This window comes from Aplidium turbinatum, chromosome 4 (genome assembly GCF_918807975.1).
Source record: "Aplidium turbinatum chromosome 4, kaAplTurb1.1, whole genome shotgun sequence".
Classification (NCBI taxonomy): Eukaryota; Metazoa; Chordata; class Ascidiacea; order Aplousobranchia; family Polyclinidae; genus Aplidium; species Aplidium turbinatum.
The window spans coordinates 22,432,100-22,558,227 of NC_137475.1; the positions used below are offsets into that span (position 1 = coordinate 22,432,100).

At 38.0% G+C, this 126,128-nt stretch overlaps 3 protein-coding genes and 2 long non-coding RNA genes across 6 annotated transcripts; 4 read left to right on the forward strand and 1 right to left on the reverse strand.

Moving 5' to 3' along the window:
* Window positions 1-3,048: 3,048 nt before the first annotated feature.
* On the forward strand, window positions 3,049-11,606 carry LOC145769647 (uncharacterized). The gene is made up of 3 exons (XR_014289031.1): window positions 3,049-3,804; window positions 4,030-4,148; window positions 11,329-11,606. It is a non-coding gene; the product is annotated as an uncharacterized LOC145769647 (long non-coding RNA).
* Window positions 4,933-8,735, forward strand: LOC145769474 (uncharacterized). The gene is made up of 5 exons (XM_082581120.1): window positions 4,933-5,459; window positions 6,990-7,143; window positions 7,669-7,916; window positions 8,205-8,315; window positions 8,568-8,735. Exons 1-5 carry the CDS (start codon window positions 5,300-5,302, stop codon window positions 8,711-8,713), a joined length of 819 nt encoding a protein of 272 aa, XP_082437246.1. The 5' UTR covers window positions 4,933-5,299; the 3' UTR covers window positions 8,714-8,735.
* A 6,807-nt stretch (window positions 11,607-18,413) lies between the features above and the next one.
* LOC145768284 (uncharacterized) lies at window positions 18,414-19,446 on the forward strand. The gene is made up of 2 exons (XR_014288928.1): window positions 18,414-18,520; window positions 19,096-19,446. It is a non-coding gene; the product is annotated as an uncharacterized LOC145768284 (long non-coding RNA).
* Window positions 19,447-32,973: 13,527 nt separating this feature from the next.
* Window positions 32,974-115,376, reverse strand: LOC145769367 (uncharacterized). 2 transcript variants are annotated; one of them, XM_082580983.1, is made up of 15 exons: window positions 115,069-115,376; window positions 99,129-99,248; window positions 98,733-98,841; window positions 90,192-90,271; window positions 88,312-88,435; window positions 85,952-86,086; window positions 60,687-60,827; window positions 60,005-60,168; window positions 50,526-50,651; window positions 45,888-46,037; window positions 37,965-38,099; window positions 37,775-37,888; window positions 37,436-37,561; window positions 36,168-36,240; window positions 32,975-33,765 (listed from the first exon to the last, which is right to left on the reverse strand). In XM_082580983.1, exons 1-15 carry the CDS (start codon window positions 115,308-115,310, stop codon window positions 33,598-33,600), a joined length of 2,007 nt encoding a protein of 668 aa, XP_082437109.1. In that variant the 5' UTR covers window positions 115,311-115,376; the 3' UTR covers window positions 32,975-33,597. The 2 variants fall into 2 exon arrangements, with proteins under 2 accessions (XP_082437110.1, XP_082437109.1); XM_082580984.1 differs by lacking the exon at window positions 50,526-50,651 and having other exon boundaries at window positions 32,974-33,765.
* A 796-nt stretch (window positions 115,377-116,172) lies between these two features.
* Window positions 116,173-118,425, forward strand: LOC145768985 (zinc finger BED domain-containing protein 5-like). Its single transcript, XM_082580586.1, has 3 exons — window positions 116,173-116,195; window positions 116,931-117,198; window positions 117,349-118,425. The coding sequence occupies exons 1-3, from the start codon at window positions 116,173-116,175 to the stop codon at window positions 118,423-118,425; spliced, it is 1,368 nt and encodes a 455-aa protein (XP_082436712.1).
* Window positions 118,426-126,128: the final 7,703 nt, after the last annotated feature.

The following is a 126,128-nucleotide window of genomic DNA, read 5'->3' on the forward strand; positions in this document are numbered from 1 at the left end:
GTTTCCATTTGCCCTACACGTTTCCACAAAATAAACAATTGCAATGTCGGCCATATGCTGGATGTGAGGGCACAAGATTGGCAATTATGTCCACCATTTTGCCAACAATACGCCATCAATTTCAATAACTTATTTCTTATCATGCGTTCAAAAAGGTCTCAAAGATTTTATTTCAGGTTTATTTGTTTTAATCTTTAAAATTACTAACACAAACCTCTTTTCATGTGGTATTGCTTCAAAACACAGTTGTGTGGTTGGCTAACATCGGTCAGAAGCATTGCCAGCGTTGTGCCAATTCATAACAATTTCGGTGTTTTCTTTAAAATTATGCAAATGTATACCATGATTTTGCTACAATTTTACATTTTTATAATAGGCTATCAATGCTGTTATTATTTTCTGATACCGTACAAGTATACTATGAATATTTAAGACCAGCGTTGGTCAGAAGTGTAGCCAACAGTTTGCCAAGTTTGTTTATGCCAAACGGAGCAGAGGTCTAGAAAAAGGTAGGAGCAACAAAACGCGAACGCGATAACGTGCTTGATACCGAACCAGTTTAAAGTTTCCATTCGCCCTACGCGTTTCTACAAAATAAACAATTGCAACGTTGGCTACTTTATTTCAGCTTCACTGGATTTATTCTTTGAAAATATTAATAGCCAACAATAAAATGACTCTTTAACTAAATGACTCATGTGGTTTAGTGGAAAAACACAGTTTCTTACGCATACCGTATTCTTGTACCAACAACGCCATGATAAAAATCGTTTGTTCATATTCAATTGCTTCAGATAATTTAGTGCAATAAATGTCTTGTGATTCAGAGAACACTTCCAGAAAGTTTAGGCTTTGGCGCCTCCAATACCCAACTAGCATAATCCGTTCTTTTTACATTGATTCAACGTCTGCAGACGTTGGTAAGGTAACTAACAAGCGATAAACTTAAAAACGTGGTTGCTAATTCAAGTTGCCAGCTCTTCATTTTTTTCTTATGTTCAGCAAAAGCTTTTTTAATTTTCAAGTTTAACTATACTAAAATGTTTTGTAATATTTTTGAAAACATTTTTTCAGGACTAACCTCAAAATTTGCGTGCAGTTCAAGAAAATTTAAAACAACTTGTAAGCTTAATCGAATTCACTTGTTGATGTTTAGTAGCGCTCGACACAGCAGCATGATTGTGGTGATCATGTAATCATTGAGTTGCGGCTGCACTGCCGCCGCGCTGCTGACCTGTCTGCAGACGCTGAATCAATGTAAAAAAAAATTGATTGATGCAGTATCACTTGTTGATTTTGTTCTGAGAGCAGTCTCGCTCACTGTCTGATTTTGACCACGTGGGTGAGATTCTCTTGTCGCCAACAAAGGGGCGTCTTTACTTTAAATGTAGCAAAGCTTGCACAATAGGCCAGCTTCAGGAGCAGTAATGTTGCGTCGAAATCTCTCCTCAATTTCTTGAAGCGAGATTTCACAAAACGATCGCTACTTTTACTTTCAACGATCCGGCGAATCGTTTTTTCTCCTCTCGCGGTGCATAGAACAATACTGCAGGCACAATAATTGTTGTGAAAACTCCATTATGACGTCACTACTTAAACTTTGACTGGGCAATATGACGCGTTGAAGTGAAAGAGGCAACAAAGCTTTAGAATGCGGCGATGTGTTATATCAACGTGAGGAGATGCAATTTAGCAGAAGAACTTAGTTTTTTTATGAAGGAAGACAAAGGCCATGACGTAATCCTTTGCTAAAGGGATTATGACGTCACTCGATTCACTTCGACTGTTCAAGCATGGCGGTTGTGCTCAATACACAATTACGTGGAGAGCCGAAAGCACAATGCTTATGTAAACAGCGCTAAGAGGAATTTTCGCTTCTTGCATCGAAAATATAAAAAATCGAATTCAATTGAGATAGGCCTGTAACAGAAGTGGCTAAACTGACATTCTGTATACGTAGACAAAGCACTACTGTTGCTTCTCAAAAGGGTTTCTTTATTGATTACCCAGCGTGCAAGAGGATGTCATCAGATAGCCGAGACAACGACGTGCTACACCAAGTTGTGTCAATTTAAAAGGGCGAATATTGCCATGCTAGATCTTTTTATGCAAGAATCGAGTGCTGCCAGGCGCATTGGAAATGAATTAATAAAACTTGAAAGGGCTAAACAGTAGAATTATGAGAACGTTGGACTGCACTGCAGAATAATGGCTGGTGACGAATATAAGACAGCAGTCGGTACATACGTTAGCCCCAGTCAAAACGACATTGATACGTAGGAGAGATGTCGTGAATGACGAAAACAGTAAGTTATGATTTAGGGTTAGAAACTGAAATTGAATACTGGGGCGCAACTGAAAGTGAAAATGCAATGATAGTAAAATTTACAAGTGTGGTGGACAAATTAAGTAGGCTACACAAACAGGTAAGCTTCCATGGCTGTCCATGCCCCGCCTCCGAAGAGATAGGCATTGTAACAGAAGTGGCTAAACTGACATTCTGTATACGTAGACAAAGCACTACTGTTGCTTCTCAAAAGGGTTTCTTTATTGATTACCCAGCGTGCAAGAGGATGTCATCAGATAGACGAGACAACGACGTGCTACACCAAGTTGTGTCAATTTAAAAGGGCGAATATTGCCATGCTAGATCTTTTTATGCAAGAATCGAGTGCTGCCAGGCGCATTGGAAATGAATTAATAAAACTTGAAAGGGCTAAACAGTAGAATTATGAGAACGTTGGACTGCACTGCAGAATAATGGCTGGTGACGAATATAAGACAGCAGTCAGTACAGGCCTATTACGGCCGAAAGAAGTTTTAGAAATGATCAAAATGAAACTATAGGAATGACTTACGACAATGTTTATGAAAACCTGGTAAGTGAATGTCTTTTATAAAGTCAGTCGTGCTGACTGACGAAACGTCGGAAATACAAAAGCTAGTTATCATCTTTAACATCAGGAGGTAACCTAGTAAATAGTCACCAGAAGAACGCAAATTACTTTTATTGTCTTTTATTCATTGAACCTGAAATAATTGTGTAAAGTCGTTTTTGTCACTAGGCTACGTTTACACAATTTAAAGAAAGTTATAAAACTCAATTTAGAGAAAGTTATAAAACTCAATGACCAATGGAAAACTTTCATATGAAATATTCTCGTGACAAATTTAGTGCCAGTGCTTCTAGATGAGTGCTAAGAAGATATCAGCAAAGTAGCAGAGCTTGTGATGTCCCACAACATGTGTAGGGTTCTGCTCAATCTTTGATTTTGCTGCTCCGGCAGTGTTTGCCTGACTGCTTGAATGTGTTTGTATTTTTATGTCGTGTGGATAGGTCTGTGATGGTTGTAGAGTATTTGCAAATGTAGCTTTCATTGCCGTCAACTGAATAATAATAATAACATGTTTTATTTTGCGCCCATTTCGACAACATAGCCTACAGTAGCCTACACTGCGACCTACATACGCAACAAAACAGACGACTGGAATCCCAAAATAAACTTTAAACGTTGGCTGTCATTTGTAACAGTCGAAAATGTCTGTAACAAGTGCTGAAGCTTTTTAATATGATGGATGAAACCCCTGTCATTACATTCGATTTACATTTTGCAGGTAGCAAATTTAAGTCAAGCTGTTGGCAAAAATGCAAGCGATTGTATCAGTGGACTTATTACCAACTATTATTATCGAACACAACACAGTTCAAAGCATGTCGAGAAAAAAGAAAGGAAAAAAAAAACGTCGTAAAGTCTAAGCACTCGTTTGATTGTTTAAAAAAGAATCTGAAAAAGATTGTTCTTGGTGAGTATTGATAAATGTTTTTACTACGACTAAATGATTATGTCATAACTATGCCATTTTGTTCTTTTGATTAATGTATGATGTAATTGTGAAGAGTATTGAGTAATGTATGAAAATGTTTTAGTGGTGTATTCGCATTGATATGAACAACGAACATGGTGGTTAATAGGCTATGTCGGCATTTATATACTGATTTAACACTTCTTTTTTTACTTTCATGATTAGACATGGTGATGGCGCACGACAAAGCTGCTGCCGTGCAGCAAATTGATGAAGAGTTTCAGAGTGATTTCGAAATTGGAAGGACAGGCAAGGTGGCTGAAAACGGCAAAAACTAACTTTTGGTGAGCTTGTTATATGTTTGAAAGACAACAGCGCATGTGTTGCTTTAGTTGTTGAATAACTACTGTACACGCAATTAGAATGTATTGGAACTTGATTATTGCTCTGCGTGGCGCAGAATCGAATGATAAGTCTTTTGTCACGCACGTTGGAGAGAGGGATATTACATTGATATTGCAGATTGTCAATTAACTTCGTAGTATCCTGAACGACAACTGATCAAAATCCTACACAGTGGCGTAGCCAGAAAAATGTTTTGGGAGACCAAATATTTGATGAATTGAAGAGAACAACAAAGTGTTTGATTTAAAGCTATCGCCACTTGATGTGCAGTGGCGTATCCTGGTGGATTGAAGCAATAAAACTGGTAGCGGGGTTAGAGCGTGCCGAAGGCACGCGTATTCTAAGGGGGTCCGGGGGCATGCTCCCCCGGAAAATTTTTGAAAAATTACACTCAAATAATGGATTATAGCGCTTTCTGAAAACACTTTTAGGGTAATATTTGTATGAAATTTATTAGCAGAAAAACAGCGCTATTAACTTATTAAAGATAGCTCTTAAGGCGCGTTCACACTACAGTTATTTTCGCCGCAGCAAAGCGAACCTTTTGTTTGTTTTATTATCGCCTGGTGTCGCTCACTTGCGGTTGCTTTGCTTCAGTTTCACAAAGTGAGCGTGTGACAAAGATCGATCGTGAGCGTTTTTTCTGCTCAGCTGCGCTTGGTTTCTGCGTGACGTCATGCGTGTTTTTGGCTCGAAAGTTGATTTTCTGAGTCTCGGGTGTCTGCTTCGCTTAGGCTGGAGTCTGGACAACTACCCTGTTTGAAGCTGGTAGTTATACAGGGATATTGAATAGCCTGGGAAAGTTTCTGTAGCAGATAAGGCAATTGCTGGGTCTCAGTAAGTTATTTTGGCTTTACCTAGGACAGTAGTTAAGGAAAATTATTATAAAATGAGTATGGTTAGGCTACCTAGGACAGCAAGCTTGTACCCAAAGTGCTCAGTTTCATGACCAGTGAATCAGGAATATATCCAAATTATTTTAGTTAGAATCTGTAGTTAGAACAGTAACTTAGAAAGGGTATCATTTAGATCATAACATTATTGTAGCTAGCCCTACTAGTTGTTACGTTACGGTACTCTCAGTAAAAAAATGAGCACATTTTTCAACAACGACCAAAAATTAGAAGCTTTAATTTTGGCCGTACAGGACTTTTCATGTCTTTGGGATGTGAAGACACAGTCCTACCACAACCACAACAGCCGTGAGAACGCTTGGGTGCAAGTTGCGGCTCAGTGTAATTGCCCTGATGGTGAGTCTTGTAGTAGCCTACCTAGTACCGGTATACTGTATAATATTAGAGTGGTCCTTATTTGCTAACTTTTGAATTATAACTACATATAAGGACCACCCGAATATAACATAGTGTAAAAGTGTTTTTGGGGGTATATTTAAAGTATTATTATTGCTTTTCATAGTTTATTGTATTTGAAGTGCATAATAACAATGTGAGATCTAAACCAACATAACCCATACCTCTACAGACTGCCACAAAAGAATTTCTTTTTAATTAGGCCTATGTTGTTGAAACCTTGCAGATAAACAAAATGATTAAGAAATTGTAGCCTATCGGTATATGTTTCCCTTGGTAGCCTGCCCTACATGTATGTCACATTGGGGATTGCAGTGTCCAGTCCAATGCTAAGCACCGCTTGAGGATTATGTTAGATAGCCTACTGTGGGATAAAATATTAATGTCACTATTATCTGAGATGCAGTCTTTTTGTATACAAGGTTATTTGGAATCTTATGCCAAATATGGATTATGGATTTCTCAGTATTGTTCTCAAAGACATTGAAAAACCTCAGTGTGTACTTTGTATGAAAATAAAATACTTTTAGCAACAGTTTCAAACATTGACAAGCTTGTAAAAAAATAAAGCACCAACCATCTCACTGAAACTGATTTCCATAAATGCATGAAAGATTATATACTATACATTCAACTGGTGAAAATGTAGAGTTTATTCAACTGGTATGTTTTCTCTAGCCTAGCTTGATAAGAAATGGAAATAATTGGTGGAATGTCATAAAAGCAGTCATTACATCACAAAAAGATTGCATCTACCTCGTATACAAAAAGACTGCATCTCAGATAATGGTGACATTAATATTTTATCCCGCAATATTGATTTCAAAAATTTGTGTTAACGCGGAAAAACGAGACACACCATAGATTGGTTGTCGGTATGAATCAAATTTAGTTCAATTTTGCATTAAATATGCTTTTATTGAATATTTTTATTTTCCGGGCACAATCCAAAAAAGGTTGAAAACCACTGATTTAGAACTTTCGCCAGAAACTTTCTCTAAAATGTAGAACTTGTACTAGATTTAGAACTTTCACTTTTGATTCCATCAAGACAGCTTCATCAGTAGGTTACCAGTAGTCTTATTCAAATATATACAACATATTCTCTTTGAATAACCCTGACATTTTAGGTGGCAAAAGCTCTTAAATAAATTTTAGTTATATACTTACCAAACTTGACTGTTTTTATTTACTAGTTTCATTCGTTTGGTTGCATCCTACAATACATGGATCCAAGTAAAATTTATCATCTGCATTTCTCCTAACATTGAGTACGGTAACCACAGTTACTTTAGTTAAGAGACATATCAGATTCACCATATTACTCAATGTTTTGCTTGATGGGATCCTTGTTTTTTAGCCATGTAACTGTTCATGGTAGCCTGTTACAGGACCGAACATGCAGGACAAATCAATGTCATACATAAGTCATTAATATGTATCATGTTAGATGAAAATATGCTTGTTTAGTTTCAGACTGTTCCAAAGTGTGGAAATCACTTCGGGATAAATACAGACGAATAAGGAAAAAAATCCCTCGATCTGGCGATGCAGCTGCCACTAGCAAGCCATGGAGTTTGCTCAACATTATGAGCTTTCTTGACCCAGTCATGGCATATAGAAAGTAAGTACTTTCAGGTATTACTTAGCCTATGTGGTGCAAAATAAATCGATCTGTACCTGTATGTAGCCTACATTTATCTCAATCAATATGTATTTCATACAAACGTATGTTGCCATAACTGAAAATTAATTGCTCAAGGATAAGCCTGCTAGCCTATGTCAATGTCACTGAAATGTTTTGTTGCGTACCCAATACTAAGGCTGTTCGAAACGAAATTCTTTCTAAAGATTTTGCTCCGAAACAAAACCAAGAAAAGGAATTTTGTTTCGAAACAGCCTTAATGCGAATTCACTTTGATGAATGAGTTTTTGCCACTTTTTATATTTCCAAACTCTTGTATATTTCGTTTCGAACACAGAACGAAACGAAATGGCTTGGATTTCGAAATGAAACGAATTTCTTTACTCAGAATTTATTTCGAAACGAAATCAAGAAAAAAAATTTCGCTTCGAAACGAAATATTTTTGTTTCGAATAGCCTTACCCAAATACCCTTGGCACTGAAAGTATACAAATGTTTTCACAGAACTACTTCAAATCTGACGTTTGGAATCTCAGAGGAGCTTCAAGAAAAATCACCTCTTACAGAAAATGAAGCTGACTACCACATCGCTGGAGACATACAAGCTGACACTCAGTCAGTTTTTAATTCATTGCTAGACAACAGCCAATCATCGGAGGCTCCAAATGAAAATGTCACTCTTTCTCTTGAGGACAACGAGCTTGATTCAGTAGAATCACCGCCAATTTCATTGAACCAGCGTATGAGTTCAGGTAAATAAGCGGAAGTAGGCTACGCCTGTAAATGCTGAATTCATTGCAAATCATTTGTGGGTTATGTTGTGTGTGTTTATGGACCTGTTAACAGATGTCAGTGACTAAGCACCCGACTCAAGATCAAGCGGCGCCGGTTCGGTTTTCGCGGTGTGCGTTTTAGCGAAAGCCTCTACAGTTTACAAGCATGCGAAACGGACATATTGAGGCTTTGTCAGTCTGAGGATAAAAATTCAAAAACCAAACATGTCATAGCTTAGGCTTCATATTGCTTTACGTCTGTCACAGATACTTGTACAAAGAAAAGAACTGGCGGTCGCAAACGTAAATTTAGCGATTGTACGACATCCATTGCTAGCTTTTGCATGAAGGAGTTAAAAGACATACAGAAGGAAGCAGGTAACCAAACTTTCTGCTGTTTTGAAACTGCAATAGCCTACCTTTCTTTACCATAATAAACTTCAAAATGTTCTGTAGTTAATTTCTATTCAGTATGCCTACTCAACTTTTAGCTTTATTTTTCTGCTTTGTTGGTCAGAAATACAAATATACTGAACTGGCATTGCAACCTCGAGAACTTCACACAAGTTTGAAAGCACATGAAATAATTTAACACAATTTGTTATAATGTATCTGTTTTTATTTTTGCAGAACAAGAACATGATTCCACCGGCTCTTTCTTTGACTTTGTAGCTAAAGAGGCCAGACAAATGCCAAAACTAATCAGGATGAATTTCCAAAACGAAGTGATGGAGCTGGTTAAAAAGTACACACAACAAGTGGAATCATTACATTGAACTAGTAGCCTATTATATTAGTATGCCATTTCTGAAGTTTCTACATTTTTCATTGAAATACATTGTGATGAAACACACTTGAAAATGGTTATTTCATGCTACAATTCATCTTAAGCTACGTAGTGCTCAGAGCTTTTTCATTTTGCCATGAAACTGCTCCAACGTCAATGAAATAATCTTTGAAAGATTCGCGTACATTGATGGCTTCAGATGAGCTTCGTCTTCCGATGCGACGCAGTTGACGCATTTGAGAAATGCCCTCCGTTCTCCATTCACCTAGGTGCACGGTCCCATTCCTATCTTCATGATCAGTGGAATTCGGACTTTGATATTGTGTATCACACTCACGTCGGAGAAAATTGTGAAGAACAACGGCTGCCTTAACAATTGCATCAGCAGAAGTAGGAGCAACTAGAAGAGGACGACGAAAACATCTGAACTTTGAAGCTAATATGCCAAAAGCATTTTCTACAATTCGTCGCGCACGCGACAGCCTGTAGTTGAATATTTTTTTATCATGAGATAGGCCTGAACCAGGGTAAGGTCGCATCAAGTTTTGACTGAGGGGAAAAGCTTCATCTCCTACAAATACAAACGGCATTGATGGTTGGTTTGTACCGTGTAGCGGTTTATCTGCTGGAAGTCCAAGCTGCCCACTGACTAATAGTTTTCCAAATTCAGACTGAGCGAATATAGTAGAATCGCCATGTCGCCCGTAGGACCCGACGTCGACGAAAACAAAATTGTAGTGAGCATCAACAGCAGCCATTAACACAATACTGTGAGTTCTTTTGTAGTTGAAAAATGATGACCCTGAATTTGGTGGTGCTTGAATGACGATGTGTTTGCCATCTACGGCACCAACGCAGTGAGGGAAATTCCAAAAATAATTAAAATCTGTTGCAATCTTTTCCCATTCAGAGGTAGTTGGTAAAGGCATCAGTTCAGGGCTTAGAATATTCCAAATGGCTCGACAAGTTTCTGGAACAATCTGGCACACAATGGCCCTACTCATTCTGTAGGCTGAAGCTATTGTGAAGTAGCTATCACCAGTCGCCAAAAATCTGCAAAACAAGCAACATAAATCAACTTCAAATGGGCTTTGCCGGATTGCTTATTTTTAAGAAAGTCGGTCTGTAAATGTTAGCAAGTGTTGTTAGCCTATAGACTACTGTGCTACTAAATGTTTTGTAGACTTTTAAATTATGCTACCTGAGGGTGACAGCAATTCTTTCTTCCACAGAAATGGGTTTTCGTAAGTGCGTGTGTTGCTTCCTGATTAAAGGACCCACTTTTTCAACCAGTATGTCGAAAACTTCAGGTGTCATACGAAATGTAGTGAAGAAGTGAGGCCGCCTTAAATCTCGTAAATCCTTTACCAGTTTGCAGTAATCACCTGCAACATTTAGGTTGTCATAGGCTACTATTTGTTTGTTTTATCTTTATCCTGCATTGCGGGAAAGCGGATTTGAGCGCTATGCATCGGTGTACGCCTTCCGACGTACACCTGACCCACGCTGCAGCCGACGGCAATGTCTGTTTCCGGTTGTCTACTCTACTTATGACTTAAATTTGGTACTACCCATTACTCGATCACTGGGTAGAGGCAATTATCGTGAAGGTTCTTGCCCAGAGAAACAACAGCAAGTGCGGGTGGCTGGAGTCGAACATGCAGGCTCTCGACTGCGAGCCCAACGCGCTAACCACTCGGCCACTGCTGCCGACAAATTTGTACTACATAGACCAACAGTGAAAACACGTGTAGTTTTTCATTAGACAACTATTAAAATATAATGAAAACTTCTTACCTTCACTATCTCTCTTCTGCAAAATAGGGTGAACCCAATATTTCCGCTCTTTCTTCTTTTTCTGTGCACGCTCCAGAGCATGCAACATTTGCAATAGAATAACTTTTCTTCGAGCTTTTCTCACCTTGTGAAAGTGCATCTTAACCAAGTTTAATAAAAGTAGCAGCAATAATACTGTGACAGCACTGCAGTGATGTTCTGACAAGTGACGTGACACTGATCAAACCATTTTTACAACAGCTGAAAAAAGCATTGTTGCGTCATAAAGGCATTGGTATTCGTTTTGCTTTGCCTGCACTGAAATAACTGTAGTGTAGACATTTTTTTTCTCGTCATACGTTTGCTTCGCGTTGCTGCCACGATATTTTCTTATAGTGTGAACGCGCCCTTACACACGAACTGGCAAAAACTGCGGCTAAATTAGAGAACACCAAAAACACAGCTAAACAAAAACTCAATAACTACACAAAAGCCCAACAGAGTAAGCCATTCTGAAATTGCTTCCACAAATTAGTTCAAAGAAATGTAAATCGCGTAAATTTTGGGCGATTTACGATTTGGAAAATTTATTGGTGTCTTTCTGTGTGTCTAAAACAAGTCCTTGGGGGTGTTAATAGCCAGATGTCTTGGAAAACGATATAAATTTCTACAAATTTTATTGCATTTTCAACAAAGGGCTCAACTTCAAAATCCAAAGTTTGAAAATTTGGGGGGGCATGGTCCCTTTTGCCCCCCTGGCTACGCCTATGATTCCTACACTGTTGCCAAACAGCCCTCTTGATTTAAATATTTTTGTTTCATTCGCAGGAATTCACAATGATAAAGATACACAAGAAAAAGCTGCTGATGTGCAATGAATCTCCATCTATCAATACGATTTGATGTGGCTTGTTTCTAATAAATGTGAAAATATACGAAGCTCGGCTGTTACTTTGCTTTGTCACAAAGGGAGAAGTGTTGCTTATAAATCCGTGTTGCTGCTGTTCTTTCGCCCAAGGATTAGCTAGGTTCAACAATAAACTTTTGGTGATGAGCGAGGTTTAAGTACAGAGACGTTTGGCAAATGTAGATGCCAATGCTGTTCAGATGTTTTATGCACCAGCTTGCTTCGCATGGCCAACCTTGGTCAAAGCGCGGGCATCACAATAGTCAATAGATCAGATGAAGCAGCATCATGGTGCATAAAAGTCAACCAGAATTTAGGCGCCAGATGAAGCAAAATGGTGCAAAAGCCATCTTGCCAACGTTGGCCAGATACAGATGCCAACGTTGGCAAGATGAAGCAAAATGGTGCATAAAACATTTTGCCAACGTTGGCAAGATACAGAAGCCAACGTTGGCTACATGCAGAAGTCGACGTTGGCTAGATGCAGACGCCAACGGTGGCAAGATGCATACGCCAACGCTGGCCAGATGCATCCAAATGGTGCATAAAACATTTTGCCAACGTTGGTAAGATGCAGAAGCCAATGTTGGCTAGATGCAGAAGCCAATGTTGGCAAGATGCAGAAGCCAGCGTTGGCAAGATGCAGACGCCAACGCTGGTCAGATGCATCCAAATGGTGCATAAAACATTTCGCCACCGTTGGCAAGATGCAGAAGCCAATGTTGGCAAGATGCAGAAGCCAGCGTTGGCAAGATGCATAATCCAATGTTGGCAAGATGCAGAAGCCAACGGTGGCAAGATGCAGACGCCAACGCTGGCCAGATGCATCCAAATGGTGCATAAAACATCTTGCCAATGTTGGCGTCTGCATCTTGCCAATGTTGCGGCCAACTTCTTGCCAATGTTGCCCCAACAATCAATGTTTACTGGGAACAACACCACAAAACAACTTCTAATCGACAACACAGAACTAATAATTAATAAACACAGAGACAGCTATACAGATACTAAGACACATGTCGACAAACTTCAAGCATTCCAAAACAAAGCAATAAAAATAGTTGCGGGAGGTAGATGGTCGGATCACGTGACTCCGCATTTCAAACAACTAAATGTTTTTAAAATAAAAGATTTGTTCAAATTCAAAACTTCTAAATTAATGCATAAATATGAAAACAATTCACTACCATGTAGGCTACTTTTTCTAATTATTTTCAAAATACAAAAAATGTTCATTCTCGCAATACCAGAAATGCAATAGACCGATCCATCGCCTAGCAACGCTCAGCCAATCAGAGCGAAGGAGAGCAAGCTATCTTTCTTAGCCCACTATCTAGCATTGCTTTTATGCAGTTTCAGTCACATTTATGCTGTGATTTTTTAGAAGTAGAATTTTCTTCTGCGGTACTTGCAGGTTTGACAGCTAATACCTATTTGAGATGTCTTAAAAAACTTAAAATCGGAAACCTGCTGCAAATAGTGCTTTTTAAGATTCTGTTTAACTGGGTTGTTAGAGCCATGCAGTGTTATAAATGGTTTGAATAGTTGATCATATTTTTATAGAAGAAGTTATATAGCCTGGATGGTGTGCTGTGCTGCAACTGCTACGTTGTTTGATTGAGTTGTTACAATTCACTGGAGTGAAAAATTAATATAAAGGCCAAATCTTTTAAATGAAACCCATTTCTTAGTCTGCAAAGAGTCAAAAGTGGCTGATTTTCCAAAGACAATTTCAAACATTTTCTTTGCATTCTTTGTATTTAATGGCACTTGTGGTATTTTGCATCAAAAAATCAAACAGGGTTTTAAAATGCAGGTGACTTAAACCAGTATAATATGCAAACAATTCACTAACAGGAGAATTTAAAATGGATCATGCATTAAAAAATGACCCTTCTTGCAATTGTAGCAAAAGAAGAGATTGCGATTCATGTTGCATTTTTAGAGCACAAAGTTCTTTTTTCAAAGCTTGACTTTCAGTTATCAGCTTGTATGATGCATTATTGCATTGCATTATGCATTGCATAATGATGCAATGAACAGTGAATGAGATGACCATGTAGCCTACAAAAGAAGCAAAAAAGTATTTCAGAAGCACAAAATAATAGCCTATTAAGTTATAATTATCCATGACATCTCATTTAGTCATTTTGCAATGGGTTGGGCTATGGTTTATTTCTTGATTTGTATGAATTAATTAGGCTACTGGTAGCTTACGGTAGGCTACTAGGCTACCATTGGTATTATATGTTTCAGTTCATTTTTTTATTTTATGCAACCATTGAATTTAAACAACCATAGTTTACAGGCTATGCTTTCATTGCCGAATCATGCAAGCTGATAACTGAAAATCAAGCTTTAAAAGAAGAACTTTGTGCTCTAAAAATGCAACATGAATCGCAATCTCTTCTTTTGCTACAATTGCAAGAAGGGTCATTTTTTAGTGCAAGATCCATTTTAAATTCTCCTGCTAGTGAATTGTTTACATATTATACTGGTTTAAGTCACCTGCAATTTAAAACCCTGTTTGATTTTTTGATGTAAAATGCCACAAGTGCCATTAAATACAAAGAATGCAAAGAAAATGTTTGAAATTGTCTTTGGAAAATCAGCCACTTTTGACTCTTTGCAGACTAAGAAATGGGTTTCATTTAAAAGATTTGGCCTTTATATTAATTTTTCACTCCAGTGAATTGTAACAACTCAATCAAACAACGTAGCAGTTGCAGCACAGCACACCATCCAGGCTATATAACTTCTTCTATAAAAATATGATCAACTATTCAAACCATTGATAACACTGCATGGCTCTAGCAACCCAGTATGGTTAAACAGTGTCTTAGAAAGCGGTAGCCACTTTAACAAGTCGAAATTCTGCCACTGCGAATGACTACAATGCAACCGCCAACCAATCAGAACAGGTTATAAGAGGCTACCGTCCAATTGTGACCCTTCTAGCACTCAGCCAGAGAGTTAATGCTTGTTTTGGACTTTATTTGGTAATTAAAGAAGAAAAAGAGCAATAACAGTGGTGGGAATCGAACCCGCGTCAATTAAATGGCTACTTTCTAGCCCTAACCCTAACCTCTAAGAAGCCAACCAGCTGACAAAAAATCCATCACTTAATTTGCTTTCTATCATCTTCTTTTCGCTATTTTTTACGTCACTTAAACCGTAGCTTATGATTGGTTGGCGGTTTCATTCTAATCAATTTCAGTGGCAGAATTTCGACTTGTTAAAGTGGCTACCTTAGAAAGCACTATTTGCAGCAGGTTTCCGATTTTAAGTTTTTTAAGACATCTCGAATAGGTATTTGCTGTCAAACCTGCAAGTACCGCAGAAGAAAATTCTACTTCTAAAATATCACAGCATAAATGTGACGGAAACTGCATAAAAGCAATGCTAGACAGTGGGCTAAAAAAGATAGCTTGCTCTCCTTCGCTCTGATTGGCTGAGCGTTGCTAGGCGATGGATCGGTCTATTGATAAGGATAATTTTTATGTTCCTCAATACTCATCTTCAACGTAGTTTCAAGTATAGGCCTACAGGTGGCGTACGCAGGATTTTCTCAAGGGGGGGGGGGGGCATTGACAGTAGCGGAGCCAGGAATTTTGAAAGGGGAGGTTTTGACGACCGGCGGGCGAAGCCCGACGGCGTTTTCGCCTAAGACGACACCCAGCGGCGGGGGGTCTGGGGGGCCTCCCCCAGAAAATTTTGAAAAATTACTTTGAATTTGGTGCATTCTGAGAGCATTTTCAACAAAAATGAGGGTATGACTATTCCTGTAAAATGGTGCTGTCAGGTGGCATAGAAAAAGGATAAGATCATGTTTTCTTCGGCATTTTTCGGAAATAAAGCTAAGTCTCTATGTTTTCTTGTTGCTAATTCCTGGCTGAGATGTTTGAATGTTTGGTATTGGCAAAACTCGCTCTTTTAATGCAGTTTTGTTTAAAATTAGGCAAGTTTTTTTTTAGACTGAAAGCATCATTCCCAAGCATAAGGAGACTGAAAGCATCTTTCTCAATATCGTGACGTCACACGCGTACCAAAGGGGGGGGGGGGGGTTGTAACCCCCCAAACCCCCCCTGGCTACGCTACTGGCCTTTGATATCCCAGACGTCTTCATGATATCCCAGTATGGTTTTAGCTTACACTTTATCCACTTCTTTCTCACTATAATAGGCTTACAGAACACTATGCTACATTGGCATACCTGGGGTGGGGTAGGTGGATTGGGCCATGTATTTCGTATTGGCTTAGTCTATAGAATAACATTGTTAATTGCTTTGACAGTGCAATCCAAAACATATTAAATGCCTTAATCTACGTCGTTAACTATTAAAACATTTTAAGGGGGGGGGGGGGGGGGGCATGGCCCCCCCCTGCGTACGCTAGTGCCTACAGGTGTGGAAATTTGGAATTCAATCCCATTGAAAATGAGAAAAAAAACTCCACTTAACTCATTTAAAAATCTTTATAAAAGTTTACTGCTATAATATCGTATCAGTGCTGTGTTAAGCACTGTTCGTAAGCAATTGTTCATAAAGCAATTGTTCGTAAGCAATTGTTCGTAAAATTAATTCTTCGTAAAACAATTCTTCCTAAAGCATTTTTTCGTGCATACAGTTAAAATTTGATGTAGGCCCATACGAAGAAATGCTTTACGAAGAATTGTTTTACGGATTTCATTTTACGAAAAACAGTTTACGAACAATTTGCCTATAGGCTAACCGGCTAAGTGATAGCAAACACAGTTATAACATGTCATAGCTAGGCTACGGTAGCCTACACCTTTTCTTGGAATAAAAGCCAAAAGCATTAACAATTTTTACTGGCAGTGGTCATGAAGTATTGAAATCATTCAATCCAGAACTTGTATGGCACAATAGAAGCTAGCATGAAAATTTGGCATACTCATTGAATTGACTTCAATCATAGTTAATAAATATACCTAGTTCGCCAACTGAATACGAATCTTGCTGTTTAAACTCGGCACGTACGCCCTCTGTCGGTGGTTAATACGTTTTGCTGAATCAGCAAAACTACTAGATATATACCTGTAGCCTAGAAAAATGGCGAATTGAATGGTTGCAGTGTTTGTTAGGTGAGTTTGGGCTGCTGAATGGGGGGAATAACGCTAGAAAGAAGAAATTGTGTTACAGAAGTGCTAAACGTTCCTTTTAGGCCTTCACTGTGTAATTTTAATTAAAATATAATACTCCATGTGCACGTTTTCCTCAGAACATACCGTAGCTCAGAATGCTTGCTGCACCAAGTTGAGCCATAGACAGAAGGCATATGCAGAAAGGCACTGGTATCATGACTAGGCCAACAAGTAGTTAAAAGATGATGTGAGTTTTCAAATTACTAAGGAATTAAATTTTGGCTTCTTCAGCAGAAGACCAAAACATAGGTTCTTAAAAGGCTGGTCAGTTGCTAACTTTTCTGCCAGGAATATTAGGCACTGGGTAATTTAAAGGAGGGCACTTGTTGCCCATGGAAATTGACCTAGACTCAAGATTAAACAGTACTTTTGTCTATTCAAAGTTTATAAATATATATCTAGTGACTGTACAGGTATTTATTCTGAAGAACATTTGATTAGATTATTTATTAGACTACGGTATGTAAATCTAGATACTTAGGCTACATCAGACATGCGCAATCAATCATTTTATTCTGTATTACAGTTACTAATCACTTGTGATCTGCTTGACATATGGTATGTTAACAACTATATTATACTTGTCAAAATCAACAATTTTGCTGTTCATTAAGAATATGTGCATTACAGTCAAAAAACTGCCCATTCTTGTGGCTAGTTTTCTAGGATAGGCCCATAAATTTATTCTAACTTGCCATTGAATATTTATTGTTTGTCAGTATACACTACAGACTGCAGATGTACTTGCAAAAAACTTGTTTGTTTATTACTGATAAAAAATATAAAGTTACGTTATGTCCCCAACGGCGGAACAGGCGGATGAAGCCAGCCAGGCTCAACGACTGTGAAGGCGGATGAAGGCTGCAGCATGCCACCAGCTCCAATCGTCTTGGTTTGCCTTGCCATTGGATAAAGCTGATGGCCCTGTCAAGTTTATGTGTGCTTGTTGAGTGTGCGCCAGCAAGTCCACGCTAATCAATTCACGCACAGGCGTCTTCGCAAGACACTCAAACCTAACGGCGATCGATAATGCATAACGGGAACAGGCAAGTGAAAGCTGGAAGTTTCTAGTGCGGAACCGACACGTTAGTGGTGGTAACTTGATTCAGTCGCTCTATCTTTTGGAAGAAGCAGGAAAGATGTTCGGCAGCAGTTATCACGACTGAGCAGCCCTCTTTAGGATCCACTCTGCTCACCCTGAATAGGGAAGGGGCTAGAAAAGGTGCCCTGAACATAGTCTGCTTCAACTCAACCTGTCTGGAAAACCGCGTCCAGAGGGTTCACCTTACCTGCGGTCGAAAAACGAAATATGTAACTATGAAATTTGGAACCTGGAATGTTAGGACTCTAATGGATAAGTCCAGCTCAAATAGGCCAGAAAGACGAACTGCTATCATCATCACGTTATGTATGTAATCTCCTTTCTTGTTCCACTTAATGTATTTTGCACCAAAATGAAGAAGTGCATTTGACATGACACATTTGTATTGGTACTGTACTATGAGTTCTTATTCACTAACCACAGTTGATTTTGAGCAATTTCCACTAAAAATATGCTGGTGCTAATTCTCACAAGCACATAAGCAAAATAACTATGTTTGATTGAATTAAACACTGGTGAGCTAAGGTAGGCTATTGGTAACTTACGGTACTTTTGAATGCAAACAGCTAGCTTCATTCAAAAGGAAATATACACTGCAGTTCTATATTTCGGATATGTCACATTTAGCATGTTACTCGTGGGCCACTCATGATATAGAAAACAATTTATATGCATAATACAAATAGAGAATGTTCATAAATACAGTATATATTTATTACAATGCAGCAATAAGTGTACAGAAAGGTTTTTAATTATATTGTTTTTAAAAGTCATTAAAATGTTGTCACAATGTTTGGAGGCTCTTCAAGACATGAGTAAAGAAGAACTTACAATATTTTTTGATGAGGTATGTTTAACCACACTTGTTCAGATGCAAAATACTATTCATATATCTTACTAACTAAGTCTCTTTAAGACTCCTATCCAAAAATGCTCGTTGAATCTGCAATTCTGACGCTCTTGTCAAATCGTCATATTTTAAATGTGCCATTCGCAGCTTGTCGTTAACAATTCTCTGCAACAGCATTATCTGTTAACCGGGTTATTGTGATTATTCTTGTGTTTTTTGTTTTTGTCTTTTTGCATACGTATGGTAATTAATATGGACTTATTGGTCTGATGCAAATAGATAATAATAAAAATAATATTATCAATATGAAATTTGGAAATCTAGCCAGTGAAATACTTAACTGCTTCAGGGTTGGCCTTCAGGTTGAAAAAGTTAGTTTTCAAAAGCATAATATATATGTACACCATTATGATGGTGTTACTTTAGAAGTGCTTTAATTCAATAATTTCGTAGCTAGATTTACATTTTGAGGTAATGAACGTTCTTCTTTGGGTGCCATGCCTTCTAAGTTCGGAGAGAATAATGGCAATTGATGAAGATGGTGTAATACTGAATTTATTTGTATTTTACAGTTGAATGAAGATTTGGAAGGTGGAAATTCTCTTCGAAACGTGGGGTATTACACCGACATATTGCGCAATGAAATCGATAACCTTAATCTGCCTAATGCAAATCATGACTACTGTGAAGAAAGCTTATTGTCGAACTTGGACTGTGCAAGGTATACAGCAATCTATTAACTGGAAACCCTCAACGAAGGCGCCTTTGAAGACCCTTGCTATGTTGACATGTATTGTTTTCGCTGTGATGGTCAGAAATAAAAAAACTGAACTTCTAACTTCTGCTGGAGAGATACATGCATATGAGGACTCATATTTTTTACCACTACAAGACTTCCTACAAGAGAAACAAAACAGCAAAACAGTCGCATAAGCCGAACAGTGCACTACGTAGCACTCTGAAAAGTACAAACAATTCTGAAAGCAAACATTGAAGGAGGATTCTTGTTGTATTTTGTTATCCGTTTTTGATTTGTACAATAAATATCGTAGCATACTTTCATCGTATGCTTTTCAAGGTGATTTCATAGCACATTACTTTAAAGAATAAAATAGGCTTTCTATTAACACCGTAATTTAAATAGGTAGCCTACTGTAAAAAGTACACAGAAGGGTGCCAATGCGGCAATGATGTAGTTGCAGTGAAAGTACAGTAAACCACTCTTATAACCCTCATTCATCTGAATGAACTAATACGTATAAGAAACCATCCGGATTAAAATTCTCGTCTATATACCCATACTGTATGTTATATGCAAGGTTTACTGTACCGGAAATTAGCATACAGTATGTGCTGTAGATATGGATACGCCACTTTCAATCACTGTTTTATGCAGTCTCGAGTAAAGCGCAGTATGCCAGAGTGGTTAGTCTAATGTTCACTTCTCGACATTAGATCCCTTCACTGCAGAGTGCTTTACAATATCTAAGATTTTGGCGGTACTGCCAAGCATAGCCGTAGGAGAGTAAAAAATTTTGGGGGGGCGAACAAAATTTGCCCAAATTTTCCAAACTTTGCCCAAATTTTGCCTTTGCAAACATATTTTGAAAAACACAATATTACTCACAACCTCTGAGATAGTGTAGTCTAAGAACTCCAAAATCATCAACTTGGCAGTGTACAAAAACACAGGCAGCAAAACAAGGCTGAATTAACTTTAAACTAAATAAACCATCAAATTGAAATAAGTCATCAAATTCAAAAAACATTCATCAACTTGGCAGTGTACTATAAAAACACAGGCAGCAAAACAAGGCTGAATTAACTTTACACTTAATAAACCATCAAATTGAAATAATTTTCTTGTGGCACAAAAATATGTATATATATATATATTATATATACAGGCCTAACTGGATTCAACAACAAATTAAACTGAGAATTCAACAATAACTGGACAGCAGTGGCTAAATATCCATGCCCTCAGATCATTTCAAAATCTCAAGACTCAAGGTTCGTAAATTTGCATTGAAAAAATCTAAAATGACAACCTATTTACTCATCAAACTAAAGTAACATTACTTACTCCATGCTACTTAAAACCTTGCAACCTGAAAAGAATTCGACAATTTATCATACTATGAGCATCAAATTTGCACCTTTGAAGAAAGCTAAGTTGCTATTAATTAGTATGAATATTGATCTCATTACAGTGAAGTTGTAGCCAATGTTTTTTCATTAACATCATTACCAAGATATTTTAAGTTCATGATGAAGCAACTACTGAAATCGTAGGCACTGAACTAAAACAACTCATAGGCCTATCCTATAGGTAATAGTTTCAAACTCAATCCTTGCCAGAAAATACAGACAACATCATCAATATCATACTATCTACATTGCCCGATATATTAACTAGAGATGTACCGATATATCGGCATCGGTATCGGTGATATCGGCCATTTTTTGAGTATCGGTATCGGCATCGGTATCGGCAAAATTTGGCCGATACTAAACATGTAAAAAAAGACGTTTGCTGCGGATTTTTGCAGAAGCAAAGATATTACATAGATTTTTTAAAGTAGTAACTAACACCACATTGATATAGAAAAATAACAACCTGTTCAAATTTTTGATACCTCACACTCCCATGACTTCATGTGCGTACCTCTTGGCATTGTTTGCTTACAGTGATTCTTTCACTCAAACAAAACGTTTTGTTTCAGCAGTTTTGCGTTGTTCGATTCTTAAGTTGTGAAGGAGACTCAATTTCTCCAATATTTATCATTTGTGTTTCTTTTTATTTCTCAGCAGAGGATAAAACCAGGCCAAGACTACCCAGGTAGCAAAAATGTATACTTTTGCATCGTTTTTACGTTGCTAAACGTTTAAAAAACCATGTAACTTGGTTGTTTTTAGTAAGCTGGTTTTATCAGTTTGTGATTTAATATCCACATTTTGTTGTAATAAACTCACCAAGCTTAAACAATGTCATGGCAGAGTAAGTAGGCTTAAAATGATAGCAATGGGACTACCAATCCTCACTAAACTAATCAATAAATGGTCTTGTTGCGCCTAAGATGACAACCTCATTGTGAAGAAAGGAGCGTTCTTCCCGGCTATCAGCACAAGGCTGAGCACTCACTAGTACAGCGAGCTGTTGCGATTCGCTAACCATAACGGTGTAGCTTCCACGCTAGCCATTTAGACCATTAAATCAACTATATGTTTCTCGGCAGCCGTTTTGTAGCAAGAATTGACATCGACAAGAATTGAAATGGCTAGTGTACGCCCGGACAGCAGAATAACTAAGTGTTATGATTTAATTTAGGGTGCTTTAAACAGAACATTTTTGCACGTAAAGCATTAAATTACCACTTTGGGCCCATAATTTGCTTGCCAAGCACTCGCTTACCTTTCTGGGCCCTTTTGCTAGATTATGGGCCCCCAGGACTTAAGAATAACAACTTTAATGCTTGAAATCAGTCGTTTAGAATGGTTTTAGCCAAACATTTTTGCGCGTAAACTATAAAACCAAAATTTCGGGCCCTCCCAACAAACACAGGCTTGGGCCGTCAAGGGTACGCCGTACCCTCCGTACCCCCTCTCATAGGCCTTGGTCATTTTAGGCGCAACAAGACCATTTTGATTAGTTTAGTGAGGATTCGTAGTTTCATTGCTATCATTTTGAGCATACTTATTCTGCCATGACATTGTTTAAGCTTGGTGAGTTTATTACAACGAAACGTGGAAATTTAATCAGAAACTGATAGAACCAGCTTAATAAAAACAACCAAGTTACACGGGTTTATTAAACGTTTAGCAACGTAAAAACGATGCAAAAGTATACATTTTTGCTACCTGGGTAGTCTTGGCCTGGTAAAAGCTTTTCAACCGAACGACAAGCGCCATTAGGTTGCACATTACTTGTCGAATAGTTTTTGTACGACTACACAAATCACTTGGTTTACATTTTACATCTTATTATCAATTATGATAGCCTATTTGGAGAGTTTGCGCAAACACTTTATTAATTTTTCAGAAACCCCAATTATGATGTAATGTTTCTTCCCTTATACCCCAGTCCTCAATTATGGTGGCCTTTCATTACTAAAACCTACTATTATGACACAACAATGCAGTTGAGATTGGATTCTTGAATCTTTAATAAGTTATGCCAATTGAAAGCTTTTTTCAATAGTTTTATGCAAATAAGGTAAAACTTAGCATTTGATATGATTCCTTGCAAATACCAAAATTGCTTCTTTTTGTAACACCAAAGTATCGGCCAAAATATCGGTATCAGTATCGGTATCGGCCTAAAAAAGTGATATCGGTATCGGGATCGGTATCGGCCAAAATATTGGTATCGGTACATCTCTAATATTAACTGCATGAATTGGATGCCAAAACAACATAACACTTGCCTGTATATTTGATCATTGATTGCTATAATACTGTGTCATTCATGGTAAATAGCTGAGCATACCAACCCTAGGACCAGTAAACACAAGCAGCAGTTATTACAAAAAATTCTTTTTATAGAAAACAATTCAACTGTAGCCCACAAAAACATGAAATCAAACACTGGAAAATTCACAGGTACTAAAACGAAGCTTAACATTCTCCACAAATTGCAACATACCAAATACAATATTTTCCAAAATTGAAGATGGCACTGTTTACATTCATGGGAAAATTTTAATGTATGTCATACAAAATATTACACTATAACAATATATACAAAGTTTTTAAACTGGTAAGATGTTCAAAACTCATGGTAAGATTGATTCTCTCAATAACTGGACATTTTTACAAATAAATTTATTAGTAGAATATAGATAAAGAAGCAAAAACCTCATAAGATTACCAGTACAAAGCAGGGTTTCAAAATTCCACCAATGAAGAAATGTGTATTAGTTAGGGCAATATATGACAAAATATGACCTTACCCCAAAAAAATTGCAACAAAAGGTTTTTCAACTGATTTGATTAGTATTGGGTGTCAGTATTGACATATTCAAAATCTTAAGCGATCCAACTACCGGAAAGTGGTTATTTTCAAGATGGCCGCCAAACCGTTAAAATAACAGGAAATTGACCATAACTCGGTCATCATATGACTAAAACATGTAGTTTTGGTGTCTATATCTAGGTTTTTATACCCTGTGAAGTCAATGAGACAATTCTCAGAATTGTTGAATTATCTGATAGCCTGTAAATTCAATATGGCAATCCAAGATGGCTGCCAAACCAATAAAATAACAGTAAATTGACCATAACTCGGTGATCATATGACCAAAACATGTAGTTTTGGTGTCTATATCTAGGTTTTTATACCCTGTGAAGTCAATGAGACCATTCTCAGAATTGTTGAATTATCTGATAGCCTATAAATTCAATATGGCAATCCAAGATGGCTGCCAAGCCAATAAAATAACAGTAAATTTACCATAACTTGGTCATCCTATGACCAAAACATGCAGTTTTGGTGTCTATATCTAGGTTTTTATACCCTGTGAAGTCAATGAGACCATTCTCAGAATTTTTGAATTATCTGATAGCCTATAAATTCAATATGGCAATCCAAGATGGCTGCCAAAACAATTAATAATGAACAATAACAATGTATTGGTAATGGTTATTAAAAAACCCGGTGAATTTCTATATATATTTGAGTAAACTAAGTAAGCATAAAGAGTTCATACGATGTGGTTATGTACAGTAGACTCTTGACATAATCAGCATAAAGAAAGCATATGGATCAAGTATTACTAAAGCTCATCGCTGTCACTCTTGATGTCATCGTCTGTAATTATGTGATTGCTGTATGGGTTGACACATGAACCAGTTTGGCATGGTCCACATCCAGCATGGCATGGTAGCCCATATCTCCGGCAACTACAGTGAAGTGGACACGATATCAAAGATCCTTGACGTTTAATCACAACCGGTGAATGCATGAATGAAGAGGAGCTGTGAGCAATGAGCATAGGCTATATCTGGCCCGGTGATTGCCTTCAGTTTGTTGATGTCGTGTATCTTGGTTGAGTAAGCTTTGTCGGAGCGAAAGTAAAGGTCTTTAATGTGTGGGTCAGTGTTAGCATAGCATAGTAACAATATTAAAAGAGCCGTGTCTTCACCAATTAAAGTCGTGCCATGTCGATGAGGGCTGTCCATCTGCCGTCTTGGCGATGTCAACATCTGCATCACCTGGTGCGCTGATCACATTGCAGCTTTTATTCCTCAGTTGAGCAGAAATTAGAGAAATTAATCCTTCCTTGTTGGAAGCTCGAGACAAAAACTGCTCCTTCTTTCCAATGAACTTGGTGTCTGCAGTAAAGTGAACAACCCGGTGGACGTTCATGCCGCGTCTTTGATGGGTATTGTCTTTGATAGACCGACCACCATATGCATCAAAGACCACCGTTGCTAAGCGATAATGACGAATGGTATAATCTGCATACGACTGTACAATAGACCCACAGCTGTCTCCAGCTTCCCATAGCACTCGATGCAACAAGAACCCCCCATCAAGAACGTAGTGATCGGTTTTCGGGGCAGATTTTTTCACTACTTCATAATCGCCTGACGTCACACTGCTGGCATGTTCTGTGATGGCGGGAGCTATTTGAGACTTATCGGCTTCTCGGAAAAAATGTCTAGCTTCAAACAAGGCGGGTTGGCATGTACTGAGCTCGTGCTTTATCACTTCCTGCATGGAGAGATCACCTGTTTGATTAAGGATCTTGGAAACAAAGCTATGATCGTTATGTTTGGCAACGATGGCAGTAGTAACCTGGAAACACAGCGCTGCAATACATTGGTCAAGAAAATTACAACATTCAAGTCCTTTGTTCACCCTGAACATTTTCCACCTACACCATCCTCTACCAAATTCCACTGCCTCAGAGTTTACTACCAGATTATGGTCTGGATGGGTAAGCTACTGACGATCGTGTGGATGCTCTAGACTGGGGATGGAAAGTAGACAATAATCAGATGGTTCCAATCATGACGGACATGAAAGCTGCCCCGGACAACCTACTGAAAATGATACACTGCAATTGCGAATCGTGTCCACCTCACTGCAGTTGCCGGAGGTATGGGCTACCAACCATGTCATGCTGAATGTGGACCATGCCAAACTGGTTCATGTGTCAACCCATACAGCAATCACATAATTACAGACGATGACAAGGAGAGTGACAGCAATGAGATTTAGTAATACTTGACTCATGTGCTTTATTTACGCTGATTATGTCAAGAGTCTACTGATGTACATGACCACATCGTATGAACTCTTTACGCTTGCTTAGTTTACCCAAATATGTATAGAAATTCACCTGGTTTTTAATAACCAATACATTGTTATTGTTCATTTTTAATTGTTTTGGCAGCCATCTTGGATTGCCATATTGAATTTATAGGCTATCAGATAATTCAACAATTCTGAGAATGGTCTCATTGACTTCACAGGGTATAAAAACTTAGATATAGACACCAAAACTACATGTTTTGGTCATAGGATGACCGAGTTATGGTCAATTTACTGTTATTTTATTGGTTTGGCAGCCATCTTGGATTGCTATATATTGAATTTATAGGCTCTCAGATAATTCAACAATTCTGAGAATGGTCTGATTGACTTCACAGGGTACAAACACCTAGGTATAGACACCAAAACTACATGTTTTGGTCATATGATCACCGAGTTATGGTCAATTTACTGTTATTTTGTTGATTTGGCGGCCATCTTGGATTGCCATATTCAATTTATAGGCTATCAGATAATTCAACAACTCTGAAAATGGTCTCATTGACTTCACAGGGTACAAACACCTAGATATAGACACCAAAACTCCATGTTTTGGTCATATGATGACCGAGTTATGGTCAATTTCCTGTTATTTTAATGGTTTGGCGGCCATCTTGAAAATAACCACTTTCCGGAAGTTGGATTGCTTAAGATTTTGAATATGTCAATACTGATACCCAAAACTAATCAAATCAGTTGAAAAACCTTTTGTTGCAATTTTTTTGGGGTCAAACCATATATTGCCCTAACTATATATCCTAATGATTATTAGTAATAGCTTACCTCTGCCTTCTTATTGCATTATTTTACATTTTGCAGATATGATATATCATATATATACTAAATCGAAGCTTAATATTCTGCCCAAATTGCAATATACCAAATACAAAAGTTTTAAAATTGATGACACTACATTTAACATTTAAAAAAAATGTTAATGTATTTCATACAAAATGCAACACTATAAACAAATTCCTAAACTAGAAAGATTTTGAAAACTCATGGTAAGATTGATTTGCCCAATAACTGAACATTTTTGCCCAAATATTATTACAAATAAATAGGCTATCATACATTAGTAGAATATAGAGAAAGAAGCAAAAAACCTCATAAGATTACCAGTACAAAGCAGGGTTTCAAAATTCCACCAGCGAAAAAATGTACCGTACCGTAGTGTATATCCTAATTCCAAATGAACTTCAGTGATAAGCTTACCGGTACCTCTGCTTGCTAATTGCATTTTTTTACATTGACACTCTGCAGATATATACTGAATCGTGAATCGAAGCTTAACATTCTGCCCAAATTGCAATATAACAAATACAAAAGTTCCAAAATTGATGACACTACATTTAACATTTAAAGAAAAATGTTAATGTATATATTACATACAAAATGCACATAAAGTAATAAGCAAAAACCTCAGAAGGTTATTAGCAGGCTACCCAGCAAGCTTAGAAATCTCACCTGTGAAGAAATGCAGCCTATGTACATGCTGGTGAATATCGGTACTAATAAGCTTAACTTTGCTTGCCAATTATGTTCTTTTACACTTTACTTTTTGCAGGTGGTGTTGAATCGAAACTTATCATTGTGCCCAAATTGCAATACCACATGCAACAATTTTCAAAATCGATGAAAATGCATTTTACTTTGATTGGAAAATATTAATGTATATATCTCATAAATTATAACAATTACGTAAAGTTTCTAAACTGGTAAAATGTCGAAATATCATGATAAGATTGATTTGCCCAAATAAGTGCAGATTTTTGCCCAAATTCGCGGCATTTTTTTTTCAGCGGGGGAGCGACCGCCCCCCCTGCCCCCCCATCTCCTACGGCTATGCTGCCAAGCATTCGAACTGTAGGTGCGGTATCACATGCAACTCTTTGGTCAACGTTGACAGCCGAAGTAGTGTTCAAGATGATCCTGCTTTATTCTTCTTGCAAGTACAGCAGCCAGCAGCAAACGTTTCTTGAATTATCGCTGGTAAGGACAGATGAGAAGAGCATCTGAAGCTTTACTTAGTAGCATCTTCTCTCTATTGACATCCCCAACTAAATCTGAAAATCAATGACCTATCAAAAATAACATTTAGCAATGTATGTTATAATTAGCACACGTGTTCATCACAAATTAACTATACACATTACACAGGGATGCCAGATTAGTGAATCTTCTCAATATACAAGTACAGTAGCAGTAAGCACCATATGCTTCTTGCTTAAATTTAAAAAAAAAAAACGCATAATATATATATATGACACATTACGTGATTCACTAGGCATCAGCTCTTAATTTTTACTAATGTCAACCATCATGACATAAAATTATTTTATTGTGTTGATCTTACCTGATGAAACTGTTTTGCCCACTGTGCTGTTGAAACAGAAATTTTTTTCTTTTCACCACTTGGAACTTTGTATGATACAAACAAAATTCCACATTTGTAGTGCTGCTACATTGTGGTAAACAGCAGTTTATTCCAATATTCCACCACACTTACACTTAACTTGTGACATTATCCAACTAAATAATCATAACTAAGATAATTCATAATCCTAAAAAGCATATATACAGCATTTGATTATGAACTGTAATGCTAATAACAACAAAAGATAATTGCTAATAAAGGTAGTGGTTAACCGGTTACTGCATTAGTGACCTGCTGGTAGTCTCAAAGTGGACTAATTGACCTACAAAAATGGTAAGCTTAACATAATAAATAGGAAATTACAACACAAAGGAAATAAACAAAACATAACCTTTGTCAGACAGCATAACTGCCTTAACTGGTCCATTCAATCAAATTTCCAGCGTGTACATAATCAATTAAGATGCTATACATGTCGCAAACCAGGCTTACCAAATATGGAACAAGTTACGGTATCTGATTCTGCTGTATCTTCCGTCAGCCTAACTAGTTTTAAGCTAAATCTCAGGACTTTTAACCTTTGTGACATCGTTGCTTTAAATTACTGAACCTGCATACATACATACTCAAATTTGTCTTGCTAATGCTCTTTGTTTACAAATTATTTTTGGAAGTGGCTATTTTGAGTGCAACAAATTGAAACCTATCACCGTTTTGTAGTATCACTAAATAAAACAACTTTAATTACACTTTTCAAAATCACTGTCAACTGAATTAGTTGATCAATCAATGTTTTTAGAAATGATGCTGGCTAAGCACCATAGCATCTTCCAATTATGGTACTAATTTCAAGCTTACTTTAGCTTAAAGCTTCCACAAATATGTAGTAATTAAACCCTTCAATTACTAAGCTGCTGTATATACTTGGTACATTGAACTTTTTAAAAAATATGCATATTTTTACAAAATATGCAACAGTGAACCATTGTCTTGCAAGATCTCCACCATGAGATGGAACATGTTTGGACACATTCTGAGACTTCACCAGGACTCACCTCCCCAGAAAGCCCCTGAATTTGCAATAATTGGCAGCAAAAAGTACCAAGGCCGAACCGGACGTCACCGTACCAATTTATTACAGCTGTTGAGATCTGACATCAGAAAAGCTGGCCTGGGATCCCTGCTCAGCACACCACATCTCCATCGATTGCAAAACATCGCAAAGGACAAAACAGAATGGAGATCCTATCAACCTTGTTGAAAGACTGATCGAAGCCAGCGGATGCCAAACGATTTGGCTACACTGGCGGCGGAGACAGTTACAATAATAATAATAATAACATTGAACTTTAAAGACCACCTTTAAACTTATGAACTTTAAAGACCACTACTTCAAACTAATCACTTCCTTAGTAATTTGAAAACTCAAATCATCTTTTAACTACTTGTTGGCCTAGTCATGCTACCAGTGCCTTTTTGCATGCTTTCTGTCTATATGGCTCAACTTGGTGCAGCAAGCATTCTGAGCTACGGTATGTTCTGAGGAAAACGTGCACATGGAGTATTATATTTTAATTAAAATTACACAGTGAAGGCCTAAAAGGAACGTTTAGCACTTCTGTAACACAATTTCTTCTTTCTAGCGTTATTCCCCCCCATTCAGCAGCCCAAACTCACCTAACAAACACTGCAACCATTCAATTCGCCATTTTCCTACAGGTTTATATCTAGTAGTTTTGCTGATTCAGCAAAACGTATTAACCACCGACAGAGGGCGTACGTGCCGACTTTAAAACAACGGAAGCTGGCGAACTAGGTATATTTATTAACTATGCTTCAATCTTTTTTTTTTTAATCGGACAAGAATTGACAAATTGGAAGAATTTTTGTTTAGTTAGGATAATTACACTTGAAAGCAATTTTTCCCTAAAATTACGAATATTCGAAATTTTACCAACCTATTATGTTAAAAACGTAGGCGTAACAGAGCAAAACATCTTTGGGTGCAACAAAAATTGGCTTTAGCAAAAAGAACATTTCAACACTTTCACCAAGTGGTTGTTATGTTTTGCCTGATAGATTACAATAAAGAGGTTTAAACCTAATGCACAAATAAACATACCTAATTGCCATATACTAGCCTACAGGGGCTTAGCAATTAGTTCTACCGATTTCACTTACCAACATTGCACCATCTGTGCTTGCTTACATTTACTAACACGTCATAGACTACAACCGTTCCATTCAAATAAGTAGTTTACTACAAGTGATGCTGCACCAAACAATTTATAAAAAAAACATTGACCAAACCACACTTCTAACACTGTCGATCGAAAACCATACTAGAGAATACTGTGCGCAAAGAACATGCATGCTAAAACTAACTACTAACATTGTACTTAACCAGAAACATTGACTGAAAAGCCAAAACACCATTGACTGAGAAAACATTGACTAGCAACCACACCCCTAACACCACCGATCGAAATGAATACTACAAATAGCCTACCAGAGAAAACTGATAACAAAGCAGATATATGCATGTTAAAACTAACTACTAACAACGTATCGAACCTCAATCATTGAATGAGGAGCCAAAAGACAATTGACCAAAAAAACATTGACTAGCAACCACACCCCTAACACCACCAATAGAAACGAATACTAGAGAATAAGCCTACTAAAGACAACTGAGAGCAAAGAGCATGCATGGTAAAACTAACTGCTAATATTGTACTGAACTACAAACATTGACCGAAGACCCAAAAGACTTTAGACCAAAAAACATAGAGTGACAACCACACCCCTAACACCACCGATCAAAAAAAATACTAGAAAATAGCATACTAGGCTACAGAAAATTGAGAGTAAAACACATACATGCCAAAACTAACTAGGCCTACTAACATTGCATGGAACCCAAAAATTGACTGAAGAGTCCAAAGAACATTGACATTCAAACAACATTGACAACAGTCCAAACAACATTGACTGTCATCCACACCCCTAACACCACCAAATTCATTTAAAAACAGTGACTTAACCACACTCCCATCAGAATAAAGTTGAAAACGGTATGATTAACATGTTGTTACTGAAACGTAAAAGTCAATTATTTGTGGGCCCCTCCCCTTGACACGGCACTGTATCGTAGCCTATTACTAATGATGATGGCTTTAGGCCTATATAGATCTCTTATTAGATGATGCATTTTGTTTTCATTCAAGCAACTATACTGTAAACTTATGTTTTAAATTATTTTGCCTCGCTTCTTTGACTGCTTCTTTTATGTTTAATTTGTTACCTTTTCTTTTGTTGAGGGTGGCTGCTCGACTAGAAGACCTACCAGGTCACTTCGCAGCCACCCGTTGCAGTAATGCAGTATCCATACATTCTACGTCATCGTTTGTTTTATCTGACTTTGCTGAATCTGTGTATTTATACTGTCACAATCAATGTGCGAGGTCTCGCGACGGGCTGCTTTGTATCTCTGTTTTAATTATGGAATTCTTGAGCGGTATGTCATTATCCGTCAATGACCAGTGGTAACCTTTGATTGTGAAATCGTTGTTATGTAGCGTAATTCTAGATCATTCTGTAAGATGCGAATCTGGAACATTCTGTTGTTATCACAATTGCCAATATCGTTTGTCATGATGTCACAAGGTTGTTTACCAATGGATCACTGATTGCAAAATCATTATTTTGTAATGTAGGCTGTTTTCTAGAACCGTTACCCTACGTGACAATCTAGAAACTTCTGCTTGTTTACGATTTAAAGTTACTAGACCGAACAACCTTCTATAAATAGTGGTGTAATTTGCGTAATCATTATTATTATGAGTTGATTGTGAGAGATCATTGTTGTAGTGGTGGCAGTTGGTAGTAGATGCAAAGATTATTGTTGATCGAGAGTTGAAGTTATTAAATACGAGTAAAGCAAAGTTGATGCTAATATAATTTCTGATTGAAATTAGAATTGCATGAGAAGCTGTGAGTGGATTACGTTAAACTCGATCAATAGTCGCAAGTATTGGAATCTATTGCTGTTTACTGTTACTTTGATTAATTGCTGGAAGTGGTGAACCATTCGTTGGAGTCCTTCAAGCGTGTTCACTGTTTATATATCATTTCACTAGTAGAACTATCCGTGAATTTAATTGACTGCTTTTCGGTTATAACCCATTAAACTACGTCATTGAACCTTTCCAAGTCTCTTTTCTGGTAAGAGATAGAAAGAAATCGTCACATATACTCGCAACAAAATAAATGTCAAACAATCAATCTATTCCCTCCCCCATGCTCCATTTTTTTTCAAACGACATGGAGTTTTTAGATATGGTAGGGATGCTAAAGTACTTTTATACTGACATTATGATATTTCCATTGCAATAAAAAATTGGATTAATGGTGTAACAACAATTGTTTGGATCACCCAAGTCTTCAACTTTCACCTTCTTAACCAGGGGTGCACAACAGTACAATTTTCCTACCCCATGAGCCTTATTACGGCTCATTACCAATATTAGCCTAATCGTGATCATCATTATCAGTGCTGCATTAACTAGAAAAAAAGGTTCAAATTTATTGCTTTTACTGCATCAGCATGTACATATCTTTCACATAAATTGCAAAAAAAAACAGAAGTCAAAGCAGTTTTGTTAACTGCAGAGCAGTCTAAAAATATGTGAAAATTAAGAAAACCACTCAATTTCAGTCCCCCCAAACTTCAACTTTCCGTAACTCAAAAAGTTCTGAACTTTAGGCTGTGCAACTTCACCAGTCAGTCTCAATTCGCCGTGGCAGCAATCAAAGCTTCCACTTTTGTTTAAAAGAGTTGTAACAACGGAGATCCCGGGAGTGGGCCTTATTACCTGCAGAGACCTTATTTGGGATTTTTTTGTTTGGACTCCCACAGATATATTACAGCTCGAGAGTAATATTCTTTTCTACAGCATACATGCGTTTATTAAAATCACGATTTTAGCAAAAATGAAAACAGTGAAGAACAGATAATCTCACAAGGCTTAGGATCAGACATATACGGACAGAAATTTCAACAGGGGTAGTCGTGAAAAGCAACTATTGTGAATCCGTTGCAACAGGTTTTGGATAAATACTGCATGAAGACATATTGAAATCAAACATACTAAGTTATAGCCTAGGCTACAATTCTACCAAAGCTTGGTGAAAAAAAATGAAATGGACCACTAGCGCAAAAACAAAATTGTGAAAATAACACACAAGCAGCAAACACGTCTTGCTTTTTTTACCTAACCAGGTCACAGAGGTTGATGCTCTTAAAAAAATCATAAAGTGATGAACAGAAACCTGTGTTCGACTTAGTCGTCTATAACAATAATATATCATACTCGTCTATCAATCATCCCGCCTCTCACTGAATGAACGCAATTCTTGTGGCATTACTGCAGACCTAACAAACACAAGAGCATTTAGTATTCCCCGGAAAGCGAGAGAATAAGGAATGCTTGTTACAAACAGTTGTCTTTTAGCCATGGTCACTCCCTCTGGTTCGTCTTCTTCCATCTGCAACGTCGGTGTTAAATCAATATTCTATTCACAAGTTAGAAGCCGATGCAGGAGCGGATAAAAGCGACAAAATGGACGAAAGTTACAGCTTAGCCTCAGAGCAGGGGTCACCAAACTTTTTTCTCTGAGGGCCGGATTGCTGCGAGATTAACAGCTGCGGGCCAGATGCAAATTGCAAAAAGATATACAACTATTTAGAATCTCCATTGACTTGAATTGAGAACAATAAATAACAAAGTCAGCGGTGGAATAACAAAGTTGTGATGAAAATCGAAAGGTTGCTGGAAAAGTCATTCCCTGCTGTGATACACAACAGGGCATCGTGCTCTTGAAAAAACATTACATCTTTCCAAATTTGGCCTAGGCTGTCCCCATTTGTAGTGGCCTCATGATAAACAGCAACGTCAGTTCTTCACAAAAAGTTAGGTAACGTTTTTCCTTAACAGTTGTAGTGCAACTGTTATTTCCGCAGCACGTGGAGGGCAGGATGAAATCAGTTCGCGGGCCGGTGCTGGCCCGCGGGCCGTAGTTTGGTGACCCCTGCCTTAGAGCAACCGCGTGAGTTCGAATAAATCGTGTAAGCTGTATATATTGAAAATCGTACGAATATTTGCAATATGCAGGTTGCTGCAGCAGATGGGGTGTTTTGACCAATCAAATAGCAGGAAGGAAGTTTCGCGGGGAAAAAGTTTAACACGGTTGAAGGAAGTTTCATGGAAAAAAGTTAAGTAAATTAGGTTTTTCACAACATTGGCTATGATGTTGAAATTTCCACAAGCATGCCAGAAACACACTTTGACAAATCTGACAAGTACAGTAGCCTACCTGAGAAGTTAGCACTCGAAAATTTGTACGCAAACCTAATTTACAAAGATTTTGTTACAAATCTTTTCTTTTGAAGTTATATTTTGATAAATAATGTTTCAAGCTGTGAGAAACCCAATCTCTTAAACTTTTACCAGCGAAACTTGGTTGAATCTTGCTGTAAAAGGCTTTAAATCAAAAATGAACAAGCGAAATTTTCCTTAAAATGATCCTATCTAAGTATTACATGCACCAAACATACTAATATTTTTTTTGCCCAGAAATGATAGGCCAATGTGTGTAGATTCATTAGCAAAATAGTAAGGTTGTTAGAATGTTAGTACACCTACTGGCCTTCTGGTTCTTGTGTTTTTTGTCCACAGAAGTTCTACAGAGTCTTCAGAAGTTTTTCCATCCACTCCGACCAATCGCCATCTTTCGGTGAAGCGGTGGCCATGTGCTCCAACCAGTTGTTTTTATATCAATATCTTGGACTGGATCGTCATGCTATTGTCTGATTGTTTATCTATTTTTCTAACATGCCGAATTGGATTTTTTTTCACTTTTGTTATGGTTTAACGTGTAAAACATACGGTAACCCAAATTTATCATATTACTGTGACATGCTACTATTACATCCCAGCTGGCGATGCCTGTCGTTTTGCATTAATTCAACGTTTGCCAACGTTGGATCAGTGTGGAGGTGACGAGTTTAGCTGACTGGGGTCTAAAATTATCGCTTTATCAACGCAACTTTTATCAAAGCACGCTTGATATCTTCAAGACATAACTTCCCTGGGTATAATTGAATTTCCGAAAGATGATGTTGTTCTTGCTAGTTTGTTTTATTTGTTTTTGTCATTGTTTTCAATGTCGTCAAGTTATAGCCTATCTATTTTGTGAGTCGTGCAAGGCCTATGGTGCGTTGCGCTTGAAATGGCTTTGCCCGTGGTAGGATTTCTTTGAGGGTTTTTTTTTGTCTGCCTTGCTTTTCTTTGCTATGAGCTAAACGCATCAAGACGTGTTCCCTTTACGACCATCAGCACTCTTGATAACGCACCATGGCCGATCTTCATAGCAACTGTCCATACAAATCTTAAAATATATCAGCTAAACCTATGTGGGCTAATAAAGCTATAGCCTAAATTTATTTGTTTTGTAACATTTTCTTTTTTTATTTTCTCTTTATATCTTAAATTTTTCTGAAGGTGTTGCGACCGTGCCAAATTTTTTTTTCAACTTAATAACTTACTTCGGTGACAAGCACGTTTTAACGTTCGCGTTTTGTCGCTTCTACCCTTTTCTCGACCTTTGCTATGTTGACGTGTATTGTTTTGATATGATGGTCAGAAATAAAAACAACTGAACCGATTGGTCAATAAACCTCATCTGCTGCACGACCGACTACAAATAAGCAATGCGCACACAACAGATCAAGCCCGAAGTGGCCAAAGCAAGAGTCTAAACTCCAAACGAGTTCTTCCATGGCTTTATGAGATTAGTCAAAAAATTAGCTTAAGCTTTCTACCATAATTTTATTTAATATATTCAGCATTAAATTGCACTTAGGTAATGTGATAACTGTTAAAAAATACCTCCGGTTCATTGGGAAGGTCCGACATACTTGCCGCTTTTATGTCTTGTAACGATATGGATCCCTTACCATCCCTAGAACGCACAGCAATGTGTTGTATAAACTCTAGGTCTCTAGGATGATGTGTGAACTGCATCTCACTATGCTTAGCTATCATTGGCCACTTAATGAACCTCATCCAAACTACCAACAAACATCTTTAAAGTGAGACCAATACGTTCACGCTCATCTTTGCAGAAGTATTGGAAGACTAAGAATATTGTACCAGCAACAGGAATCGCTGGAAGATGAGAACGGGAAGATTACACTCGCAGCCACCATAGCTGACCTTACTCACTTATCATTCGATAGCGCACTGGTAGTGCCCGGTAAGCAGGTGATATGATATGCGATTATAAACGATATATCAACAATTCAACACTGATCTCGACAATTTTCAACTTTAAACCCAATGAGTTCAGTTAGAACTTGACATACAGAATGCTCTTGTTATGAATGATTGTGGGAATCATGCTGCAAATTCGGAAACTTTCACTGACCCCTTAAAAATGCTTCGCGGACCCCCGGTTGAGAACCGCTGCTGTAGAGGCTTTTACCCGGTTATCGAGATTAACAGAGTGGAATTTTCGTTTGATGCAGTCAGTGAGTTCTCGCATTCTTTCGGTGTCGCTGAGTCGAGAGCTATCTTTAAAATGTGTCGCCGCCAATGTGCGGGTTCAACTATGGCATGAGGGACTGGCAGCCGGACCGATATTGGCCAATATGGAGCTTTCACCCGTAGAGAGCCTTTCTCCTGGAAAGTGAGAACCGTGGAAGTATGGGCGATGCCTCAACCGCTCAAGAACTGGAATTGGCAGGTGTAAAACTTTAATGAGACACTGGGGCTGGTATTCCATGGGGAGCACAAATTGCAAATGCGAACAGGAGCAAACAATGCAACATCTACTCGAATGCCCTGACCTAAAAGAAAGGTGATCTGCACAGGATTTAGCCGAGTTCAACGATAGAGCAAGAGCTTGAGTGATGCTCTGGGCTACGGCCGTGTGACACACGATGAAGAAGAATGCGTTGCATAAACGCACACTTTGAGAGTTCAACTAACGTTGCTTGAGTTCCATTCGCTGCTCTTATGGCTTATTCGTTCACAAAGTCAAGCTATAAATCAATTGAGCTATCGTAGTGAATATTAAACATATCATGAATATAAAATTGAATGCATGAAATACACGAAACCAAAGTTACATGAATGAAACATGAAACTAAAGTTACCGATCTAATATCTTGAAGATGAAGTCTGTGTCCAGTTTAACTTTCTCGCCGTCAAACAGAACACTCCCGATCACACTTCGCAACTCTTCATTCGATAAGTTGGTTTCAGCTTCTTCTGTTAAAATACTAAAGCAACCACTATGTCATTAAAAACTACAGTGCTGGCTAAACCCACTCAACAAAAATATCATGTTAAAAGTTACTTTTTGAGCGTGCAAAGTAACGACTTAGAATTTGATATTCAAAATATTGCACCATCACACTCTCAAAAAAAATAAAACAAGATTCTTGCAAGGTCATGTTAATCGCTTAGCGAACAGTCGAACACCCTATGCTTACTTATTCAATATTGCCAAGATGGTTTCGGAGTAGAGTGGGTCATCTTCCTCTTCTTCCTCATCATTAAGTTTGTACCCTGTGGCTTCTTCCAACTTTTCCCCATCCAATTCCATGCTAGAAGACAATAAGCAAACATCAAACTGCCTGTTTAGAAGAGAAACGATTTTATGGTTTCCCTAAAAGTTTGCACCTAAAAAATTTCTTCAATTTTTCTTTTGACAAATTGTTGATTTCTGTTCTTGTTAGAATTCCGTTCATATTTATGTCCAATAAAGCAAACCCTTCCGTGACACTGCTTTTTCGTGTATGAATCAACTTCTTGAACCTGAAAAGAAGTGGTCAAGTTAACATAAGAGCTGGTAAGTCATCAACCCAAAACATTGACATTAAATCGAAATACGTTATAGTTTACTGGAAAGGTGAGAAAACACTTCATCCTTGCACTTGCAGTTTGGTAAACTGGAAGAGGTTTGAACAAGGTACGAAAGTTAAGTGTGGATTGATTTATGCACAGAATTATGAGAAAATAATCAGAACTACTCTGCTGTTGAGGTAAGAAAAAATATCTTCTCACAATGGCAAGCGAGGCTAGGGTTACCATATTTCCAGCGTGGAAACTGATTTAGTTTGCAACACCTCTAGTTTCGATTGCCGCACCAGTAGTGTTTCCAATTTTGGACAAATTTAAAACCCGGGCTTCGGGTATTTGAAAAAATAAAACCCAGGGTTATTTGGGCTTTGAATACATTACGATTTGGCCCAATATTAAACTTATTATCACTTAAAATATACAAAGACAACAGAAAATACACTTTAACTAAATGTTTATCGCTAAAACACGTTGTTTTCAAGCAATTGTTACAATATAAACGCACGAAAATCAAAGCGTTAAGACTTATATTATTTAGTTCGTTTCTCAGTATTGATCCTGTATATAGGGGATCATAGTAGAGGCGTTCACGTCGTGATCCCTGTCAGCACACTAAAATTAGCTGAGAATTCTAATAAAACTTCTACAGATACTTCCACCGATATATACTATCTACTGATTGGCAGAGTGATGACAATCTGTGCTTATGCACCTCAAAGTGGTAGGGAGTATTTGGAAAAGGAGTGGTTCTATAATGATTTGTCAGAGGAGTGGAATTTATAGGGTTCGAAGGAGTTGGTGCTTGGGTTAGGGAATTTCAATGGACATGTTGGAAGATGAGTCGATGGGTTTGAAAGTATTCATGGGGGGTTTGGATGTGGGGAAAGAAGTTTGGAAGGAAGAATGTTGCTTGAACTTTGCATTGCAAACACGTAGTTTAAAAAGACGGAGAAAGGGTGACGTATAGGCCAGGAGGACATGACTCGGAGATTGGTTTTATCTTGATTGGATAGGAAGACAGAAGGTACTTGACGAATATAAAATACCATGAGAATTGCAGCATAGACTGATACTGGGAGGCATTCTAGGCCCGGCGGCATGTCATTGCCGAAGTTCTTTTAGACGGACGTACCCCTTTGGATCGAGTTAGTCGAAAGCTTCTTTAGAAATAGGACCATTGATGATACTGACGAACAATATGACTTAATTATATAGGCACTCAACGAGCAACAATTGCATAGGGTCGCCGACGCCGTAGTCGACCGTGACGACCCTTATCCTATGCTCAAACGGGCCCTCCTGTGCGAGTTTGATCTCACCGAGGGGGACCATGTGAGTGCCCTGTTCCACAGGACTCCTCTCGGAGCCGAAAGGCCCTCGACTCATTTAGCTAAAATAAGACAACTTTTGGGTAATGCTGCTGGAGAAAATACATCTTTGCTGCGTGAATTGTTTTTGGGCAAGTTGCCGACCGACGTTAGGTGCATTCTAGCCACACATGCGGGTGATAATTTGGAGACATTAGCGCGCCGAGCAGATAAAATTGTTAAAACTTCAAGCGGCGACAATGCCGTCGTACAGGGTCCACGCAGTCTTTCCTCGCAGGCAGACATTAATCAATCTTTGGATAAGCGTGTCGCTGCACATCATTTGATCGCAGGATGAACTCTTCCAGTAGCGAGACCTCTGGTAATTTTAGGACGCCTGGCTTTCGGGTGTCCCCCTCTCTCGCCGCTTGGAGGCACCCCCCTACATGACGATCTTCGAGATCGCCCCTCATTCTGTTTCTATCACAATAGGTTTGGTCCTAGGGCTCGTCGCTGCGCCCCTCCTTGCAATTGGGAAGAAGCAAAAAATGTGTCAAGTCCCACTTCAGCAGAGCGGGCAAAGTGGAAACCATCAGCTTAAACTCCGCCGCGATGCTTCAGCGCTACGACCCGTACACAAATCTAACTTTTCTTATTGACACTGGTAGTAGTCTAAGCATACTTCCTTGCCGTTCCTTTAATCGTGCTAAACCCTCTAGTGTTCTCACCGCCGTGAACGATTCGCCCATTCAGGTGTTTGGTAGCGTGCGCAAGCGGATCTCACTCAGTCTACCCGTCGAATTTGAATGGACTTTTAAGCTCGCTGATCTACCTGTACCCATAATAGGCATAGATTCTTTGTTACATTTTGGCCTGTCCATTGATATCCCTAATAGGCGTCTGATCATGCCGAATCGTGATAACCATGTTAATCGCGTGTGACACACAGCACCCTCTAGGGCAGTTGTTCCCAACCTTTTTGTTGTCATGAAACCCTTTAGACAAGTTATTAATTCTGCGGACCCCTACCTAAATTTTGCCTGAAACTCAATTAACATACTATTGGCCATGCCGTATAGAAAACTTTTATTCTCAACCAATGTTGAGAGAGGACTTCATTTGCTTTCAAAAGAGTTGATACCTCATTTTTTAGCTGCTGCAGTCATTTTAAAACTTTTCCTCTAGATAACCAACGTACCCCAGAATGATAAAAAAGTACTTCGTAATCTGACCCTACTTTTTGACAGAGCGCTTTAAAAGTACGGTAGTTTACAGCTCTGCTTTTGATGAAATTAACGGCATTCAGGCAATTTGTCAGAATTTCTTTGAGACTTGCTATGACTATGCATACCACTCACCTATATACTTACCGGTACATATCTACTGGCATACCAGTACAGCGTAGTCTCCAACCGCAAGCAGTGGTGTCGTTCCCGCCAGTATGAGGTAAACTTTGGTTGCTTTCTATTACGTAATGGACGAGCCAATACTGATTTTGATTGCAATCGACATGCATTGTGGTAGATGTAGTTTAAGGTCAATGTACAATACATTGTACACACTGTAGGCAACAGCATAGATTTTTTTTAATGCATACCGGTACAGTTTATTCTCGCGGGCTTGAGCTTGACACATTTGCATTTAAAGAAAGAAATGAAAGTAAAAAGATCGCTTTTCGTTTTGTTTTTTTTTCAAAATTCATCAAGGTAATCACGACCCCCAAATGCTTTCTCACGGACCCCAGGTTGGGAACCACTGCTCTAGCGGATTAAAAGGCAAAGATTCCAATGCTGCCGAGCTGGGCGCCTAAGGTAATCACGGCCCCCCAAATGCTTTCTCACGGACCCCCAAGGGGTTCGCGGACCCCAGGTTGGAAACCACTGCTCTAGCGGATTAAAAGGCAAAGATTCCAATGCTGCCGAACTGGGCGTCTACGCATTCTTAAACGTTGAGTTCCCGGAGGTTTTTGCTCTAGAAAACTATCATTGTTCGTCTAAACACGAAACGTGTCATCACATTCTCACTTCTGGCCCTCCCACAGCGTCACGCGCATGCGCAGGTTATCGCCCGAAAAGTTAATACATCTGCGCGAAGAGATACAGTACCTCTTAGATCTCGGTGTCATTCGCCTTTCTAACTCCCTCTGGGCCTCTCCTGTTCACATGGTCCCAACAGGATCACGGGGGACTATAGAAATCTTAACCGTCAGACCCGCGCGACACTTATCCGCTACCCTTCTTGCACGATTTCGTCGACGCGTTGCATGGTTCTACCATCTTCTCTAGTTTGGACTTGTTCAAGTCTTACCATCAAATTCGTGTCGCCGAACGGGACATTCCAAAAACTGCCATCGTTACGCCCATTGGGGGCTTCGAATTCTGTAATTTAAGCATGGGTCTGTGTAATGCTAGCCAAACGTTTCAACGCTTCATGAACGAGGTTTTGCGTGGATTGGACTTCGTGTTTTGCTATGTCGAGTTGTTGTCGACGACGTGTTAACCATCTCCAAAAATAAGGAAGAACATGTGATCCCCTGAGGGCAGTTTTTCGACGCCTGACTCACTACGGGCTCATTCTGAATAAGGGAAAATGTGTGTTTGGTGTTCCGAAGGTAAAATTCTTAGGCCACGAGGTCAACTCTGAAGGTATTCAACCCCTTTCCGGAAAGGTGGAAGCAATCTAGAAGTTTCAGCGCCCACTCCAGGTGGGGCAGCTCAGGAGCCAGGACCAGGAGGTATCTTGGCATAGTAAACTTCTATCGTAAATTCATTCCCGACTGTGCACGGCTCTTGCAGCCGCCACACGGCATCTTAACTCCTAAGCTATCCGGTCAGAAACTGATACCCTGGACCGACGATGCAATTTCAGCCTTCGATAGGTCTAAGATGGGTGTAAAAAGCATTTCACTGTTAGCGTATCCAGCCCCCGACGCCACAACCTCTTGTCGTAGATGCATCCTCCGCCGCCGTCGGGGCTGTCGTCCAACAAAAAATTGATGGCAAACATAAGCCCATCGCCTTCTTCTCCAAATGTCTGGATAATACTCAGCGACGCTATTCTACATTCGACCATGAATTGTTAGCAATATACCTCGCCTTAAGGCACTTTAAGTACTTCCTGGAAGGTCGCAAGTTCGCCATACTCACGGATCACAAACCTCTCATCACCGCCTTCAAGGGTACGCTAGGCCATGCTACAGGTAGGCAGGCACGACATTTCTCCTATATTTCGGAGTTCACGTCTGATCTACAGTGTATAAAGGGAGTAGATAATGTTGTAGCTGAGTGCTTAAGTCGCCCCCAGATAAACACTATCTTCGAAAACTTTCCGCGTATTGACTTACTCAAACTAGCCATTGAGCAGGAGGATGACAAATCAGTGTCTGAATTTTGCAGATCCGAACACTCCTTGAAGTTAGAAAGAAACTACCCGACCACGGGGTCTCCTTAATTTGCGACATCAGTACCGGGAGATACCGACCTCTAGTGCCCCAGTTGTACAGACCCCTCGTATTTCAAACGTTACACAACTTGGCCCATCCGGGAATTAGAGCAACCCGTAATCTTGTAGCCGAACGGTTCGTCTGGCCAAAAATGAGGTCCGATTTACGGCAATGGTGTAGGGAATGCTTGCCCTGCCAGCAGAATAAAATAGGACACCATAACGTTGCCCCACTGCAGCACTTTAATGCTCCTGATGCTCGTTTCTCGCATGTACACGTTGATCTGGTAGGACCCCTTCCGAATTCAGGTGGACATTGTTACATCTTAACCATCATCGATAGATTCACTCGCTGGCCGGAAGCCATACCCTTGCCCGTGACGTGACAATTTATCGAAAGACAATTTATCGAACGACAATTCATCGAACGACAATTCATCGAACGACAATTCATCGAACGACAATTCATCGAACGACAGTTTATCGAAAGACAGTTAATCGAACGACAATTCATCGAAACGTCAGTTCATCGAAACGACTGTTTATCGAACGACTGTTTGTCGAAACGACAGTTTATTGAATGACGAAGCACATATGCAATGGAATACTCAGGGGTTAGGGGTTAATGGTTAAAGGTTAGAGGCTAGGGGATAATGGTTAAGGGCTAGAAGTTAGGGTTAGTGGTTAATGGTTAGGGGTTAGTGGTTAGGGTTAGGTTTTAGGTTAGGGGTTAGGTTTTCGATTAATTGTCGTTCGATAAATTGACGTTCGATAAACTGTCGTTTCGATAAACTGTTGTTCGATACACTGTCGTTCGATAAACTGTCGTAGTACCACCCCTGCCAGAGGTCAGCGCGAAGATCTGTGCCGACGCATTCATACTGCATTGGGTCTCCAGGTTCGGAGCCCCTCACGTAATATCATCGGATCGTGGTAAGCAGTTCACCTCTGTCCTATGGCACAAGATGGCCACATTCTTGGGAAGTAAGATTGTGCACACCACGGCATACCACCCTGCGTCCAACGGCATCAATGAACGCTTCAACCAGAGTCTAAAAGTTTCTTTAAAAACTCAGCACAACCCCGCTGTTTGGTGTAGTAATCAGAAGACCTATCCTGTTCGGCCGCGCAAATGACTATGGGCACTTCACTAAGGCTTTCTGGCGAATTCTTCGATGCTCGTGACGGGGAGGACATTCAACACTCACTGTATGCTCAGAACCTTCATGCAAACACTTCGCTACACTCGCCCTAGGCATCCCAATAAGCGAGCCACCTTTCTAGACGACGCCCTGTTCTCATGCACACATGTGTTCGTCCGAACGAACAGAGTGTTGGCCAGCCTACAACGGTCATATCAAGGACCGTATCTCATCCTCAACCGCAATAATAAATACTTCACCCTCAGCATGAATGGCAGGACTGACACGGTATCGATCGATAGACTTAAAGCGCGGTGCTTCACCCCATAGTAGGAATACAGAACTCGGAGGCGCTTTCGCCTCAGACCAAACCTGATATGCGCAATGCTCGGTATGGCCCGCTTGTGGACGTTGGCAAATGGCAAGCGTCATTGCAGTTCCGTCGTCTCCCGTGCTGGTTGGAACATCATCACACCGGCATACTTGAAAGACTATGATCTATCTTAACTGGCTCTCCGTCCTGGGCACGACGTGAAACTGCATCCATTCATTCCATTTTTCTTTAGCTAGTCACCGTTCTTACATATAGTTATCGAATTAATTACAGTAGCTCTCCGTCCTGGGCATGACGTAACACTGCAACCATTTCTTAGTCCTGGGTAAGACTTGAAACTGCATGCATTTCCTCAGTTTATCACTCCCTCGTTTAGCAGTTCCCTGCTCTGTACTAGTTGTCTTTAGGCTGCGCTTTCCTCATATAGGCGAGCGACGCAGATCACTTCCTTTACATAGTACCTTGTTATAATCCTTGTCTGACCACTGGTCATCCAGAGGTCAGTTTGTATTCACTTTGGAGATGCTTATTGCCTAGTGTAAATTATATGAACAGTTGAAGATTGGTAAGATAAAAGAAGTCCGATTGCTGCCTTTTGCAGAAAAAATGTTTCAATCGTATGTGCTCTTGGGACAATGGTTGACAATATTGTGTTGTGTAACACTGAAATAATGAGCTCTTTCAAGTTTAACTAGAATTGTAAACAGTTGGTAGGGTTGCATCAGTTGTAATGTAGGCTACATTGCAGCCTATGTTAGCACATATTTCAAGCACAACTCATTTACAATAAACTTTTTTGAGTAGATTGGTTAAGCGCATCAATCGGATAATCGTATCAAAACGTCTGATCATTATGTAGTTGTGGTTAGTCAATGTGTCGTGGTATATTCCGAACTTTTTGGTGTGCTGTAGTCCAAAACGTTTGACAACTGGGTTAGTTTATGGAGCAATCAGCACGGTAGAGAAAAACCATAAGCGGTCATCTAGTCAGCACCATCACATAACAATAAATTTAACTACACATTCATACACAGGTGTGCAGCGGCAGGCACACTAGATCAATAAATAAAGAGATTAATCAGTGGACAACTCTTGTTGGTTTGAATCTCCATCCTCAGACCGAGAAAGCCGAGGATAAGGATCCAAATCAGTGACCAGGATTAAACAAACGACCAATAGTGATTCGGTGCTAAAATAGGCTACATTATTTGCCAAAGTTTTACCAAGATAACGGGTAAAAACGTGAAGGTCACCATCACAATGATTATGTAAAACCAGGGGTGGGCACTGGGCAGTAGTGCGCTACTTTTTTGTTACACTAGCGACGCTACTTTATTTCCAATTTAGCGTGCTGCATTTCAAATGTAGTGGTACAGAAAGCAGGGCTTAGGATCAGACAGTTTTGAACAACATGAAGCAAGGGCTTATGTGACGCTCAGAGCAGTAACCGTTTGACAAAATGAATCACAATATTATGCAAGAAAAAATAATTGCAAACAACTCTCGCTCACCCACTTACTCATGAAATGGCAAGGACTGTCCATGGTAGTCCAACAGATGGAGGAGCATTTCACGAGTTCGATTGGACTCAATGTAATGTCTCGAGCTCCGCGGGTTAAACTCAGCAGCCATGTTCGATAACTTTGGATCGCCACTGCTGACTGCTGTCCTGTGGTGGGATGAACATTGCAAATTAATTTTTTTTATTTCAATGGCCACAAAAGAGACCTTAATCCTTAGAAAAACAAAAGTGGTTCATTTTACTTCAAGACCACACAAACCCTAAACAGCCACGAGACATTGGGTATAAACAAGCAAAATGACTTGTTAACAATCAAACGCACAATAATTTTGTTACGGCATAAGCACCAAGTTACTTGCTGTGACAATGCACTACACTATGGCCTTAGTTGTGTTAAGACAACCTTTGGCAATTCGGTATGTGTCACAATCAATAGGTATAGCCCAGACGGCAGGCTACATTGTATGTTCTTTCAACAAGTGTGCTACTTTAATTGTGTAATTCTTGCAAGATGTTATTGTCGGGAAATGTCCTAAGGTAACCTTTTGCTCAAGTGTTACGCAACCCAATCCTTATTGCGAAACATGCTTCTAGAAGATTTAGCTTAGTTGCAAATCGAGAAGCTTCTTTAACTTGAACAGTTTGACATAACGCACGTTGTTATGACGTCACAAACATATTTACGTTTGACCAAATCTGACCAGAATAATAAGTTCTTGTGACGTAACATTACCGTAGTTTCTAGAAACATGTGACGAGTGAAAACTAACCGGCTATACCGGGCTGCGGACAAAGTCCTTGGACTAAAATTAAATTTTAATTTACTATGTCCTTAAATAGATTTAGTAAGTGTTTGATAGTGCATATTTAATAGGCTGTATCAAATTTTGGTAACTTTGTCGGATTACTTGACAAGTTTCCCAAAAGTTGTGGCTTAGGTACCTAATCAAAATGCCATATTTATTTTTTGAAAAAAAATTGGTCTTACGCCTCCTCAATGCTTGTTTCTATGACGACGGGCCCAAAATTGACGAAACAGCTATAACTGCGGAACCACTAGAGGTAGAACCAATTTTTTTTCATAAGATGCAGAACACCCAGGTTCCTATCTGTTGTCAATGGATTTTGTAGGCCTATGTGCACACTTTTCTCAAAATTTACAAAAAACGTGTTTTAGCATATTTTATCAGCAACAACTGCAAACACAAAGCAATGAAAATGAATTAGTATAATACCGGTATTTTTCTGTTCAATATAACATTTTGTGTGAAAAGCATTGCCGGTTTAAGCAGCTTCACTCACGCAAGGCATGACATATTTTTCTGTTCAATACAAAATTTTGTGTGAAAAGCATTGCCCTACCTGCCAAGCTGATACAATCTGCAGACTTTACTAGGAATAGCACCTAAATGAAGGGGTGCCACAGTGCTCCGCACCTAAATATCCAGACGCCACAGTGTGCGCGCCTATTTGACCGGCGCCTAACTGTCTGCGCCTAAAAGACTTGCTCCCCTTGTCGCAAAGCTCTTCTACTGTTGTTGAGTTAGGAATGTCAAACACAGATGAAAGACATCCCTTCATCACACTAGCCACTCTAATGGTCAAATTCGAGATGGCATTGGTAGCACCATGAGCACTTCGTTTCTCTGCGTGAAGATACTGAGCATATTTCAGTATTGGTCGATTCAAAGGCAAATGTTCAATCAGATATTTGATAGATTTTTTGTAGAAATTCATGCACCTATTTCTGAAATTTGTTTGGTCTGATTTTGAAATAATTGGGTCTAATAGCAAAAGTTGATTTTACTTTTTAGGCAAAATAAACACTGCCTAAAAAGATCACTCACTCCAATCAAGGTAATTTGAATTTAAAGTTTTTTTTTATGCCAATGGTTAAATTTTATGACAATTTTATGACTTTTTATGATGGGGGTGAAATTTTATGCTATTTTATGCCCAGTGGAAGCCCTGTATGACTCATTCAAAAATATTGCAACCCTATCATAGCATAATAATTAAAAATTTTAGGCTCATTTCCAACTCATTAAGGCCAATTATTGCCAAATTTTCGATTTTGTACAATTGCGGTAGACTAAATGGGTCATTTTGTGCCAAAATGGGCTTGTACAGGTCAAACTATACACTTGACACTTCTAATCTGAAACTGTTACATTCCTATCTTAACTTTTCAAGACGAAACTTTTCAGACTAGTCCGAGCTTTCTATGACCACCAGTTCAAAAGTGAGGTATCAAATCCTATGCATTTTAAAAATCGCTTGTTAGACCCCCCGGTAACGGGGAGTTCCTGGAGGGGCAACCCAAAATTTTTTTCATAACATATTTTTTTACACTCAGTGGCACAATTTTGGGGGGTACTGAGATTTTTTTAATTTTAACAATACCCCCCTATTAGAAGTTATACAGTTCTAGATGATTGTATAGAGTTGTGGCGAATATTATTGTATCTGGAGCCGAATAAAAAGTTCTGTTTTTGATTAATTGTTGGAAGTGCTGAACCATTTGTTAAAGTCCTTCAAGAATTCCTTTCTACAATCTCATAAGTACTAGGTATTCCACCATTCATTTGACTGTTTAATGTTTGATATCCCAATAAAAAACGTCATCATACTCATCAATCTTTCCAAAGTTTCTGTACGTGTAAGAGATGAGAAAGAACTTTTTTTTTCTTTTTTACGCAACACGCAGAGTTCAAGATGGATACCACTACATCTTGCAGGTTTACAATTTTCCATAGGAAATGGATTTGTTCCTTGACTCATCATTAGTGCGTCCGCTCAAGGAGCCGTCCACACACCCAAACACTCAGCAGGCACACCATACTTACATGGAAGATACCTACCAGGGAGGCGAGGGACTTACTCTGATTGAAGGGAACAGTGACAGTACGATATTTGATTGAAATTGGGTAGTGCCTTCTTACAAATGTTTAATAAACACATTTATTCTTATCTTTGCTGAAATATTTATTTATATATTATTATTTATACCAGGAGATAGGAGATAGATTGAGTGCCAGTGGAGGTTGTGAAGCAGCAGTGACTGCAAGAGTAAGATTCGATTGGGTGAAATTCAGAGAGTGTCGAAAGCTGTCATGTGGTAGAAGATATCTGTTGAAAATGAGAGGAAGAATTTATACTAGTTGCGTGGGATTTGCAATGCTGTACAGAAGTGAGACATGGTGTTTACGGGAAAGCGAATTGGCGATTTTAAGAACTGAGAGAGCGATAGTGAAGGCAATGTGTGGTATGAAGCAGATGGACAAAAGGAATACCGAAAAACTTATGAACTTGCTTGGGTTGATCAAAAGTGGGAAGAACTAACTGGAAAAGGTGATCTGGTACTATGACACTTCCTCAAATGGGCGATCTACCTAATACAGAAAGCAATCACTAAGAAAACAAATCAATAGCTTTTTTTCCTAAAGTCTGAACCTTAATTCATTTGTCCAGGCAAACACTCACAAAAGTATTTCAATAAAATTTAATTTATGTCGTGGAACCGGTTTTCGTTCATTAGAACTCTTCAGCACAACTGGATCGAAACAAAATTACTTTATTAATACCGTATGTAAATTTTCGTTCGTTTTGGTACAGTTATGCTGACAGTGACATCTATTTATTTTGTAGGCTACCACAACATAAATTAAATTTTAAATTTTATTGAAATACTTTTGTGAGTGTTTGCCTGGACAAATGAATTAAGGTTCAGACTTTAGGAAAAAAAGCTATTGATTTGTTTGCTTGGGTTGAATGAGAATGTTGATAAGTTGGTGAAGAGGAATGGAGTGAGGTGGTATGGGCATTGGGCATGTTTTGAGAAGGGATGAAGATAATGTTTTGTCAAAAAGCACTGGAGTTTTGAGTGAAAGATCATAAAAAACAAGGAGGACCCAACAAAACATAAAAAAGGCAAGTTGAGGAGGAAAGCAGCAAGTACAATGCAAGGTGGGTTTGACAAGAGAGAATGTGTTAAACAGATCGATGTGGAGGCAGGGTGTGAAGGCAATTGCGGCACTTGGTGAATAAGGCCACCCTCAGTAACGGGGACATCACCGTCTTAAAAGACTACTACTAGTACTATTTTTCAAAACACAAGTGGGTCACTGAAAATCTGTGATGGGCCATTCTGTGACCTGCACTCCTGCAGGTTAGTGGTTCACCTTCCTTGATCAATTCCATGTTCATATTTATCGATACCATCATGCAGTTAAGATTGCTTTACTTGAATTTGTTTTACTTAGAATGATTGGCATTCAGCATTCATTTTGTTGCATTGATAATAATAATTATTATCTAGCTCCAATTACTATACGTCCATGGCGTAATTATCATACAATATACACCGTTACAGACACGTATTGTTTAATTCTCCAACGAAAACTACTTTCCTGCTTGTTTTTTACTGTTTAATTATTAAAACGAATTCTTGTTGCTTATCAACCAACGACAAACCAGTTCAGTACTTCATGACACAAACATCGTCGTAAAGAATCACAGCAAAAATGGCTTACTAAGCAAGTGTACAAATGTATTAAATAATTTCAATGCCACCATCAGTTATTTGACAAGTGACAGTGTTGGATTTTTTATCGATACGATGCGGCTGTGTCCTACCTGGTTGGCCCATGTGGATTGTCGTAACCCCTGCAAATCATCTTCCACACCTCTATGTCAGCATCCACAAACTCTTTGTAGGAGATAAAGTGATCATTATTCACGTCAAACCTCCAGAAGATTTCCCTGCATACATTACCATTCATACACATTTTATCTAAAACAAACGAGGAAAAACCTAATTTCTGGTCCCATCCGATCACTATTACTGACCCACTGGCACAATGCTAGCTGGGTGGTGAGTAGAACAATGGTTCAGATCTTCTCAATGTTTGTTTTTAACGCACTGAAACAACACACACGTGTGAACAAAATACCTAATGCAACTCCAACTGAGGTGACCACAATCGAATTAAATGGTAAACAATTACTGGTAATTACAACAACAATCTTAGCATGTGTATGACCATAAAAGTTATTTAGCCTGAATTAAACATGAATTGACGACACGTTTTACATTCACTGCAATGACAGACATTTCTTAGAATTTAATAATTTATTTGTACTGAAAAATGTTCACTTGCAGCTTTGATGAAACAAACATTTAACCAATACATAGCCTATACTACAATCAACAGATGACTGGCAATAACTCAATAGGATTGAATAGCACTGTTCAAAGCAAATACATTACACTAACAGACTAACAACATAATAAATTCAAATGTACTTGGCAAGAACTCGTTGCTCTTATCAGAATATGCCTAATACATGTAAACAAACCAAAAAATAAATGAAAATAATGGTAATGATCATTGATAAGTGACTGATCAAACAACTGCAATACGCACTGAGCTAAGTACACACAAACTGACGAACAGATACCGAAAGTGTTAACATTTTGCGGTAACGTATTCTAGAGCGTAATCACAAGACAAGAAGCAAACGTAATCTAACATAAATTCAGTGAGAGAGATATCCCTCCAGCGAATAACTGCTTGTTGAGCTGAGGTTTGCGCTAAAGTTTATTTGAAGTGCTTTGTAAATTTTGGTTTCAAATTCTGATTGATACTTTCGAATAATTTCATTGAATCTGATGTAAAAATGACGTCACAATAGATAATGCAGTTATATATGTAGTCTTTTATTGCACTGTGTTCATATCTGCCAAATTAAGGTGTTCCTTTGCTCTTGTAGCCAAATGTCTTGTGGACATACCTATGTATGCCAAGTTCGTGTTAAACAAGTGAATTCACAGACAATGTTGGAACAAAGAGACTGGGGAATGCGAGATTTCAGAGAAAAATGTCTATTAATTTTAAAGGTTTTGTGGAGGTACAATGTTGATGTTGAATTTACGTTTAAAGAATGTTGATATTTTTTAGCAATGTTTTCAATTCTCAGCATAAAAATATAAAAATTTACTGTGAAAAAAGCTAGGAAGCCCATATATACCGTTTCTAGACGTGGAGCTAAAAATTAACAAACAATTCTTTCGATACAATACATGGGTTTGGCGAAAACCAACATTGCTATTAAATTGCAACTCAGTCTGTCTCATTAAATGGAAATTTGGCTTAGTTTTAGGCTTATTTCACCGCGCTCGTTCTATTTGCTCGGACAAATATCACTACATGAATGAAATCACAAAAATTAAATCTATGTTGAGTGCTAATGGATATACTGGGCATTTCTTTCATAAGGTTTTACTTCAAAATTCGCATGTTATTGACATCATAGACTTCCATAACTCTGTGTCCATACCTTTCCAAGGTAAAGAATCACTTGTACTGTATTATGCTAATAAACTATCAAAACTATTTAAAGGCCAAACGGGAATTAAGCATTAAAATACATAAACTGAACATTCAAGTATACATTTCATAAAAAATTACCGAAAAATATGTCCATAATACACTTGGCTGCAAAAGCAAAGGAACACTTTAATTTGGCAGATATGAACACAGTGCAATAAAAGACTACATATATAACTGCATTATCTATTGTGACGTCAATTTTATATCAGATTCAATTGAAATAATTCAAAACTGTCAATCAGATTTTGAATTGTCATTCAGCTTTTCAACAGGATCAACCATTCCCTCTTCAATCTTCTTGTATCTTTCACATTCAAAACCATCTCTGGATCTGCACATCACTCTCTTCATCTTTGCACATCTTCCATGCACCCACTTCCAGCACTTCGTACAGTTAACAGAATTTGCCATCACTCTTCTTCCACACACACCACATGGGTCAATTTTGCTCATTGTGATTTCCCCTTCCGTTCCACTTATTACAACCTTTGTCTTTTTGATGTGGATAAACTGGATATGCATACCTTTACATTGAAACGACTCTTTCCGCTTCTCAAATTTTTCTCTCAGATCTTCCATTGTGTCACTCAACAAAACCAAATCATCCGCATATAGTATCTCCATCAATGAATCTTCTCTTACACATTCGGTAATCACATCAACCACAATGGCAAAAATTAGAGGAGAGAGGACAGAACCCTGGTGTACACCCACCTTCACCGAAAACTCGTCTGAGAGGACAGATCCAACTCGAACTCTTGTCTTTGCCCATTCCATCACTCTTCTTGGAACTCTATCAAACGCCTTGTCCATGTCCACGAAGCACAGGTACATTGTACAAGTTCTTTCCCTTGTCCCGATATTCCTCTTGCAACTTTCTCAAAATAAAAATAGCATCTTTTGTTCACTTCCCAGGCATAAATCCACACTGCATCTCGTCCAGCTTCACCACAGATCTTATTCTATTCTCCAACACCCCTTCCACTACTTTCACTGCATGCTCCAACAGTTTTATTCCCCAATATGACCCACAATCGATTACATCACCCTTTCCATTGAAGATGGGTATCACCACCCGCGTCTTCCATTTCTGCACCAATCCTTGTATGTGAATTTTTACTTCCCAATTACTTTCCTCACCTCTTCATTCCACCACCAGTCACCACGTATCTCCGCAATCCATCCTGTCTTTTGTATTCCCACAAACTTCATCGCAAGCTTGCAGAACTCCATTCTTGAATGATCCCCAATCCCTTAGATCAGTGACATCGTTGTGAACAAGACTTTCAACTCTCTTTTTAAACCCTTCTCTTGTGTTGGCATCTTCTAACTTCCAAACTTTTCTTTTGATCACCCTTTTTATTTACAGTTTTCTTCAGACCTTTCTCTTGTCCAAGTTGATAACCACAAACCTATGACGAAGTTCGCATGGTATCGCTTTCACATCTTTGATCAGTTTTCTGTTTTTCCTGCATACTAACCCAAAGTCAATTTCAGTTTCATATTTCCACCTGCACTGAAAGTTACTACTCTTCCTTCCTCTTTCTTAAACCAGGTATTAGCAACACACAGGTCCTTTTTGTCACAGAACTCAGGTAGTCGCCTTCCATCGCGATTCCTTTCTCCCATGCCAAACCCTCAATGAACACCTTCACCCCCATCAATTTGTTTGCCAACGTGCCTATTAAAGTCATCAAGACCCAATACGATTTTCTGATCCCTTTTTGTGCTCCATTCATGGGTATTTTGTCATAAAATCTTTCTTTTTCTGCATCGGATCTGAGCACAGATTACTTTTACTACATGCTCGACCACCATCACTATCGTCATTATTCTGCCACTCTGTCTACGAACCTCAACAACATTTTCAAATAGCTCTTCTTTCACCAAAATCCCAACTCTTCCGATCCCAATATCATTGCCCAACCACCACAGATGGTATCTCCTTCCTTTGACACGCAAAAACCTGGCTTATAACAAAATGTTAACACCTTCGGTATCTGTTCTTCAGTTGTGCGTGTACTTAGCTCAGTGCGTAATGCAGTTATTTGTTCAGTCACTTATCACTACCATTGTTTACAGTTATTTGTTTCTTGGCTAAAACGTTTGAATGTATTATGTTGTTAGTCTGTTAGTGTTTTTTATTTGTTTTGAATAATGCTATTCAAACCTATTTAGTTATTGTCAGTCATCTACTTGTGGTATTATAAAATGATCTCTCTCCAAAAGCTATAATAGCCTATATTGTTATCAACCCTTTGTCATGGATGACACACAACCACAATTGTCATTTAATCTGATGCAAGGATGAAAATATTGAAACGTTAGCAGAAATTTTGTTCACTAATAAACATCACAAAACTGCATCAGACAACGCTGTTCATCCTGATATACAGGGTCATCAATAATTAACATTACAGCTTTTCAGTAATAAACATATAATATTATTGCCAATTAAATAAATATTTAAGAAAAACAAGTTTTACTCAATGTGTCCGCCATTTGCGACGATAACAAGTCGGAGACACTTCGGAAAGGACCTGCTAGAGTCATGAATTACTCTTTTTGGTCAATTCTTTTTTCAGATTAGTCGAAACCTTGCTCTCCAGGTAAGACCAGATGCCAAAATCTAAGGAGTTCAGGTCTGAGGATGAAGGAGGCCATTCTTCCTTGGAAATGAAGAACGACGCATTGGATTAAAGCCAGTTTTGCGTTCTCTTAGCTCCATGTGAAGGGACAGAATCTTGTTGTAATGACCAACTATGTTTTTTGAAGTGTTTCTTTGCCCAAGACAACAATGAACTCCCAAAAATATCAATGGACTCCTTCCTGATTCGTTAACTGCGGCGGCCCACACCATCACTGATTCCGCACCTTGTCTCTGAGTGACTACCCGGTGTTCCACGTCACCATCTCTTGACCAAACATGACCATTCTGACTATTAAAATGACACTGGACATCAAATTTCTTCTCATCACTGAACACAAGGTTTGGCAGCGTGCCTCCTTCAATGCATGAGAGCATAATTCTGGCTCTGGAGAGACGCTTCTCAATAGTATTGGCATTTAGCAACTGTTTCTTCGTGTGTTTGAATGGGCTCATCTTCAAATCCTTCTTGAGAACTGTGAACCATACTAAACATAGTTCCATTGGCCACATTCGCTTCCTCTGCCAGTTTTTGAATGGATCATTTGATCGATTTCTTCGCACCTTTTGTCTGGTTGCTTTTATCACTTTTGAAGTTCTGGCACTTCGAGGGCTACCTTGGCCAGGTCAATTTTTGACATTTCCAGTTTCTTTGTGCCTTTTGAGAGTTCTCTAAACCAGGGCTTCCCAAACTTTTTTGCTCGTGATCCCTTTTAATCTCCTAGGACTTTTTGCGACCCTTCACGGTTAAAATGATAAATAGTGAGAAATATAGTCTACATTTGTGATATTGATGTAAAGGTTTTCAAATGAAAACTTGAAACAAGCTAACTGTACTCAATGACTGTTACTTTAAAGTTTACACGCAGCCTACTGGAAACAAAACAAAGAGCCAAACACATTTATTCATATGGATATGAGAGTGATGGATGCAACCGTGTTTTGCTACAAAGCAAGTCCAGCCGCTGCTCAATTGGCTAATGCTGGTCCCAAGGCGGTTTCAATGTTGCTTAGTTTTGATGGTGTCTGTTCATCAATGTTAAAAACGCTGACTCACACAAATTGTCATCATAGGCTTCAGCTCGTGTCCGAGCATTGGTATATTTCCAGTTGGATGTGGCTTTGGAGGCCTACTTTACAGTGGAAAAGACGTGGCCAAAAGTCACATTTGCATGGAGGGTTGGGAACGTGGTTATATTAGTTTTTTTCTAATGTTTTATTTTTTGGGCAGTTCCATGATAAGGACAACCAACCCATCAAAACATATTTTTTATCTGATAACAATAAAAATGGTATCTCTGGAAAGCTTATTCTTTCTAGTTTTTAGAAAATAAAAATATTTGGCCCCCACCCAAAATGGTTGGAAGTTATGTCTCAGTAAGCGAACATCACTTCAAATGTCAAAAAAATCATGAAAAATACTCATATACTGAATTCTGAAGCTTCTGATTGATATTTCAAGAAACTTTGTTAATACCGCAGTTGTACAATCAGAAATGAGTGTAGGATTAATCTCTAAAAAAATTTTTTTTGAACAAGATGTAACGTTGGACTTATAGCATGTAGGACTTCGACCTGGGGGTCCTGTACGTCCGTCACAAATTTTTTCCTTTATTTTATTTAAAAAAATTATCAGATGAATTAAAATTTTGAAACTTCATTTCTTCTTTTAGTTCCTACATACCAACCTACAACCCAAATGGTTTTCTAAAATTTTTTGTTTAACTGAGTAAAAATGCGTGACGGATGTACACCGTAATGGAATTTCCATCATGTACGTCCGTCACGTACGTCCAGTCGTCCATCACAGGTTTTTATACTGTTTAACTAACTTTAACTTAGTCATTTTGTGGTGCTTAATGCAGGGATCATGTTTATGTTGTCACTATTTCATGCTGTCACTGATTTAAAAAGTTATTATACCAGGTACGGTACCACAAATCTTAATTATTATTGGGCAGTTCCATCATGACGGACGTACCATTCAGAGAGTTATGACAGTCCATAATTGTTGATAAAATAGAAATTTAGGCAATTCTACTACATAGCAAGAAAGGGTACCTACCACTATAAAATCACCCCAAAAATTATTTCCTTGCTGCTTCCTTTAAAATAGATACAGCTCGTTTATCATGCGTGATGGACGTATGCAGAGAAACAAGAAATAATAAGTATGATACCTTTCGTAAGATGCAAAATGCTCTGAATTGTACCCAGGTAACTACAATTTTTTAACCTGATTAGTTTAATGAATGAATAAACTAACTCACAAAAGTTGTTGCACAAACTTATATATATACCTATTTGTTGTTATACCTTCCAACTATGGAGAATCTAATGAAGACATAAACGAAGCAGAAGAAAGTGTTTGCTATCAAAAAGTGATTGGGTAGGCTACTTGTTGAATATGATAGTGAATTTTACCCTTGTGAAGTTCAACAAGTAGTCGGCACAAACTACGAAATTTAAGTGATGCCCACAAGTGGCAGTGTGGCGATGGCCTCCACCTGAGGACAAAATTGTTTACACTGACGAAAAAGTTGCAAAGAAATTGAATCAACATAAGGTGATTGGATACCGTGGACAATTTAAATTTGAAGGAGTTTGAAGATAAGAGACGTTGACCAAACCGCAAACTATTATAGTTTTTTTGAAAATTGTTTAGTAGGATTCATTTTGTATCATTGTTTGGTTTTTTGCTTGTTTATGGTTGTTAAACTGTTAGTTTTTCTATGCACAACTGCACGTGATATGTTATTTAGCCTGTGCTTTAACTGGGATTTCGTCTGGGCTTCACTAATTTTTCTCAAAATGTGTTATTAAAGTTTTCTTACTGCAGTATTCAGTGTACTATGGAAATGAGCACTGTGTTTTGTAGCATTGTAATCTTGTGCATGTAGATACGCTTGTTATGTGGATCTATTGTATACCGGTATTGGCTACCATCTGAATTTTAACACTCGTACAATGTACATCAGTCACAATAATTGGAAATTACTGCGCTGATAACAATTGAAATTCACTGCCAAAATTCAAATTAAGCTGTTTTCTATAACTATGTGTGTATGTCTGTACGGCACTACAGCAACAACACAAGTGATTCTACTGGGAATGAAAAATAAACCATTTATATAAAAATTAGTTCATTTTAATATTGGACGAAAGAGCTCAGTTTTCAACTATAATTGTAATTACTTGTATAGTCTCAATTAAAACATATTGGCAATTACAGCCCATCCATTAAGTTTAGAACTATGTATGCGATTTTTCACTTCTTTTATATAGTAGATTTCTTGCACCTTTCTTGCTTAAAATTCAGAGTCGTACGTCCGTCACGAAAATTTTGTACGTCCGTCACGTTACATTCTGGGGCATAGTGTATTCAATTCATACAATAAATTTGTGCAACAACTTTTGTGAGTTAGTTTATTCATTCATTAAACTAATCAAGTTAAAAAATTGCAGTTACCTGAGTACAATTCAGAGCGTTTCGTATCTTACGAAAGGTACTTATGATTTCTTGTTTCTCTGCATACGTCCGTCACGCATGATAAACGAGCTGTATCTATTTCACAGAAAGCAGCTAAGAAATAATTTTTGGGGTGATTTCATAGTGGTAGGGTACCCTTTCATGTTATGTAGTAGAATTGCCTAGATTTCCATTTCATCAACAATTATAGACTGCTATAACTCTCTGAATGGTACGTCCGTCACGATGGAACTGCCCTTTTCTGAACCTTTTGTAGTATCCTGTTTTTTTTTCGAAAACTTTCGTGCCTTCCCTCATTCTCTTCTTCCAGACTGACTTATCACTAGCAAGTTGTTCCCACTATTCTAGATCAATGTTTGCTGGGTTGAGGGAGACTTTAACTGATCTTTGTAATTATTACGTCATTGGTGAGACGATCCTCTCAACAAGTACCCAGCAATCCAGCATTTACCTCAGTTTTCTCTGGTGAAAATTTTCAAAACAAATGACAGGAGTGCGGTTAGGCCTACTGCTGAATCAGGTCATGGTAGATATTCCGCTCTAACGTTAAGCCAAAAAGTGCGAAAGTTTTTTGCATAAAATTTGTAAATTTCCACAAAATTTAAACTTCAAGTCAGAAGATATATCAGTAATATCTTTCTGAGAGAAGTGCTCGGTAGGTTAGCTACCGTACTTTGTTTTTGCGTTGCAAATAGGTTTTGGATTCAATATATTTTGGTATTGTCCAATTCTGGAAAAAAATACTTCTGAAACTGTCAAAAGATTTGACAAACGTTTAATAACCAAAAGCTTTAATGTGTTGAAGAACACTGTAATTTTAGATTTCAATGTAAAACAAATGTAAAAACATAGATGTTTTCTCTATGAAGGGACAAATTAAATTCGTTCAGTTTTTTTTTATAAAAATCTGATAAATAGCTTAATTTCAAGAACCAGATGTCATTGCAAAAATGGTAAGCAAAGTCTGCACTTTTGTTCGTTAGAAAAATCACGACTTCAATTTTACACACTAATAACCTTTTTAGCTTCAACTTTTGAAAGCCATCTTACTTCACATTGCAATAAAAGGGTTTTTGAATTCCGATTCCGTTTTACAACACCAATTTGCGAAAATACGCGTACTGGGAGCGTTACTCTCAACTTGTTTGGTTACAGTTAATAACTTGCACAGAAGTGTTAATATGCAGTACTTTGAGTAAAATCGGCACACTCTCTGAGACCCCTGAAGTTCGTTACGCAACCACTTGCGGGGTCACGACTCCCAGTTTGGGAAGCCCTGCTCTAGACCAACATTCTATTAATTTTTAAGTCATTGCAAATCACTCCTTGACTTGCCCGATTTGAAGAGCTCTACAGTCTACAATAGCTATTCTTTTATTCAAATTTTCATGCATGGCATACAAAATTTAGGCCTACAAAATAAAAAATCGAGAAATATTCAAGTTATTCCCACTGTAACGCTAAATATTGATGTTAAATACAGTTGTTTGAAGTTGTAATGTTAATTGTTGATGACCCTGTAGGGCGTAGGCTGAATAGAGGTGATTTCCAGTGATAAACTAGCCAAGAAAAAACACACAAAAACCTCTGTATGTCCAAGTTTTCCAAGCTGTCTTCACCAAAAGTCAAAAATAAATACAGAAACTTCTCCCAATCAACTGCTGTTAACTTCAACACGTCGCACACAGCTAGGTAGGAAGACCGAACCTCCAGTGGGTTCTTATAACCCATGTCCACTGTCTCTTGGCTCTGGGTGGCAAAATCAAACCTTACAGAAACTACAATATATGATAAGTATTTGTGACTTGTGAGGCTATATCACTTTCCAGCTTGATATCAAAGCTGCAAAAATTAACTAACAGCAAAGTCCGAGATGAATTCTAAATCAACAAACATGTTATAATGAAAAGGTTATGGCTTTCGACGTCAGCAAGGAAAACGTGCACAAATAGTTAAAAAAAATAAGGATGAAGTCAACAAGGAAATGAAGTTTGAAGATTTTTTTGCATGAATTCTTACAGGAACTAGTTTCAAAGCAATGATATAACGCGCTTATTTACAACAGGAGCATTTGATTATGCATTGTTATGTTCATTCTGTGTTATATTTGTACATAACTTTGCCATGAATAATTGAACATGTAAAGAAAAATTTCAGTGTTAACTATTCCACATACAGTATATATTTGAGAATTAATGAGAAATGCTTCACCTTTCACCTGGTGATTGGTGTCATATCTAGAACAGACTTATATAACTTAGCCACACCTTTTCATAGCCCCAGTAAACAAAGCTATCCTCCAAGTTTCGATAACTTTCCAGATCCACTCCCTCACAATCATCATCAACAAACTGATGTTTGGGGTACGACAGGAATGTTGTAGATATTGAACGATTGAACGATCGTACCTATTGCAAATACAGTAGTCCCTGTTTATTAAGATCACCTCGGATGTGGACACTTTTGGGCTTATTAAGCAAGTGGACTTATTAAGCGAGGGACAAATTTTTACCACTCCTATACGCAGCTTTGACTATGGGCGACGGTACTATGGCTAAAAGTTGCTAAATGTGTTCAACTGAACACAATGATAGCTTCATTTCTGTTATACGCCATACATTTTTGCGGCGTGGCAAAAGTTGTGTTTTTTTGTGAATTGTATCAGTCATGGGCCTTGTTTCATACAACCCAATAATCACAGAATATTAAAAAATGAGTTAGCAGCATAATAAGGCGTTAAATTGTCAAAAGAGCCATTCCGTGTCAATTCACACGGTCAAGAAAACCAACCTCTTCGATTTTTCTTAAATTTTACACACCTTTTTACTATTCTATATGATGAACACCTGCAAAATTTGAGTGAAATTTATTGAGAAACACGAGAGTTACGAAGCATTTAGTTTGGGGGGTCTGCCGAGGGGGCACATTTTTTATTATTTTTGGCCATGTTTGAGGCCCTATTACTGCTAAATTAAATTAGGTAAGAACCCAAATTTTTTACATGTGATAGTACTTCTGCCAAATATTGAAAAAACAACATTGTTCACATTGTCACTCTAAAAGGTCAAAGGTTATAGACATCCAAAGTTGGCCGTTTCCAGCTCTCGGCTAAAATTTTCCAAAATTTTAAAACCTTGCCAAGACCCTATTTTTGATTGGTTTTGGCTGAAATTTAGTAGAAATGTTGTTTACAGGATTCTCTATGAACTGAGAAAATTTCAGTACAAAATATTAAAGGGGTTGGGAGGTATATAATGTGAAACATGGGTCGAAATGAAAAAAAGCAAAAAGTGGGGTCCTTTTAATACCCCGGTTACCCATGACCCCAGTGAAAATTTGCACTGAATTTTTTTTTACATATTCACTAAGATATGACAAGTCTACCATGCAAAATTGATCCATGGTTCTCAATGTTTTCTTATAGAAAGTATTCGTCAAAGTTTGGACAAAAACGCTAAAAATTAGAAATGAAAAATTCAAGGGGAGTAGGGGTGATCATTATTTTATTTTGCTATTGGCTATATAAAGTGTTCTTGATGACAGTAGCAATATTATGTGCTTGACAAATGAAAATGTAGACCTATGAATAATTTTTGCAAGACGTTTTATGCATAAAGTTTAAGACATTATTATCTTTATGTGTTTTAGCTACACTGTCCGATATCGTTTTGTTCAATCTTTTGGTATTAAATTTTCTTTAATTGCATAAAGAAGAAGAAGTATATAACATCAGAATGTCAAGTTAATGCAAGCCGAAATTTTGTTCACAAATTCACTAAGACGTGACAAGTCTACCATGCAAAATTGATCCATGGTTTTCAGTGTTTTCTTACAGAAAGTATGCGTCAAAGTTTGGAGAAAAACGTTAAAAATTACAAATGAAAAATTCAAAAAAAATGTAACAATATTGAACTATATATACTAGAAAACATTTGAAGTGTATTTTTGATTGTGATTCTAGCAATTGTTATATATTTGACAACTGTAATGTAGAGCCTATATATATACCATGTAGACGTGGTCCTCATTATCAGTGAACAAAATGGCAAATTTTGTCATAATCTTCATTGCTATTGTTGTTTGTATTGTTGTCATGTTTGTATTGTTGTCCAGAAGAACCATGGATACTCGGCACAGCAATTGAACAAATAATGTCATGAAATGGAATCCAGCATGTTTGTTGATGTCTGACAGTCTGGGCCAGTTTAAACATTTTTGTTGCTTTTGTTTAGTATCATAAACTGAACATTGAAGTCTTGCTTTTCATAGCTTTTTTCACAAATAATGCCAATGTACCAATCAGAATCATATTTGCAAGCTACATATTGGCCTACATTTGCATCATTTTCTGGGGGTTGTGATTGACCTCGTACCACATCCACAAGGGTATGTGAAATATCATTTGACAGTCGACGCATTTTCTAAGACTGACATGATTGTGGAATAAAAGTATGATGTGATCTCATGCATGTTATTGTTTTACACAATGCATATCGCTTTTCCAATTCAAATTTTGTGTTGAGGTCTTGAATTTCAGTTGAAGAAACCCAAATATATTTAAACCCAGAAATGTGATCTTGCTCCCATTGAAAAAGATCTTGTGGTGTGAGAATTTGGTTGGCGGTTGCTGCGTGAAGACTTGCACGACTGCACTGCATGTGCAGCTAATCTTTTGGTGGTTTTACCAACTCCATCACATGGGCTTTTGCCATGAGATGTAGCAAATAAATGCCACTCAGCTTCAATTCCAAAATCTGTTGAATGATGGCAAAGATTGATAAAATTTTTACGGTTTTTGTATTGTGAAGCAGCACCATCGCTGAAATAGATCATTTTTTCACATTACCAAGTGATTTGATAATTGGAATTATTTGGTTAATGAATGTATGCATTGTGCTTGTTGAATGTTCCAAGTGATCTGATATTGCAACCAAATTTTTTAATGTTAAAGCTCCATCTTTTTTGTAGTCAATTACAAAAGGGTGAAGGGTTGCTAGGAGTGTTGTCCCAATGGAACCCTTGCACGGCATCTTGGACAATAAATGAGTAGAGTAGTTCTCAGCAAAATCAAGTAGTACTACGACTTCATCATCAGCTAAATTTTGTTTTAAGTAGCTTGATTGTGATTTGCTAATGAAGTGATGGGTCTTCTAAGCTGTATTAGGGGGGGGGGCTTAAAACGCTTTTTGGCGAAAAACAGTTCTCTAATGGGCTAAAAATATGGACCGAGATATAAAAACTCCAACAAGCCCAAATATATGCCACTGAAAGATCGTTTACCCCCTTGAACATACCCCTTGAAAATGACCACTTTGAGATTTTGGATATTTTCTTGCAGTGTTGCCATATAAAACAATACAATCAAGTCTTAACACATTTTATCTCGCAAAACTTGTTCCTTTGTAGTTTTAAGCAGTTTTTGATAATTTACCAGTATGTAGAAAGATATTTTACTTGTTTAGTGACACACTTTATTGAATTTAAATTAAAAAATAGTATTTTTTTTTGTGAATGGCAACATGTGTTCTGCTTTGGAGACTATGTCATAAAAGCGTGTGCCCTTTGATTGTTTGTACACGTTAGTATGAGTGATAGTGCAAGGCAACTAGGCTACTTTACATTGGAATATTGCCTGATCAATGAGTATAAAGCCTTTCCAATTGAGAAGAGAGTACTGATTTAGATACAATTCAAAGTTGTAGTAGGCCATATTAGGCTAATGCCTGACAGCTCTTAGCCTACAATCTTGTAGAAGACTAGGCTATAGCTTGTGGCGAAACCAACCTGGCCATTGGTGACTATCAGTACAATAGTTGCAATAAAATGATTATTTTGGTTCAGTTTTAAATCTACAGAGTTTTACTATGGTGTAGAGAGGGATGGAGCAGGGGCCACTGCCCCTTAACTTTATTTGGATTTTTTTTTTTTTTGAGGATAAGTTTTAATTTGCTGTTTGAAACAACTTTTGTTTGGCCAACACTTTGATAGTGTGTTGTAATATTGCAGTCAAGTATACCATAACCAAAACAGACCCAGAGCAAGCATTGATTTTTATTGTTTTTCAGATGTACTATAAACCTATATTATATTGAAGATACAGAAATCTGAAAGTGTACTATTATACCCTTTGGGCAGTTAGCAGTCTATTTACATCTAATAATGTCTGCTTTTGAAACTCGGTCCAAAGCAAAAAAGAAATTAGGTGATGTTGTTTACACTGAAGCAGCTGGCTTTCCAGCAGGAACCCTTCCTGTAGAAAAGGCAGTCCTTGAAAATATGTTGTACTTGTTACAGCCTAAGAGAGCAGGTGCAAATGAGAGAAGTAAATTGGATGCTGCTGATATGATAGCAATGATGTTGCAAGAACATTGGTTGTTCTGCAATTTGTATACAGTTTCCACTATTGCAATTAAAAATCGTGTTGTTAAGATTTATGATGAATTTATGTATCTTTTGAGAATAAGAAAATCTCGTCAAAACAATCGGCATCAGAAACGAGTGAATGACTTCAATGACAAGTCCAGTGGTGTTTTTGATATATTTTGTGAAAATAATGTACAAAGAAAAAAACTTAAAGCTCTCCATGGAGTAACGATGACCAGTATGGAATGGGACTTTCTGAAAGATCAACGCTCAGAACGAAAAATGTATTGTGAGGATTACATTGACAAACAGTGGTGTAAAACAATGGAAAGGCGAAAGCAAGATCTTCATGCTCTTGAACGATTGAGGTGCTCCGAAAAAAGAATCACAGAAGAATATAATGAAGGTTTAACTGAATTAAATGAGATGCTTTCAGACTCTGAACAATCTAGTGCTGTTGAGGTCACTTCAGACGACACTCCAACTGATGATGAAGAGCCTAAGCTAAAGAGGAGGAAAATAGCAATTAATCATGTGCTTGATGACACTATGGCAAAGCAATACCAGCATGTTCGACTTACTTTGCGAAATGTTCGCAGTGAATTTTATGAAACCTTGGACAAACTAAAAAGTGTTTATCATATGTCTCAGCTCCAAGCAGAGGCAGCTATCGTGGAAACAGCAAACAAGATGTTTGGAAGAACTTGGAAGTTTCATGGTAGTGACCCGGATCAACTCGATTTGGACACTTTGCCGGACAGACATATTATAAGGAAAACCGGCAAAAGCATCGAAACAATGGCTCTTGATTCCATTGTTCAAGAAATTATGTTTTCTGAGAATAATGCAGCCATTACATATGCTAATGACGGATCAAAAAAACAAGGAGCTGGTTCTTTCATTGTACAGGGAATTATAATAAATGGAAAACATAGAGCACTGCCTACCTTGTCCATTGTTTCAGAAAGCAGAGCTAATTTGGCAGACTTGAAAATGAATACACTACGGATCCTCTCTGTGGCTAGTGATGTTGAGGCTAAAGATATATATGAAAAGATTGACTTTGTGTTGACTGATCAAACTTCACCTAATTTTCAAGTGGACCACACAGTGGCTGAAAAGTTTCAAACAAAAAAACTACCAGATCATGTCTTCTGCAATGTTCATCCAAGCTTGATGTTCAATCGTGAAATAAGTAAGCACTGGGCAAGTTTGGAAAACGCAATTGGAAGAGACAAAATTTATGCAAACTTTCTTGTTAATGTAACCTCATCAGCAAGAAGTGTCACTGAACAAGCTCTTAATTGCAGAACAAGGCTAATTAATCATGATTTTGATCACAAACCATGGAATAAAGCCAGAGACTTTGACCTTCACATTGCCCCAAGAAAAAATCTATCAGCAAGCCTCAAAAATGAAAGATTTAATCGTTTGACTTTGTTCTGCGCTATTGTATTGTATCATATGGAAGACGTAGCTGATTTTTTGCGTAAATTTTTTCATGTTTCAAATCAGCTAGCATGCATTGTTAGGTCTTTCCTTGACATCGAATTTTTAGAGGTTATGTTTTGTATTGGAGCTCTTCTGGGTTTACATCTGGTTGAACCTTTTTTGTCACTCACTCTGTCCCAAACTACCACATACTCTAAACTAACACCTGCATTCCATCAACTTTATGAGGATTTGAACAACACAAATCCTGAAAAGCTATTCGATCTTGATAACCCTGCATTCCAATTCGTGTCATCCGATCGTTTTCATGCCACAAAGTACAGCCCAGAAATATGTGCAAGCATTGCACAAGTGACGTCCACATACAAAGCACAACTTAAAAGCATGTTACAAGTTCTTCTTCCAACTATCGCTGAAGCATTCCAGAGACAAAAAGGAAACATTTTTGGATTCGGAGATCATAACCCAAAGGCAAATATATCCTTAGCCCACATGGATATTAAGGAAAAACTGGAAAAAGTGCCTATCCACAACATTGACTCTGAGAGAAGTGTTGGCTTCATTAACTATGAACTATCTCGCAGAGGGGCCAGAGAACTACCAGCAGCCTCTTCATCACAAGTAAAAAATAAATCCCAAGATCTAATTGAAAGTATGCCTTCTGGATCTTTCAAAAGTTATACCAAAAAAACCATCCTTATTCCCGAATTGCAGCTAGAGTGAAGAAAACTTCAAGATAACTTGCAGAAAACGATATCAGAAAACAAAATGTCCGCTAATATTGCACTAGACCAAAGACGCCACAAAGATCTTGCAGCTCTCAAATCCTTAGGTGGACCGTTTACTTCACCAATGGAGCTCGACCATTACGCAAATTCAATTCAAGCAGAAAGGACCTAGACAGACAGATTGTACAGGGAAATACGTTACGCCAGGGACACATCGTTATCCATTCCCAAAAATAGCGATATTTTTAAGCTGAAAAAAGGACACAAGAAGCTTCCACTTCACACATACATAACAAACTTGAAACTATACCTTGAAAGTATTGTATCAAAGACTGATGTGACAATGGAAGACTTCAGTGAAGCAATCACAACAATTGTGACTGAATCAAAAAAGTAGTGTTTAGCCACTGTTTACGTACCACAAACAGTAAAATTTTTAAAAAATTCCAAACTTTCAACCCCTATGTTCAAGGGGGTAAACGTTATTTTTACGCGTTAAAAGTAAGATGGTTGGTGTTTTTACATGTTTCTCCATATTTTCAGGGGGTTAAAGCATAACTTTTGGTCTAAGTCCCCCCCCTAGCTGTATTTGGTACATTACGACTCAGCTCTTCGGAGCTGAGTATCTGCTTTGTTTCTACTTTTTATGTTTGATTGTAATATTGACCATCTTGAGTACAGCCTGATGCAAATAAATAAGTAAATAAAAGCAAGAAAGGTGTCACACAATGATTCAATAAAGTCATCCAGGCTTTTTAGCTGCTCAGTTAATTGTCGTTCTATCAGTATGAGCCCATTGCTTGTCCCTTATAGTATCATCAAGATCATACTCGTTGCTGAATGTATCAATTAAGTAGCTCTTCAAACATTCTCTGCCAGAGAAATCATTGCACAAACTCATCATGCATTCTTTGTTAGAATTATGGAACACACCAATTTTCCAAATAGTCTGTGTATGTCAGCTTATCAGGTTCTTCGGCTTGCATTAACATGGCATTCTGATGTTATATACTTCTTCTTCTTCATGCAATTAAAGAAAATTTAATACCAAAAGATTGAACAAAACGATATCGGACAGTGTAACCAAAACACATAAAGATAATAATGTCTTAAACTTTATGCATAAAACGTCTTGCAAAAATTATTTATAGGTCTATATTGTCGTTTGTCAAGCACATAATATTGCTACTGCTATCAAGAACACTTTATATAGCCAATAGCAAGATAAAATAATGATCACCCCTACTCCTCTTAAATTTTTCATTTCTAATTTTTAGCGTTTTTGTCCAAACTTTGACGAATATTTTCTATAAGAAAACATTGAGAACCATGGATCAATTTTGCATGGTAGACTTGTCATATCTTAGTGAATATGTAAAAAAAAATTCAGTGCAAATTTTCACTGGGGTCATGGGTAACCGGGGTATTAAAAGGACCCCACTTTTTGCTTTTTTTCATTTCGACCCATGTTTCACATTAAATACCTCCCAACCCCTTTAATATTTTGTACTGAAATTTTCTCAGTTCATAAAGAATCCTGTAAACAACATTTCTACTAAATTTCAGCCAAAACCAACCAAAAATAGGGTCTTGGCAAGGTTTTAAAATTTTGGAAAATTTTAGCCGAGAGCTGGAAACGGCCAACTTTGGATGTCTATAACCTTTGACCTTTTAGAGTGACAATGTGAACAATGTTGTTTTTTCAATATTTGGCAGAAGTACTATCACATGTAAAAAATTTGGGTTCGTACCTAATTTAATTTAGCAGTAATAGGGCCTCAAACATGGCCAAAAATAATAAAAAATGTGCCCCCTCGGCAGACCCCCAAACTAAATGCTTCGTAACTCTCGTGTTTCTCAATAAATTTCACTCAAATTTTGCAGTTGTTTATTATATAGGATAGCGAAAAGGTGTGTAAAATTTAAGAAAAATCGAAGAGGTTGATTTTCTTGACCGTGTGAATTGACACGAAATGGCCCAAAAGCAAAACAACAAAAATAGGTAATTATGGTGCTTTTTTACACATTTTCAAGCAAATGGAATAAAAAAAATTATGCTTATTAAGCTGAGTCAGCGTGGTCCAACTGCAGGCCAAACTTGGCCGGCGAGCTCCGTTTTTTTTTTGGCCTTTGAACTGATAGTCAGCTTTGCTTTAATCTAGCAATATCACTTCAATTTTTGTTTCTTTGTTATTGTAATTGACAAAAAAACTTTGTGAATGATCTTTTGTGATGCATAACAATACCACTTCGTTCAAAAAATTTTTCCATGGGCGTGAGGGTTAATACATGCTACCTAGGGTGGGCTGAAAAACACTTATTTTTGAATTTCAAAAAAAAGGTGTTCTAAAAAGCTGCCAAATCGACCTAGAAATCATTTTCCAAAATTTTGGGGGGTGGCCCCCTCAATCGGCCGTGCCACCAGGCCCAAAAGGTCAATTAAAGGTCAAATTGCCATATCTCAAAAACTACTTGGTCTGAAAGGGTGAAACCAAGCTCAAAAGAAGCAGAAACATAAAGTTTCTATCTGTTCCAAGAGAACTTTTTGGTATAGTTGCACTAAAAATTGAGATGTTAAGAAAAAACACATATTTTACTAAAACCAGTGGTTTAAGTCTTGGAAAAAATGTAGAAATTTTCACTTTGGTGATGCATTCGGTCTGGAATGTAGCAAAAACATATAAATGACATTCAAATAAAATCGCTAGTAATAGTAACATCCAAAAAACCTTTACAGCCTGTTTCATCCGATGATGGGATTCATACGGTTTTTATTCAAGAACTATCTGAAGATCCCATCACAGGGTGAAACTGGCTGTTACGGTTTTTGGTACTAGTAATTTTATTTGATTATATTTCTCTGCTTGGCCATGTGTTTGGTATTGAGCACTCTTTTTGTAGAGTTAATAGTTTAGTTTATGTATATATATAACAACAGATTGAATGATATTTATCTATTCTATATCATATAATAGATATGTAATGCAGGATTGAAATGTGCTGATGCAAGGTGCAGTTAAATGCGGTTCATACAACATACATATTACATAGGCCCATGAGTTGAGATGCATGCAATTAAGTAGTCAATGTGCCCCATAAATTATTGACGGCTATCTATATATATAATTATATTACTATTATATATATATTATATTTAACAGTCAATAGTTTTACTTGACATGTAATGATATAATATTTTGCAAATCATGCAAAAACAACATAGAATTTGAAGGAGTTATTTTCTCCTGTAATGTGTTACAAGTACAAAGTCATCAATTATACAATTAATCCAGCATTGCCTTTTCAGTTACGTACTTGCAAAGTCAAGTGATTTGACATGATTATTTATTGCTATCATCAAATTATGAGTAATGGGGAACAACTATATCAACTATAATATATCATACTTTCTACAACTGGTGAGCAAATCGAACACAAATTAGCAAGAAAACATAACATAATAATCATTTCCGTTTTTCTATGAAATTAGTAGGTTCATTTATGATAGCCATCAATAATTTATGGGGCACATTGACTACTTAATTGCATGCATCCCAACTCATGGGCCTATGTATGTAGTATGAACCGCATTTAACTGCACCTTGCATCAGCACACTTCAATCCTGCATCACATATCTGTTATATAGAATAGATGAATATTATTCAATCTGTTGTTAATTCACATGGTGAATTGTTCTTTTGTCAAACATTTTCATCAGTTTTCATGAACGGATTCTTTGTCGTATCATCCCATTCTTTAGAACTTTCAAATGTTGCAACTGAACTGGATGCTTCAGACACAAGTTTGACATGTCTTTCCACAGTTTGGTTATGGAAGGATGTTCTAGTTGCAATGGACTTTGTCTGATTTGTTCAATTTCACTATCACTGAGATGTCTTTGTTAGAGGAGGTTCTTGCAGGCCAGGAAAATCCTGGTTCACCATTTTGTGAAATGCCTTTGCTTTCACATTGATTTTCGGAACTAAAAACTTACGAACTGAACTTGTTGCCCTCTGGCTCTGCCTGTCTTGATCTTCTAGTTCCAGAAATCCTCCTTCAAAGTTGTGGTTGCCTAATTGAATTCAGGGATCCTTCCACGCAGGGACAACACTTTGTTTAAAGCTTGCCTGCGGATACTTTCATCCTCGTGTCCAAGCATCCCCAAAATAACTTGTTCAGGATGTGCAAAAAAGCCATTTCTTTGCACAACTTCAAAGGCAATATCAGCAATTTTCTGTTTGGAAATTTTATGATCCTTTGTAGCATATTATAGAAGTTTTCTGATCCATGTGTAATTTTGGGATTTTGCTTTATTTCAATCCATGATGGAAAATATATCAGCATGCAACAAGCCAGAGTTAGCCACCTTGAGTGCACAGTTGGACCAACCTCCATCAGCTTCAAGTCTATGTCAACAGATCCAACCATCACTGCTAAACAAATTTTGTAAGCGCAATTTTGATCTGCACTGAGATTGTAAATAAGATCGTTTGGCAAAAACGAAAAGTTTTGGTTAAGAATAGAAGAAAAAGTGACCACAGGCCAATCGGAAACACAAGAGAATGGCTTTTCCAATAGGCCCAGTAAAACTATCTGGACTATTGGTAATGCCATCGAGAGTTGCAAAGACATGGCGCAGAGGGAGTTCATTTGCATGTACAGTAAAAGGCACACAGACCACTTAAGGTCTCTTAAGAAGTACTTCCAGGCATCTTATGTATCCAGAATGGGGTCCAGTCATTGCAGGAGTGCCATCTGTTCCTACCATTGCAAGTTTTGTTTTCAATGCAGTGCCTTACACAGCTTCATATACACAATTTGCAATAACTTTTCCGTTTCCATTTTCAGTTCAGGTGTTGAGTAAAACCAGCCTGGTTCACCAACAACTACATAAAGTTCTTCCAAGACAGTGGCTTGATAGTGCCTGCCATTATCTGCTTAAAGAAGTGAGAGTGTGGCATCCTTTTTGCCATCGATGTACACCACATTAACGAGTTCAAAGAACTTTTCCTCATTATGTCGTATTTCTGCTCTGCTCTGAATCGGCACAGGAATCAATTCCGCAGTACTGATATACTTAATAATTTACAGTTTCTGTGATTTAGCCCCTCAAGTTTACCATAAAAAGCGTTTTTTTGAAATAACATAATTTGTAGTGCAACTATGATAAAAACATCTCTTAGGACAGATAGAAACTTTGTGTTTCTGCTTTATTTGAGCTTTATTTGACCTTTCCAGCCCAAGTAGTTTTTGAGATATGGCGATTTGACCTTTATTTGACCTTTTGGGCTGGGTGGCACGGCCGATTGAGAGGGCCACCCCCCAAAATTTTGGGAAATGATTTCTAGGTCGATTTGGCAGCTTTTTAGAACATCTTTTTTTGAAAATCAAAAATAAGTGTTTTTCAGCCCACCCTAAGTCACTACACAGACCCATAGCTTCAACTCCAATTATGTGAACTTCAGAACGATCCGTTTTTGCTGTCAAAGAAAATGGGAAATCCTGCAAGCTTTTGGAAGTTAGTGTCAAAGGAGAAGTTTCCCCTTTTAAAATATGCTGTTCTGAATCTATAGGCCACTCGATGTTTGGAAGTACATACGTTTGCAAATGAACAATATTAAAACCAAAAATCGAAATCAACTTGGAAACGAGGCTCTTTACGCTTGCGTTCGTATGGCCACAACTACGATTCTCGTGGATACCAACGGCCAACGCTATTGTCTAAAATTAAAATCTAAAGTTGATAACGTTAAAGATGATCTCCTTTTAGGGTGAAACAAGCTGTAGAGGTTTTAGAGAGTAAAAACTATATCCATAGGCCATAGGCGCCGACTTTTATTTTTGCACGGGGTGGCGGATAGCACAATATGGCAACCTAAAAACTTTCAAACTGCATGTTTTTGTTTGATTTTTACTAAGCGTGTTTCGTAGATGCTATTGTCTTTTCACACCTGATTTGTAGCTCGATAATTTACAAAGCAACTTTAAAACAAAGCATAGGAGGTATGTCGTGAATTTTATTGTTACGTTGCTGCTCTGACACTTAACATTTGGCAAAAGTATTTTTGCGAACAGCAGCTCTGTCAATCCAATTGTTAATCGTCAACTTGTAACCAGGCCTCGAAATTCACGGCGGACACGGCGGACATGTCCGCCGTCACAGCATGTGATGTCCGCGGGAAGTACCCTCTAGATCGGTCATATTTGTCCGCCGAGAAATATCGCAGAAACTAGCGATACAAATCGTCATTGCATAGCACGAACAACTGTTGCAAGAATATAATTTGCGCTGGGAATGCGAAATTATCGCATTCCAAGCGCGCATCTAGAAAAAGTTAATACTGTATCTTTTAGCTTCCATTCAAGCAGAAAAACTTTCGAATTTTACGTTGCTTTAACGATTGATGACATTGAATCAGCGTAACAAAGGTGAATTTTTTGCTAAGAATCGATGGGAGTACCGGTACTTCTACACTAATCACGCGCAACTTAGTTCAAGTCTCACGTCACAATGTCTGGCTTTGATCTCCGAGTAATATTGATAAGGCAAGGTTGGTTACAAAGTTAGATTATAAGAGTAGGCTACTACAGCAAGATGCAGCAAAACTTAAGTTTTGGTAAAAGGCCCAGGGAAAATTCTGAAAGTGAGAATGAGGGCGATGAACCTACTACTAGGAAATTTAGTGGTGATAGACGCATATATTAAATGAACAACGAATGTAAGGATTAGCTTTGTCCAAGATCACAACAGTAGCGCACCCAGAAAAAAAATTAGGGGGGGGCTAATTCAGAAATGTTGGCCGAGTGATTTGCGACAATAGCGACAGTAGGCCAATGCCCATTCCTTTGATTAATATTTAAAGGCACTCACGGCCCACAACCCACCGGTTGCCGATACATCAGGATTCGTTCTCTCAATCAGATTAGAAATTGGCCTAGTGAACCCCAAGCTATTAGAACCATCAACACTCTCATCCCTACGTCCACTGTCGCAATCTTCTATAGATCTCGACTTTTTGTCAAGTAGGCCTATGACAAGATAAAATTAGCTTTCCGTTTGCCAGCACAGATAAGTGCGAAACCAACAACTAGCACGAAAACAGTTTAAAACAAAACACTAATTTTGTAAGCAGTAGGCTAAATTTGATGTCGACATTTTTCCTATTTACAAAACATTCAAAATTAGTTCGTATTTTCAATTAAAGTCCCAGACGCCTTCGTCTCTCTGCTCAAATGTCGTAGGCCTTATACACAGTTTTACATGTCCGTGTGATTCGGCATTGACGGATGACGGTATGGTACATCCAGGCCTGGATTAACCATTGTGCTAGGGTGTGCTAAAGCACAGGGGCCACGCAGACAGAGCCTTCTCAGCATAGAGTTTGATAAACTGCGACTTCTCAATTTTGATGCTATCCTTACAGACTTTGCAATAAAGAAAGCCAGAAAAAAGTCGTTCGGCTGAATTTCATGTTAGTTTTCTAAATCCTATTGGTAGTTAGTAGTGAATGAAAAAGCAGTTTAGAATAGAAATTCAGAATAACCTTTCATTGCAATTTGCAGTGAAGTGTGCAGTACTAACAGTGGTCCCTTGCTACAATGTTTTCCCTTGCACGGTTTCGTTGATTTAATGTGTGTGATTTTGCATACATTATAACCAGGCCTGGAAAAAATGGGGAATCCGGGAATGACATTCCCGGGAAATTTGTCAGTTTGCGGGAAATTTTTACCGTAAGAATCACGTTACTAACGTCTTTCATTCACCGTCAACCGTCATCGTAATTTGCTGACACATTGCAGTTCCGACACTGATTCGTATCATTGCGTAGTGCGTATTTACGATTTCCAACTTGTACCTCAGAGCTGAACAAGTTCAGCAAAATTGCGTAAATATATTGCAGTAGTCCGCCCGAAAGCGTTGTCAAAAGCACGGGAAGTGTAATTGATAAAATTCGAAATGTTTGCGGAGGTACAAAAACATCCACAAATAAAAAATAAAATAAATAAAGACATTAGCAACGAGCTGTTCATTCACTGGAATGGGCCACACAGAAGCAAGTGTAATAGCATCGTGAAACAGGGTCTTAATCTACATTTTAAAGGAAAACTATGGCATTTTATGTAGTATTAATGACGTTCGCTCGAAAATATACAAAGTGTCTGCTGTGGTAGATAGACCAAACAACAAGAAATCGTCATCATTTTTTTATGTCCCGGTAATGTATTTGTAGTAATTTCGCATCTTGGGCAAAACTTGCTTGCGGTTTCTTTGATTCACAAAAACAGCTGTTTTAGCGTCATAATTTTGATATTGTTGTCAAATTAATTAAAGCGTTTCGTTATTCTTCGTGTAACCGACTGGTTGTTTTGTAGGTTGCAGAAGTAATTTTCCCAACGTCTTGCGTTCTCACTCAGCGAATCTTGTGCATTCAGTCGTCTGGCCGTTTTTTGTGCTATATGCCTATATCGCTTAATAATTAGTTATGCTATTCATGCACATTGTACATACTATCAACCCGTTCGAGCATGAAGCATCTTGTCAAGTACGTAACAAGCAGCTCGTGATGTCGCATTGTTTCATGACATTCACACGGTGGTGGGTGAGTCAGTGGATCTAATTTGTGAGCATGCGGCGTCTAATTTATTAAGTCTATAGTTGTTGGCCAATGTATTCCGATCAAAGCGGGCACATCAGGCACAAACAGTGCGCCATGCCTGCTTACGAGTACGATACCAAGATTCTTTATTGGAACTATGAAGCTACAGATGGCCGTCCATACTTTTTGCGTGAGGCTTTTCGCCGGAAAACTGTAAACGGTATAATTATGACGTCATTATCGTGATTGTTAGCCGAGGGAAATTTTTTCGCTAAAAAACAGATTCCCGGAAAGCTAAACATTTTTTCCAGCCCTGATTATAACGTAAACATTTTTGACTTAATTTGCACATGCTTATTTAATCATCGATCACGTGCTATTTCAAAGTTATCTAACTTACCTATAAGCAAGGCTCGGTTTCCTCTGCAAGCGAAACCAGCTTACTTCCATTACGCTACACGTAAGCTGGTAAGGGCCCCCATAAAATTCATTAGCACAGGGGCCCCATTTGACCCCTTAATCCGGGCCTGGGTACATCGGTATGCCCAGTTGTCCACCAAACATTAGACCACGAGAGTACGGGAGCATCTGAACTTTTGGGAGTTAAAGAAAGTTGCCATCAAAGACCATATCATGGAGTGTTCTTTTTGCACAGACCAAAATTCTCTACTGACTCATTTATAATTTTACGCAAATGCAAATCCCAATTTGACACCAAAATTCAGGAAGCACTGTTAACGCTATACGCTACAACCTAAATTTAAACAAATAGCCTAATTATTTGCTGGAGGCGCGTCCATTCTCCTCAACATTTACTTGATGTATCACATTCCCTGTGGTGCACATTTTTTTGTAGTTATTTATGTAGTTGCCTTTTCCTAATGTAAATTTACCTTCAAGAAGTTGAAATTTCCTGCATTTTTTAATTATTTTCAGATTCTTGATTAGGGTTTAAAATTAAGCCGAAAACGTTCGACTGTTAAAACTATTTGTAAATATGTAAATTATATTGTTATAATGCTCGGCCCTGTTGTATTGTTGTGTCTTATTCATATCTAACCTGTAAGCAAAAGATATACATAGGGAACATACAAAAACTTTATTTTTTGTGGCGAGTTTGGGGGGGGCTTAAGCCCCCTTAGCCCCATGCTGGGTGCGCTACTGGATCACAACATATCGTTTACCCCAAGCCATCAATTTCCGATCATCAAGGCCATCAACAATATGAGTGACAACGAAAAAAATCAAAAGAGGTTGTTTGAAATCGCATATTTCATCGCTAAAGAAGAGCTCGCATTTACGTTTTTCCCTCAACTAGCCGGTCTGGAGAAAAGACACGGAATAGATCTCGGTATCACGTATCTTAACGACAAGCACTGATCTCGTGGAGATTGGCGCACGTCTTTGAAGATCGATGCTATTGAAGCTCTCATCATAAGCATATGTTTGGATGGCCTTGATTGCGCTGATTATAACTCCGAGCCTGCCGTGGTCTCGTGGAATACTGATACTATTTTGAAAAGGCGACCGCATCATGGAGAGGGGAAAAATAATTGTGCTTTTTCTAATGTTTTGTTTATTCTTTTCGTCACTTTCGCTCACATAACATGTAAAAATAAACCTAAAGAAAAAAGCCTATAGTGAAACTTTGCACATCAGAAAATAGTAGCGTTACGCGTTAGAGTTTTCCGACTCGTGCCCAGAGCATTGTGACGCAAGAAGCCACACGACCTCGTTCGGCGGAAGTTAATCAGTTATGCGGCGTATTATTTTTTTATTATTTATTTGCATCAGATACAAAAAGTCCATAGAATTCAAATTTTTAACAATCATCATCATCATATTTAGTAGCTACACGGCGTCAAGCGCACGTTGTTGGTCTGATGAAAGCCTTTCAGAGTAACTTTGCTGAAATTTTAAAAAGCCTAAACCGTAGCTATGATTCTCAAATGGCGAAGATTTATCAAGATAAAGGGATTAAGTATGACGATCGACGTTAAAACTGGTGTGTCCGCCGTGAGACTTAATTTGTCCGCCGAGATAGCTGCTCAGACCGGACACGTTTGTCCGCCGTCAACAAAAACGAATTTCGAGGCCTGTGTAACCGTGAAGCTTCAGCTGGATAAACATTTAAAATTAGGACGTGGTTCAATCTCTGTTGCGTCATGGTAGATCGCAAGTAGGTTTTTATGCGCCTGAGTGTGCACTAAACGATCGCTCCGCCTCGCAGGTGGTGGAAGGCAACGATAAGTATATTTTCACAATGCAGACCACGTTTGGAAGCATTAATAAAATTGTTTCATTGCTTGCAAATAGATCAAGCAGTTGCGACATAGTTGAAACAAAAATCTGTTTTTGCTGTTGAAAACTTTCCAGCTGTTGCAATTCCAGACGCAGAAGCGTTGGGTTTATGTCATCTTTATATGTGGCAGCGACATTTTCAAAAGCAGCTCTGTTCTTTTTCGATGCTTGATCCTTGGAAAGCAGAACTGTTTCCATGTCATTACCGTTTTTTCATGTCCTGCTGTGAATAACGTGACAAAAGTGAAGAAGAACACTGTTTAAATACGTCTAAATAAATGCTTTGGTAGTAAGCATCTACGGTAGAAAAAAAAACTGTTGCTGGTCATTGAAAGATATTGCAGTACGTCCACCACGGCCACGCGGCAAAGATGGCAACTGCAAACCCATATCAACAGCTGATTTTTTACATGCTTCAAACAACGCAGATGCCTCACTTTATGTTGCTGCATTCCAAGAAACCGTTGATGATACGGCTTCCAGTAATTCACGTACCTTTCCGACATTGATCCCACGTTTCTGAACAGTGATATGTACAGGGCTTAAAATAAGCAAAAGCTTTTGCAGGACACGCAAGAAAAAGTAAACGTCCAAATTATCCATGGATGGCATGGATGCTGTCCATGTGCATGGAACATGGCTAGTGGCATTGTTTCGAGTGACAGCATCCATGCCATCTTCTTTCGATGCCGTGTCAAGCCAATCTAGTATGACCTCATACTGGTCAAGAAAAGCATTTACACTGGGAGCTGCTTTTCGAAAATTTTCGAAAGTTTAGAAAATTGCATTTTTTTAATGAAATTTGAAAATAGATATTCATTTAGGGGGTGGAGCTATCAATCATCGAGATAATTTTATTTACAATTTTTTTATAGCTGGCATAATTTATAGCGATATTATAAGCAGTTTAAAAATTTTCAAAAAAGATTTTTGAGGGAGGCAATAGAAAGATCGTATTTTATTGATTAAAAAATCCCATTGTAAACCTAAGAAATGTAACAATGACTTATGACAAGTAACAAATAAAACGATCGCAACAACAAGGAAAAATTCGTAGCCACGTGTTGCGTAATCTTGACGTGGCTTGCTTGATGTTACGCGAGTATCATGCTTGTGACAAAACAATCATTTTCTTCGCAATGCTGTATTGGTTCACCTCTTGCTTTATGTTGACTTGAAGTGAAAACAAATGATCAAAAAAAGATTTAAACGTCCGTTCAAATTACCTTTATTTGCAGTAAGTAATGTAGCCTAAACGGGGTGGCTGCCACCCGCTACAGCGGTTACGGGGTGGCGTGGCCACCCCATAACCCCGTAAGTCGGCGCCAGTGCCATAGGCTATGTATAATATGCTAGCAATAAACCTATGAATCACTATTTAAAAACATTGGCCCGCAAGATAAAAAAAATGTTTTTGGCCCGCGATGAAAAGAAGTTGGACCACGCAGAGCTGAGTTTTGGGTTTATTAAGTATTTTTTATTGTTTAGATTTAAAAAAATTAGAAGACAAATTAAAATTTTTGTTTGAACTCCTACGTGTTTATGCATCCCATTTGAAATGTTCCGACAAAAGAAATGTGTAAATTGACGATTTCAGTGCTTGACTAAATCTCATTCTATAATTCCAAGGTGTTTATAATTAATTAATTATTCTAGAATAAATTCAAATCTTCAACTATTCGAAACCGCCCATCCCTAGGTTGAGCCTATCTCGACAATTAACCAATCAGAAACCGACCATTTTCTTATGTCACTACGTCACTTTTCGTCATCTGCTGGTTGTATAGCATGCTGGTAGATTAGGTAAGTCAGTTAACTGAAGCCTACTGATTCATCTACAAATAACATGAATCAAAGTGCGCATAAAATAATTATAAATGGAAAATAAATTTAGTGTAATTATCTGAGCACTCAATACTCAATATAGCAGTTAGTAGTCAGTACCTTTTTTTTTTTATTTTTATATCTTTATCCTGCATTGCGAGAAAGCGGACTTGAGCGCTATGCATCGGTGTACGCAAGTAGGTCAGTGCAACTTTACATCATAATAGGTAGGCCTGGCTATTTGTTGGTGTTAATTTTTAATGTTAACAGTTTAAATATCGTAAACTTTGCAAAAGCCTGCGCAATTGGTAAATGCATGAAATAGATAAACTAGGCTGTGCTTTCCTTTTTAGAAAAGACAGGTTGGACGGTAAGATATTTTGAGTGTAAAATGCTCCTGTTGTGGCAGATAGAAAGAAGGTTTTGACTTGAGACTAAACAGTTACAGTAAAACCATCGAAGGTGTTGACTTGATTGTAGTCACCAGACAATAGCAGCATTGTGGGATAACAAGTGGCAATAACATTATGCAATCCAAGAAACAAACATAGTTTAATATTACCGTTTGGCAAATTTATGGCTAATTTGGGAAAAATATAGTCAATATCAAAAAAAAACAAAAAATAAAATAAAAAACGCGTAACTTGCTAAAATTTTCCAAACCAAACTAGCACGATTTCGTAAGAAAAGTGCAGAACTGGCAACCATATAGTAAACCTGCAAACTACACGCAATCACGCAAAAGCAACTTTGCAGATGAAGTGACATATGAAAACAATACAGATTCTGATTGGTCAGTTGTCGAGACAGGTATTAAATAAGGAACCTTTTGTGAATATGCTACCGGGTGTAAGAATTTGGCTGCCGGGAAGAAGCTCTGGTAAGCCATGCCTAGTCGCAGAAAAAATAAAAGAACTTAGAGGCCAGTAAAAACATTTCTTGTCCGAAAACCAGTGCATTCTGATATTCAAACCCGGATTTTCAGGTTAGCAAAAAATAGCTAAACAAACATCTCGGGAAACACTAATACACACTCACAGGCCTTGCCAAAGGAGGGCAGCCGCTACGAGCACTAGTGCTGCTGCTTACTAGTAGCAGCATTACTTTTTTTAAATGTAGCAGTAGCGGAAAAGTGCTACATTACTTTAAGTCGTACTTCCGCTACCGGTACCTGCTACTTTTCAATTTCAACTACAAAAAACATGACTCGTTTTTTTAAATTTTTTTATTGAAATAATGCGTGAAAAAATCATGGCTAAAACTATTCGACTATTGCAGGAAACTTCAAGCCATGTTAATACCCACAAGACACCAACACAAGTCATGACTTAGAAGATGAATTCTTTGGAATGTTGGTGCCATCTCATAAAAACGTCAGAACGGAAAGAAAAGTCACTTGTGAAGGCCTTTTTTGAACAGAAGCAAGGTCTTGAGCTTTCCCAATGCAGAGTTAAAATTTCTGCTTATCAAATATAATACTCCCATTTCATCCAGTGATAGGAGAGGCGCTAAACATGAAAAGTGGCAAAGCTCCAGGCCCTTCAATTTTTGCATAATTATCTTTTTTATTTCTTTAATCAAGCTGAAACTTTCTGCAGATAATCTTATAAAAGTATTCTAAAAGATAGTATATAGTAGCATAGGCGTCGATTTTTTCTTAGAAGGAAGGAATTGTGGGTGGGCGAGAGTTTTCTAACAGATTTCATTGAATGTGTATGTTCGCAATGGTTATTGGTTAGTCTTTCTCACAAAGACTGCGTTTAGCGTTGCTGCAGCAATTAAGCTTTAACAGGTTTGATGTTGCTTTCTTGCGTCTTGCGATCTTATGAGTGCTGCTAAACTAAACAATCTTTTTTTATGTTTTCCTTTGCGACCAAAAAAGTGCGTGACTCGTGACTTGTTATCTTCAAAGTGGCGCCTTTGGATTTGCCTCAAAATCTTCGGACAGGTGACTGCTGACTGTGCTGACGGAACCTTCCCGAGCCGGAAGCTGATCCGGCAGGCAGCATGCTAACGTCAAATGGAGCAGGTAGATTTCCATGGCTCATGCTGTCTTCTACAACTACCGGTGCATTGTCTGAGACATTGACTTCACCACTGTCCATCCTTGAAGTACTGCTTTCTTCATCAATGTCATCTCTACGTTCATTCGTGCTGGACATGGCTTCTTCAGCGTTATCATCTCGACGTCATATCAAAAAAAAATTTTTCAACGCCTTTTGGAAGCTGGTTTTAAAAATGCGTAAATAGATGTTTGACTAAGTTGCTTCATCTTTAACTTTTCAATAATGAAATGACAACATCGCGCGGTGCCCCAATTTATACCCAGCAACAAGTCTGTGAGGAAAGATTTGTAAAAAGCGATTATTTCAGTACGTGTTTAGTTTGTATCGGTTATTTTATTGCCATGTTCATTATGATGTCATATTCGTATTCCCTTACGCTGACCCGGAACTGAAGTTTGATTGTGACGTAACGAAATTCGGAGACCATTCGGAGAAAAGATCAAACGTGGCTTTCTATCACCAGGAATTGTCAGCGTGTGGCAGTTGCCGTAGCAACAACAATGCAGTGAGTATCGCCTTTTTTTTCAACGCAGCGTTGTTGCGGATGCGGAATTGCTTGTTCTGTCGGATTCCTAGCCAGAGACATAGCGTAAAACAAGAAGTTGCGTTGCTGCAGTTGGTTGGATAATTCAGCGTTTAACAAAAACGGAAATAATTGTAATGAACCCTTCATGTGTCATGAAAACAGGGTGGGCGAAACATATTTTGCCCACCCTCGTTTCACGGCTGGGTGGGCGCCGCCCACCCGGCCCACCCTATTTCGACGCCTATGTATAGTAGTATTTAAACAAACTTCTTTAAACATGACAGAATTAACAAAACGGATAACCATATGCAAATTTAAGTGTTCTGGGAACACTCCTTTGGATATTATTAAGAGCATTGGCTGCTCAAAGACAATTTAGTTTATCGAGTTGTAGCCAAGTTTGATGACGAGGGGAAATTTGAAAGAAACCTCCACAGTCCTCGAACAGAGAGTCCAGCGAACAAAAACTTTTGTGACAGGTTCAAAAAGTCGATAAAGGCAGACCCAACACAGTCGACAACACAGCCTCATCAAAGCTAGACTTAGAATCACCATTAGTATCTGCAGATTCTGAATGATATTTTGATGCCCTGGGTTCGTAGAAACAATGATGCTACCAGTGCTTCCACTTTGAAGGATTTTATCCCGAAAAAGGGATTTTTCAACGCTTCGAAGGATAAAAAAGGGAAATGAAGATCGGAAGGATTTTTTAGGGATTTTTAGCAATTTTACAAGGAAATTTTGTCTTAAAAAGAGAATTGTTGTTTTTAGTAATATTAAAGAAAATTTTATTAATATTTCCATTCAAAAGTTCTAAAAACGACTGGAATAACGATGATCAGCTGGTTTCCGTCGCCACTCGCCGTCCGAAACCCCCTCTCACTCTCTTTCCCATTCTCACCTTTTCGTCACTTGATTTCTATTCTCGCCATTTTGGGAATTGGACGTGAGTGCAGTGAGTGAGTTAGTTTTCATGGTACGAAATGAGGGTACGGTACCAAGTGTTCAGGGTACGAATTCGGTTGCACCCATAATAGAGCTAGCTAGGCTGTGTAGCCTATACGATATGTATAATTGTACCGTATGGTGTACACAGTCAGACTGAGTCAGTATCATGAATAGGCCTAGTATCCTAAAGTTTTTCATCAGTCTCAGATGATTGTGAAGACATTACTGACAAGGAGAAAAAAGTGATAGCCTCGCCTTATAGAGTTGAACAAGTTAGCGCACCAAGGAAAACCGAACTAAACACAAAAATAAATTTGTTAATCGATGGATAGCGTAATTTGTTACTGCACATTTACCACCTGCAGCCTATATTTTCGATGTTAGGGATAGGTTAAAGAGTCCGTGTGGGAAAGATGAGAGTGGTAATTGGTAAATGATGTCCAGGACTCCAGGTGGTAAATATCCCAGAACCGACTAACTGACAAGCGTTTTTTTGGCTGAACAGTGAACAAAGGAAGTAAACCATGTTATTGTAAAATATGTGCTGCTTTTGTGTAGACTACTGTTCTAATAAAGCAACGTTACTTCGACATACCGTTGCTACTGAAAAAAATCAAGCTAACCTTTGTAATTTATTCACTTCAGCAACTTTATGGTATTAGATTGGGTTTGTCAACTAAATCAGCCATGCTACTGCCAGCAAGGTTTTGTTTTTTGTAGTGATTTGAATACTGTAGGCCAGGGTTCCCCAAACTTTTTTGGGCCACGAACCACTATTTGTGAATCTGTTTATTCGCGGACCCCCAATACAAAGGTAAAAATGAATAAAACTGAATTTTGTTTATTTAAAAAACTGACAACATCAATGGGACGGATGGGATTGCATAAGTCATCAATTCTCGTAGTTATTTGTGAAAGGCAAACTCGTAAGTCAGGGTCCACGGAAAGTCTGGACCTATATTTTGTCTTCATGTTGGTAAGAGCTGAAAATGCTGTCTCACACATGTAGGTCGTGGCAAAAGGCAATAAAATTTTAGTTGCCTTTTGCGATAGCAATGGGTATTCCTCCACAACACTCAACCAGAAAGATGCAATAGCTGTTTAATTGAAACTAAGCATTAAAGTTCGATCAGATGATAATTCGGCTAATTTTTCTTCTTCGCGTCCTGACAGATCAGTCTTTGTAACAACAAAAGATTTTAAAATCCAGTCAAAATTCTCATATGTCTCTTTTTAAAAGTAGGCTACTTCTTAAAAGTGTGCAGAAAGCAATTCCAAATGTTGTGTAACGTCAGAGAAAATCAACTCTGTATTAATTAAGAGTTTGTTGGTAATGTAGTCACACAGAACATGAAACATATCCACATTTATCCTTGTTAATGTTTTCCATATGTTGAGTTTCTTTATGAATGCTGTTATTTTGTTTTGAGGCATATGAGAATTTTTCGTAAACAACTTTTTAACTGCAACCAAGGTGCAACAAGTAAGATTTACGATACTGGATAGCAAAAGCTTTCGAAATCATTTGTTGTAAAGAACTGCGGCAATTATCTTTGACAGGGTACGTAGGCTACTGCGTACTACGTATATGTGTGACTTTTTAATTTCTTGTCATATTGCCACGGACCACCTGTGCAGTCGTCACGGACCACCAATGGTCCGCGGACCACAGTTTGGGAAACCCTGCTGTAGGCTACCACTTCTTCAATTCACTGATTTTCTGTTCTTTCAGGTTAAAACGTAACTTAGGTGAGATTAAAGTAACTTTAAAGTTGTATTGGCACTTTTTTTAACTTAAATAACGTCAAAAATAACCTCGCTTATGAAGGAAATTTTGAAGGATTCCCAACTGAGAAAAAAGGGATTTTTCAGGATAAAAAAGGAAACTGAAGAGGATTTATCAATTGTCAAAAGTGGAAGCACTGGATGCTACCAAAGTCATGCATGTTCAAGACTTGCTTCAAGATGCCAGCGCATGGAGCAAAAAAAGTCCAGACTTATCTGAAGGAGAATCTTCCCATGTTTTTCCCGCAAGACACTTGGCCTCGTAGCTTGTAACTATTGGCTATTTAGTGTGATTGAAGGACAGTCTAACTCAATTCCACACCCTAACCTCAACTCTCTTAAAGCAGCCATTTGAAGAGCATTCCAAAATCTCAATACCACGAAGCAAAGAGAAGTTGTTCACGGTTTAATGTTGAATAATTGTGCTAAATAGACTGTACTGTAAGGATTATATTAATAAAGTTAAAATAATAATTTTACCTTTTTCATCCTTGAAATCATGAAATTACGAAAAAAATATACTAAAGCCCAAATTAAGCTGAATGAGCCTGTATATATGTAACCTTCATTTCTTTTGACAAGCTCGCCCCCATTAACCAATTACTCAAAAAACGTTGGCATAACGGATACAAAAAAATAATACCAAACAAACAATAGGGCACTGGCCATCAAGTCATTTATGAAAAAAATTTACAACAACCATTGAATGGTCAAATGAGCTTGCAAAGACAAAGATTGAGCTTGCATGTGACAGCAACATTCTTTGGAATAAACAGTCACAGTGCAAAAATTGTTTAATTGGCACGACCAACTTGCAAGTACAAGGTTTTTTTTACATCACTTCAAGCAGATGTTGGAACAATGTAAAAGTAATCACCTGTGGTGGCTGGTCTGTTAACTGCTAACTTAATCTTAAACTGTGAATATGTCACCACTTGCACCTGATGCATATACTGAGGCGGAATGTAGATGCAGTCTCCCGGGTACAGTGAAGCATACTCCCATGGTATCTCGGCCACATCAGGGCTGTTATGAAGGTTAATGTTGTCGACGTCAAGAAGAGAAAATCCCGAGATCTACATAAAAAATACAGGATTTAAGAGTTTTGGTGAGCTTTGACAATATGCTGTCAAAAGTTGCCTTTTCATTGTGGATGACCAAAATAAGAAACAATTTTAATGAAGTAAACTCATCATAAAAGTGCACTCTTGCATATGAGGGTCTGCTACTATTCGGCGAGTCCGATTCGGCGAATCCGATTCGGCTAGTCTGTTTCGGCGAGTTCCCTATTCGGCGATTTTTTGAAAATCCAACGACGCCTTCTGGAAATCCGACGATTGAATATTATTCAATATTCAGACATCGAATCAATGTAAATACAAACTGTTAGGCTAATTGGGTTCTTGGATTCCTACGTCACCGTCTGTATGCAAACTTAGAATATATTAGTCATTTTTGTCATCAAATTACCTACTTACCTAGCCTAACTATATTTTTAGAAGTAGTGCTGCCAGAACTTTTTATTTTTTGTACTAAAATTCGTATCATTAAAACAAATTTACTTCTGTAGCTTTAATGTTTTATACAAATTGTTGCAACTATAATCTTTCTCCTTAATTTGCTTTTGACTACAATTTTTTTGCATTTTTATCACTACCTTTTTGGTGAAAATACAGTATAATTGCATTTAAATCGCCATAAAATTATTTCACTTGTAACTTTTGGAAATGAAATTGATTAAACAAAGTTTATTTGAACAGAAGTAGTATGTCTATAGTTTATTACATTTAATTATATCTCTATTGTTATTTGTTATTTATATACTTTTTCTGAATCCGCATGGTCACACTGAACCGGTTTCCTGCAACGTTTATTTTTCTGAGTCTTTTATGACATCACAACCAAGTTTTTGAATGCGAGACTCTCAAAGTAATAACTTCGGGAAACTTGTCACTTTTTGAATTTTTTTTTACATAGAATCAACCTATTCAGACATGAAATCCAATGTAAAGAAAAACGATAGGCCAACTGGGTGATTCAATGTATTCAGACGTTGGATCAATGAAAAAATGAACTGTTAGGCTAACTGGGTTCTTGGAACAAATCGAAGGGCTTCTGTGCATGTTTCTCAGTTTCAATGTATCCTAGTCAGCAAAAGTTCCCTTTTCTACACGATTTCAACGTTTAGCGACATTAAAATGATGTAAAAATGGCAATTTCTGCTGGTCGGGATAACTAGGCTATGGTACCCGATAATTTCCTTTCAATCCAAGCTGTAGGCCACAGCCACACATTTGGTTAGCCTTTTCATTCTGTTACTACAATGTAAAAATGAATCGTTAGGCTAACTGGGTTCTTGGAACAAATTTTTGTTGGTCGGGATAACTAGGCTACGGTACCCGATAATTTCCTTTCAATCCAAGCTGTAGGCCACACATATGTTAATTCAAACTAATCATTTTAACTATTCAAAAGTACTAACTTATAGACATAAACATGACGAGTGATATAAACATGACGAATTTTAATTTAATAGTTCAAACATTTTATTTTTATTTTTTCTGCACGATTTCAATGTTTAGCGACGTTAAAACGATGTAAAAACGGCAATGATAATTAGGCTACGGTACCCGATAATTTCTTTTCAAAAATTAATAATAGGAAACTCGCCGAATCGGACTCGCCAAAACGGGCCATTCCGTGCATATGAAGTTGGTAGTAGTCACGGTAATCCATCCATTCCAGGCACTACACCCTCTGGACTGTGTTACAATCAAGTGCTGTAAGATTGGTATTTCCATTTCGAGATCCGTAAATGGGGCAGTGATGAATGATGTGTTGTGCGGTTTGGGAGGTTGATCCACATAAACAGGATAATGATTTAGCAAGACCCCATTGAAACATACCGCACTACAATTAAAATGTCTCACTCCAGTGTGAAAACAATTGAGCTTTGCTAAATCTTTACGGAGCAACTCTGATCCTGGTCGGAGTAAAGTGTTTGAGGATACTGTCAACTATTCTGGTCTAGCAAGAGGTTTGCAGTTGCTTCATGTTCCTGTGCTATTAATGTCAAAACGGTGCATTTGTACGGTGCATTTTGCATTCCCTTCCATCTTTAACTGAAGAACTGCGACAGATACAATGCTAAAACGCAGGTTATTATCATATAAGCAAAACAAACTTGTTGCATGCTATATGCTATATGATTAAAATCAAAACGAAACAAAAAGTGAAACACAGTAAATCGTATTTATTTTTTGTCACAGCACACAAATAAAGCACGTAACCAACTTCGCACCTGTCCCGGATTATTCATGGCCATGTCGGACCTGAACTTGTTTCGAGGATGGATAAGAATCCAATCTTTTCTTCCGGCAACGAGGCAATGGAGTATGTTGTCAGCATCGTAATGCAACATTGATCTGAAGCAAGGCACAAAACATAAAGTACTGGTCAACAACACACGAGTGGCATTGTGTGGGAGCCACAACACTAACAGCTGGTACATAAGTATGCTAATCATTTCGATATTTAACTGCCCATGTGCATATCACATAGTTTATGTATAGCACCGGTTTTCATCCGGTGGTGCACGGACCTCCTAGAGCAGTGGTTCTGAAACTTTTTGTGACACGCCCCCCCTTTTTACAATTCTAACAAAAGTCGCGCTCCACCTTGTTTCAAAATCAAAAAACCTTAAGCACAACAGCAATTCGCTTCCAGGTAAGTTGCATTAATGCGAAAGATGTAACTGTTTTTTTAGATACTAAATGTTTAATTCGAGGATTAGTAGCAGAAAATGCACATTTCAGATCGGCTTTACAGTCAAGTTTGTGTTTAGATTTTGTCTTTATGTTCATGAGAATAGAAAAAACATTTCCGCACAAGTAGGCCTAAGTGGATGAAAATGGAAGAAGTCTGCGTATAGCAGGGGTCGCCAACCTTTTTGAGCCGTGGGCCAATTTGATAAAATGAAATATACTGGCGGGCCGTAACTGCCGGGACAGCTTTTCTGAAACGCGAACATCTTACCCTTAAATTGCACGGCGTTTTACATTTCTATTCATGCTTATACAATATGTTCATTGATATGATAAAAGGAATTTATTACTTTGAAACCGATTATTAAAAGAACAAATGTGTGTAACAATTTAATGTGAATGTTGATGTTGTTTGCATTTTTTTGCCAAATTATCGAACCATTTATCAAGAACCATTTATCGAATTTCATACTACTTTTGGTTATAGGCAAATTGTTCGTAAGCAATTGTTCGTAAAGCAATTGTTGGTAAGCAATTGTTCGTAAAACAATTGTTCGTAAACTGTTTGTCGTAAAATGAAATCCGTAAAACAATTCTTCGTAAAGCATTTCTTCGTATACATCAAATTTTAACTGCATGCACGAAAAAAATGCTTTAGGAAAAATTGTTTTACGAAGAATTAATTTTACGAACAATTGCTTACGAACAATTTGTCGGACACCCTACTTTTTCAACTTGACCCTGTAGCTTTTCTAATTCCGATTTGTTTCCGTCATAAAATTCTTTACAAATTTTGCAAAACACCACAATAACTTTTCCTTCTGTTTGATAATCTATAGCAGGTAAATTCCACTTTTTAACTGTACCTTCCTTCACCATGATTTATATTCGCAACTACACCGGTAAACAATAAGCATTCAATGAAAGAATAACTTTGCGTAACAATAAGCCGGTATTTATAAGGTTGCAAACTTTCTACAGTTCACAATCTTGAGCATTGTCAGCGCATAAAATAGCTTGCGTGATGCTCTGGGCTACCGCCGTGTGACACGCGATGAAGAAGCGCATAAAATTTCGTTTGATTAAACATTAAAGCATACCGCAATTGCCGCCGTAATCAAGGTTTGTTGATTTGGCGACGGCAATGTTTTTGCTGTCGTAGATACAAGCTAATTTCGAGGGCTGTATACATGTCCGGTAGGTACATAACTTAGCGCTTGATACTCCTTTGCAATCACTCAAACAGCGTGCGATTAAAAGCTTAAGTAAGTGACTCTGATACCACACAACTTGTGCGGTAACTCGCGGCCAAACGCTTATAATCTGACTCTTGTGACGTCATATTACTATTCGACAAACAAACGCAGAACTTTTGGTCGTTCGACAAGAAAGAAAAAATCGATCACAAACAACATACCGAGTGCCGTGGGTGCCCATCCATAAATTCAATTCTTGTAAATTTTTTGAAAGAGTACCACACATCAATGGTTTTGGTACCTGCAATCAATATTAACAATTCAAAATAATGTTTTACTCTGTGTTGACTGTGACAACACACAGCACACTGCGAACTACATATACAGCAGGGAACAGGACATCCTGTAACGACCGATCTGTCACAAGGACATAGTTTATCACAGGGTACATCTCACCATTAGACAACTTGACGCAAATTCCTGATCAATCCGATTAACACTTCCTCATCGCAGCATGCCTATGGCTTGTTTAACTCGAACCTTGGACACTTGTTTATTTTAGGAAACAGCAACAGAGTATATAATGTTAAAACTTCTAAGTCCAATACCAGTTTATTGCTGATTGTCACGATTCTTTCTATTTCTTACCAGGAAAGAGACTTGGGAAATTTTAATGACATAGTTTATTGGGATGTAAAACAGTCAAACAAATGGTGGATGTCACAATCGATAGGTATAGCCCACAGCACCACACGGTAGGATAAGGTCATGCAGGGTCAAACGGAACACTTTTTCAGTTTTTTTGACACATAAAACTTACGATGATATTTAAAAAAAATATATTTTACCACGGGGCATTAGGCTACACCTTTCAGTAATGAAATAAGACATTTTTTAGAAAATTAAAAACTTGCAAAAACATGAAAAAATGTGCTAAGCTGGGGTAGGTGTGGCCTATTTGACCCCATCAGCTGTGGGGTCAAATGGGCCACAACTTCTATACGTCGAAATGGTAAGGAAAGAACTTCATTTTTGCTATTCTATCACAGGCCTATTGAGTGGCATGTATTTTGTCAAAGTGATGCTCAACAATTTTAGCCATAAAGGCCTTTTTCGCCCTTTTCAGATAAAGGTAGAACACATAATTTGCACTGCTCTTTTTTGCAACTAAAATTGAACGATATGAATATGGGAACATTTTACAAATGTTCAATTTTAAACTGGCAGTCATAAACAGAGTAGAAGGGGCCAAGTCAAACAGCAGGGTCTATAGCTGACAATTGAAATAGGATACTATACAATCATGCTATATACAAAACCAACGAGACAGGTTGGAAACATCAAACAAATAGTCTAATATTGTAATTACTTCACTTTGTATTTTCACACGGATCACAAGAATTGTCATTTACACTAGTCAGACTTTCCAGTATTTCTCAATTTCGGGCACACTACATTGGCCACGACTGCCACAAGTAGCTAGGGGTTGGATGATGGAGACAACATCATCTAATGGATTATCACGTAGATCCTGATGTTCAGGCCACTTCCAGACAATGGGACTGCTTCTTATCATGCAACTAACTTCAACACAAGTCTTTTCAACCTTTGTAACTAGCCGTGGGAAATAAGATCCTTCATAGATGACAGCAACGCATGTAACACCTTCTTTCAATTGTTTTAACTTTGGTTATCAACACTGCTTCTTCCTCACCTGAACTGCTGTCATTACAACTAGATGATGCAGTAACAAATGAATCGCTGTAGGATAACTTCTTTTTGGCCATATGTGAAAGTCTAGCCACAAGCTGTTTCTTTGCAGGCCTTTTAACTGAAATTGACATGTTACTCTTGTTCAGTTTCAACTTCTTCTCTTTACGAAGTCTTTCTTCTTCTAGTAGTCTTTTCAGCGCATCTTCTTCTGTCAATACTTCTCCTGCATGTGCCTGGACTCATACTCTTTTTTTATGTTCCATGGCTGTTACAGTTGTTCGTGATGAGGTTGGATTTATTACTCCAACAATAGGGTGTACGGCTTCAAAACTTTTTTTCAAATTTTCCAATAAAACCAATTTTTTGTCGGGAAATAAGCTAAAAACTCATAATCTCAAATAATTTTTTCTACTCCAACAACTCAAGGTCCCAACTCAATAAAGAAATTTCGTGTAAAATCATGGTACTGGGGAGTAGAATTTTAACCACTAAAAAGGACTCTGAAGGTTTTAGCAGTTAGTATGGATAACATAAAAAGTTAGATATATACAAAAGTGTGCCACAGTGGTCACTAGCGTGGGGTTCAAAGAGCTACAGGGCTGGATGGGCCTCAAACAGTGGCTGGATGGGCTCCAAACAGTGGCTGCAAGGGCCCCAAAAGTGTACAAGTCAGCTTTATGAATAGAACGAGGGTCTTGATCTGCACTTAGGGATGGGCAAAATATAATACTGAATATAGAATAACCGGTTGTAGAGCCTAACTGGTTTCAAAATGCATATAAAATCGGATAATTGAAACAGCTTTGACAATCGACTTCGTACTACTCTGTTTGGTCGCAACAAATTCGCTGCAGCGAAAGTAGAATTGTTTATCGATTTAGTGGGTTGCGGCATAGGAAAAACGCACGAGTTTCAGTGTTTGCACTAAAGAGATCTTTCTTGTCAAGCGCTTTGTAGTCCTCACAGTATTGCAAAAGTATGGCACGAAACAGCTTAATCCGCTTTCGGGATTTTGGTCTAGTTCGGTACCACAAACCTAAGTTGTTTCTGGTAGAACACAAGGGTCGACTTCGCTGAGCAACCCAACATCGGAACCTTCCACTCTCGCATGTAAGGCAACGTCGACCACAGGATGTGAGGATTAGGGACCCTCCCTGCACTGGTAACCCACCGACGTTTAGAACAACGCAGGGCGCTCTACCTTTGCGTGTCAGACACTGGTGGGGTGTTATGTGGCGCGAAACAGCTTAATCCAATTTCGGAATTTTTTCTATTTCGGTACCACGAACCTAAGTTGTTTTTGGTAGAACACAAGGGTCGACTTGCCTTTGCTGAGCAACCCAACATAAGGCAAGACACACAGAGTGTGTGGGTTAGCGACCATCCCCTGCAGAAGTATGTAATGGGTAGTTGGCTTTGTCTTGGCTTTTACTAAGGCAGTACAGTGACATGGACGACTTGTTGAGCTGTGGGATTGAAGATGCTACTTGCAGTAGTGAAGATGAATCAGTAAATTTGGCTTCCTTACCTTCAGAAATAGATATATATCTCACGTTGTTGAAAGCATCCACTACATCTGTTGAAAACGCTCTTGTTTGGTGGAAAGCAAACAAAAAACAATTTTCTTGTGTTATAGTTAGTTTCAAAATATTTTTGTGTACCTGCCACATGTGCTAAGCATGCAGCTAGCAGCTTCTTCAGAGAGATGATTTTCAAGTGCAGGTTTAACTGCCACCACGTTGAGATGTCGTTTGACTGGTGAAAAATTAGAAAGCCTAAACTTGTTACACTGCAATAAGCAATTTTTGTGATGTTCATTGTTTTTGTAAAGTCATAAAAATCATTAAAATGTGTCGGTGGTAAAAACTGTCAATTATTCTAGAATAGCTATCTGTGTTCTTAATTCGGTTTCAGTATTCTAGAATAGCTAATTATTCTATTTTTCCCATCCCTACCTGCACTATAATTGCAAGTTCAATAATCTCATTAGCAAACCAAAAATCCTTTAGCCTTGCTTCAATGTTATAAGGAATACCATAATATATTGAACTCTTTGGTTTACAGATTGTCGGTGACATGGTTCAGCACTGTTAGTACTGTTTGCTAGTAGCCTTGGTAGGTAGTCAACTCAAACGGGTCAATCAAAATTGACAAACATGGAGAGCAGTTGCTTGGATGTGCAGCTTCCCATCCCAGCCGTTTTGTGACTAACACTGAGTCACTCAGTACGGTACTTAGTAGTCTCTGAAACTAGGAGTTACCCATTAACCAACCCATTAAATATAGAAGCAACTCAAAAGTTGCTGAGAAATAAAAAGAAACTTGCCTCTTTTCATGACATTAACCACGCAATGTTCACCATGCTTATCACTCGCTACTCCAAACAACTGGCATTCATTAAAAAAAAACATATGTCAAATGAAAGAGCAATTGGTTTGGTGAAAAAATGAATTACTGAAGTAAAAGTAAATGATAGTACTGCAGGCCTCGAAATTCGTTTTTGTTGACGGCGGACAAACGTGTCCGGTCTGAGCAGCTATCTCGGTGGATAAATTAAGTCTCACGGCGGACACACAAGTTATAACGTCGATCGTCATGCTTAATCACTTTATTTTGATAATTCTTCGCCATTTGAGAACTATAGCTACGGTTTGGAAGGCTTTTTAAAATTTCAGCGAAGTGACTCTGAAAGGCTTTCATCAGAACAACGACGTGCTCTTGAAGAGTCAAAGTACCTTGTAGCCACATAATATGCGGATAACTGATTAACTTTCACCGAACGAGGTCGTGTGGCTTCTTGCGTCACAATGCTCGGGGCACGAGTCGGAAAACTTCTACACTAATGCTACTGTTTTCTGCTGTGCAAAGTTTCACTAGGCTTCTTTTTTTTAAGTTTATTTTTGCTTTCGAAGAGCAAGTAGGTTCAATCGCCCTCGTTCTCACTTTCAGAATTTTCCCTGGGCCTTTTTTTCTTTCTTACAGTTACACTAAAACTTAACAAATTTTGTTGCATCTTGCTGTAATAGCCTACTGGTATCATCTAATTTTGTAACCAACCTTGCCATCAATATTACTCGGAGATCAAAGCTAAACATTATTATGTAACACTTGAACTAAGCTGCGCGTGATTAGTGTAGAAGTACCGATACTCTCGTAGCAAAGAATTCACCTTTGTTATGCTGATTCAATGTCATCCATCGTTGAAGCAACGTAAAAATTGTAAGTTTTCCTGCTTGAATGGAAGCTAAGGGATCCAGTATTAACATTTTCTAGATGCGCGGGAAATTATATTCTTCCAACAATTGTTTGTGCTATGCAATGGCGATTTGTATCGCTAGTTCCTGTGTTATTTCTCGGCAGACAAATATGACCGATCTAGATGGTACTTCCCGCGGACATCACATGCTGTGACGGCGGACATGTCCGCTGTGAATTTCGAGGCCTGGTACTGATAAGCACTGCAGGCACAGGAAAAAAAATAATGAGGTTGATGAGTGATGACAGAATAAGAGGTTATGTTATTTCGATGATGCACTGATTACTTGCAGCATTCAATGTTGCCAGGGCTGTTCAGCCACTGTAAGAGAGCATTGGCTCCGGCTCCAGCACCATCAAGCATTTATTGAAAAGCTCCTACTCCAAAGCTATCAAGCATTCATGCAATAGCTCCAGTGCTGCAAATTTTTAAAAAAATTGCTCCAGCTCCATTAAGTATGTTTATAGCATTTACCACAGTAGGACACAACGGTTTAGTAATTTGCATTGTAGCATTATATATACAGTAAAATTCTGTTTAAAGGGGCAAGCACATTAAGTAGTAAATTTGGGGAGCAAGTCTTTTAGGCGCAGACAGTTAGGCGCCGGTCAAATAGGCGCTCACACTGTGTCATCTGGATATTTAGGTGCGGAGCACTGTGGTGCCCGGTCCATTAGGTTCTATTCCTAGTAAAGTCTGCAGATTGTATCAGCTTGGAAGGTAGGGCAATGCTTTTCACACAAAATGTTGTATTGAACAGAAAAATATGTCATGGCTTCCGTGAGTGAAGCACTGAAGCTGCTTAAACCGGCAATGCTTTTCACACAAAATGTTATATTGAACAGAAAAATATATTGCATTTTAATGCGCGTGTTCGGCATTTATTTGTTAGTCCAGGTGTGCGTCGGCGATAGCGTTATTAATAAATTATTCAAGTTTCCGAACATGACTGAATTCACTTTTATTGAGTCAAATAATAACTACACTAAACCTTAGTAAAAAAATCTCATACGAACTCGCCACATGACCAATCCATCCCTAGTAGAAGTAATTGCGAAAGATAACAAATTAAGTATAATTCCATCTGGCTGCAAGTGCAACCTGTGTTCAGGATGCATAGCAAATGTCCTGTGGAGATGTGCTAATATCAAGAGTAGTAGAACGTTGTCCCGCACCTCATCTCCACACGCGCATTAACAAAACAACATATATATTTTTCTGTTCAATACAACATTTCGTACGAAAAACATTGCCCTACCTGCCAAGCTGATACAATCTGCAGACTTTACTAGGAATAGCACCGAAATGAACGGGCGCCACAGTGCTGCGCACCTAAATATCCAGACGCCACAGTGTGCGCGCCTATTTGACCGGCGCCTAACTGTCTACGCCTAAAAGACGTGGACCCTAATTTTGCAGCTTCATGTCATCAGTTTATCAGTATTATTAATTGATTTTAAGTTAATCATGATTAGGCTACCCAACCCTGAAGCTGGAGCAGATAAAATTTTTGTAGCTCCAGCTCCACAGACATTAAAAAAAAGGATCCGGCTCCAGAGAAAATGCTTGGCTCCACAGCCCTGAATGTTGCGGCAATAAATTTCAATCTTGTTGTTCGTTTTTGATGTGATTATGTGCATTTTGTGTTAAAGTAGCGTTTAAAATGTTTATTTTCTGACTGAGTGATATTTCAAAATTTTGCTGTAAACAAGTACCAAAGGAGTATATACATTGAACATTGTAGTATGGTACTGTAGTAGTGTTAATGGTTTCATACAGTGTGTACCAAAAATGTATCTACTTTTTTGTGTGCTCAGTACTCCAACTTACATGTTCTCGTAATAATAAAAAATGGACGGTTCTAAGTAATTATTGCACTTGCTACCATATTGGGTTTGGTGCCTTTGAAGCAGAAGCAAAAAATTGATCAGTTAATGCAAATCAAGACATGCGTTTATTTTTTTGGTACACCCTGCAGATAAGGTTTGTTTAAATGTAGAAAAGTGGCAGTTGGGACCTCGAAACCATGAAGTTGAGAAAAAATATTTCACATGTGGTCATAATTACTTATTTCCCGACAAAAAACAATGGTTTCACTATACGTTGTAAAAAAACCGTACACCCTACTCCAACAATTGCATTCCGCAGCAACTTCCTCGGTGAGTCTGCGGATGTGCTGGGCTTTGCTAGTGTCCCTTAAGTCCCATCTTGTGTATCTTCTTCTAGGTGTACAACCTTTTCCATTACAGGTCTTCTGTCTGGAGGATATAACTCAGCACCTCGGAATGCGGTGATTGCAGTTATTGTGTCTAAACGTGACCAAAGTCTTGACAGCAACCTAGGAGTAGGGACTTCCAGTCATGACTCTGCAAACCAGGCATTAAGAATCTTCTTCCACATAAATCTCACAGCTTTGAATACTCCGACATCCAGAGGCTGAAGTGCATGGGATGAATTTGGTGGGAGACACAGGATAATGACACCATTGTACATGGCATTCTTGACAGTGTTGTATGTTAGATGGCTGTTATGCCAATCAAAGGTCAAAAGAACAAGCTTTTCATTTTCAATATCACTGACATAATTTACAAAAATCTACCTTTTTCTACACCTTTGCTATTGTTGACGTGTATTGATTTGATATCATGATCAGAAACAAAAACAACTGTACTGACATGACGAATTCAAGCACGTTTTAACGTTCGCGTTTTGTCGCTTCTACCTTTGCTATGTTGATGTGTATTGTTTTTGATATGATGGTTAGAAATAAAAACAACTGAACTGACAGGACGAATTTTAATTTAATAGTTTAAACATTTTATTTTTATTACTTTCTGCACGATTTCAACGTTTAGCGACGTTAAAACGATGTAAAAACGGCAATTATAATTAAGCTACGGTACCCGATAATTTCCTTTCAAAAACTTAAAAAACGCGCCGAATAGGGCACTCGGCGAAAAAGGCTCTCGCCGAATAGGGAACTCGCAGAATCGGACTAGCCGAATCGGATTAGCCAAATTGGAGTCGCCGAAACGGGCCATTCTGCGTTTAAATACACCTGTTGTTGCTTTTCAAAGAGCAACATCCAATCTCTACTAGGTCTTCCATCCTTAAATGGATTCTTCCTGCCAATAGAACTATGTTGTTTACATCATCTCTACTCTGGGGGTAACCGCACTTGGAGATGTACTGTAAAGCATTCACAATCAGTAGGCCTAGTTCTTCGTCAAACGTTAAGACAGTTCTACCACCAGAACCTACTTTTGTTGGGGCACTTGAAACCCAACGGCGAAGAGTTTCTTTAGTGACATTGTGGATTTTTGCAAATACTTTGTAACGAACCTTTGCCATCTTTCACCAACTGGGCCAATTCAGGGAGAAGATCAGGATTGTATGTGCAGAGTGTAAGACAGAGAGAAGATAATGCTGGAAAAAGCTCAGTGTACCAAGAGCTCAAACATTTTTGGGAGTTGATATGTATTATTTCTAGTTATCAGAGGCTGAGTACTCATTATAGTATTTATACCAACAAGGCAAATGCTGTCTAACTAGAGTGATTGCTTAAAGACATCTAGAAGAAAATAGCTGTCTGCATAATTATTATGCCTACTAAATAAACAAAACTTGAAAGGTAATTTACTTTTCAGTCTGTTTTTGTTTGTACATTTAATTTAATGGAAAGTAAAATTAATTAATTGCATTTAAATAGAATACTGAAAAGTTTAAATAGTTGACATTTGACAGCTTTACTTCATATTGGTAGTTGTTGGAAAAATAAACAAACAAAACTTACCTTTATGTCCTTTTTCATAAGATTGGGCAAAACAGAAACCACGTACCAGTTGCGCTTCTCATATTTGTCAAGAAATGCTTTGATTGTCATTCTCTTGGGCTCTGTCTTTCTGTAAAAAATCACTCCCTTAAAGCTTTGGTCAATATGTAATGATAGCTTAGCTTTTCAATATTGGTCAAAAAGAAAGCAATAAGCTTTTCCGTTAAATCAAGTTTTTATTCAAAATTATCTCCATGTTATAACATTGATTGCAAAATTCAAACTAATCTGAGACAAGCAGAGAAAAAGTATTATTTTGAAAAAGTTTCACACACGCATTGCTTTTAGTCAGTCTTTAATCATATGATCTAAAAACTGAAATTGCAAAAATGGTAAGTTGTATTTAATAAAGTTCACCTGTCTTCATATTTCTTCTCAACTAGTACCTCGAGATCCCCGTACTCTGAAACCAAATAGTCGTCTTTCCATAAAGAGATTGCGGGAGAACCTTTCAGTAACCCCCTTAGAAGAGCTGGCCTATAAAGCAATGCTGTTTAAGTAAAAGTAAGTATTATAATCTTTGTTTAAGTTTACTTAAACAAAGATGAAACTTGCAGTCGAGTGCAGTCGGCTACAACATTGTCAGTTTTGTTGTACCACGTTTGATATATACAAGAAGATCGCCCAACTCGAGAACTACCTCCATGCGATGCTGAGTGTGCCAATCGGCTACAAAGAGTTTCCAGTAGTGTTGGGCGATATATCGAATTTTCGATACGATACGATATCTTTTCAATATCGATATTTATTTCAATATCGTTCGATATTTTAACTATTACAGTCCTAGCTCGTAATTGCAAACCCCTATAAAAACATTGCCGAGGCCAAACGGAAACAGTTGAAACTGCCTCGGCAATTACGTGTATTACGAAAAAAATTGTACCAAAACATGTAAAACGAGAAGCGAAAAATATACTAGAGTAGTCTATCCCGACCGCACTGTTTGATTTATTGTGATGTAATAATACCAAAAGTAGCGAACAACGCGATACGCACGCTGTTACGGTAATTCACGTTGAATAACTCAGGGGAGGAAAAGTAAGTTAATTTTGGGTTGATTCAACGTTCGAGTCAGCACAAATCGATTTAATTTTCCTGGCGGGTTATATTGCATAACAACAATGCCCAATAAGAAATTTATGTTTGTTTTACATTAATTCGACATCTAGCACCGTTGAATTAAAATAACGTTAATTGCTCAACCAAGTACCAGTAACAAATTAATAGCTCCCTGCGAGAAGATTGCCTCGATTTACGTATGCACTAACGTAATTTCAGCACAATTGGGATACTGCGAGCAACACAAAGTCTGTTTGATAAAGAACTAGATGTCAGAATCGGAATCATCAGATGCTGCATCGGAGAATGAGGTTGTCGTGTCATCACCGGAATCAGACACATCAAGAGGCTCATCGCTTGTCTGTAAATCTACACTGTCTTCGCCGTTCACAATGAAGCGTCCACAATTTGCCGTTTTCGTGCTTTGATACCCATCCACACGCCTCTTTTGCAGAGCTCCATCAGGGTGTTGACTAAGGAGCAGATCTATGGCTGTGGCATAACGACTGGGAGGAATGTCTAACCCTAACCTTACAAGCACTCGTGTGGCCTGGGCATTTCTATTGCCGACGCTAATGCCCTATTCATGCATCTGCGTCGGCAATCACCTCGGCAATCTCCGACACTAATTTCGAAGACTGAGAAACTCTTTTCTTAATTAGAACAAAAATATCGAAAAGTATCGAAATATCGAGTATTTTTTCAAATATCGTATCGTTTTGTTTTTTTCAATATCGCCCAACACTAGTTTCCAGTTTATTTTTTTAAACTCATTAAGTAATGGCTCCAGCTTTCCAGGTCAAGTCATCAGGAGCAAACTATCTAACTGCATTGTTCCTACATGGTTTGCACATCATCAGAGCGGGGGATATTGAAACCAATTGAGGCCCTCAATATTCATGTTGATAGTGCAAGAAAAAGATGAACAGAGGAAAAATCGAGTGCAAGAAATGTGGAAAATCTTTTCCAAGGACATCTCACCACTGCGTATATATATCACTACTAGACGCCTTGACGGGAATTCGTTACCGATACGATTAATGCTTCCTTATTAGCCCTTTGAGGACCATAAACTTTTGAGACATGTTTTATTGAAATATTGATGATTTTTACTACAAGTTTATCACTTTAAAGAGGTATATATTTGAAAAAAAATTAAATTTTTTATTTCAAATAGAAGTTACGCTGTGGTACATATGTGCACCATTGGTCCTTAAGGGTAATGTGTTTAGTATCATTGCTGACATGGTTTTACACAGTGGCGGCTGGTGCTGTTTGTGAGCAGTGGGGCTGCAATGAATAGTTGGGGGGGGGGCAAAGCCTGCCGCTGAGTTCGCCGAAGGCGAACGACTTCGCGGAGAGTCTGGGGGGTCTCCTCCTAGAAAAATTTAAAAAATCACATTAAATTTGGTGCGTTCTGAGCATGTTTTTATCCCAAATTTTGAAAAAATGCATTCAAACTTTGTTGAAAAGTTGATATTCCTAAGCTGTATTTTGAAAAACCTAATAGTATTGCTTTGGAGACAAACTTTACTAGTATTGAGCTTAGTCTTGACTAGCCTAGCCGTTGCATGCAAGGTTCAAGTGATTTTGAGATGCCCTAGGCTGGACTAGCACTTCCTATAACCTGTTGAATACCCTAACTATACAGCTAACACTTTTACATTCATGGCTCATCGCCACTCTGCGAAATGAAAACTAACTTCAAAAAGTCTGTAAAGTTATTCGATTAGGTGGGCTGTTTTCAGGGGTCTGCTACTATTCGGTGAGTCCGATTCGGTGAGTTCCTAACTTCCATCCCCTAACCCTAAGTCCTAACCCCTAACCCTAAAACGGCAATGATAATTAGGCTACAGTACCCGATAATTTAAAAAAAAATTGAAAAAATCCCCCGCTAATTGATCGGACTCACCGAATCGGACTAATCGAATCGGACTCACCGAATCGGACTCACCGAAACGGGCCATTCCGTGTTTTCAGAGGCTCACACAGCGACGACGACGCAAATCATAATTGCTTGTGCAGTAGGCCTATTGACATAATTTGCGCCAAATTATAGAAATTTTCAACCGGAAGTAATGCTAGCAGTTAAATTTACCTTTGCATGTAGATTTAAAATACATTCCGAAAATATTACGTTTTATTTATATTAAAATTTCACAACAACAGTCTTAATTTTTAAGTTTTTCCCACATCTCTATATCCTTCCATTAGACTAATAGAATTTACCCTTTAGGACCTTTGGTACATATGTGTACCACAAAAGTTTAGCATTGTCTAGCAACATGTTTTTTAATTTTTTTATGGTTTTACTGATAGGATAAGTCAGATTAATCACTAAACATTGATGTAGAATAAAAATTATATATGTATATTTATTTTTTACTTGTCTTGTTGATCTTTCAAAGTTTACCGCTTCAAACCCTGACCAATTCACCAAACAAAACCAGTTAAAGCAAAGCTAAAACAAAATACAATTTCCAAATTTTTTTATTTATAAATAGATTATCTATTTAAGAAACGTTTAGAGACAAATACTTTTTGATAACTACAAGAAAATGATTAGAAATCGTGGAAAAAGTTCATGGTACACATATGTACCAACGGTCGTCAAAGGGTTAAAGCACGCCGTGGCTTGTTTGACTGTAACCTTGGACCAGGGTTGAAAGTTGTTAGTCAAAAAGCAATGACTATTTCACTATTCGATTGTGTCCAAAAAAGCAATGACTTTCCGCTATCGATACTTAAAAAAAGCAATGATTAGCAATTACTAAAAATATTGCATTTGCGTATTTAAAGACCAGAGAATCAGAGATGCCAGGTTGTCTTTTGAAAACAAGCAATTGAATCTAAAAAACAATCCCAAAATAGGCAAATCAATTCCAATAATTTACAACCAATACCAATTAGCATAAAGCACGCAGTTTAGCAGTTTAAAATTTTCAATACAACCTTTGCAGTCCATACATCATGTTTATTTCAAGAATGACATTTGTTTACGCCATTCCAAGAAATATTTATCTTGAAAAGAAGGGATACAATGTTGACTACAATAAAAACCTCGCAATTTCAGTGTCAAAAACAAGTTAAAAAAATTTGACTGGCCAAAAAACAAGCAACCCGCAAACTGAAAAAAAGGTACGCAAACTCGAAAAAAAACAAGCCAAAACTTGTGGGATAACAAGGTTGGCAACACTGTTAACGACTCTCACTTGCATGGTTTTTCTGAACTGTGTTGCCGCAAAATTTTCCTTAATCCTTTAAGGTTCGAAAATCGGAAGGGGACTAGGTCGGATAGTAATCCGAAAACTAAATCTTGTAAATTCGTTTTGACGACAACGTAAGTGAACAACAAAAAATAATTCAGCAGTTCTTCTAAATATAGATTAGCGAAAAACGAATAACGATTTCGTTGCTTGCATAAAAAAGCAGTGAATAACGCGCATTCGATATTTATTTTTAAAAGGAATGGGTATAAGCATTCGATATTCAGAAAGCAACGAATAACGCTATCGAATAGTGACAACTAGTCGTTACTTCCAACCCTGCCTTGGACATACAGTCATGCTCAAAAAGTTAGGATTACCTGTCAAAATTTAGAATTTTTACAACAAGCTAGAAAAATTATCCTAAATGCCATGTCAAAAATCATTTTATGTTGTATCTATTCTATACCATTAGTCCATTATATACTAACAGTGGCTTCGGTGCAAACCATTGTGAATGAGCTGTTTCTTTTACAAACAAAAAAATTCAAATTTTTTCAAAATTTGTAGCTAAACAATATCGGCAAAAAAGAAGCTTTATCAGTTGTTAAGATGTGAAAAAATTGTGAAATAGACGAAATCTGTTAATCGTATCAGCCATTTGCCAGCAGTTTATTGTAATCAGGCATTATTGAATACTGAAAAATTTGGGTGTTCATCAGGACAATAATCGCTTCTAGCACTTGTTGCAACACTCATCTGATGAAATTTTGTATGTTATTTGCTCTGAGGATGCGCATTGTCATGGTGCGTGAAACATCAGAGAAGCAATAAACCATCTTGTTTGTTGTTGCTTTTACTTTCAGGCATTATTGCTAGGAATGTGTCTGTGTGCGAACTCGGTTGCATTGGGCCTCATAACTGTGTGGCTTAATCCTACAACTGTTTGCAAGTCTAAATAAAGTCCAAGCCTGAGTAATGAGTATATATTATTACTTAGTGCTTTGTTACACAATAGGGTGGAGTGAAAATTTTTTTTTTTTTAAATTCAATAAAAGGGGGTCTAAATCCTTGACAAATTGGCAAAAAACAATAACAGAACTGGTTTTGGGGAGTTGCACCCCTTATTGGCCGTGCTACCCTTCATTTTATGGGGAATACCCCTAAAAATTCTAAAATTGGCTGTAACTTTGGAACTGCTGGTGCTAGGAACACGAGTTTGGTATCAAATGATGCAGAATCAAAATGTTTCTATCTGCTCTAGGAAGACTTTTGTCTTATTTCCACTAGAAAAAAAGTTGTGACAAAAAACGTATATTTGACCATGTTTTGGACAAAAACAATAGCGCAAGCACAAGGTATTGGGTAAAAGCACATGCTGTATTGAATATGCACTATGCAGGTTACAGATGACTATTGACTAGGATACTTTTGCTTATTGCATTTGAAATAAATATACGGTATAGTATGCATAATTGCATAATATACGATACACATGACGTAGAGAGTACAAGGGTTAATCGAGAGTATGTTGGCAGTGGCGACCATGGTCTAACGGTTCAGTAGTGTGACTGGTAATACACTATAGTGCTCATGTCATGTACATTGTACAGTTGTACACGCACAGTAGCAATTAACAACTTTGCTGTACGATGTGGGTGTGGGGATTACTAACTGGACACCTATTCAAAGAGTAGGTGCATAAAATATGACATATATGATGCAGAATATATATATAATACTGAAATTGGTAGACGTAATTGGTGATGGGTATTGGGTAGACACTGATATGCCATGAATACCACTACCAGTACACTGAAATACCAGCACACAGATTGATATGATCCATTCCATACTGCTGCATGTGCAATGGATGGTAAGTCTGCTTTTCTGTAGCAAAAAGTGTGCTGCAGGCAATTGCAGATACTGAACTTCATGACAAGCTTGCACTTGCACTGCAACGATCTCCCTATACAACATATATTTACAAACTTAGATGGGACAACAAACACCCCTTCATCTTTTTCTGGAATCATTGGAAAGGAATTGGGAGGCAGCGATTGTAAATGTAAAATTTTCCAATTCAAATCAATCCACAATTCAAAATTTCGCGTGTTGCCCAACAGTGTGATCGATAACCTTAGTTCTGACCAGTATTACGGCTCCAGAGTACAGAATGTGTTGGGCTGTTATGCTTGGGCATGTTGATGAAGACTTGCAGTTTTTGTCAGTCGGGGAATTATGTCATTCGAGGACCGAGGTGGCTAACACTTGTTTGTAGGCTACTTTGTAAATACACTTCTGCGATCAACCCTTCCTAAAGTTTCCTGATCTTGTCTGAGTACTGCATTATTGTTTGCTTCCCATCCTGGCTTGAAATAAAACACCACAATTCATCATCTGATGGGTCAAAAAACTTCTTCAACATGTTGAAGAACCCAAACCAAGAAGTACAAGAGATATCCAAAAAGGTTTTGGAAAGCAACAAAATACTTTTTTCCCTCACCCTCAAAATGTCATTGTTGGTATGCTAGGTGATGAAGACTGCCAAGTTAGAAGAGCAACAGTCCAACAAATCCATTGCTTACGTTCACAAGCACAGGAAAAGCAAAGCAAGAATCATGTTGGCTCCTCACAACAAGAAGATGAAAATCAAAAACTGAGAAAGGAAATTTCACCAGACTTACGTAATACAGGCCTTGCCATCGTGCGAGCTGGAGTCCAAGCTGGAGGCGAAGCTTGCTTTTGAACTATTTGCAGTGAAGAGTTCTCTCAGATTCGATAAGATAATAAAGAGAAAGAAAAAAATTGCTCCTCCGCGATCTCGTAGTATTTCTCGTATGTATCGTCACAATGATTGATTCAGAAAATATTTTACGAAAGTAGCCAACTAACTAGAAGCGGGCGTTTTTCTTATTTTGGTTATGAAATAGCAATGTAGTGTTGATTTTATTTTATTTTGAACAATTGTTTTATTTATTACTGTATATGTGTAACTTTTAGAAGCATAATTTGTACAAACGTGTATTAAAGTAGCCATTTGTTCGAGTTCTTAACAACCATGCCACATGTTGAATCGGTCTTTGTGAAGATAATGATTGGGAAAACAGGAATCGATGCTGCAAGCTAGAAGATGTGAATTTTTTACAGCAGCAAAGTATTGTCTACTAATACAAGTTCTTAATGTTGGTAATGTTATAAGCTAATGTTGTAGCTGGTGAATAGTCACTAACTGTTGTACATTAGATTTCTCACAATCATTAAGTTGCTAGATAGGTGTAGTTTTTTCATTATAGCTGTATCTTGAACAGTCAAAATATCAAAGAGGACTTCTCTACTATAGATACAGCCAGGTTCTCAGCAATCAAAATTTGATAAAAATTTTAATAAACAAATTACAGAGTAGAAGTTACTCTGCATGTTTGTTTATGACAGAGAATTTTACCAAGAGCCTAAAAGTATCTTTGCGCAGGGCTAGGTCAAAGCAAGAGATTAAAACTTTAGTTTTTTTATATGTTACTGATCAGGAATAGGTTAATAGGCTATAAGGAACCTAAAAGGTAAGCCTATGGTTGAATAAAATCATATACTGTAATTAACTACTCGCATGTTATATTTAGGTAACTTAATAACAATTAATTCATAATGGGGCGTAAATGTGTGATGAATTGCAATTATTACTTGCTTCTTGCCAAAGATATGATAAATGTGTAGTCTTGTAAACTTTTGCAGTTGGTTACTTGATATGAATGTCTATTGTTCATTGCAAGAATGTATCAGTTTTTTCATACAATAAACGGAATGACTTGTGAAACTTGACAGAATTTGTTAAATCAATTTAGTAATAGTTATTCAGTTATTAAGAAGGCTGTGGTTATATTTACACAATAGTATAATAATAGCCTCAATAGTGTTGCCAGAAAAGGAATTCTGCCCAAATTTGAGAAAAGATTAAAGCTGTTGAAAACAAAAACTTGTAGTTTGGAAATTTTGTTTAGTCCTGGGCAAAGATTAAGACCCTATTCTTATTCCTAACTTTAAACCCTACCTTAAACCTTCCTAACTTTAATCCTAACTCTGGCAACACCTGATTGTAACAATGGCATTAAGTGTGGAAAAATAGCCACTTCCTATTAAGAAATACAGAAAGCTAGCTAAATCATCAACAACAAAATGGCAAGGCTATTTGCTTTAATTCTGGTCGTTAATGAGACTGTGACTACTGCTGTATATGATAGTAATCAATGCTTTCAGAGTGCTCAATGTATTATGTGTTACCATCATGACTTTTAGGAATTTAATAGGCAAATAACTTACTGTAGAACATACTGTACAATACACAACATTATTGCTACAATTTATGTGTCAAAGTTATGGAGCTGGAGAAGGGCTTTATTGAAAAATCAAAGGAGTCTGATGAATGTCATAAAACGTGGTATACCAAACGACAAGAATTGTTACCCGTTGCACAGTTGAAACGAAATGAACTAGAACTTGCATAATGGAGAGCGGGAGTCAAAGTGGAAGATTGCATTTACGACTAAGTGCAAAGATATGCCTTTATCCTTATTGAGTATACATATTGCACGATGTGAAAAGAGACAAACGAGATGCTGCAATCTCTTACAACTCCATTATGGAGTTAAGCTTCCCAAAGCACGCCAATCAATTACATTAAATACCCATGGCAAGAAGTTTGATAAAAACTCACAATGCAATTACACCCAGATTGAAATTATGCATCACTTGCCAAAGACAAGCAAAACAGAGCTTGATATTCTAGCCAAGGGCAACCCTTCTGACACGGATGAGTGTGATGATGCATGCTAATCATCAAGTACATCTGAAACTGACAGATCAGAATTTGCAATTACAAATAACGAAGGTGCACTTGATGCACTTAATAAAAGTCTTTTAAATCAAAATCTGTCACCAATCTAATTGAACATTTACTATGACATCATGATGCATATGCTGTGTGATCATGTATTTTTTATTAAAAAATCAATAATCAGCAGTGCCCTATTTATGGCATATGCATTACGCTCTACTACTGTATAGCATCATTAGATTTATTAGTGCCTTAGCCCTTAATTGTATAACACTTCGAGTCTATTGATTGAAAGCGTTATGAATATAGCAATGAAAAATTGATGTCAATTGCAGAAGCTTGCAACAAAATGTATTTATCAAACTTTTCTACATGAAGCAGGTAGCTTTTCTTGACAGTTTAACATGCATTAGTTGGGGGAAAAAAATCTTTTTGCAGATTTGAGATATGGGGCATTGAAATGGAGTACCCCAAAACTTTTGTACAATAAAATAAAGTGTTTTCTTTGCTTTTTTCACAAATGTAATAACATATTTGAATTCCTTGCCCCAAAAACTATAAGAATACATATTTTTATTATTTCTGCATCATACAAAATAAGAATTCTAAGCTATTTTTGTTTTGTGATATGAAAATAGCGCCTCTGGTGGCAAAAATATAATCGTTGATATCTTGAAAACTGCTTGATGGATTTTGACAGTGCAAATGCCAATCTTCATCTTTTCCCAATAGCTCTAATATATTAAAAAATGAAGAAATTCTGAGAGGATGGGTTACAAAATTTTGACTGTATAATATTATAATAGAATGACTCATACATATTGTCTTTCATTGTGCTTTTGTGTTGTGCTTGTATTTACGTTACTGACGTTAAATCAACGTTAATAGCAGATTATGCTTGACAAGAAATATTGTTTTCTTGTGTGCATTTGTACCGTTTCATTTAACACCTTTTATTCTACTATGTGCTTTATTTAAATGTGTCATTCATTGTAAATCGAACATAGAATGCATATAACTTATCAATTAAATTAAAAAAAAAAGATTATTATTTACTGATATGGTATCAATCGAGCAGGATTTAACAAAATGGGCAAACAAGCCTTGAAAAGTGTGTTTAGCAAGTCATAGACATGAGTTTTTGTTCGCCTCCAGCTTGGACTCCAGCCTGCGCGATGGCAAGGCCTGTATTACGTAAGCCATGCTTTAAACCGAATTTGGCTTTGGCTGGTGGTGTCGTATGTGGCTTTGTAGGCGCAGTCTATGATGGAAAAGACCTGGGCAAAAGGCACATTGTATGGAGGTGGGGGGCGTGGTAGTTTTAGCTTTTTTCTTCTAATGTTTCATTTTTCTTGGGCTTTTTGTATCCTTTTTTTTCTTGAAAATAGGGTGCCTTCCCTAGTTCTTTTTCTCTAGAGTGATCTGTCACTAGCAAGTTGTTCCCATGAATACAGATCAATGTATCATACATTATACATTATGTATGCATGGTTGAGGGAAACTTTCAGCTGATCTTTGTATCTCATTTTTGGTCTTCCGGGAGGTCTTTTTCCTGTCTCTAGCTCACCATTATTCGAGGGAGCCTCGTTGGGTCCATTTGCACGACAAGTCCTGTCCAGCGAAGGAGGTGTTGCAATACATGGTGGCTTCTAAGCCACAGCCTAATACTTACGGTAAGCAAAATCATACCACCAACTTGTGAAGATTGACACAGTTCATAAGTCTGAACCACCTATCATGAGATCGTTAACAGATCAACAGCTTGACAATGTCATCGACGAACCTCTGCGGCTGGATTATCCTTGCATCATGTCAAGCTTGTGACTGAAGCAAGAATCTGTTATAGGCTTTAAAAAAAGGAAGGGGCTGATTCATCAGAAGGTGCGATCTCGTCAATTTATGAAAAAATTTAACAGCAAGAAGCAATTCCCACTAGATTGATATGTTCACCTTTTGTGCTGGTTGCTGTAATCTCAATGCAGTCCCGGTAGCCTAGCACATGCAGCAGTATGGATCATATCAATCTATGTGCTAGTATTTCCTTGACAATGACTTCATGGAAGATCACAGTCTACCCATCACCAATTACGTCTACTTATTCCATGATTATATATGCTGTACATGAGCATTGAGCACCATATTGTATTACCAGCCACACTAATGTACCATTAGACCATGGTTGCCACTGCCAACATGGTCTCGATTAAACCTTGTATTCGTTACGTCATGTGTATAATACCATATATTATGCATACTATGCAATATATTTATTGCAAATGCAATAAGCAAAAGTATCCAAGTCATCTGTAACCTGCATATGCAGTACAGCATGTGCTGTTACCCATTATCTTGTGCTTGCGCTACCGTTTTCGTCCAAAACATGGTCAAATATACGTTTTTGTTATAATTTTCTTTCTAGTGAAATTAAGGCAAAAAATCTTAGAGCAGATAGAAACATTTTGATTCTGCATCATTTGATACCAAATTCATGTTCCTAGCACCAGCAGTTCCAATATTTGCATCTTGTTTCCATTTTAGAAGTTCTGAATACCGTACATTTTCGCCAAACGTACACTACAGTTAATAGTAATACAGAATAAACCTTGTTCTGATCAGGACTACTTTACAATTGAACTCGTGCTGCGTTAAACTTAATTCCTGCAGCGACGCTAAACGCAGTCTTTGTGAGAAAGACTAACCATTGCGAATTTGGGAACATACACATTTAATGAAATCTGTTTGAAAACTCTCGCCTACCCAGAATTTCTCTCTTCTAAGAAAAAATCGATGCCTATGGTTGTAGGGTAGGCGGTACCGGTACTTAGGCAGTCTTCGAAATTAACCTCGGCGTCTGCCGAGGTGATTGCCGAGGCAGATGCATGAATGGCACATTAGCCTCGGCAATAAAAATGCCGAGGCCACACGAGCGCTTGTAAGGACCACAAGATTACAAAAATAACTCTAATTTTCTTACACCACACCAGACTAGGAGGTTGATTCAATCTTACTATTGCTTGATGTTTTTATTTGGGTTACTTTCTACTTCGCCGGCGCTTAGACACGTGCCCAGCCGAAATGGCCCACTTCGGCGAGTCCGATTCGGCGAGTTCCCTATTCGGCGAGAGCCTTTTTCGGCGAGTGCCCTACTCGGCGAGTTTTTGAAATTTTATTTTTGAAAGAGAATTATCGGGTACCGTAGCCTAACTGTTTTCACACCGTTTTAACGTCGCTGAACGTGCAGAAAGGAATAAAAATAAAATGTTTGAACTATTAAATTAAAATTCGTCATGTCAGTTCAGTTGTTTTTATTTCTGACCATCATATCAAAAACAATACACGTCAACATAGCAAAGGTAGAAGCGACAAAACGCGAACGTTAAAACGTGCTTGTGACCGAGGTAAGTTATTGAGTTGAAAGAAATTTGGCACGGTTGCAACACCTTCAGAAAAATTTAAGATGTGAAGGGAAAATAAAAAAAAAGGAAATGTTACAAAAAAAAATCATGTTTATATTTATAAGTTAGTTCTTTTGAATACTTAAAATGATTAGTTTGGATCAACAAATGTGTGGCCTACAGCTTAAATTGAAAGGAAATTATCGGGTACCATAACCTAGTTATCCCTACCAGCAAAAATTTATTCCAAGAACCCAGTTAGCCTAACAGTTCATTTTTACATTGTAGTAACAGAATGAGAAGGCTAACCAAATGTGTGGCCTATCGTTTTAACGTCGCTAAACGTTGAAATCGTGTAGAAAAGATCACTTTGATGACTAGGATACGTTGCAAGCCTTAAAGCAGCCGGCGGCCATGGCCGCTAAGTAGTGCTTGAATAACCGCCTGTGCTACCCACTCCGTCGAGTCCGTCGGCCAAGTTTGGCTGCCGGTTTCTTCTAGCCAATTATTTAATTTCGCAATAAATGATCGTGGATTAAATGTCGAAAATATGTAGTATCAAAGAGTGACGCAGAATTAGATCAGCGCATCATAGTCACTACTGTTGTATTGAATATATATCCAGCTGCGATCACCAGCGCTGTAAGTCTTGTTTGCAATTCTCAATGTTTATTTTAACAAAGTGTTAATCCGAAGTGCTAATTTACATGTGCTGGCAATATTGTCGTTTTTATATCGATTCAACGCTGTCGGACATTGAATCGTTGTTAAAAAGGAGAACTAGGTTAGTTGACATCCGTGGGTAAAACACGTGTCTTCATAGTTGAGAACGCTGTGGGTTAGTGACTTCACACCCTCAATGGTGACATCATAACGGAATAAATGGTCAGGTTTTATGAAAGGCGGTATGCAGTTGAAACAATTTACTGAGTTGCGAGCAGTTAAAACAATTTAGGGTCGTTAGATGGTCCCGCAATACCGGATTATAATCCCGATAAAGCATTTAATGCGTGGTACAACGATTCTATTGCAGGACGTCGCCCAGACTTCAACAACGCTAAGTGATCATTTTAACATTGTTGCAAGTTTAATGCTATTTACCTGTGCTATCGTTATTGTATTTTGGCCTCCAAGCACGCAGATTTGGCCGCCGAGAAGGAGCTCTCGGTAGGCCACGATGGCTGCCGGAAAAAAAAAAGATTCCCTTCAATACGTTGCATTTTTAAGATTATGCATTTTTAAGATAATGTATTCAGATGTTGAATCAATGTACAAATGAACTGGTAGGCTAAATGGGTTCTTAGAACAAATCGAAGGGCTTCTGTGAATGTTTCCCAGTTTCAACGTATCCTAGTCAGCAAAGTTCTCTTTTCTACACGATTTCAACGTTCAGCGACGTTAAAACGATGTAAAAACGGCAATTTCCGCTGGTCGAGATAACTAGGCTACGGTACCCGATAATTTCCTTTCAATCCAAGCTGTAGGCCACACATTTGTTGATCCAAACTAATCATTTTAACTATTCAAAAGTACTAACTTATAGACATTAAACATGATTTTTTTTTTGTAACATTTTTTTTTCTTTGTTTTTTAAATTTTTCTGAAGGTGTTGCGACCGTGCCAAATTTCTTTCAACTCAATAACTTACTTCGGTCACAAGCACGTTTTAACGTTCGCGTTTTGTCGCTTCTACCTTTACTATGTTGACGTGCATTGTTTTTCATATGATGGTCAGAAATAAAAACAACTCAACTGAACTGACATAACGAATTTTAATTTAATAGTTCAAACATTTTATTTTTATTCCTTTCTGCACGATTTCAACGTTTAACGATGTAAAAACGGCAATTATAATTAGGCTACGGTACCCGATAATTCCCTTACAAAAATAAAATTTCAAAAACTCGCCGAATAGGGCACTCGCCGAAAAAGGCTCTCGCCGAATAGGGAACTCGCCGAATCGGATTAGCCGAATCGGACTCGCCGAATAGTAGCAGACCCTGCCCAGCTGGGTGAATTGAATCTTTTATAGAAATATCACCCTATTTGCATTGATTCAACGCCAGTAAACGTCAAATTATTGTAAGCATTTACTCCTTATCGCGCTTCGCCTTCCGTTATCTCGTCCAGCTGTATCAGAAACAATCGCGCATGTAAGTAATAGGTTAACGCGTTAACCTTTAGAGTGAGCTTTGTTAATTGCGGTTTGTGATAGGTGTCTGGTTGCGTAACAACAACAGGTGCAATTTTATGCGCTGACAATGCTCATGTGAACTATAAAAAAAGTCTGCAACCTTATAAATACTGGCTTAATTGTTACGCAAAAGTTATTCTTTCATTGAATGCTTGTTCTTTACCAGTGTCATTGCCAATATAAATCATGGTAAATACAGTTAAAAAGTGGAATGATTTACCTGCTATAGGTTATGAAACAGAGGGGACAGAAGGAAAAGTTAGTGTAGCATTTTGTAAAATTTGTAAAGAATTTTATGACGAAAACAAATTGGAATTCGAAAAGCTACGGGGCCCAGTTAAAAAAGTAGTACAAAATTGGATAAATGGTACTTCGGCAGTAAAGAAAAGTATTGCTTCCGATCATATGACATCACGCGTTCATGAACGGGCAGTTTTGCGTCTTCAAGAAACTAGCACCAGCAGCGAAAGTTTGACTCCAGGGGAGAATGCAGCGTGTGCTGTTTCGAGTACCCAAAGTAGCATTCTTCACCATAATCAGGCGCTAAATTTGCAGCAACGGGACCAACTCATGAAAAAGTTCTAAATGGCCCATTTCTTGGCTTTGAACAATAAATCTTTCACATTTTACAAAGAACTATATAAATTTAAAAAAGGCGTTTTTAATGCTGACTTGGGAATTGGATACTCTACTAATAAGGCCTCTTGATGTGTCTGATTCCAGTGATGACGAGACAACCTCATCCTCCGATGCAGCATCTGATGATTCCGATTCTGACTAGTTCTTTATCAAACAGTATAATTATATTTGTGTTGCTCGCAGTATTCCAATTGTGCCGAAACTATGTAAATGAAAACGTAAATCGAGGCAATCTTCTCGCAAGGACCTATTAATTTGTTACCGGTACCTGGTTGAGCAATTAACGCTATTTTATGATAATTCAACGTCGCTAGATGTCGAATTAATGTAAAACAAATGTAAATTTCTTATTGGGCATTGTTGTTACGCAATACAACCGGTTGGGAAAATTAAATCGATTTGTGCTGACTCGAACGTTGAATCAACCCAAAATTAACATACTTCCCCCCCCTCTCCCCGTGAGTTATTTAACATGAATTATTGTAACAGCGTGCGTATCGCGTTGCTCGCTTTATCGCTACTTTTGGTATTATTACATCACAACAAATCAAACAATGCGGTCTTGATAGACTACTCTATTATATTTTTCGCTTCTTGTTTTACATGTTGTGGTAGCCTACAATTTTTTTGTAATAAACGTTCACAGCAATTGCCGAGGCAATTTCAACTTTTGCCGTTTGGCCTCGGCAACGTTTTTGCCGAAGTAAAAATATGCTAATTTCGAAGACTGCTTAGGTTGTACTGGCTATGAAAATCAACAAGAGCTGGAGTACCGGTTTGTATATATATTTGTGTAATTAAGTTTTAAACAATTTGTTTAGACCTGAGTGAAAGATGATAGTTAGCGCTGTGTATGAAGCATTTTAAAAAGTTGTGCCAGGGCATTTCAGATCTCAGTGCAAGCAATGTACAACTTTTTTTAGCCATGCAAGCTTAAACCCTAGTTTTCACAAAAATGACATGCGGAACATACCTGTACAATCTCACATGATTATCCCAAAACATGTGAGGAGAAAGTGCTTCAAAATACTCTGGAATTTGTCCCAGTGGAGGCCTTTGCTTTCCGAACTGTTGTAAATGTCCCACCACATCTACTTCTTCTACACTTTTGTCAAGTTGTTGATGTCCAGGAAAGTCAATAGAAGATACAGCATTTGCTTGAACAAAAACCAGAAGGGCAAAGATAGCATTTCGATAAGCAAAGATCTGAACCATTTCAATTATTGCATAATAAAGACAAGCATTAATCAAATATTTACATTTATGTAACGTTACCCAGTGACTGGTCTGTTAACACAAGAAACACAATGTTTAGGATTGTTTACATACTTAAATAGTTTTCTGGCAATTTAAATGCATCTGCTACCTCACCAATAGGTAGCTACCTCACCACCAGATAGATATAAGTGACAAAAAGTTAGATCATAACACTAGTCTACACGATTTTTGCTCCATAAACTTTGAAAACTGATTTAGAATAATTTTGGGGTGCTGAATCCGAATCTGACCTCAGATTTATCCTATCACGTCAGGTTTGTGAGATATGATAACAGCAAATTGTTACTTTTGTCAAAAGTGGAAGATTTGACGTTGCGTTTATTGCACATACACATTGTGCTATATCCAGAAATCCAGGTCATGTCATAACAAGCTAAAAGGGAGGCTAAAAGTATAACTGACCCCCTCTCCCGTCAATGTTGTGCATGAAACCACAAAGATTTAAGCACGCCTATGGCAATGCTTGTCCAGTAACCTTATTTAGGTTGTTTTGGCCTGTCTAACACTAACCTTTCGTTATAGCACTGCATGTGTTGGTGGTAAACGCAACGTCAAATCTTCCACTTTTGACAAAAGTAACAATTTGTTGTTATCATATCTCACAAACCTGACGTGATAGGATAAATCTGAGGTCAGATTCGGATTCAGCACCCCAAAATTACTCTAAATCTGTCTTCAAAGTTCATGGAGCAAAAAATAAATCTTTGTTTGTAGACCAGTGAATTGCCTAAATTTGAGTACAGTTTCATTTCCGCCCATTGAGAACCTATGTGGCCAAGGTGCCACAAAATGGAGAAATATGCATACTACCAAACGAAATCGGTTAATCGAATCACCTATTTGCCAGACGTTTTGATACGATTATACGATTGATTCGTTTAACCAATTTACTAAAAAAAGGTTTATTGGGAATGGGCATAATTGTTGAGAAGATGTCTGTGTTGACTAGGCTGCAACGCACAATACCACTGATACTTCCTGCAACTGTTTACAATGCTGGTTAAACTTTAAAGAGTTTACTAGTTCTGTGTTACATACCTAATAGGATTGCCAAAGGTTAATATAAAGAATTGCCCAAGCTTATGCAAAAAATAGTCCAAAAGTAGCCCAATTTTTTGGGGGGGTTTAAAATCGGAATGGCCTGATTCGGTGAGTCCGATTCGGTGAGTCCGATTCGGTGAGTTCCCTATTCGGTGAGAGCCCTATTCGGTGAGTTTTTTTTTTAAATTATTGCGCGCTGTAGCCTACTTATCATTGCCGTTATAGGGTTAGGGGATAGGGGTTAGGGCAGGGGTTCCCAACCGGTGGTACGCGTACCACTAGTGGTACACGGGAGCTTTTCAGGTGGTACGCGAGCAGCTCTCTGTTGCATGCGATATGTAGTAGTATTGTCAAATAAAGTAGGCCTATTGCAACAATTATTTAATTTTGAGTTTTTACAATATGCGAACAACACTTTTACTTCTTTCCGTACTAAATTCTCTGTACTCAGTAAGCTACTTTTGTCGATCTTGCTCCCTGCTGTCATTGTTATTAATACAATGCTGCTGTGCACAGCTGCACACGCCAGTGCACAGCCCAGTTTTACCGAAATAATGCCGAAATTGTGAAGGCATCCTATGAAGTATCTCTTCTGGTGGCCCAAAACAAAAAAGCTCATGTCATTGCGGAGTCACCTGTTTTGCCAGCAGCAAAGATATTAGTCAGAAACTTGATTGGAGAAGATTCAGTGGCAAAGTTGGATAGTCTATCGCTGTCTAACAATACTGTGAAACGACGCATCGAGGAAATGTCTGTTGATATCAATGACCAAGTGATTGCTGGAGTAAGAGATGTCACAAACTGCTGCCAACTGCTTGTCTACGTCCGCTTTACACAGAACGATGCTGTAAAAACGGAATTATAGTTGAATTATGAGGTGTCCACTACATCAAAAGGAAAAGATATTTTCAACTCTTTGGATAATTTTTTCAAGGAAAATGAACTGGATTGGGGAAATCTTGTCGGATGTACGACAGATGGGGCTCCCTCTATGCTCGGTAAAAAGTCTGGATTTCAAGCCCATGTCAAAGCTGTGTCACCTCGCGTCATGAGTGTTCACTGTTTCATACCCAGGTTTGCTCTTTGCACAAAGGTTCTTCCTGCAAAGTTGTTAATGTGCTTGAACAGGGTAGTCAAAATCGTACATTTTGTTAAAACATCAGCTTTAAATACTCGATTGTTTAAGTTTCTTTGTGAAGATCTCGGCTCAGACCACACTTGTCTCTTCTATCACACAGAAGTGCGCTGGCTCTCTCGAGGAAATACAACTAAGCGTCTTTTTGACATGAGGAATGAATTACTTTTAATTTTCCAACAGAAAGACCGTGAATTTCAAAACAATCTGGAGGACGAGGAATTCATTGCAAGATTGGCTTATTTGTCAGATATATTTGAAGCTTTCAATCATTTAAATCTGTCATTTCAAGGGCAAAACTGCACTGTCGTAGACTTTGTTTCAAAACTGGGAGCTTTTATCCGAAAGCTGGAATTATGGAGGAAAAGTGTGGAAAACAAGCGCTGTGGTATGTTTAAATTTCTGTCAGCCCTTCAAATGGAAATCAGTGATGACTTTTCCAGAGAAATTACCCAGCACCTCTCGCTGCTAATTGCTGAATTGCAGCATTACTTTCCAGATACCACAAGCTGCCCATACATCACAGATCTTTTCTCAGTGGACCCAGCCGACCTACCTGTCGTTACAAGGGAACAAGAGGAACTGATAGACGTGCATGAGGATCAGACAGCAAAAAAACAACGCAAAGAATGTTCTGCAATAGACTTCTGGCTTAGTATGGCTTCTTCATACCCAACGCTAGCTTCCCACGATGTTCTACAACTACTGATTTTTCCTTCTACTTACGAGCAAGGATTTTCTATTCTTATGAACATCAAATCAAAAAATCGAAACCGACGAAATGCCCCTGGACATGACTTCAGATGTGCGATTAGCAAAGTTATGCCACGCATCGATCAACTGGTGAAAGATAAACAAAAACAAAAATCTCATTAAATTTAGTTGTATTGTGTGATTTGTTGTATTGTGTTGTTTGGAACTTGTATTAACTTTAGTTGTGTCTTTTTCTCGGTACCTCTAAATACCCATTGTCAGGCATTGTCGGGCATTGTCGGGCATTGTCGGCTTTTCGGGGGGTTGTAGAGCATTTCTAGGGGTTGTCGAGCATATTCAGGGGTTGGGAATTTCCAGGCATTGTCGATCATTATCAGTGGTTGACGGGTTTGTTAGTCATTATAGAACATTCTCAGGCATTGCCGAACATTTTCAGGGGTAGTCGAGCATTTGCAGGGGTTGTTAGGCTTGGTAGAGTAGGCCTAGCTACTTTCAGGCATTGTCCATAATTTTCAGGCATCGTCTAGGATTTCCAGGCATTGTCGATCATTATCAGTGGTTGACGGGTTTGTTAGGCATTATAGAATATTTTCAGGCATTGTCGAACATTTTCAGGGGTCGTCGAGCAGTTTCAGGGGTTGTCAGGCATTGTAGAGTACGGTAGCTACTTTCAGGCATTGTAGAGTAGCTACTTCCAGGCATTGTCTAGGATTTCCAGGCATGTCGATCATTATCAGTGGTTGATGGGTTTGTTTGGCATTAGGCTATACAACATTTTCGGGCATTGTCGCACATACGCAGGGGTTGTCGAGCATTTTCAGGGTTTGTCAGGCATTGTAGAGTAGCTACTTTCAGGCATTGTCTAGGATTTCCAGGCATTGTCGATCATTATCAATGGTTAACAGGCTTGTTAGGCATTGTCGGAAATTTTCAAGCATTGTCGAACATATTCAGGGGTTGTCAAGCATTTTCAGGTGTCAGGGGTTCTCAGGCATTGTAAAGTACTTTAGATTCTTTCTGGCAGGCATTGTCGGACATCTTCAGGCATTGTCGAACATATTCAGTGGTTGATAGGTTTGTTAGGCGTTGTCGAACGTTTTCTTGGGTTGTCGATCATTACCAAGTTTTGACAGGTTTGTCAGGCATTGTCGATGTTACACACTATCCACAATATACAGCAAAAAACAAACATTAACACATGTTTTTGATAACAAATAGTCATACAAGGAAGAAAAACATTCCTAAAAAGCATGTTTTTCATCAATATTCGGGAGAGAAAAATTCTCGATCGACTCACATAATTTGCTTGGTAGATAAATCCAGTCAGAGCTTTAGTAAGCATAGAAACAAAATATCTATTGCTGAAAAATAAAAATGGTTTTTTGATGATTTTGAATTTTGATTTAGTGTTTTTCATGAAATCGAAGAAATAGTCGACTACGTTATACCCTTTCAAGTCGGATTTAAATGTGTCTACTCTCTACTAATTTCTCTCAAAATAAATGAAATATTTTTGTTGGAAACAGGTAGGCTACGTAGGTACGATTGAAGTGGAAATGTAGACATTGAAGGTTCGAGCATCCGAAGATGATTTCTGGTGGTTTGTTGTTGATGCAAAATAGTGCAATATCACAAGATGTGCGAAACACATCCATTCTTGTTTTGGTTCAACTTATTTATGTCAATCTGCATTTTCATTTGTGAACGTAATCAAAACAAAGCAACGTGCTGTGCTAACCGCCCGTCACCTGGACGATTGCTTTAGACACCTGATGTCCTGATAACGGCAAGCTGAAGTACCTACAACATGATGACTCTAATATCTCACTGACTCATTAGAAGAAATTTAAAGTACATTTAGTTGTAGAACATAATTATTCTTTTTGTGTTTTATTGTAAAGAACCAAATTAACTGAAACATGAATAGACTGCTCTGTGCTGAGTGCTGACGATGGTGAATGTGTGATAAATGTAAATGCATTTACAGTAAAGGTGTCACTGGAAAAAATTGTTTAGTGACTGTATCACCGACCGGTCGATCGCTAGTGATTAAAAAATTTTCTAGTCGATCACAAAAGTTGGCCATCCCTGGCCTAGTGTATAACAGGAGCAGAATTGCAATAACAGCTTTCGAAGTTTGCTTTTATCTTCTTCAACAGGAATCCAAAAACAGTCAAATGGTATAGCGTATTGAAACAACTTTAATCCTTGAGTTCCGTCAGTTCAACAAAGATAACCTGACAAACCTTGCCTCGGAATTTTAGTATAAGGCTCAAATGGAACTTAAGCCTAATCTTTTTGTTCTTCAATAATGGTGAAAACGTCTGCCCCGAATGGTCTGTGGATAAATATCATACTTTAGTAAAAGGCAGTGGCTATTTGACCGGCTCCGGTCTTTGAATCTGAAACACTATTTGACCGGTCATGACGTCACTACATAAGCACCTTTTTCTTTCAAAGCAAAAGACGATAAGCGCGTTAAGTCGTAAATTCAACACGTTTTCTTCAACTGAGTCCGTGGCGCACACGTAACGTCTCGGGCTGCCATTTTAGAGGGAATGAGTTCGATACTATCCGGAAGCGTTCTTTTTTTTTTCTTTTTTTTTAACTACAAAAGGATACAAACTGATATGAATAAATCAACAAGTGAATAAAAAAGCTTCAAAACGAATTAAAAAAGTTTTTTCTAGGTTTTATTTTTAACAAATTCTTTTCATTTCTTAGCACAAATTCTCTGAAAAAATCACACCTTCTAATAGGCTGTAAGATTACGTTTCGCTGAAGTCCGAAGTTAAAAATTAAATCCAGTCTCATTGTCGCACAACAATCAGTCAAGTTTCAAATCATCATCTCAACCAACCCTTCAAGACAACTTTCCACTTTTAAAAATTTAGTTAAAAAAAAAAAAAAAAACGCTTCCGAATAGAATCGAACTCATTCCCTCTAGAATGGCAGCCCGAGACGTTACGTATGCGCCACGGATTCAGTTGAAAAAAACGTGTTGAATTTAAAACTTAAGGCGCTTATCGTCTTTTGCTTTGAAAGAGAAAAAGAAAAAAGTGCTTATGAAGTGACGTCATGACCGGTCAAATAGTGTTTCAGATTCAAAGACCGGAGCCGGTCAAATAGCCACTGCCTTAGTAAAATAAAGGCAGTGGCTATTTGACCGGCGCCGGTCTTTGAATCTGAAACACTATTTGACCGTCATTACGTCATTGTCCAGTCACTTTTTTTCTTTTTCTCTTTCAAAGCAAAAGATGAGAAGCGCGCATATAAGTTCTGAATCCAACCATTTCAATCAACTCGTAACGTGGCGCATGTGGTACGTCGCCGCTTCCTATTCTAGAGGGACTGAGTTCGATACTACCCAGAAGCGTTCTTTTTTTAAACTAAATTTTGACCCAAAGTGCATTTTTGTAGTCAATTTTTAATTTGAGTTGCATTACATTTACATACCATTACCATTTTTTTAAAAGAAGCATTGTATATAACTAACTTGTTGAGAGCAAAAATGTAGCCTATTGCTTCGTTCGGCAAACACGGTCACATCAATCAATCATTTTATTTTTCGTCATTGACGCGTCTGGGACGAAAAAGATACTAACTACAAAAATCGATATAGACCTACCAGCACGTTAATGAACGGGAAAAGGTGGCAAAACCTTGAAAAGTTTAAAACGTGCCTGAATTGAAAAATTATGTAGGCTATATAGTATCAGTAGTTAGCACGGCCACTAGGGTGCGGCTGATGCCCCGTAAAATTTAAAACTTGATTGTAGCAACCCTAACTTTTTTTTGGAAGTGAGGCTTGGTGTACAAAGCTTAAATATGAAGTTTCAGCAAAATTAAATAACGTCTAGGGCAGGGGTGGGGAACCTGCGGCCCGAATGCGGCCCGCGTGACTGTTCCATGTGGCCCGCGTCAAAATTTCTTTACCCAAAATATATTAAAACAACAGCTCAAAAAAGAGTAGGCTCTGCATTCTCGGTATATTGCAAATGGCCTTCTGTGACTAGTAATCCATCATAAAAGGCCATTTGTAACAACAATGTGTACGTCACAATGTGTAGGCTACGTCACAATGTGGCCGTCCCAATGTGACCAGTTATTGTTAATCGGCCAGTTATGCCATTCGTGAAAAGTGTTTTGCAAAGTTAGTGGCCTACTTCTCAAATTAGCAAAATTTAACGTTGTATAATGGCTTCTGGAAAGAAAAGAAAGATTGGTGATGAAGACAGAATGTTCCAGAAAGATTGAACAAAATTTCGAAATTTTTAGTGGCCCACCTGTGTTATTTCTCATTTTATGTGGCCCGCAATGCTAAAAAGGTTCCCCACCCCTGGTCTAGGGGGTCCAGATTGCAATCAAACTTTTATAGGATTATCAATTTTCCCAAATTTCAATTTTGACATTAAATTGAGTGATTTATGTTTAAAAAAAAATGTGAGTGATTTTTATATGTTCATTGTTCATGTGATACCAGCTAATTTTTGTAAATTATTGCAAATTATAGTTTTTATGCTGTGAACAGCAGCTTAGATTTCACTTAGAACCAGTGTGTCAATTTAGGGGTAATTTTACATACTTCGTGTAATGGAATTTCTGAAATTTTTGCAGAATTTTGGCAAACTTTCTAAGTTTAGGCAAAATTTGTGAAGCATACTTTGCAAAAACTTTCAAAAATAGTGTCTTTGGATTGCAAATTCTTTGAATGAATACTCTGTTCAGAACAAACCATAACTGACACTAGAAAATCAGTGTTTTATACTTTTAATGCCATTTACCACAGCGCTGTGTAGGCTTTAACCATAATTTAATTTAATATAAGCACTCCTTTGTTGCTTTTGAGTTAAAATTTAGATATTACGAAGTGACATTCTAACATTTGTGTTTCAGTACTCTATGATACATAATTGCATATCATTTCACCACCGGTTTTCACCTTAAAAAGAATTATTTCACCCACATGGTGCCTACATGCAGCCTAAAGTAAGGGGCGACCTATATCTTCTTGAAGTTGTATACAACCACCAGTTTTAATGCCCTGTATTACAGCTTGTTGTGTCAAAAACAAGAGATGTAACAAAATCTTTGCAATGCTAATCTTCAAGCAACTGCATAGTAACTTTGGACACAAGTGCTCCAGCTGTTTCTCTTGAATGGGTTGAAATAATTACTGGAATACCCAACAATTTAATGCCGATGCCAGATATCAAAACTCGGAGATTTTCATCTTGCTTCTACTTGCTGGTTAAAGTCTCCAGAAGCTTTCCATCCCAATGTACAGCACCAACAGCAGGTGGTGACCACGCGGAGAGAATTTTTTCTGAAATATGTTGCGCTGTTTCAACTCTGTATCTGGGTGACTGAGGTGACTTAAAACCGACAATTGTCCATTTTGTATTCCAAAATTTCCTTTGAAAAAATTGTCCTTTGGTGATCTGAAACTTTTGTCAATTTTTGTTCCTGATCCGCTACTGCTTGAACTCTACAATCTTATACGAACGGATTCACAAACCTAGACCAAAAACACTTCTTAGCTATGCAGTTGCAAATTTTGAAGAGACGTAGCCCACTCCTTTCCTGAATACGCCAGATTCCGACTCCAAAGCCATGTTTCACACTGCGCATCCACGATTATCGTGTTTTTTATTTCCATTATCTTGAATTGTCATATAATCATAAAAAGCTCTGCATTTTACTTGGTGTTTTGACTAAACATGGGCCAACTCGAGGTGCGATTTTTCAAATTGCAAACTGAAAAATTGGAATGAGAAAGACATTAGCTTATAAAAGTTAGACTTTTCACTCTATCTTCATTGTGAGATTCAGTTTGTTTTTATTTCTTCGATGCAGCTCGAAATATGAAGATCACGGGTAGGCTATGCTGTACAGTAGGCCAGGAGTTCCTAATCACCGGGTCGCGACCCAGTATGTCCTTAGCCATAGAATAAACTAATTACAGTTAAACATGATCAGGCGGCGCTGGTTCTGCTCTCGGGGTGTGTATTTGAGCAACGCATTTCAGGTTAGCTCTCCATTTAGTGGCACCAAGTAGATGGAATAATTCACCGACAAGAACACTTCAACACAAGCGAAAATTCCACTCCGTCAACCTCAGTGACCGGGTGGTTCAAAGCCTCTACAAGTACGCGAAACTGTCAGGATTAAGCTCTCAAAGAAGCTTTCCCAGTCCGAGGATAAAGATCAATCAATCAACTACCCAACAATAAAATTGAAGTATATGGTGAAATGTGCATTGTATAAGCCAAGGTATATACGAAAGGTGGGGGCACCTGAAATGGATTTTCGAAATCTTACTTTAAGCTCATACAATATACTATACAAACCTTTAACAAATAAATTATTGAAATCCTTCTGTTGTCGAGAAAGAAAATATATTTAAAAAGTATTATAACTTTAATTTTAAATCAAAATTTGTCACTCAAACTTCTAAAAATCTACTTTTAATTTGATGATACTGATCAATTACGAGGTGTGCGACTTCATAAATAAATCATTATTGGGCCTAAAACTGCATCAAAATGCGATCAAAACAACGTAAAATTAGTCAAAATTTTCTGAGGAGTTATCCTCACAGACTCTCTGCTAAACTAGCTTCATTTTCCGACCTCGACTGTTAGGCTACAATGTCTATTATATTTTACAAATCTTGCTCAAAGTGGGTTTAAATCGCAATAAAAAATTGGACCTGGGCTATACGTAGATATCAAACTTTGTTTTTCCTATCGCCGGTCCGCAAGGCTATTATTATTTTAAAAACGGTCCGTGAGAGCAAAAAGGTTTGGGACCGCTGCAGTAGGCTATTTCGATTATCATGCATATGGTGCTGATACCATATAGTCTGGGAGCCTACGACAGAAGATTTCACCCCATAAGGTACAAAAGGTTTGACCCCTTGAAGTTACTGGGGTCAACCATGTCACTCACAAAAAGTATGGAAGATTGACCGCACCGGGTGGATCTGGACCCTAGAGCCCCCTAAAAAGCCCAAAAAGGGGGTTAATTTCACCCCATAAGGTACATGGACCAAACTTGGTGAAAACGAAGTTCTATGTCAGGACATCACAAAAATATCAAATCTAACAATATTTTCGAGTGGAAAGGTGATGTAAGACTCCCCCCAAAGTGACCCCCCAGGGGGTTAATTTCACCCCATAAGGTACATGGACCAAAGTTGGTCAAAACGAAGTCTTATGTCAGGACATCACAAAAATATCAAATCTAACAATATTTTCGGGTGGAAAGGTGATGTAAGATGCCTTCAAAGTGACTTCCCTTAATGTGACCCCCTTGGAAGGTTTATTCCACCCCATAAGGTACATGGACCAAACTTGGTCAAAATGAAGTCTTATGTCAGGACATCACAAAAATATCAAATCTAACAATATTTTCGGGTGGAAAGGTGATGTAAGATGTCATCAAAGTGACCCCCAGAGGGTTTATTTCACCATAGAGTACATGGACCAAACGTGGTCAAAACGAAGTCTTCTAGGGCACCACAAAATATCAAATCTAACAATACTCTCAGTTGGAAAGGTGATAAAAGACCTACCCAAAAGTGAATCTCCTCCTATAGTTTAATTTACTTCATCCCTTTCTCGAACCAACCTTGGTGTAACGAAAGTGCTATGCCAGGACAGTACGAATGGATTAAATTTAAAAATATTTTTATATAGGTTTTGATGAAATACATTCACAAGCTGTCCCATGATGCATGAAATGGAACTATAGCCTACTTTACAAAAAGTTTTTGTATAAATCATATTAAGTCAATCGAAAAAAGGCAACAGGACATGACAATACATGGCTTTGTAACACCAAAAACAGAAAGTACACAAGAA

Excerpts from the sequence above, each read along its gene's own strand:
- LOC145769474 (XM_082581120.1), top strand. The coding sequence starts at position 5,300 with ATGAGCACATTTTTCAACAACGACCAAAAATTAGAAGCTTTAATTTTG. Across the intron at positions 7,144-7,668 it reads CCAGTCATGGCATATAGAAA|AACTACTTCAAATCTGACGT; the intron begins GTAAGTACTTTC and ends ATGTTTTCACAG. Across the intron at positions 8,316-8,567 it reads AGACATACAGAAGGAAGCAG|AACAAGAACATGATTCCACC; the intron begins GTAACCAAACTT and ends TTATTTTTGCAG.
- LOC145769367 (XM_082580983.1), bottom strand. The coding sequence starts at position 115,310 with ATGGTTCAGATCTTTGCTTATCGAAATGCTATCTTTGCCCTTCTGGTT. Across the intron at positions 98,842-99,128 it reads GAGAAGAAATATGAAGACAG|AAAGACAGAGCCCAAGAGAA; the intron begins GTGAACTTTATT and ends GATTTTTTACAG. Across the intron at positions 86,087-88,311 it reads CCATGAATAATCCGGGACAG|ATCTCGGGATTTTCTCTTCT; the intron begins GTGCGAAGTTGG and ends TTTTTTATGTAG.
- LOC145768985 (XM_082580586.1), top strand. The coding sequence starts at position 116,173 with ATGCATACTACCAAACGAAATCG. Across the intron at positions 116,196-116,930 it reads CATACTACCAAACGAAATCG|CTGCACACGCCAGTGCACAG; the intron begins GTTAATCGAATC and ends TGCTGTGCACAG. Across the intron at positions 117,199-117,348 it reads ATGACCAAGTGATTGCTGGA|GAAAATGAACTGGATTGGGG; the intron begins GTAAGAGATGTC and ends AATTTTTTCAAG.